General features: G+C 30.3%; 2 protein-coding genes across 3 annotated transcripts in view; both read right to left on the bottom strand.

Moving 5' to 3' along the window:
* Positions 1-8,186, bottom strand: part of LOC129913997 (mitochondrial-processing peptidase subunit beta) — an 8,954-nt gene extending 768 nt beyond the window's left edge. The window contains exons 1-5 of one of the 2 annotated variants that reach the window (XM_055993012.1): positions 8,047-8,186; positions 7,905-7,995; positions 7,406-7,618; positions 7,015-7,343; positions 5-381 (exon numbers count right to left, since the gene is read on the bottom strand). In XM_055993012.1, the coding sequence (XP_055848987.1) occupies positions 5-381; positions 7,015-7,343; positions 7,406-7,618; positions 7,905-7,995; positions 8,047-8,171 (1,135 nt within the window). In that variant the 5' untranslated portion in view covers positions 8,172-8,186. The remainder of the gene's footprint in view (positions 1-4; positions 382-7,014; positions 7,344-7,405; positions 7,619-7,904; positions 7,996-8,046) is intronic. The other variant, XM_055993014.1, reaches the window with a different exon arrangement.
* Positions 8,187-51,668: 43,482 nt separating this feature from the next.
* On the bottom strand, positions 51,669-135,404 carry LOC129915283 (uncharacterized). Its single transcript, XM_055994769.1, has 6 exons — positions 135,174-135,404; positions 75,176-75,329; positions 65,424-65,632; positions 60,938-61,071; positions 52,549-52,807; positions 51,669-52,091 (listed from the first exon to the last, which is right to left on the bottom strand). Exons 1-6 carry the CDS (start codon positions 135,214-135,216, stop codon positions 51,988-51,990), a joined length of 903 nt encoding a protein of 300 aa, XP_055850744.1. The 5' UTR covers positions 135,217-135,404; the 3' UTR covers positions 51,669-51,987.
* Between the last annotated feature and the right edge of the window lie 8,775 nt (positions 135,405-144,179).

Genomic DNA, 144,179 nt, shown 5'->3' with positions numbered 1-144,179 from the left:
TTACTGCTTTCAGCACTAGCACGAGCCAAGTTGGAAGCGTTGTTGACACCACCACCTTGTGAACGATCCCAAGCACCAATCAAAGTACTGGCGACCATTAGAGGGATGTTATCTTGATCGGTCCATCCACAGCTCTCAACAGCAATGGCAACATGAGCCAATGGCAATGAATCGTCACGGACACGCATTTCAGAGCCAGTAAAACGGCATGGAGTAATTGCTGGTGGTTTGCCATCATAGGTGTTTTGCAATTTACCAAGGTTGGCGTTGGCCAATTGGACGAGCTCTTGGTGGTTGACTCCACCAGCTCCGGACAAAACAATACGGGATGCCTTGTAGTGGGTGCTGATGTAGTCTGACAAATCAGACTTGCCAATGGATCTGAAAAGAGTGACAAAATCAAAACGTTAATAATAGATAAAAACATTTTTTTTTCAAATGAAAATTTATTGCACTTCAAGTTTAGTATTAGGTAAAGACTTCGGGTGAACTTATTTAAATTTTATAAGAAAATTTTGCTTGAGAACTCTTACTAACAGGCACTTAGGTGCAGGGCGGCTTGTTACAACACAAATTTTCAAATTCGACTTGCTTCTCAATTTATAGGCAAAAACTGGAAAAGTAACAAAGAGTCAAATTTCTTTATCGTTACAGAAATCGCCATATCTTTTTAAGTTATACATAGGTTTTTAAGAAGACTATTTTGTAATCTTTGCCAGGCTTCAGGCCACTCATAAAAATTTAAAACTACGATTTTGAATTTTTTGAATAAGAATTTTGTTGTCAAAAAATTTCCATTAAAAAATTGATTACAAAATGTTTTGATTCATTGGAAAATTGTTCATCATATTTTGAGTCAAGCAGTGCGGTAATTGGGACAAAGAACTACATTGCTCTTTCTCAAAGAACCAAAAGGGGATCTGTAAATGTAAAACTGTATCAACTAGTTCATTACGCGGACCTTTGTTATTTATCCTGCATAAAAATGACGAATTGTAATAAAAAACGCAGTGCAATGTTTACTTTAGAATATGTAGACAATGAAAAAATAAAACAAGCAGATCAAATAAAGTAGGTTCTTGAGAGTGATAATAGATACGAACCTAAAGTTTGATATACATACATGTACACTATTTAGTTAAAAAAATATGAAATGTCGAATTCCAAATAACCAAAAACTCGATCTGCAGTCGATTTTTTTTTCCTGAGTTGAATTTTAAACAAAGAAACAGGAACAAACTACTAGAAGTAATTTGGCATCGCTGATTGCCATTCGCTGTAACTGTAGTTTGAGTACTAGGGAAATGCGTAAAAAGTTGAAAAGTTGAAAACGCTAGCTGATATAAAAATTCCGATTCAAATTCAACACACCCAAAACCTTTAGAAAAGTACTGTTTTCTTCCTGAAACAAAAACACTGTTAGCTAGGGAAATGCTTAAAAAGTAGCAAAAAATCGATTATTGAAATTTCTTAACGGGAATATCTTGAAAACGCGAGCTGATAGAAAATTTTTGACTTCGGATTCGAGTTCATCAAACTTATTAAAACAAAACCCTTATGCCTAGTGTTATCTATTAAGAAAATAGGATTGTGTTCAAGCAAACAAAAACACGAGTTAAGTGGTTAAGAAAAGAACAAATAAATAAAGCTCAGAAAAAGTTTTAATTCATTTAAATAAATTTTGTATTTAAAAATTATTTTTTTTTTAATTCACTCAGTTTGTTTATTTTTTTTAATTAATTTCAGTAGCCTTTTTTATGAAATAAAACTTATTTTTTTTTATGAAAATAAACTGGGCTTTAATAAAAAGTACAAAAAATTAATACTCATTAACGTGTTTTTTTGACTTAAATGATATGAAAGTGTAAAAAACAACTTAAAAAACGAAGAAAATTGTGTTTGATGCCAAATTGTGGAGAAACGGTTGTCCGCAGAAAAAAAAGTTTTGAGACAAACTAAAACTGTAATAAATTCTTGATTGGTTTTAAAAAAAATTTTTCAAATCAAACGTAGTTTGGCAAAGATAAAGCTAGATAAGGGAAAAGAGAACAAAAATCATAAAAACCGTGGTAACTCGAAAACGGGACGAAAACGAGAAAATTAGCTCTTAAGTTTTTCGACTAAAAATGACCTCAGGAATCCATGGTTTTCGTTTGGGGCGGTGACTGTGGGACACCCTGTATTTTGGGAGTTATGGGTATTTGAAAAAAATTCGAAAAAATGGTAACCCTGTGACGGTTTTTCATGTGCCGTGACTACAAATCTTAATTTTTCTCATTTTTTTCTTTTGTTACGGAACCTTGAATAACCCTGCTATCAAATGCATTCAAAAATTTTAACTCAGCTGCATCAGTTTTAAAGAAAATATTACTTTTTTACCCAAATTAGTACTAAAAAAATTTGCATGACTCTAATTCAATGAGCCGTAGTGTAAAAAAAATGCACTACGATGTTTCGGCAAGTTGCCTTAAAAGTTGGTGTGTTCAATTCTCTTTTCAAAATGGTACAACATTGTTGGGAATATTTCATAAATAACCGAGATAAAATTTTTTTTCTTAAGAAATCCGACTTTTTTTTAGGTAATTTTTCCATATTATTTAAGTTTTTGTATTCTGAAAGGTTCTGAAAGGGTACTACAAAACTTGAATAATATGGAAAAATTACCTCATTAAAAAGTCGGATTTCTTAAGAAAAAAAAATTTATCTCGGTTATTTATGAAATATTCCCAACAATGTTATACCATTTTGAAAAGAGAATTGAACACACCAACTTTTGAGGCAACTTGCCGAAACATCGTAGTGCTTTTTTTTTATACTACGGCTCATTGAATTAGAGTCATGTAAAATTTTTTAGTACTAAGTTGGGTAGGTAGGTAGGTAGAGATGGCGGTCATAAGCATCCTAGCTTGATGACCCAAGTAGCGCAAAATGCGCCGTTTTGATACCAAAACTTGTGAAACCTATGAGTTATAAATGGGTTAATTGGAATAAAGTGATTTCAATACATACGAGTGTTTAGGCTAGCCTAAAACCACTTCGTTGCATTGAGGAATGAGATCAAGTCTTTGATCTTTAATTCTGAGATGTTATTTATATCGTTGAAAAATTCACTGCCCAGAGAGAGCATTCTGCTTCTAGCAAGGGCAGGACATTGGCAAAGGAAGTGGAATACCGTTTCTTTTTCTTGCTGATTCAAACAACTGCGACAAAAGGTGTTGTAAGGAATACCTAGCTTTGCTGCGTGTTCTCCTATCGGCCAATGTCCCGTACATACCGCAACGATCCTGCTAATTTCTTTTCTGGGTCTAGAGATTAGGTCATATGATTTGGATTTATTATAGGTGGGCCAGATTTTTCTGGATATGACGCAGCTAGTCAAGTTGTGCCACCTATTGTTGGCTTTTGTTAGGTATTTTGAGAAGATATCGCCCTTCATGACTCCCATGGGGATGTTAACTATTTCTGCTAGAGACTCATGAAGGGCCGATCCTTGCCTGGCCAGTTCATCCGCCTTTTCATTGCCTTCAAAACCACTGTGACCTGGGATCCAGATGAGAGTGATTGTGAGGCTTCCACTCAGCAATGAGAGTTCCTCTCTGCACTGCTGAACTAATTTGGAGGATGTCGTGACCGAAGCAATTGCTTTTATAGCTGCCTGGCTATCTGTTAATATAGCTATGCTTTGGTTTTGGTTTGGATATAGGCTAAGTAATTTGCAAGCTTCTTTAATTGCCAGCAATTCCGCTTGGAATACACTGGCAAAGTTTGGTAGTCGAAAGGATTTTGAGATATTGAGGGATTCATAATAGACACCCGCACCGACCCCACAATCCATTTTTGAGCCATCAGTGAAAATGCAGGTGTCGAAGTCTCTCGTCACAATGCCATCTTCCCAGTCTGATCTAGACGGGAAGCTGACCTTGCAATTCATTACAGTATTCAAAATAGGAGTGCAGTAGTCCGTGGGTGTCAGAAGCATATCCGATGGTATTAAATTTGCTGTGTCACTGTGACCAAAGGGTTTTGCCTTCCAACAGCCCGTTTCTTTTAGCCTTAAAACGCTACAAGAAACCTGGTATTTTATATGAAGGTCTATGGGTAAAAGGTGCAAGAGAACATTTAGAGCCTCAGTAGGGCACGACCGGAGGGCTCCAGTTGTCCCTACGCTTGCTGTTCTTTGAATTTTCTTAAGTTTGTTGATGTTATATGCTTTATTTAGTGCAGGCCACCAAACAATGGCGCCGTAAGTAAGAATGGGTCGTACCACCGCTGTGTAAGTCCATAGAATCATTTTTGATTTAAGACCCCATTTTTTCCCAAAGGTTTTACTACAGGCATAGAAAGCAATGCTCGCCTTCTTAACCCGCTCTTCTATATTTAGCTTCCAGCTCAGTTTAGTGTCCAAAATTACACCTAAATATTTTGCGCTAGAAGAAAGTGATAAGATTTGGCCGTTGAGCTGAGGTAGAGGGAAGACAGGGATTTTGGTTTTAGTTGTAAAAAGCATCAGTTCCGTTTTACTTTGATTAACTCCTAGGCCACAGCTTGTAGCCCAGTTGCTAACTTTTCTCAAAGCCGTGTCAGTGATCTCGCTGATCACGGGTAAAAATTTTCCTGATACAAGTACAACCAGATCATCCGCATATGCCACTGTCTTCACTCCACTTCTCTCAAGCTTCACGAGGATATTATTCATAACAAGGAGCCATAGAAGGGGGGAGAGAACGCCACCCTGAGGCGTACCCCTGTTGACACATTTAAAACAGTTTGAATTTCCTAAACTTGCTTGAATTCTTCTCTCTTTTAGCATTGAAATAATCCAACTTCTGATGTAGTCTTCTACTTCAAAAGTCACTAGGGCCTCGAGAATAGATTCGGTTAGGACATTGTTAAAAGCTCCCTCTACATCTAAGAAGGTAGCTAGGGTATATTCTTTAAAGTGGATCGAGTTCTCAATTGTTCTAACAACTTCATGGAGGGCTGTTTCCGTAGATTTGCCCCTCATATAAGCGTGCTGCGAACTAGCTAAGGGACATCTTTTGAAAATGTCTCTAATATGAGTTTCCAAGATTCTTTCTAAGGTTTTAAGTAAAAAAGATGTTAAACTTATTGGCCGGAAATCCTTCGCGGATTCATGTCCTCTTTTGCCCACTTTTGGTATGAAAACCACGCTAACTTGTCTCCAAGACTTTGGCACATGATTAAGAAGAAGGCAGCCTTTAAAGATTTTTTCAAGCCATGGAACTGCTATCTCTTGCTGATTTTGCAGCATAATAGGCAGAATACCATCAGGGCCTGGGGATTTATACGGAGAGAAAGTATTAATAGCCCAAGCTATATTTTCTCTTGTTATCAAGGAGTTTACTCGCTGTGTCGTAACTGATAGCAAGGTGGGATTTATGTTCACTTCAGAGGTGTTATCTACACACCCCGGAAAGTGAGTAGTCATTAGTAATTCCAAGGATTCAGCTGGGGATATTGTCCAGGATCCGTCAGGCTTTTTAAGAAACGAGGGGTTAGAATGTTCTTTCGATAAAACCTTGCTTAACCTGGCGGAATCCTTAATATCTTCTATGGAATGACAGTATTCCTCCCAGCTTTCTTTTTTGGCTAAAGCTATAGTGCGCTTATAGACTTTTAAGCAATCTTTATAGGGTTGATAAAATTTGTATTTGTGGCAGATGTTGAAGATTGTTCTAGTCATCTTCCTCAGATAAGACAAGTCTTCATTCCACCAAGGAGGAAATGTTTTGCTGCTATGTCTCACCGGACACGAGACTTTAAAGGCAGTGATCATCGATCTTTCAAAGGTTATAACCTTTGATTCAAGATCTTCAACCGTATCTGTGCTCAGATTGGGTATACTGCGTATTTTTGCACTAAAAACTTGACCGAAATTCTTCCAGTCAATTCTTTTGGGATTTCTGTAAGGGATTTCTGTAAGGGGGTGGGGTTTTAGTTTCAAATTTGAGTTGGAAGAGAATCCAACTATGATCTGAAAAGGATTTTAAAGGGGATACTCTCCAGTTTTCTACCTGCAGATTGGAGTAGTTGTTTATAAAGGTGATGTCTAGTACATCCTCCCTAAGTTGGGTAAAAAAGTAATATTTTCTTTAAAAATGATGCAGCTGAGTTAAAATTTTTGATTGCATTTGATAGCAGGGTTATTCAAGGTTCCGTAACAAAAGAAAAAAATGAGAAAAATTAAGATTTGTTGTCACGGCACATGAAAAACTGTCACAGGGTGACCATATTTTCGAATTTTTTTCAAATGCCCATAACTCCCAAAATATATGGCTGCGATTTTTTTTTATTATTTTTCTGATAACTGTCACCACCTACCCTATCTACCGTTTTCGTTTCGACGTTAACTTTTGGGACACCCTGTATATTGTCTATTCGTCAGGAGACTGCTTGGACCTGCTTTAACCGACTTTGTGTACAAACAATGCCGAGATTTGTTTCAGCTTTTCTCCTAAGAATTACGCAATTATGTGATGATTGATGAATGAAATTAACTTGGATTGGAGGACTTCGAAAAATCTAACAATTTGATAATCTCTGATATGATTTTTTTTTTAATTTGCTACCTATGCAATACAAATAATTGATACAAGGAAACACCATGACGAGTTAGAAAAATTTGAATGTTTGAGTGAGATTGCACAAAATGCTGCATTTTTGGAGCAAAAAAGATTAAATTCCTCAAAAATAAACTCTTCAATATTGTTATCTAAAAGTTAAGTTATGTAAGAATTAGAACTTAAAATATAAAACTTAGATCCGTTTGCTGAATGGAAACTTAAGCATTTAAGTTCTACATAAATCCTTTTGTGACAGTTTACGCAGAGGAAAAAGTAGGGAATAAGAGTTTATGTTCAACATAAATTATTTAAGTTTCGATTCAGCAGATGGCCCTTAATAAATAAAAATAAAAAAAAAAAATTTAAGATTTCTTGAGCCAAAAACTTGAAAAAATCTTCAAAATATAAAATTCACATAAATAATTCTTACTTGATATTCTTTGTGGGTCCCAAAATGGTCTGTCCCAATGGTGTACCTTGATAAGCAGTTGCATGCAAATGATCAAATACAACTTCTTGCAAATTACTTTCGACTTCTTGCATTTCACGCAAAATCACAGATCGTTCGCGTTCGATTTCAGATTCACCCAATTTGGAATTTTGAATAATATCGGCAAGGATTTCCACTGCTTTTGGTACATCTTTAGACAGACATTTGGCATAAAATACAGTCTGTTCGCGAGATGTGTAAGCATTTAAATGGGCACCCATATTTTCGACTTCAAGTTCCAAATCAGTTTGTGAACGTTTGGCAGTTCCCTTGAAAAAACAATCATATTTTCAAATAAAGAAAGAATTTTGAGTGGAATTAAATAATGCACCTTGAATGCCATATGTTCCAAGAAATGAGCAACTCCATTGTTTGACTCATTCTCCGACCGTGAACCTGCATCAATCCAAAGACCAACAGTGGCAGTTTGGGCACCGGAGTCTTCACTGGCAACACGAAGACCATTGTCCAATTGTGTGACCTGGGTGGCTGGGATGTTGACCAAGGTCTTCTTAAGGCCGGCAGCGTGCGAGGCCTTGTAGCGCTGGATAAAACGCAAAATAATAAAGAAGAAGAAACTTTGGTCAATAACATAACCTCAAAATGTTTCACAAAAATATTTCCAGGATTTTTTGGATTTTCATTTCATCTTTCTTTTAATCAATTACACAATATTTTATTTCATTTGTCTTCTAATTGTTATTTAATTTAAATCAATGCAAATTAACATTAAATTTTCTTTGGAAAAATTACGTAATGTCAAATTTTACTTCCCAGCTTTTTTTTGATAGCACGAGATTATGAAATTGAATATCAATTTGTATTCTTACCTGAGCCAAAGTAGTTCCTTTGGTTAGCTGTCGCAAATGCTGGGGCAAATTTAACACACGCAACGCCATGGCTTTGGAATAATAAGAAAATCTATTTGAAGATTAGAAATATTTTTTGGACAAATATCACAGAGTAACTCACTGAAATGTTGGTGGTACAAGGAAAATTTTTTCTTTCGTCGTAAGCGCAAGGGAGTGAAGTTTGATGCGGTTTGGAAGAAAATCGATTTGAGTTGACGTTTTGAAGTGACGTTTTGGCGTTGACATTCGAATGTACAAGAACAATTAAGAAATAGTAGTAGATTTTCTTTTACCGTGATGTATGAAATTGTAGCCGTTATATTTGAAAAAAATAAAAAGTAACAATTTTCTATTCGGGACCACAGGAAATACATGCGGGGCACACAGAAAATATTTAAGGAGAATTTACAACGAATTAAAATATTCTTGAAGTTTTTACAAGTGTAATGCCGTTTTCTATTGATGAGATTAAGAATGAGATTTGTGAATCTGACAGCTGAAAGGGGGGGGGGGGTGAAGAGGGGAAATAGTGGAAAAATCTCAGATTTCATGATCTATTTGCGTCTTGAGATTCAAAAAAATTACAAAAAAATGAATCTGAGAATCAGAAATCTGAATCTGGATTTTTATCAAGATTCACGCATACAAACACACGCACTCCTCTGTTTGACATTTGTCTGAACATTTGTTGTTGTTTTATTTTTTTTTATACGCACAGATTTCGTACACAATTACAAAACTAGATTTCATATTCTATTTGCAGTTGAAAATCTGAGATTTTTACACAAAAATCTCAAAAGTCAATAGAAAAAGACATAATAAGTCAACTAAAGAGCAATTTAGGATTCGTGTTTAAAAATTTATGAAAAATATTTCAATTATTTTTAAATGGCGCCCAGAAAATTTTGTTAAAATGTAAACAAAATAATGAAAACACTTTTGTAAAATGGGTTTACAATTATGTATACGTCGCATAAGAAAGAATTTTTGGAAATAAGTTAAAAATCATCATTTAAACTAAGCGTTGGAATGTGGAGAACAAAACTGCATATTAGCCCCGTTCCATTGGAGGTGGTAGTTTACTCATGAGTAGATCTAGTACTAGAATTAACACATGATCTTCTACTCGAGGAGATAGGAATGTGTAGTTGTTGTACTAGATTTCTACTCACGAGTAAACTACCACCTCCAATGGAACAGGGCTATTATTAAGTTTGAAAAACCTAAAAAGTGATTTTATCCCCTTTTGACCAATCACTCCTCAATTATTGATGAACATAGTCGACCTGTTCGATTGGAGGTGGTAGTTTACTACTAATAGATGTTTTGGTTAATCTAGTACTATCATCTACTCATGCTCCATGGTATAAAAAGACAAGGTATGATCATTAGAGCCGCCATCTTACAAAATGGGGTAGTAAGGTTTTGACGTTTGGCATTTGGCAAAGTCAAAAGCAACAACAATTTCCAAGACAAATTTGTTTACAACAACAATTTCAATGGGCTGGGCTGTCAAAACCTTAAGTAGCCATAAGATTTGACAGTTCTCGATTCTGAGTTTTTTCTAATGATCATACCTTCTCTTTTTATACCATGCTCATGCTCTTCTTCCCGAGTAGATACGATTTGTATTGAATTCGTTGAAAGTGCGTTCCATTGAAAGTCCCTAGTAAACTACTAGTAGTACTTTGCCACCTCCCAAAGGAACAGGGCTAGTATTGTTATGTATGTATTATTAATTTATTTAAAAGGAAACAAAAAATAAAAATATTAAAAAGTTACTTAAACATGGCACGAGCTCATACACGAGTACATGCAACTCGAGTTAGGTGTATTCGCTTTTTTTAATACATCATACCCAAATGTGCAAACGGTATTCAATCTTCATGTTCAGTCGAGTTAGCTTGTATTCGAGTTAGGTGAGAAGAGAACTCGGTTTGTTTTGTTCAACGTTTTACATTTCTAGTTGAATTTTTTAACTCGAGTCAGCTGTAACTCGAGTTGACTAGGTTAGTAACTAGTAACTTACTTGTTGATTTGTGATGATCAAGAAAGTGGAGTCTGGGGGACATAAAACAGAATTTTTTTTAAATAATTGTTCGAACCAGTTTTCCAGTTTTTTTTTTTTTTTAATTTTCAAACAAATTTGGTGTGCTCTTATTATGATTTGCTGAAGAAAGTTTTAACCCCACAACACGACGGCGTCACGGCGACGTGTTGAAAAATTCTTTTTTCAATTTTTTTAAATTCCCAAATTTGTATTTAAAAAAAATTACCCAGTTTTTTAAATTAAGGTCAAGGGTTTAAGATTTTTTTTATTTCAAAAACATAATCCCTTATGTGCGACAGAACACGTTTTTTTTACTTGTGATGTAGGTGCTTAATTAGTGGAAACAAAGCCAAAAACCAAGAATCTGCAAAATTATAATTTTGAGAAGTTTTGGAAAGTCATGCAAACTCATGGAAAACTCCTTCAACGGACATTGATAGTTTATGCTAATAATAATAAGCAACAGATAGAGGATTGGGGTTCAGGCAGTGAATAGACAATAGAGGGACCGAGAACAAGTTAAATGACGCATTAAAGTGAAATTGTCAAAAAATGCAGGGGTGGAATCGGCTATTGTGATTTGTGATCGGTGATAATCACAAAAGTCCAATTTGCTCTGAGAAATATGATTTCCGCAGTACAAATTTGGTTCTTGTGACTATCACCGATCACAAATCACAATAGCCGATTCCACCCCAGATTCTCGATTTTAGCTTTGTGTCGACGAAATGTAGATGCTATAGGGCAAGCTAAGGTTAAAAAAAAAAAAAATTGAACCCGAGAAAACAATCAGTCCGTCTGACTGTGTGTGTGTGTGTCTATCTCGAGCTGCAGCCTTAACCACTGATACGATTAATAACGGTACTTGCCATAGAACCGTTTTTTGACGTGTGGACTTTCGATCGATCGTGTCTGTAAGTATGAGCAAGCTCGGTTAAGACGATTTTCATCGTTAAGCGATATTTTGTGATTTTTCATCCACTCGTTAGGTATAATTAAAATTTTTGACTTTTTCTTTCTTTTTTTTAAATAGAAGGGGATATTCAAAAGTATTTTTTCCGAAAGAAGGAGTCGTAAAGATAGAATTTCAAAAAAGTATTCCAGAAAATCAATTCCGACCAAAAAAAAAGAAAACAAAAAAGAAGATTGTCAAAGTAGGACAAGACACTAAGAGGGCGGTCCTGCCCCCACTTCCCCTACACCCCTGCACTCCACAGAGGGTTTTTCGAATCTCCCATATGCTAATTTTGATGAAATATCAAAAGGTAGTTTTTAAGCATTATATTCGGTTCCTGCCATAGAACCGTTTTTTTAAATTTCTGAATTTCTCCCAAGAGAAAGAGACTAATTCAATTTCAACTTTTGTAATACAAAAACTAAATTCAATTCCATACCTCCAGGAAATCATCCAAAACCCTAAACTACGAAGTTTGAAGCAAATCACTTCAAGGTTTTGGCCTGTAGCTCGAGAGATTTGATTATATTTAGGGAAAAAATGTCTTTTTTAAGGAATGACGAAACAAAGGTCTTAGATTGAAAACACAAAAATATTATCTTAAAAAAATCAATAAACCTCAAATTATTATTTTTCTTAAGTTTACCTTCTCAAATAATATTATAGACAATAATCAACTGATTAGATGGATGTGTATTTTACTTTAAAAAAAAAGTTTAATTAAGTTTAAACAAAGCCATCTTAGAAATCCCCTTAACATGCACCATCGAAAAAAACCCATCAAAATAATTTTAAATTAAGAGTTAATGACTATTTAATCTTCTTTATTGTTGTTGTTGTGAAATTATCCTATTTTAAGCTTTAAACCAAGTCCATTAAAATTAAACCCTTTAGTTGACCAATATATATATAAAGTGAATATTTCATATTTTTATAATGCATACATATTATTAAAAAAAAACTAATTACGAAAAATAATATTGATAATAGCTGCAACATATTGTAGAATATAAAAAAAAAATAACAAGAGTGTGAGAGATGCCATCCGCAGTAAACATTTTTTTTGGTTAGCCATAAAATTAAAAACCAATGATAGTGAGTGATACTGCAACTTCCACTGCCAACAACCCCACAAAAACAACAACAACAACAACAATAAACCAACGTAATTATTTTTAGATTGATTTCATATACAACAGCGCCCTCTGTAAAATGATGAATCAGCTCGTTATGCCGTCAAAATTTATTGTAATTGAAATAAATGCATGTGTACTTTCCATCAAACCTATGAGTGTGTGAACAAAACTTCCAAACACAACAACAAAATTGGATGGACCGGGGTTGATGACATTAAATTGTAAAATCGTCAGAAAATTTTTAACTTGCATTTCAGTGACAAAAAAAAAAAAAACACAGAAAAATAAATAAATTGTGTCCTTCAGCGTCAGATTGGGTTGAGTGAAGTGAAAATAGCAAAAAGCTAGGCTGTAGCATGATGTGACCATTTGAATTTGAAAAATCAGAATGTGATTTTTGCAATTATGTAAATATTATTAAATATTTTTTGGGTTTTGAAAATATTGCTGTTTCCATTCTTTTAAGAACGATATTAAGGAAATTGCATGTCAGTAACGCAGTCTGTTCCTGCATAAAGCACTTCGAGTTATTTTTAACATCAGAACGAATGAGCTAACTTTTAAATTTAAATAAAAAAAAAAAACTGATGGTAACCACAATCAAGCAGTAACGCTATCTTCGTTATCTCTATCACAAAAAATTGTCACATTGTAAAAAAATCGTCCCTAATGGAATTTTTTTCGTTAAGGAATTAACTCTCGTAGAAAGGCCGTTAAGGCTTGCTGATATTTTTATATTTTTCGAATAGGCATTATATCAACATAATTTTATTAAGAAACCAAACAAAATAAAAATAAAATAAAATAAAATAAAATAAAATAAAATAAAATTAAATAAAATAAAATAAAATAAAATAAAATAAAATAAAATAAAATAAAATAAAATAAAATAAAATAAAATAAAATAAAATAAAATAAAATAAAATAAAATAAAATAAAATAAAATAAAATAAAATAAAATATAATAAAATAAATATAAAATAAAATAGAATAAAATAAAATATGATACTCGTATACCATAATTTTTCATTCAATATTCATAGAAATTCATGTTTTTGAGAAGTTTTGTAAAAAAACTACATTATACAACAATCATCACAAACCTTTTATAGCACAAATAAAATAATAGTCAATATTTTGAAAACAAATGGAGAAGTATTTATCATAGTTCTAAATAACCTTGAAGGCATTTTTTTATTTAATGCAAAACAATATGTTATACTAAGACCTAGGACTCTTTATTTTTCTCCCTTTCAATTTATCATCAATCAAATCAGTTCATATCAAAATTTTATTTCTCATAGCTTCAAGGCTAACAGGCGAGGGATCTTCTTTGTTCAATATATATATGACAATGTAACTAGTAAGAAAAGGAAACAAAATTCCAAAGGAAAGAGGAGTTCATGTTTTAACTCATTCTACACAAAATTGATATAAATGCCTTGAAAGCAAATATGGGACAGGAATCTTTAAACAAAGAACAAAACATCATCTAGGTACTGGATATACAATATTACAAATACAGGTATTAGAAGTCTTGGGTCTGGACTAAGAAATTGCTTTTTTTTTTTTGCTTGCAAATTGTGTTGTTTCAAACGGATTTTTTAAAAACTTCCTTAGGTTATTTCCTGTAGCCAACCTACAACAACAGAAGAAAAAAAAAAAAAAGAAAAAGAAAATGGATATCGATAGATTGTATCGTCTTTCATATCTAAGTCCCCTTCTCATCTCCATCCACGCACAAATATATGACGAAACAAAGATTCTTTATTTTTTTTTGTTTTATTTCATATTGCTTCACATGAATTTTGGATTTATTTATTGGGTTCGGAAAATGTATCTTTATCCTTACGGCGACGACGAGGATGTTTTTTTTTTTTTTTTTGTAATATTTTCTTTTTATTTATTTTTATCTATTTTGTCTAGGATTCTCTTTTTGAAAGATTGCCCTAAGGATGCATGATAAGTTCGAACACAGGAAAAATTCTGTATAGGTTCTTATATTCTTTAATAAATATATACATGATATAAGGAAAAATGCTTTTTCTTATAAGAAAGTAAAAATTTGTAAGAATTTTAAGGAAATTTTGTCTGTTCATTTCATTTTGATTTCTTTTAATATTTAATATTATTGTTTACTAGCTGACCCGACGGACTTCGTTACGCCTCTTCTGCTATTTACTTCCAATTTTGGAGTGTGATGTATCAATCTTTAACAAAAAAAAAAAAAATCGGGTCACAACATCATATAAAAGTCTTTATAAACAAAATAATGTGTTTTTGAGTTCTATTGATCGCATTATCAAGTTTGATGTTTGCAGGTTTAAGGTTCCTGTATTTACCATATTCTAAACACAGGAACTTTATTCGTAACTTAAAAATATTACGAATTTAGGCTAATCATATGAGTTGGAAAACTACCTTTTTTGAAAACAATAATAATAATAAATGAAAAAAATAAATCTTGGTAGATTCTCAGACTTAGCCGATATGCACAACAAAATTCATAAGAAATCGTTTCGTTCCTAAAAAATTTTAAAACAAAATATTTAGTGGACCCACCCTAGCCATTTAGTGGTATGAAAATAGATGTTGGCCGATTATAAGACTTACTCGATGTACCCACAAAATTTTATAAAAATCGTTCCAAAAATATACAAAAAAAAATTTGGTTTGACCACCCTAACCATTTAGTGGTATGAAAAAAGATGTCGGCTGATTTTTAGACTTACTCGATATACCTACAAAATTTCATAAAAATTATTCAAAAAATATATAACAAAATTTTTGGTTGGACCACCCTAACCATTTTATGATATGAAAATTTATGTTGGACAAAACCGGTTCTCAGACTTCCCAACATACACAACAAATTTCGTAAAGATCGTTCCAAGAAGATAAAAAACAATTTGGCTGGACCACCCTAAAAATTTAGAGGTATGAAAAATAGATGTTGGCCGATTCTCAGACCTATCCGATAAGCACAAAAAGTTTCATAAAAATCGGTCCAGCCGTTTCGGAGAAGTTTGGTAACAAACACTGCGACAGGAGAATTTTATATATTAGATAGAAATACATATACAAGAAAATATTATTCCATGTCGTTTTGAACAAATTATTTGGTAAACAATACTTTCAAGTGTAAATGAAATAAAATGCACGACTGGGTCGCACGAACTTGCTCTTGGAGTTAAAGTTGCTTAAATTTTTAAGACTTTTTATATAGAAATTTGAAAAAAAAAAAAAAATCGTTTAAAAAAAAATAAAATAAAATCTGAAATCAAATTGCCCTCCAAAACAAGTATGCAGTTTTGATTGATATATTAACGTGTATTTTTAGAAAAAAAATTTTCAAAATCGTTAGAGCCGTTTTTTAAAAAAACAATTTTTTATAAATAATTTTTTGGAAAAAAAGTTTGAAAATAATATTGGTATGCCATTTTGTAGAAATCAGTAATCAACATCTAAAAACAAAATTTCAAAAAAATTCAATGTCCCGTTTTCGAAAATTTGATTTTTCAAAAAAAAATTTTCAAAATTTTTTTAAAAATCCAAAAATTCTTTTTTTTGAAATTTAATTTTTGGTTTATATTTAAATTATATAAATGCTTCTTCACAAAAAGTTTCGTTGAAATCGAATAAGAAGTTTCAGAGATATTCGAATTTGAAAAAAACGGTTCTATGGCAGGTACCGTTAATAATGATTTTCAAAAAAAAAAATTTTTCATTAATATATAGACCTAAGCTTGAAACTAACAATTGAATTTTTTAAACAAAATCGTTGGAGCCGTTTTCGAGATATTTCAATTTTACTAAAATCGGTATATGACAAGTACCGTTATTTTTGGTCCAAAAAAATTAATTCCAAAAACCCCTCTGGAGAGTCGCCAAATAACGCTACATACCAAGTTTGACATTAATCGGTCCATCCGTTTAGGCTGTAGGTCCTTATACAGACAGACAGACAGACAGACGGACTTCCGGGACCCACTTTTTTGGCATTGTCTACCATCGTAATGTCATGGAAAAATGTTATCTCAACTTTTTTTTTGTGTACGAATGCATAACTTGATATATAGTACCTATATCGCAAGTAAAAAATTACAATGAACTTAAAAGAAACAATCAAAATCATGCAAAAGCTGAATATCATCATCTTTGAAAATCCTCACTAAATAATATTCATTTTAAATTCTACTAATTAAGTTAAGGTAAGCTCGTCGATGTGAAGGATTCCTTCTTAAAAAAAAAACTATTCTTGGATTCAAATCACGAACTTTATATTTAAAAAAAAAAAAAACACCTTGAAAACTAGGAAACAACTCTAGAAAATACCATTTGACAATACATATTTATCAAAACCCTGATGAGCCTATTTGACAGAATATGCATTTTCATTGTTTTCAATTCCTCTAACTTTTTTTTCTTCGAAATTATACCTACATGAAGGTATTTATGAGAGGCTGGAGGTGACGTTCAGTGGCGTATTGAGGGGGGGGCTTGAGCCCCCTGACAAGCCTCCAAAATCATGTTACTATTTAGCTGATTTTATCATAATCTACATGATTAACTGAAACTTCTTCGTAAATCGTAGAGATTTAGAGGCAGCTCAAATGATCGAGCCCCCTCCAAATTCTAAAATGGTTGTTTGTGTTTGTTTGAGTAAGTGCCTAGTTGAGGTTTGGGATTTTCAGGATTTTAGTCCAATTCAGAATTCTTCAAATAATTTGTTTGTTGTTTTGACGTCGAATTACATCACCGTTAAATTTTGCAAAGCTTCTTATTTTATTGTCTTGACTCTTGAGTATATTACTTTTTTTTTCAAAAATAATATTTTTCCCATAGATATTGGAAATACAAATTTTTTATATCTCAATATCTTAGTGGTCAAGATAACTAATGGTTTATTTGCAAATTCCAGTTTGTGCTTCTGATTTATATTAAAAAAGGAACATATTATTAAAAAATATATATTTCGGATTAAACATCAAAAAAATTTCATTGAAATTTAGTTTTTGAGACTTACGTTCTGCATTTCACTTTTTGAGCATTCACTTGCGTTGCCGATAGTGAAATAATTAGGTGTTCTACATTTTTTCGCTCATTTCGATTTTCTGATCGAATTCAATTCGCTTTGTTTCTGCTCGTGAACTTGGTATCTTTTTCAATGAATCTCCAATTTTTGGACAAAATATTATCAAAACTTATATTTTTATTGTTTTGTAATGTTTATTTGTTGTTAATTTAATACAAAATTCATAAAACACATGAGAAATGAAATATCATGCCTATGTGTTTGCAACCTCATTCGCTTTACACTTTATCTTATTCATTTTTCTTTGAAAATTTGCAATAATATCGCCCATGTTCTGCATTTCACTAACATATTTCATATGTCTCGCAAAATGTGACTTCTTATTTTTTCTTTTAAATTCTGCTTTTTTCCAATAAAGTTGCCAATAAAATTGCATCCATGTTCAAAGTAGCAGTAATTTAACTTTAGAAACAAAATAAAAATGGATGATCCTTCAGTTTTGACAGTTCGAAGCATTTTCGAAGTTTTCGAAATCGATCGAAGATCAATTTCACTTGAAATTGAAAAGTGATTCCAGTTCACTTTCGGTCGAATTGCGGAAATATGGGCATTTATACCAAAAAAAGTGATGAGTATAGTTCAAAAACTAGACGTGATAGGAATAAATCTGTAAACAGTTTTGAATTCAGCACATGAAAAAGTTCGAACGAAAAAGTGTTTTTTTTTTTAAAGATTACTAAACACCTTGCTGTTTGTGTAAAATGTTTGGGATACAAGAACTTGGAAAAATAGCTACTTTGAATGTGAAAGGAGACAGTAGTACGAAGTTTTCGGGAGCAGTAAAATGCTACTATACGACTTTCAGTACTGCAGCACAGCGCTTTTCTCTCGATCAAAGATGAATAAAAAAAGAGACAAATTTGTAGAACATTTACCTTATCAAAAATTTTTGAAAAATTTTTCAGCCCCCCCCAAATTTTTTTCTGGATACGCCACTGGTGACGTTCCACGAGTTTCGGTATCAGCAATCTTTACATAAATTTTAAAAGAAACTTTCGCCCATTTAAATGCATATTGTAGAACAAATGAATTCCCAAAGTTAAAGCTTAGATGATATCAGATCTTGTAAGTAACTTTATAGCACGCACACTTTGAGAAGGGAGCTTTGAAAACCCTTTTATTTTAAACATTTTTTGTGTTTCGCTTTTGCTACCATAAGCACCTTTTTTTCTGCCGGATATTGCTATAACTATCCAATATTAACACTTTTCTTCAGCTAAAATTTGATTTTTACAGGGTCGTATTGTGCACAATTTTAAGAATCTTCCAAGTGCGTAATTTTTAGAATTCATTTCTAAAAATGCGACGGTCACCTTACAATAAGATGATGACACCACAACAATCCACTTAAAATAAGTGGAATTCGCTTGAATTCTGAACTTCATTTAATTTTAATGTGAATTTTCATCTTAAAAAACCGACAAAAAATACAAATTTAGAAATTAAAATCAGTCTTCAGCTTTAGTTGCAGTTTATTATTCTTACTTCCAATAGTGAGATAGACGAATGGTAAAGCACTCGCCTTGTGACCTAACAGTTTTACACGGAGAAAAAAGACTACCTAAAAATAAGCGAATGCCACCTTAAATTAAGTGTATTTCTGCATGATTTTTTACCAAGATGACTTCCGTCTTAAAATAAGTGGACAAATTATCTTAATATCTTGAATGTGCAAATTTAATTTTTTTTTAGAAACATTTTAATAAAAAAAGAAAAAAACTGGCAACCACTGGGGATCGAACTTACAACTGTTGGATCACAGGATCACTAGGCGAGTGCCTTACCATCGTGATAACTCACTGTTGGAAATAAATATGCAAACTGCAACTAAATCTAAAGTCTGAGTATAAATTTTATTTTTTGTCGGTTCTTTAAGAAATTCACATTAAAATGGAGCTTAAATTAAATTTAACTGATTTTATGTGGAATCCAATTATTTTAAGCCGACATCGTATTGTTTTAAGGTGGGAATTATCTTTTTTTAAGGTGCCCTTTTTTCCTCCGTGTATAAAAAAACTGAATTCAAGATATAGTTTTTATTTTTCGTTTTAATTAAACTAAGAATCATTTTTTAAAATATGTAATAATAAAAAAATAAAAATTTGAACTAAAAATTTGAAAATTTAAGTATTTTAAAGCAGCAACCACTCAAGCTGAAGGCATTTCTGAAATGCCCGATGCCATGCAAAGCCATTGTTAGAAATGTACGAATTTGATGAATACTCGTATAAAAATCTAAAAAAAAATTTTTTGCGCATTCAAGAAATTATATAATAATTTAATTAATTTGTCCGCTTAATTTAAGACGGAAGTCATCTTTGTGTCCATTTTATGTTGTTATTACCAAAGCAGTGATTATAAACAATTTCATATTCCAATCTTCTACATGGAAATCCTTACACAACAAAAACATTAATGTTAATAAAGGAGCCAAGTTCTCCTATGTTGAAGTTATGCTGGCACAAAAAGTACTGAAATGTAAAAGTGTAGGTACCAAGTTCTAAAGCTTGGCTTTAAATTTGTATAAATAAAATGTTGATTGTTCTCTTGAAAATTTTTCTTTAAATTACCGATTTTTAAAGCTATTTGAAAAATTGCCAAGCAAACAATCAACATTTTGTTTATACAAATTTAAAGCCAAGCTTTAGAACTTGGTACACTTTTACATTTCAGTACTTTTTGTGCCAGCATAACTTATTTTACTTATTTCAAACAATTATAATTTACAAGACAAAGCTAAAAAAAATACATTTTTTATTTTTCCATTATATTAATTTTTTTATTTAAAGCTTACAAAAAAATTATGCAATTTAAAAGATAAGTATTTTTTCTTAAGGATAAAACCATTTTTAAATTTTTACAATTCGCAAAAGTATAAAAATAATTTATTGAAAACAATCATATTCATCATGAAAAGCAAAAAAAAAACATGAATTTTTAAGTTTTCACGTCATTAACTCCATTTTTTTCCCTAACAATCTATTATACTTTATGAAAGCCAATTGTCTTAGCTCAAAATATATATATCGATCAGGTTTATGAGACATCTACAAAAAGAGCTAGAATTTTTTGAACTCGATCAAATTTCATTAAAAAAAAGCAAAAAAAAACATTTATTTTTATGTTCTCAGGCTATGGAATAAATTTTTTTGTTTGACAACCTATAAAAAATATATACCATGTGGTAGCTTATTATTTCACCTTTCATATGACGTATCAATCTCATTTCAAAGATTCCTACAAGAGAAGTTAGAATTTTTTAAAGTCAACCATGTCGAATTTCCAGACTGAGATTACGGTACTTCCCACACTAGTTGCTGTTCATGATCAACAGATCTCCACAGGTGTTTTGAGCTTTTTCGCAAGTTTCTTGATTTAACATTGTGTAGCTTGTAGTTAGTCAACCGTTATGTGTTATATACCAAATTAAAGGTAATTGTATTAGGATGCTCATAAAAGTTTAATTAAATTTCTATCTGCTCTTAGTCAAAAGTTATAACCTGTTGAATTCTAAAATTGTTTGTTGTTTGTTGTTTTACCTTTATCTCAAAATTGTATTTACGAAAATGATTGAAACTTCGCACACATATAGTCGTAGTCATGGTCTATCATTACTCCATATACTTTATTCCTGTATCTATTAAAGAAAAAAAGATTAAAAAAAAAAAAAAAAATGAAAATCGCTTAAAAACGGTAAAAAACGTGTTTTTTAAAAACTTGTTTCTTCCGTTATTCAGTCAAAACTCACTTAATGATTCCAAGTTTTTGCACATGTATGCATAAGGCCAAAAGCTACATGTCCTATAAGTTTGAGATTTTTTGAACACTCCAAAAAAAGCTAAAAATCAAAAATTACCCAAAAATACCCCTAAATAACAAGGTGTTTTCAAAAATTCATATTTTGAAACGCAGAGTGTTGGAAAAAAATCCGTGTCAGACCCCTAATTTTTTTCCCTCATCTTTCATCTGGCATGTTTAGAATTGTCAAAAAAAATTTCCTTTACCCAAAATCATCATTTTGTCATAGCCCCAACACGTGTACAACGTTCAAACAAAACGTTATAGCTTAGTTTCTTGAATGTAGTTATTCTTAAATTAATCTCATCTATCTATAGCAAAAAAATCAATTCTTTACGACTTCGCGTTTAGATTTTAGCCCAAATTTCATCTTTCCGTTTTACCCCTGTTTACCCTATTAAATGACGGAATTTTTAAAAATCCTCCATTTGAATTAAGCTTTAGGTTATTATCTTTCAAATAAGCTATAGAAGATTTTTGTATCTCTAATAGTTTATTTTTAATTTTGAATTGAAATTTTTTGCCGCACTGCGAAAGTGCGAGAGTGTAACGTTAGAAAATGGCGTCACTTTTTTGTGGTGGCTGCTATGGTTCATCGATTTATAAGACGTTATCACGTCAAAAATAAAAATTTTGTTAAAAGGTTCTGAAGAAAGACCTTTTCCATGAATTTTTAGAGTCTTTTCTTCATTAGAACTCTGGCGCGACAAGCGAAACTTCGGCTGGAAATCTAAAGTAGTAAAAGCTTTTGTAATGAAATGAAAATAACAAAATAATTGTGTACATACATATATTCTAAATTCATAAAAAAAATTAAATCCCTGCACTCTCCTAAGCTTATCATAAATAGTTTATGGGTAGAGAATTAAATAGTTTTTAGAATTTTTCATAATTTCTCCAATTACCGTCATTCTACCAACTTGTTTGAGTAAGTATAACATAATAAATATTCCTTTTTTTGTTTTTAATTTTTAAAATAAACTTTTTTTTATTTCTCGTGTGATGCTAAACATTAAATTAAGTCACCCAGAAAACACATATCCTCTTAAAAATAATCTTGTCCATATTTCTCCCCCTTTAGTTTTTTTTTTAACTACCTGTTTGTCACTATGATGAAATTATGAGTCCCATTTTCAGGACTGCTTATCTCAATTGTTCAAACATTGTACACTGTAGAGGGGAGCTATAGAGTACTACTACCCTAGCCTGTACTAATACCTTATTCGGTGAATGATGCTTTGGGTGATGGTCTGGCCTGGGTAAAAGTAAAACATGAAAATATGAAACATAGAAAAGTCAACAAATTTATTTACCTTGTACCCTCTAAGCTTGACACAGTGTAGCCTAGTTTGTAGACCGTGTTGTAGTCATGTTGAACTCAACAGTCGACAGGACAAACGACGACGATGAGGATGAGAATGTCGTCGTCGTCGTCGACAAACTACAACTACACGGTCATGAAAATAATTTAAAAGTGCTCCATTCTGGGATGTTGGTTTAACCGTCCAAACACATCATAAAATGGCTTTATTATATGTTGGCAACTATGGCTTCCTGAGTGCCATCATAAAGGTAAATAAAGTGAAAAGTTATCTTTTAGTTAAATGTGTGCGTGTATATGTTTTACTTAACGCTATAGAGCAATGCCTTGGATCCCTTGGTCTATAATACCTACCTATTCTGGCCATTCCAGAAGATGTCTTAAATCATAAACACGCCAACGACAACGTTAACTACAACGAAGAGGACTTAAAACGTTTGGGAGTTTTTACCATAAAGAGAGAAAGATAGCTTTGCACTTGGCCATGAATAGGCTGCTTAAGCAAGTTCGTTTAATTGCTTACTACTTGAGGACATTGGTTTTAAGGACATTTCTACTTGCCAAATATCGTTGTTTGATGTTATTCTAAGTAAAATGGAAAATAACGATATTTTTAAAGCGTTATATGTGTCTTTACGGCCAAAACATTTATAGCAATTAAAGAAGAAGTTTATTATTTTGTTTACAATTTCAATTTTAAGTGTTTATGAGGCTGAAGAGTACCTTACTCAGGAAAAATTGTTTTTATAATGTATTGGAAAATATTCAATTTATTTGAGAAGGACTTAGCTAGATTTGAAATATAATTTATCTCTGTAGATATTTTAGTCCATAGATTTATAACTTAAGAGAAGGATAATTCTGTATGACTATTAAAACGGAAACTTTAAGTACTAAAGTTAAAGTGAGATAGGTGAAGAAATAATAAAAAACGCCGAGAGAGCTGTTACTCTATCTCTGATTTAAGAATTTAACAAAAAGACGTATACATTTTGTTGGTATCAGTCATTTAGTTAAAACAGTTGTTAGTTTTCAAGTTTTATAATTCTTATTTAAAAAACAAAATACAATGCAAGAAACAGCAAAAAAAATTAAGAAAATAGTTGTTTTCTTGTGGAAATGATGTCGGCCTGATATCCATTCAAAATGCCCAATCCATAAGGACAATACTGAAATGAAATTATCAGTTTAATAGCTTTTAATAAAATTGATGTGAGCCATTCTAATACTGTCAAAAGATCAGAATATTATCATTAAAAAAATATTTGAAATAAATGGAAATTTGTTGAAGTTTTCTATAGAAACAAATGTTACGTATACACCATAGTGACTCAACTCAGCTTATGTACATTATGTAAACTTCTTGAAACTTTTATAGTTGTACTAACGAACAGCTCGATTTGCCTAGTGACAATATCATTCTTGCTATAGAGAAAGTAAAAATTATGTAAATTTAAAACTACTACTGTAGATGGGAGAATGTTGAGAAAATGTGCTTTTTCCATATCGTTTTTTCCTTGGACGACTCGAAATAGGTGATAACTGATAAGAATATTTTCTAGAGACTTTTAAGGGTAAGCAATGAGTTGCACTACGAAAATTGAAACAAAAAAAAATAAGTTTATTCAGATTGGTTAAAAAATCACAAATGGCGATTTTCGTAAGTAAAATGGCTTATCGATTTTTATTTTCCCATTGGCGAATAAAACAAATTATCAGAATAAGTTAAAAAAATCATTACGCATAAGCTATAGGAGTAAGTTTGACGCAGTGAACGGTATTGTCTACACCTGATTTTGAGTCAGAACAGCTAAGACCCGGTTTTTTGTTTTTTTCTTATTAAATAAAACTAATCAATCACACTTCATCAAATATTAAAGAATTGTAAATATTTTCGTTCAAACTTAAGGTGTTTACTTATTTACTTTGAATATTTTTCTAATATCAGACATTCATTGTTTTTTGGAGCATTTATGATTTCTGTTGTTAAATGTATTTAGGACACTTGGGAAAGGATCTGGTGAGCCATATCATGAAAAAGGTTGAGAAACAATGTATTGACTGGAGAATCAGATTTTTGGAAAACCAGCAAAAAAAAAAATAAATATTACCTTCCAGAAAGCCTTTTTTGAATTACGTGACGAAATATAAGGATTGGATTTTAGAATGCACAACGGGGTCACATGTACCTACTTGTTCTTTACCTTATATTATCTATAATGTTAAATATTCGTATGAAAAAAAAAACCGGAACCTAATATTAAGCTCGTACTGTGTTTACATACATATTAAGGGTACCCAAAACCAATTTAGTCCGCGCTCATTATAAAAAAAAACAGCAGCAGAATTTCTTATCAAAAAGTAGGTACTAATAAATTATTCAATTATAATGATTTGGAACATATACATTAAGCCGGTCCTTATTTGCTTTTTTTTTTCTAAAATTAATGAAGACATCCACTTAATCGTCTCCAAATAAATAAAAAAATCCTCTATACCCCTTACTCGCCTTGTATCAAAGTGCAATTTTTGAACTTGGACTTTGCGTCTGGTTTTTGTATTATTCTCATATATCTCCTTAACGGCTTGATCGATTTTATTTTAATTTTGCACAATTATACTAAAAATTATCTTTTGTAATATTGCATGCCAAAATATTATTAAAAATATATTCTTGAATCACAGAAAAATTGAAATGAAATGTGCCCATGATTATGAAAGTGGACTAAGTCACTTTTTGCATTGTTTAAAGAAAAACTTACATCATAATTTTCTTATAACGATTTAATTTTATTTCTTTTATGAAATCACTAGAGGAGCAATAAGGAAGTTTATTTACTGCAATTTCGCTTTCAAATAAACTTTACCCCTTAAATAATAAATATATTTAAGCTAGATTTGATGCCATTTTTAGGAGTGACTTAGTCCACTTTCATAATTAAGGGCACAAATCCATTTTTTTGGTAGGTACCTAGATTTTTCAAAAACGGCTCAGCTAATTTTTTTTGCAAATTTCGTCAACACGTTTATACGCAATGTTTAGGTAAATACTGTTGCATACTAAAAATTTTCATACTGTTTTAATTTCCTTGTAAAAAACAGAACTACGACTTTTAATTGGAGTCGACGACTCCTATTGACTCCAATTAATAAGCGTTCAAATCAGAATGTCACTAACTACTAAGTTTGAACTTTGAAGAAAACTACTTCAGTTCAGTAGCTTAACCTGTACATTGTTCAAGATAGATACAGACAGACAGGCACACAGACAGGCAGATAGAATTTTAATTTTCTCTCTTATATTAGGCGTTTTTTTTGCAAAGCTATCCGCAGTAGGATTTCCCAAATACTAACACTTAATAAAAATGTATGTGCAGGCACCAACCGAAAGCTTGGTTTAGCTTCTATTCTTATCGACAGCTGAGTGTTGTTTTTGTAATGCATGTAAACGTCAACTGCGGATACGGATAGGAATACCAACAAAATACAGCTATTGATATTATGTCTGTTTGTTTTGTACGTATCCTAAACTTTCCCTTTAGTTGCTACATACATACGAGTAGGTACATATATCGCAAGTTGAAATACTGTTAAGTTATGAGGCTAAATGAAAAAAGGTCGGTTTCGGTAGTAAGCATTAATTTTGAAGGCCATAGAATAAAACAATCAATATTCAAATATTCTTACATAGTGGCTTGTAACTCTATGACTGTGCTTGCATCATTGTAATGACTGTGCAGACTAGCCAGTCTGTGAGTTATAACCGAGGTACACTATGGCGTATACGTAACATATTTTTCTATTGAAAATATGTAATGCCTATTATAACTATTACTTTCGTCTACCATTGAACTGATCATTTGAACTTATTTTACATACCTACTATTTAAAAAAATATTGAGTTCCGTTATTATTGTAGTAGATCTCCTAGACGACCTCCAAAAAAAAAGGTGTCTGGCGGTGAGAAAGATATCTCTGATCCAAGTGACTCAAAAAAAAACAAAAAATTAATTTTCAGGATAGAAGAATGCAGGTAATGAACGAAGGAATAGTCGAAATTTTGATTTTTGGCAAAATTGCGGCCTTCCAAAGAAAAACTCGTTTTTTTTCACGAAAATTTACACTTTAAAGTGGCTTAAAAAATCGAATTATTGTCAAAAGCCTTTTTCCTTCGTTCATTACCTGACAAAAGTATCTAAGAAAATTGTGTAAAAATTTCAAGCCGATTACTCCAGCCGTTTCGGAGAAATTTTGCTCACTGCCAGACACCTTTTTTTTTTGAGGTCGTCTAGGAGATCTACTACAAAAATAACGGAACCCAATATTTTTTTAAATACCCAGAGCATTCTTTTAATACATTAAATTTGCTATATGGATATGTATTCTTCGTGTTTATATAATTAAATGCCTCTTCACAAAAAAGGTTTATTTTTTGCACTTACAACTAGATATAACCCCTTAAGGTGTTCTTATCATTTTATGTTATTATAAATCTATGGGAGTATCTTATAAGTTAATATTAGTTTATTAATTGATTTAAGTTTATTATGTCTTTTTATATATTTTCGTATATGTTTTATTTGTTAGATATTACAGTAAAATGCATTTAGAAAAATCTCTCATTTTTAATTTGTTTCAATTTTTTTATCATCCCGATTTTACAAACAACACTAGTTGTTTTATTTTAAAAAATAAATATTTAACATTAATGAATAAACTTAAAGTTATATCAATCGAAACCTCTTTCAAAGGTTTCTATATACACTGCGCGTCACTTGAATAGAAACAACAATTTTTCTTTAGAAAATAGCGATTGGCGCTTTGGTGAGGTAACTAAGTAGATTTTTGGTTTTGTAAAAAATGTTGTTTCTATTCAAGTGACGCGCAGTTTAGCTCACAAGAATTTCTAAATTGTGCTGATTCTTGTAAAATTTTCGTCATTTCTCTTTAGAAATTCTTTCTTGTTAAAATAAAACAAAAAAAAAAAAAAAAATAACAAGAACCATCAAAATTCCGTCTATTCAAGTTATAAATTGTGACAAATCGAGCCTTTCCCAGAAAACATATTGTGCAAATAAAATCTGCTTGATCGAATATCAAAGTGCAAACATTCAAATCCTAACCCAGCATTATTTGTTAAAAAAAAAGTATAATTGGCCAAAAACACGACTGTGTTAAAAGGATCAAATGGGTAGTATCTTCGTCCAACTATATAATGTACATAGATACACTTTACACAATCTTTTCGTCCTTGCAATCATTGTAAAACATGAAAAGTAATGAAATTTACAAAAAAAAACAAACCAACCAACAAAAACACCAAGAAGCACACAATCTATAGCATGACATCGTCTAAAGTGGATATATTTTTTTTGTTGTCCATGCAAAAGGATAGTTATTTCATATCGTCCTTTTTTTTATGTTGCCTTCATCGGATATTCACAAAGTGCTTTGATTTCGAGGAATGATTTGGAAGAAAAAAAAAAAAGAGGATGAAGAGAAATTCCTTTTCTGCAACCAATTCTCTCCCACACGAAATCAATGGTGAGAGCTGGAAGGATGCACAAGGATGTTTAAACATAACAGCCAAGACTATATACTTTGAAAGGATATCCTTCCTCGTCTAATGCACACAGCTTCGAGTCTGAATGAATTGGAATCTGTGGAGTTATGTCTTCTTCTTTTTCTTCTTCCTGTTTTGGGTTTTTTTGTTTTTTTTTTTTTATTGTTTTTCCAAATTTTGCACCTTGCAACATAGAAACAGCGACAGAAAAATAAAATAACGCGAAGTAAATATAAAACAACCGACTGCTGCATTTCATGTGTTTTGGAGTTTTTCTTCTCGACTTTCTAATGGTTTGGACATTGGTTTCGAGAACTTTTTTCAAAGAATAATTTTGCAAACGAAAACTGTATAGTTTTATTTAGAATCAGAGCAAACACATGCGACACGTCTATAATGTATTTTTTTTTTTGGTTTTAAGGCTCTCTGAGCATTGCACACTGCAATGTTGGTGTATTTGGGCGAGGTCTTTGTCTATGACAGAAAGTAAGTACATCGGATAAGAGCTGCTACTCAAGGTAGAATTGTGCAATTTTTATTTCTTAAAAATCAAGGGAAAAAAAAAATAAAAAATAAAATCTGAATTGGATGCGGATTTATCGGTAAAAGCTCTTTTCAATATGCTTCGACTTTGTTGGTTCATGCCAATGTAAATTGAAAATTGACTTTACAAAGAGTCCAGGTTTGTCCTTAATCTTTTCTGTATTTATTTTTTTGTGTTGCAGAAAATGAAACTGTGCTTAAGAAGAAGATAAAAAGGGTTAAAATGGTTAATTCACCATAGATGATTTTTGTTTGAATATTTAACTTTTATTTAAAGGAACTTAATAAAGTAAGTAAGTACGTTATGTAGAAATTTGTATTACTCTGAATATTAATATTTTGAAGTTGATGGCTTTAGAATATTATAGTAAGTGGGAACTCTCTTGTTATTCTTATTTTGAGTTCAGATAAAAAAGAAATTTGCTTCATGTTTCTAAAAATAAAAAATCTTATACCTTTCAAAAGCCTTAAGTTTCCATTTTTTCCTCTGCAAAAACTGTTACTATTCTGTAATCAAGTTTGTTGAAGTTAAATACTTAAGCATGTGGCCCTAAGAACAAATCTACCATTATTTTTCAGTTTCAGTTTTTTTGTATTGTCCTTATAAGCACCTGTGTTAACGTTTATCATTGATTTGGTGAGATTCTTTACTGTTTTTTTTAAAGTATTCACTTCCATTTTTCTACTAAATTAACAGCTTTTTAGTAGTAGGAACAATTTTCATTTGACATTGAACATAGGCCCGGTTCCAAATTAATTTGCTTTAGTTAATCCGCTACTTAGCTTAACTCTTTCCACACACATTCGATAAGTTTGGTCATTCAAAGAGCCATCAATAGCGACTTCGCTGAGAAGTTCAACAGTTTTTCAAACCAGGGCAACGCAGCCTGGCTCAAGACAACATGATCTTGTACACCACGATTCAAGATGGCCCGACTTTGTGGAGCCCCACTCATAACAACTCGACTCAGGGATTATGACTGATTTTGTTATTGGTTGGTGGTTGGAATATGTTCATTAGATTCTTGAGGAGAGTAAAGAGCAGGAAAAATTAATGTGAGAGGACTATTTGGTTGGTTTTGTTGATTGGGATTGGAATTCTTTGGTGTCAACTGGGAAAGCAAAAGTGTAAGGGATCTTTGATATTGTTTTTGCGCCAAAGAATTCCAATCAGCAGAACTAAGCAAATTGTCCTCTCACTTTAATTTTCCTACTCTTCACCTCCTCATGAAGTTGAGCTTTCTTTTGAAAAAAAAAACCACCTATGTATCTTCGAAATATAATAGAAAATAGAGAATTTAAAATGAGAGAGAGAAAATTAATTTCAACCACGTGGTGGTCAAGTTATTTTAATTCGTATTGTCAAAAATGAAAAATAACCTGAAAATAATGTTTTTTTGCACTCCTCTTAAAGCCTTAGTCGTTTAGTTTGTTCGTCATAAAAAGCCAAAAGGTTTTTTAGAATATGAAAAGTTTTCTTGCAACTATTTGCTACCCTGTGTGAATTGCTCATCTTTAGCTGGTAACGTCATTTTCTATAAATGCATTCATTTATAAAATGTGTATTTATGTATAAGAAAATATTTGAAAAAAATTAATTAAATTTAATTTAAAAAAAAAATATAAATAATAAAAAAAAACATAAAAAAAAATCAAAAATTGCCAACCCTTATTTTAATTTTTGTTGTTGTTTATAATTGCGATTGTTTCAGTATTTAATAAAAGGCATTTTATTATTTTGGCTATGTACAAACATTTGTATCAGTAGAATTTCTTCCATATTTCAAGTGTCTAGCTCTTTTGGTTGATTTAATGCCAGCTTTTCGTCATTTTGCTATATTGTTAACTATGACACTATATCAACACCACAAGCTCCATCTTCACTATTGTGACCAGTCTCTAAAGGCGGCGAAACAATCCATATTGTGGATTTGGGGCTCAACCAACAAGCTTCTTTAGCCACACAGAGAAAAATAGACCACATAAAATAGAACAAAAACAATAAGATTTCTCTATGGTTTTCATCCAAGAAGGAAACCTTATTAAAACAATCGGGTTTTCCTTATTGTTTTAAAATCTGCAAAAAAATAAAAAAAACGATGACCAGACTGGGAATCGAACTGGAGACTTCAAATCATTAGTCGCTCACCTTACCACCTGAACCAACCTGCCATGAAAATATTGATCGCGATTTTTGTTCTAGTGCTAAGTTGCAAAAAAAAATCAAATTTTCAGTAAAATTTTAATAAGATTTTCTCTATAAAAATAATAAGAAATCTCCTTAAAAAAACCTTATTAATCGTTGATTTTAATAAGATTTCCTTATGAAATGTATGGACGGTAAAACAATATGGCAATCTGTTAGTTTTTAGCGGGTCATATTTTTCTCTGTGCAGTACTATCCTAAGCCATTTGTTTCTAGCCAATATAAAAACAAAAGTCGAAAATACAACAGTCGGAAAAAGTATTTTGACAAAATGAACATCTTTATAACTGATGAGAATAATCTGTAACGGTTAAACATAAAATAAGGAAGTTGACGGTTATTTATTAAGTATATTATGGTAAATCTTATGATGGTCAATGTCAGTCATATAGTTGGTATTATGCTTCTAGGCTGCATTTTTTTTTATAAAACGCCTTCACAATCGCTCTGGCTTTAAAAATTCCCTGTCTCACAAAATGCACTACCTTCAAAAATGTCCTATTTATGAAAATGTTTGATCTTCAAAAATGCCCTTCCTATAAAAAAAGCCCTTTTTTTAAAAATATCCTGCTCATAATAAGGCGTTATATATTTCTCCTTTACGATATTATAATACGCCAAACAACTGAGAGATCTCAGACAATAAAAAAAATATCGGAAAGATTTAAACAGTTTTTGACAGAAGACAAAGTTTTTTTTAAGAAACCAGTACATTAAAGCATAACCTCAAAAACAGTTAAAAACTCTTTTTCCATTTTCAAGTTGCTAAAATTTTCAATAGTATTTATGCATATAAAAACTTAGAAAATGTATTTGAAAAAAAATCTTATAATTCGTTTTTCAAAGAAAAAAAAACAAACATCTTAAATCAAATTGAGCGCCATAAAAAAGTAAATTTATTTCTTTTATTAAGAAGCGTTAAAAAAAAAATTCAAAATGTAGTTAAAGTCGTTTAAAAAAAAAAAACTAATTTTTACAAATCATTTTTGAAAAAAAAAAAATTTAAATAAAATTTAAATGCCATTTTGTAGAAATCACTAATCTACATATTAAACTTAAAATTTAAAAAAAAAATCAAAAAATCACAACAACATGTCCCTTTGAGAATTCAATTTTTTTTCGATTTTTGTTTTATGAGATAAATACTGTGTTATCTTCCCATAAACATGGTAAAATTGTCTTCTTTGAGCTCAATGCAAAGGGTACTTTTGCTAACAAAGTTTTTGATGAAAGAATGGCATTTCCAAATTCAGACGTTTTGGAGTCAATCCGCGATAAAGTGAATTCTTCAAAATGCTTCAATTTTTGTAAGTGCATTTTTTTCATTTTTTGTCCGTTTGTGGTAAATTTTGAATAGTATAATTATATTTTTGTGTTTGTATATTTGGTAATTTTTAGTTTCCCGCGATAAATTCAGTTCACCACAGATTTTTTAACATACACACAGAAATTATGACTTGCAACAGAAGATGCACTAATTTCAATGTTAAGTTTCGCCGTTTTGCCCACTTTTTTACAAATCGGAGCCTTAACAAGTCTGTCAGTTGTATACGTGCTTGAAACACGTAAAATGCATTACCTTACCTTACCAACGTTGAAAAAGAACGTTTGTCAAAATACTTTTTTCCCTCAAATATTAGTACTTTTTATAAAAAAAAAATGCAGCCTAGAAGCATAATACCAACTATATGACTGACATTGACCATCATAAGATTTACCATAATATACTTAATAAATAACCGTCAACTTCCTTATTTTATGTTTAACCGTTACAGATTATTCTCATCAGTTAGAAAAATGTTCATTTTGTCAAAATACTTTTTCCGACCATTGTAGTTTATTTTTATTCGACAAAACACCTTGGTCCTCAAAATGTGATAAAGCGTTACTCATCTTCACGTTCAATCTGAGCCTATTAGCAGTGGGGTATTAATTTTCATCTCAAATGGAAAATCATATGATGCGAAATCCAACTTCAAACAAAATCTACTACAGCTTATTTGAAAGGTTATATCAGGGAAGTAAAATAGGGTAAATAGCGGTAAAATGACTTGGTAAAACAAAAATTATTTTTTAAACAGCAAGTCGAAGAGAGTTTAAATTTTTCGACCTTTGGATAAATTTGATAGAAGGATGACAGATGTGTTTAAAAAATGTTAACACAAAAAAAATTAATACTTTGGTATGAACAGGTTTTGAAAAACTATGCAAGGCGAAGACCTTCGACCAAGTGGTTATTATAGTAAGGGGAATTTTTGTACAGAACTTTGAGTAATATCAATGGAAAGATAATAAAGCAAACATATAAAAATCTGATATATTTTTAGGTCCTGATTTTCAAAACATGAATTTTTGGAAAGCTTTTTTTAGCAGTATTTTCGAATGGTTTTTTATTTGTAGTAATTTTTGAAAACTTGCAAACAAATTCAAACTTACTGGATTTAAAGAAAGGATTGATTTACGTTCACGTGCAAGAAAATTTCAAAAATAACCTGTGTACAGGTCCTGTACAGAAAATTAATACTGTGTATTGCAGTCTTCAAACATACACAACCCTCTTGAAACTAAAAACAAATGTTTGCTTTTAGAATTTAGGTACTTCCCACAAATTTAATAAATTCAATTTGTCACATTTCTATTTGATTTTTAAAAAACGCATTTACAAAATGTCAGTTAAGTTTGACATTTTATTTATTAAAAATAAAAAGTAAACTTAATCTTCGTTTCACTTTTCAATTTTATATCAACCCAATAGAAGAAAAACTTTATAATATAACAAAATATTTGCAACACTCTTCAGAAGTGGATTTGCTCCATAAACAATATGCATTAATAAAGGCCAAAACTTTGAAGCACACTAATCATTTCATAAGTGATAGATCCACAAAAAATATTAATCAAATATTAATTTCGACCTTCACAACACATACAAAACTCATACATACTAAATAGATACTCGTTAGTGATAGATAAATACTCAAAACTAAAAAAAAGTGTAATAAAAAAAAACAAATAAAAATCATAAGATGGGACATTTTCCAAAATTGGACATGAACAGAGGAACACATTGGACACTTTGGACACCCATGATAACTTGACAATGACAGTTGACGAAAACTTCTACAAAGTAGACATTTTCACTATAATTTGAAAGACAACAAATGAAACAAAAATATCTTTTATATATTTTTTGTTTTATTTCGAAAAGCCATTCCCGATTCCAGAAAAAAAAACAAGCAAAAAGAGACCAAATAAAAATAAAAAACAAAAAAAAAAAAATAACAACAATTCTCATAAAAGTAGCATTTAATAAATCAACATTTTCTTCTGATTCATTTCATCCATGACAGCTTAAATAGGCGTTATGTGACATTTTGTTTTGTCAAGTGCTAGAACAAGGACATTTCTGTTTTTTTCTTTTCTTTGTTTTTCCTTTTAAAATAAAATAGGTAATAGGTATGAGAGGCGAGATACCAGATACCTACGATTTTCTGTTGACTGTCTTTTCTGTCCCTTAAGGAAAATATACAATAGCAAAATTTCTGAGAAAAAAAAAAATGGCAAAAAGTAATTTTCAAAGTTTATCTCAAATCTTTCTGTGTGTACGGATGTTTGTTTGGGTGAATTTATATCTGATATAATGTGTGTATGTGTTGTGTTTATATCTATGAAACATCTATCAGGGTATTTTAACTTTATTTTAGAAAAAATAAATAAATAGAAATTAATGAGAAATATAAAACAGGAACTGGGAATGATAAGATGTGGTGTTGTAAATTAATGTAAATTCAAAAAAGGGACAGCTTTTTCAAAGGAACAAGATAAATTTAAATCTTGATCAAGTTTTATTTGGAATTTTTTAAATTTTGTACTGTAAAGCGGAGTAGTTACCTATATGAATTATTAAAGTCTTCATCCAATTTTATATCCATTTTATTAAAGTCTACAAATTGTTTACAGGGTGTCCCGAAAATAATAATCCAAATGAAATATATGTATGTCAAAAGACCAACTTCAGGGCTCTCAGAACTAATCCCCAAGCCTTACGGTTTTCGATTATATGCACTCCTTGTAAAATTTCTTTCACACACACATTGCTTAATAGTTGCTAAAAATTAATATTATCAAATACATATTTTTATACCAAAACCATTTTATTATAGAAACAAATTAACAGTTTAAAGTTTTAATAAAACTAAATTTCTAACTCTAATTTTAGAACAGTTCTTTTAAAAAAATATAAAATAAAAATAAATGTATTAGTTAACACCTATTTATTATTTCAAAAACTAACAAATTGTTATATCAATCTCAGGGCCGTAGCCAGGGGGGGTATTTAAGGTCAATGCCCAGCTTAAATTTAAAATGCCCTACCTTAAAAATGCCATACCTTGAATAATGCCCTGCATTAAAAATGCTCTACCATAAGAAAATGCTCTAGCCTTTAAAAAGCCCTAACTTCAAAAAGACTGAACTTGAAGACATATCTTCATGCCCAACTTATAAGGATGTCTTACCTTCACAATCGCTCTGGCTTTAAAAATTCCCTGTCTCACAAAATGCACTACCTTCAAAAATGTCCTATTTATGAAAATGTTTGATCTTTAAAAATGCCCTTCCTATAAAAAAAGCCCTTCTTTTAAAAATATCCTGCTCATAAAAAGGCGTTATATATTTCTCCTTTTCAATATTATAATACGCCAAATAACTGAGAGATCTCAAACAATTAAAAAAAAAAAAAATATCGGAAAGATTTAAACAGTTTTTGACAGAACACAAAGTTTTTTATGAAACCAGTACTTTAAAGCATAACCTCAAAAACAGTTAAAAACGGTTTTTCCATTTTCAAGCTGCTAAAATTTTCAATGCATATAAAAACTAAATTTATTTGAAAAAAAAACTTATAATTCGTTTTTCAAAGGAAAAAAACAACATCTTAAATAAAATTTAGCACCAAAAAAAAGTATGCAAATTTATTTCGTTTAAAAAAAAATTCAAAATGTAGTTAAAGTCGTTTAAAAAAAAAAAACTAATTTTTACAAATCATTTTTGAAAAAAAAATTTTAAATAAAATTTAAATGCCATTTTGTAGATATCACTAATCTACATCTTAAACTTAAAATTTCAAAAAAATTCAATGTCCGGTTTTCGAAAATTTGATTTAAAAAAAAAAAAAAATCGAAAAATTGAACTACCTAATGATAACATAAATATTAATGATTTTCAAAAAAAAAAATTCTTCATTAGAACATAGACCTTGTCTTAAAACTTACATTTGAATTTTTTAAATAAAATCATTGGAGCCGTTTAGGATTTGGCCTCAAATCGGGATTAAAAGATGCCAAACACGATTTGTTGGTTTTAATTTTAAACAGGAATTCTAAAAGTTTCTGTTCTTAAATTCTCAAGAACTAAATATGTCTAAGATGTCTCCTCTCTCTTGGATGGAATATTCCCTGCATTCAGTTTGTTTTTGAAATGATTTATTGTTACCACTTCTGAAAGCTCGTCTAAGTTAATGAATATAATTTGGGCGACTTTGTTTGGTTACATTTGGCCTTATTTCTCAATTGGGACTTGGCTTTATTTTTCTTTGACAAAGTACAATAAGTCAAAATGTGGAAATTCGCCTCCGGTCGATTCGTTTTCATAAAGTGAAATAAATCCTAATTTTGAAAGTCGCCATTATTCCGTGGCACCTTATAAAAGCTTGGTCAATGTTTTCTTTTAATAATACATATATAAATAAAAAAGCACGCCTGCTCAACGCGATGTGGACATATGGTGCACACTGCACATATTCAACAAACTTTGGCTTTATGCAGTTCTTTTATAATTAGGCCTTCGAATTATCTCACTTTTTGTTGTAAAGAGAGCCTATATAAGTATAGTATTAGAAACTTCTAAATTAGCTTGGCAAGAGGGCGAATAGTAATTTTTTTTCTTTTAATTTTAGTTATGTGCCTGAAAAACCTAAGGCAGAGAAACAGTTGTTTTATTGCCAGGTTTTACTTACTGTATATTGTCAACGTCATTCAGTTGGACTATATCATTAACAAAACGACTGTATTGGATGTTTCCACACCGCTAAGCTATACTCTTCAAAAGACGCCAAAAACACATCCTTAACTTGATCAACACTAAAAGATTTTCGAAACACATTTTGGAGTTTTATTACAAGGCATTGATTTAATTAGAGCTTTAAGTAAATATTAAGAAGTTTAAATAAGCTCCGAACAGAGTGTTTGACGGATTCATTTTTAAAAGTAGACCCCATAGAATTCTGTTAAATTTTCAAAGTTTCATTAATACTTCTATGTAATACTTTTGTGTCCATCTGCATCTTCTTCATTTAAGACTGTCATAACATTTTTCAGAAATTCCTGCCACAGTTTTTCAGCTTTGCATTGTTTTCCTACCATCCAACTTCTCCGCCTTAATTCTGACTTTTTCCAATTGTAGATCTTTGGGGATTAACAATGTAACTATCAATTAAAGCGTTATTTACCTCTTCTTCTGACTGAAATACGTTGAATTTTCATCGCTGGCCCTACGTTTTTAATCCGACGATTCACAAGGAAGGATTTTGGCTCAGTGGCATGAAACTGGACGTTCCTAAAAGCAAATCTGATTATTCGCATCTGTAAATCCGTCAAAAATCTGAGTGATTTGTCTTCGATGCTAAATTGTCTCCACCATTTCGATGCCTCACCCTTGAATAACTCTCCTTATGAAAGCAAATCACAAACTCAAATGCACTTTTATCTTTTCCGGGCGCCATTTCTTTCTATGTAAATCTGTGTAAACCTTACCTCGACCTAAATGTTAATTTCAAACAGCTTGTAAATGTTTTCTAATTGTTATTTATTGTAAAACAACGATATCATTTCATTCACAGTCATTTGTCCAAATCCCATTTAAATGCTTTTCCCCAAAACACAAATTAGTTTAATAAATTGTTATCCAATTTTGCAATCTCTGACACCCACTTTGTATGAGTGTATGTGTGTGTGTTTGTATCTGTACTTAACAATGATTTTACTAATCCTTCTTGCTATGTCACCATTGTGTATACCACCCAGCCTTATCGCACCAAAAATTTCCACCCTCACATCGCTCTAGGTCTTAATTCAATGTCATCTACAATGCTAATTACACAGCCAATACACAATCGTTTCATTTGCAACCTCTATGTGCTGCCGCCCCAAAAAGCCCACCATTCACATATCTTCGCTCTTCACCAGCCTACGCCAAAGGCTACAAAAGATGCCACACTCAATGGCTCTTCAATGTACAAAGGCTACAACAGTGTCCCATTTCCACACCATGACAAAGCAGCAACAGCAGCAGAAGTAGCACCACTATACCTCCCGAGAAAACGCACTTCCGAGGCATTTAACCATGTTCAATTGGAATTAGCATGGTTTCCGATCAATTGGCAGACAAAGGCTTAAGAAACAACTGCTTCCGGCTGAATCTATGCAAATCCGGGCAAACAACATGCATATACAAAGCGGTGTAGTGTAGGCGAATGAGTGGGGGAAATGGAAGGGGTTTTAAGAGTCGGAAACTAGGCGACACGCGATGGGGAGGATGAGGCTTTTAAACCGAGAGTATACCACTCAGCATCACAGCAACACATACCCTTGGTATAGAGAGAGAGAGAGAATTCCCCCCTGGTTGAGTCTCAACTGGCATCACCAGAAATGTGGGTGACACATCGGTGAATTGCATTCAATGCCGCTTTGTCTTCGTTTGCGCTCAGGGCATCAAGTTGTTTTCTGCGATGCATAACAAAAATAGTATGTTCTAAAAGAAATGAAACATTTACTTTTATTTGATAAAATAATTTTGGGATCAATCAGTTTGATGAAACTTAGATCTCAGGTTAATGCATGAAATCTCAAAGAAATAACGAGTGAGGAACTAAAGAGCGCACCGGCTAAACTCTACCCTTAACGGAGAGGAATCCGGAAAATCATCAGGCGCACCGGCAAATCAACGGCAACTCCGCAAAACCTGCTAAATTAACGGAAAGACTCTGCAAATAAGAGAAAGATTTTAATAATTGACGGAAAATTTTGGCGCACCAGCACCACCGACCGCCGCACCACGACTGCACCACGTCGCGACGCGTCGACACCATTTAATTTTGAATGAAAAATTCACTCACCACAGCCGCACAGTGGTGCCATTCTTCGTTTTTGGCGTCAAAATGGAGAATACAAAAAGGCTGCCAACTTTTTTTTATTAAAAATGGCGGCTCCAAAATGGCGGAAAGAATGAGCTTTAAAATAGAATTTTCATTTTCAAAACAGTATAGAAGCTAGGAATTGGGCTAAATTCATGTCAAAAAGGTGTTAGATTTAAGATTTAGGATTCATAGATTCATATTCTTTACAAAAAAATCAAAAAATTTGAAAAAAAGTCCAAAAAATGCCAATTTAGTAAAACACAAATTTTTGATTTTTTTGTAAAGAATATGAATCTATGAATCCTAGATCTTAAATCTAACACCTTTTTGACATGAATTTAGCCCAATTCCTAGCTTATATACTGTTTTGAAAATGAAAATTCTATTTTAAAGCTCATTCTTTCCGTCATTTTGGAGCCGCCATTTTTAATAAAAAAAAGTTGGCAGCCTTTTTGTATTCTCCATACTATTATCATTCAGTGTACCAAATTTCGTCCAGAAATGGCTATGCAAATGAATTTTGACGCCAAAAACGAAGAATGGCACCACTGTGCGCCGCACCATTTCATTTTATATGCAAAATTCAAAACACCATGATACATACTTTTGGATTATTTAAAAAATAAAAAAATAAAAACCACCAACGATAAGGAGATTCGAACCCGAGTATCCAGAGTACTTTCAATTAGAAGTCCAATGCCTCAACCACTCGACCACCAAGTCATGTTTGTACGAACTGGCAATTTGTTACTTAAGTCAAAATAACTTTGAAGACAACTTAAACATTTTGTATAAGTACGAGAGTAGAATTTTTTTCATTCAAAATGATATGGTGCGGTCTTGGTGCGGCGGAGTTCCATTTTTACTCGGGGGACCTGAAAATAAACGGACGAAACCGGTGAGTCAAGAGAATGAATCTGGTAGATAGTAATTTATTTATGTATTAGACGTTTTGGTGGGGGAAATCTTGATATACTTTGACGAATCTTTTCTTAAAAATGGCTCAAGGTACACTTTTTTAACAGGTATCCTCCTTTCCACCGTAGTCCAAAGCTTTAGATTGGGACGAACAGCTGAACAAATTTTACAAATTTTCAAACATTTTTCAAAAAAAAAAGTTGGTATGCCATTTTTAAGAAAATATTGTTCAACACAAAACGAGATTTTGAAAAAATTCATCAACCCATTTTCCAAAAGTTAATTTTTCAAAATAAAAATTTTGAAATATTTTTAAAAAATCCAGAACGTTTCTGTATAAAAAATTTGGTTGAAAGCGGCTACGTTGTTTACGAGATATTCATAAATCAAGTTAGTGTGTCAAATTGTTTCGCGGACGACTGTCATCTATTAGGGGTATTATCAAAACGGAATTTAATGATGAATCTAAGTGCTGTACTAATTTTTAGCTCCACCAAAAATTTTGCCCGGAAGAATGTCTATTTTGGCAGGATTCCCCTAGAACTTTATTTTTTGTCCTAGTTCTTGTCAAAAATACTGTCGAAAATTTCTGTCGTCTATATTTTTCCACCGTTTGCCTCATTTTTGTTCATACACAAGCACAATTCTAAAAAATACAGTAAGAACACAAATAGAAAAAAAAAAAAACAAAAATAAAACAAAACAAATAAAATAAAAAAAAAAAACAGGAAAAAAACAAATCCTTGTCTCTTATTTTGTGTAAAGGATTTTTCCTTATTTGATTTTTTGATTGGAATTCCGTTGTTGGTTGGTGCTGCTGCTTTGTTTGGAGGAACTGATGCTTTTGCTGCTGCGATGTTTTTTTTTTTTCTTGTCTCTCTAATAAAAGCATCAGACATTCAGACACACACACAGTAATACAAGAAACTGTGACAAATTTTCCTTCATCATTTCTGAATTAATTCCGCTTTCTTTGATTTAAAAAAAAGAAACTCAACGGAAAAAAAACAAATTCGTTCCTTTGATTAATCAAAGTATACGTATCGCGACACTCTTTTCTTTCCATTTCCATGTGATTTTTTTTTTGTTGTTGTCTGTATTGTGTCGTTTTGCGCGACTTTTCTTTTCTCATTCCGATTGTCATTGTAAATGTGAAATTTCTTTCTTTCTACTTTTTATCTTTCTTTTGTCCTTATATAAAGGTTTATTTACAGTTTAAATGCTTTGAAAAGAGGATTTCGTTTCTTTTTGTACAGACAATTTTATAAGAGAATTTTTTTGTTCGCTTACTTTCCGGGTTCAAAAGGGAATATCCAATGAGGTAATGTCTTTTGCTTCTTATGATTTATTATTTGCTTCAATTATTCGTAGTGTTTATATTTTTTTGTCTGTGGTGGGTTACGTGAATTTTGAAGGGGACGATACCGCTAACCACTCAAGTTTATACAAACAACCAAAATTAATTTCCATCATATTGAAGCCATCAGAACGACAGGGCCTTATGCTCAGAAGGTGCTTAAGGGGACGCTGAGAATTTGTGTTTTTATTTAACTTACAATTCACAGTGTGTTATTACAAAAACCACATCAAACCTAAGTTGAGCAACATAAACAGAAAATTAATTGACAGGAAAAACATACCTACTTATGCCTATTTACAGTCGGCCATTAGAATTAAGTTTCAATTATTATTTTGAGTGATGGTTAGCGCGATGGACAATGAAATCTGAAATTTGTGTTCAATTCCAAGTCTTTACCACCTAAAATATAAAGATTTTTCTTCAAGGGCAGTACCCTCTTGCAAAAAATTGACAAATCCTCCAAAAGAATCATTGTCGTGGTTCGTGAAAAAGTGCAATCCAGTTTAGCTGTTTATACTAAGAATGGCTGAGAGTTGTTATGTTAGTCACTAGGCCTTGCTCCTTGGAGTGTCGAATGTATGACATTTAGTGTCACAAAATTTTGTATATATGTTTTTTCTTTAGCCTTTATTTATCTCCAAAACTTCACTTCGCAACCAGGGACAGTTTTAATTCTAGGGTTTTGTGTTTATATGCATTTTTCTTAGAAAATTTTCGCTAAAGGATGCAATGGACTATGTAGAGCAGATGATTGATGATGAAGACAACATTTTCAATGAATTGATAGACGGAATTTTCATTGAACCACCTGATGAGGAGCGAAACATTAGTGGTGAAGATGATGCTGCTGAAAATGAATAGAAACCAATTGAAAGCAGGTTGTGAACTTGTTTTGAGAAATGGGCATCATATCGACGCTTTTCCTGTTGAAGGACAGCGTGTTTTGACTCAAGAAGTTGAAGATGTTCTCGCTGATGTTTTGTAAAGTCAGAATTGAACCAACTTTCTGGTCAACCAGCTCAAGTCATGGAGCAACGAGAGGAGGGCGCTTCGAGTTCAATCGAAGCTCAAGTCCTGGAGCTACGAGAGGAGGGCGCGTCCAGTTCAATCGAAACAGAAATTGGACCCGCTGCTGTTGAACTTGAACCAATTGCAAACCGGCTAAGGAAAATTACTCCAGTTCCTTCTGATATAACTTTGCCTGCTTCGAACAAGACAACAAAATTTACGTGGGCCAAAAACAAAACCAGTGCTGGAATCCCACTGTTTCCCGAGTCGAATTTTGATGACTGCCGCGATTTGCAGCCACATGAACTCTTCGAATGTTTTTTTGATGACGAGTTGTTGGAGCATATTAGTGATTGTTCGGCAATATATGCAATAAACAAAGATGGCAAAGCAAGACAGAAATTTTCGATTCGGGAAATGCGGACATTCCTTGGCATACTGATGGTGACTGGGTACAACTCTATCCCAAGCTACAAGGGATACTGGAGTTGTTCAGACGACCTCCGCAATGAGCTGAACGAGCGACTTGCTTGGCGGTGGTTGCTTCGTTGTGGACTAAACGACTTTGCGGGCGGCTGGAGGTCGTAATTTTTGTCAAAAAAAAAAATAAAAAATAAAAATGCGAAATTGTGGGGTCTACAAATTTGATTTTAATATTTATTTGGATATTCATCACCAAAAAAATAGATAATGTCAAAAAACAAATCGCATGTCGTAATTTGTTGACTTTTTTTTATCGATAAAAACGGTTCATGATACGCAAAAAATGTGTATGCATGAATTGTAGAACGTGCTAAAAGCTACAAAAAAGCACCTTGTAAAATTTTTGTATCTCGAAGGATAGTCGAGTTATTGTCAAAAAAGTTATTGCGGACAAAGCTCATAGGAAATCTTGGTCGAAAGCTTCAAGTTAAGCTTTTTTAAGCATCCCCTACAACATATCCAAAATTTAGCTTTCTCGGTCATTTTGCATTTCTAAGCCGTTTTTTCCGACGTAATGACTGGCCTAAGAGAAAAATCGGAAAAATCTGAGCATTATAAAAATCAGTTCTATTTTGTTTATGTATTTAATGATTAAATTTTTAAAAATTAAAAATTTGAAACGGGCCCTAAGCTGATTGACGCATGTGTGGAATCCTGTTAAAATTATGCTCCAAGAACTAGAAAAGTTGCAGTTGAAAAAATTGTGTAAAATTGTGCCGAGTCTGGTGATACTTATTTAGGTACAGCAGTTACAGCAAGTAATGTTTCCTCTTTTTTTTTAAGCAATATTTAAAAAGCTCAAATTATAACCCTAAATTAATTTACCCACTGATATAAAGTTTTTTTCCAACTCCAAAATACATTTTTGTTTGAATACAAAAAATACTATCCGTACGAATAATTGTTTTTTTTAGATGGCCTAATCTGCAAAAAAATAGTTATAACAAGGTGTTTGAGTTTTGAAAATTTCAAGTAAGTAAGTATTTTTTTTTTTAAACCTCCAATTGAAGATTTTTTTTCACAAATAAAAAAAAAAATCTAGACTAATTTTTGCTATAAAAGCGAGTATATTGAGTTTTTTTTTTTTTTATTTCTGAATATGAAAAACATTAAAATTAGAAAACTGTCAAATTAAAACTGTCATACTGATCATCCGACACTAATAATTTTTTTTTGCGCAGTCCCCTGTCCAAGACTTGCTCAACGATCTTCATGGTGTGTAACGTCAACCTAATCGAATTGTAAATATCACAAATTCGCGTATTACCCTTCCCTTTGTAGATTGGAAGATGGTTATAACTAATAACTTTCCCTTAATTGATTAGGCATACTTCTTATAAGCTTGGACACCAAAATCATGAGCCATTTAAAACCGATGTCTCCCATTTTTTAACTGCCCCATTTACTTCTTTATCTGTGATGTCAGATACTTTGCTCATTGAGCGGCTATATTTTGCCGTAGCTCTTGAATAGCACCAGCAACAACTAAGGCATTGGATATTCTTTAAAATGTGTTCATATGCGAAATCTTCAAATTATGTAAAAGGTCATCACATATTCAACAAAGGTCGACTGCGTCATTGATTAAAAAATGTATTTTTTATAATTATACCTACTAAAATGTTGAGTATACGCCGTAGGGACTATTTAAATTTAATCTGTAAAAACTAATCGAAAAAACTTTTATCGATGATTGAACAATAAAACCAATTGACTATTTACTAACATAAACACTGAGCAAATTTGTTTTGTAATTCGTATTTAAACCGGAGTGTTGAAATATCGAGGACCAAAATACTTATTTCTGTTCTCCAGTTTACCATCGCATTTATTTGAATTGAATTTTTTTTCTTAATTTTTGAATTTACCATTGTTTTTTTAATTGCATATTTCCCAGAGATTAATTTTTGTCATAAGAACAATGTATTTTTTTTTGTAAACCTTTCCTTAAGTGTTTCAAAAATTCATTTCAAAATCTCTTTAAAAATCTCAAAACTTTTAACTAACTTTTATTATCACATTAAGGATTTTGGTTTATATTCTGACAAATGTATATTATAAGTACCTACTTACCTTCTTTCAAAAAACATAAAGTAACATAACTTTACAAAGCTAGCAACTGATATCTCAAAGAAAATTTAAAGTACTAAATTATTTCCTACAATCTTTTGTATATATAATTGAACTTTTGAGAAAGTTTTCTTCTGGCAAAATGACATTATTACTCACTTCCATTTAATGTTATCCAAATTTACTGCCTTAATAGACATATTTATTCTCAAATTCTAATTGAATAAATTTATCACCAAACTTTATATCATTTAGTTAATAGAAATTTTACCGTAAATTTATTTCATTTCTCCACACATACATACATAAAAAAACACCACAATAAAACCGCTATCATTTTATAGTATCTAAGTTACAACCACAATGACGGATGTCCTTTTGAATATCCTACTTTCTATACACCAGTAAATCTACACATATAGCCGATTTTAATGTCCTATCTGTCATATTCACCGTCAGTGTTAAAATGAGAGTAAAAGACATGCTGTATGCATGTGAAACAGAATGGCAGATGAAAAAGTCCAGTATAAAGCATCAGAAACAGCAACAACAACAACCAAAAAAAAAAAAATACTTCCCATATGACCATAAATTACCGACCTTATCGAGCATACATCCTGACATCCTGATTCACCCCATAGCAGCTTATAAAACTTTATAAACGTAACATAGACTCCATGTTTTTCCGTTTCCCGGCGGGTGATTTGTCATTGCGCAACGCATAAAGTTAAATTTGATATCACTCGCAGCACACCGTAAGCACAAAATATTGCCCGTCTATTTTACAACGTCACAACGTCGGTCGTTGTCGACGTTGAAATTAACGTTGTCGCACCCTTCAGCTCTTTTTGCGATTTGAAGCCCTCCACCTAACCTGTATTTATCTTTATATTATCCTTTATCAAAAGCGGTCGATGCTATGGCACATGATTTTATTACACGTCCTCTGCCTGATGGCGTAGCGTATAGTCGACGTTCTTGTTGTTGTTGGTCTGAATTCTTTTTTTTTTTTTCCAACTCTGACAGAAAACAACCAAAGATCCTCTTTTGAAATACAACACCCTACACCTCTAGTCTAAAAAGGTGTTTATATAAAAAGTGAGAGGTGCGGTGCGGAGTGCAGTCCGATGAGATATGAGACTACCCTACTACTACCTACTAAGCAATTTTCCATCGCGGCGGAACAACCGATTACATTTCACAGGAAGTGTTTTTGATTTATTGTTCACACGAGACAAGGACTTTTCTACCAAACAACAAAATTTTCCAATTCTATGGTGCACACCACCCCTTCTTCACCTTCACTCGGTGTGTAGGCTTGTTTTGAGTGTTGTATACAGCAAAGGAAAAGACATTAATTTTAAAATTTCGCTTGTACCTTGATTTGTAAATCACGTAAATAGGTAAATTTTCACATCCAATTTCGGAATGTGATCTGATTCTTACATGAGAGTCCTCCCCCCAGTCTAGAGTTTTAAGTTTAATGAAATAACAATGGAAGAATGAAAATTGATACCCAGGCCCGTATCTCGACTGACGACGACGGTTCTTCAAATAAAACGATAACCAGCATTTCAAGTCGAAAATTTGGGGTTTAATTCCTAATGTTTGGTGATTGCAAACGAGGGAGGACAAGAAGAGTGTCCCAATCAACCAGATGGAATTCCATCGTGATGATTAATGAAGGTCTTTTACATAGATATGCTTCTAAAACTTGGAACAAACTCAGAGGTCAGATTTTAAAGGGCAGATTTTATATTTGACGGAGCAGAAACTCTCCGGTTACAAGACTGCACTAGCCATCAGAGAACTAATCTCAAATAATAAAAAATTTAACAAAAAAAATCAATGTACCTAAACGAAAAAAGTACCTAGAGCCTTATATTTGAAAATTGTTGCCGAAATTCAAGCTGAATAGCAGAAATTATAATCTTTTCACTGAAGAAATTTTTCGGACGTCTACGTCGTAGTAAAAGTTCTTCCAATATTTTGCTGAGGCCATAGACAAGAGAAATCGACCTGATGGACAAATTCAGAAACGTTCGGGACAAAATATTTACGGGTCTCTGATTGGTCAAAAAATGTCAAATAAAAGATTTCCAATTAAGGCAATTTTTTTAATGAGCTGACTGAAAAGTTACTCAAGTTTCCTTGCCTCTCTAATTACTTAACTACCTAAACTTCCGTTCAAAAAATAACGTTGACTCAATATCTTGTCCCTAAAGTTTTTTGAACGTGCCCATTTAGTTTCCATTTGATAGTAAAATATCAGTTTCTGAGTTTTTCAAACTGAGTTGAAGACTTTATCTGATCTTACTGATATTCGATGATTCTTTTTCAATGATATCCTGAAGTTTATCACGAGTAGTGAATTCTGTGTTATAAACAGGATCACACTGGAAGGATTGTTGTCGCTGATCCTATAGCATTCTCCTGATATGATTTCAGTCGCTGAATCGATAGGCTAACTTCAACTAGGAAACATGGTTCCGATGGCTGGAAACTATATTCAAAGCAGTCTGCATAAACTTTGGCCTTGTCCTTGCAAAATGTAACATCATTATTGGTGATTGTGGGGGTCCTTATATAAAAGACCTATTAAATTTTAAGGTCTTCCCGTTCTATTTTAATTTCCTGAATGCATCTGTTCCTAGTTTGATGGCTTTGCAGTTCTGTGCTATGTTTCTAAACATGATGTTTGAACATCTTAGCTCACACAGCATCGGCACCGTCTAGTCGATATTTTTGTTGTTAAGCCCACTTTTGCAGTTATATTAAGGGACCTAATATTTCACATACAGATCCGAAAGTCATGGTCCTTATTTCGTATGCAGGGTTCGTCATCAGTGAATCCGTCCTAAAACGAGGTTTTTCGTTGTTCCATAACTTCCTCCTACACCTGTCTGAGCAGTTATCTTGACGAAAGAAACCCCAAATCTGAAGGCCGAGGTCCTTCAAAAACTCCAAGAACGGGAAGGCCTTCCAGCTGCTCCTTGTTGGCCTTCGCTTTGAATATATTGAAGAAACCGATGGCTTGAAAAGGGACGGCTGGAGAAGCTTATTGGGTGAGACCCAAATTCACAATGCGTCACCTTAAGTTAAGGCGTTGGTATGGTTGCCCTAAATAAGTATGTAAATAAGCTTTTTTAGGAGTAAAGATTCTGGGAGTACACGCTGGTTTCTGGTACCTAAGTGCACCGCCGCACAGTGGGGAAAAGGCGGAAAAAACCCAACTTTCGGAAGTACGATTTATTTTGATACTGCACGTGTTTCTAACAGTAAATTAGTTGAAGAATCAGAAAATGAAAACTGTTTTTCAAAAAAAAAAATTGTGGTCCTGGAGATTATCGCTCAAAGTTGAAAAACAGTGAAAACTGATAAAAATACAAGTAGTTTCAAAATGATGTATTTTCCTTAAAATTTAAAGGTTTGAACCAATTTTTTTTGTAAATAGGCTTAAAATAAATTGACAAACAATATGGTACATTAGTTTAGCGAAAAAGAATTGAATACAATTTTTTTGACAAAAAAACATTAAATTTTAGTGACTTTTTAGGTTCAAATTAGGTTTTAACTACTGCCTCCGTCTGCCTCTGTTGGCGGATAGGTTTTCCTAGATAGTATTGAATCTCATCAATAGTTTAAAAAAAAAATCTTACCCGAAGACGTCCGTATTCGGTTTTTATAGCAATTTCAATCTGAAAAAGTCATTCAAAAAACCAAAAAAAAAAAAAAATAAAGCAAAAAAGAAATATGCAGCTATTTTCGCCAGACAAATCTTTCTAAATGTATTTTGGTATGCTGAATCTGAATGTGAAGTCCGTTTTGCTAAACAGCCCAAAATTTTTGATCAGGGATGTTGGAATCAGGAGTTTGTGTTAATGAAACCTGCATTGCACATTTACCTATTAAAACAAATGTTTTTTTCACTAAGCCACTTTTTTTACTTTATTTATAACTATCGGAATCGGAATACAGTAAAACTGGTTATTTGAAGATTCTCTTATCTTTAGTTCCACTTGTTTCCAAAAAAAGGATGGAATGATTTGATGGAATGTTCCACTAATTGAAGGAAAAGTTTAGGCTTGGTAGCCGTTTAAATTTTAGAACTAACCAAGGAAAAAAAAGTTTCCAAGAAAGTTAAATTTTGAAAAAAATGCCATACCTACCGTTTTTGGACATTTATCCTTTTTTGAAAATTTTTGATTTTTTTTTTTGATTTATGTAAAATTTAAACGGTATTTATTAATAAAATGTTCAAATAAACTCAAAAAAAATTTGATTTTTCTAAAAAAGCGATTGGAAGTAAGTCATTTACAGCTGCAAAAACTTGATTTCTGATTTTTTAATATAATTTTTTTCTGAGTGGGCGTGGCAATGGGTGGTCATTGGTGTAGATTTGTCTTGCTATTAGCTACCTTTCCTGCAAATTTCCTGAAAATTGGTTCAGTAGTTTAGTTTTAATTGAGTTTTTTCCGGTCTCCCATACAAGTTGCCCCACAGTGCGCCGCACAGTGGTGCCATTCTTCGTTTTTGGCGTCAAAATTCATTTGCACGGCCGTTTCTGGACGAAAAGTCATGAAATTTGGTACACTGAATGATTATAGTATGGAGAATACGAAGATAAAAATTAATTTTGATCTGCTTATATCTCGAAAACGTGACGTCATAGATTTTTTTTGACTCCGGATTTGAATTTAAAACTCTAAAATCTATTACAAAAGTATATTTTGGTTTACGGAAAAAATAAATTCTCAGTTTTATTGAACATTGAAACTTTTCATTATATCATGTTTTCTTATATTTAATTAAAAACATAGTTGGCAACCATATAACCCCAATATTTTCAATTTTCTTATGAAACATAAATAGAGGAGATCTCAAAATTGTGATAAATTAAAAAAAAATGCATGAAATAGCGTAATTAGGGGTCTTAAAGTGTGTTTTACTAAATTGGCATTTTTTGGACTTTGTTCTCAATTTTTTTTGATTTTTTTGTAAAGAATGTGAATCTATGAGTTCTAAATTTTTAATCTAACACCTTTTTGACATGAATTTAGCCCAATTTCTAGCTTATATATGTACTGTCTTGAAAAAGAAAATTCTATTTTAACGCTCATTCTTTACGCCATTTTGGAGCCGCCATTTTGAATAAAAAAAAGTTGGCAGCCTTTTCGTATTCTCTATACTATAATCATTCAGTGTACCAAATTTCATGACTTTTCGTTCAGAAATGGCCGTGCAAATGAATTTTGTCACCAAAAGTGTCACATGGCACCACTGTGCGCCGCCGACAGCTTTTTTCAAATCGTCAATCGTTCAAAATACAAAAAATTCAAGTCTATTTAGCACAAACTTGCTCTAATGCTCAATGATCTGATCAAAAAAGTAATAACACTACTTTACAAGTGTTTTTTTTGTCGAAAGTTTTTGTTCTGAAGGTTTTCAGTATGTTGAACTCAAATCCGAAATCAGAAATAAATAATCAGCTCCCGTTTCTGAAAAATTACCGTTAGATAATACAAAAAAACGTATTTTTTTACTACTTTGGACCTTATTTTTTTACACAAGGAAAATTGTTTGAACATTATTTAGTAACGTTTTCTGTAAGAACTTTTTTCCCTCTTTCAAGGCATTTTTAAATCTTTCCGATATCTTTTTTACTGCCTGAGATTTCATAACATTTTTTTCTCTTTTAAGTGATTTAGAAAACTGCAACTCCCTCCTAAATGAAAAATACCGCTTCATAGTTGTTTTTACTTGCGATATAGGTACTATTTATATCAAGTTATGTATTCGTACAAAAAAAAAGTTGAGATAACATTTTTCAATGACATTACGATGATAGAGAATGCCAAAAAAGTGGGTCCCGGAAGTCCGTCTGTCTGTCTGTATAAGGAACTAGAGCCTAAACGGATGGACCGATTGACTCCAAACTTGCTATGTTCCTAGCAGTTTTTGGACACTCTCCAGAGGGGTTTTTGTAATTAATTTTTTTGGACCAAAAATAACGGAACCTGTCATACAAAAATTTCGAAAAAAGTTAAATTTCACGAAAACGGCTCCAACGATTTTGTTAAAAATCATTATGTTGTGAAAATCATTATTAACGGTACCTGTCATAGGACCGCTTTTTACAAATCGGATTTTCTGCAAAACTGCTTATTGTATTTTTAACGAAATTTTTTATACAAAAGCATTTATATACTTTAAATATAAGCCAGCAATAAAATTAAAAAAAAAATAATTTTTGGATTTTTAAAAAAATTTTGAACATTTTTTTTTGAAAAATCCAATTTTCGAAAACGGGACATTGAATTTTTTAGAAATTTTGTTTTTAGATGTTGATTAGTGATTTCTACAAAATGGCACACCAATTTTATTTTAAAACTTTTTTTTTCAAAAAATTACATACCTATTTATAAAAAATTAGTTTTTAAAAAAAGGGCTGTAACGATTTTGAAATTTTTTTTTCTAAAAATGTATCTTAATATATCAATCAAAACTGCATACTTGTTTTGGAGGGCAATTTGATTTCAGATTTTATTTTATTTTTTTTAAATACGAATTTTATTTTTTTTTAAATTTTTTTTACCCATATAGTAGGTACCTACATTTTCCAAATTTCTATATAAAAAGTCTTAAAAATTTAAGCAACTTGAACTCTATGCATTTTATTTTTTAGTGTAAACCAAACCTTCTAATCCAAGTTTTATCTGATGCAGACCACCATTTACATTGTATCTACATTCGACGTTTGATCTTGGATTATTATATGTTAGTATATGTTATTGGATTATCTTTATGAATTTTAAGCTCCTTTGGCAACTTTGCTCTATGCTTCTAGGAAGTTTGTTTAAGATTCATGTATTGTCGCAATGAACGAGATAGTAGCATATACTCACCATTTTACAAATCCTTCCCTCGAACTTTTCCAAATAATATTAAAGTTTTAATAGAAAAACAAAAAAATTGAAGCAAACTCTGAAAAAAAAAAAAAAAATGCAAACACATTTTCAACATTTTCTAATCTTTTTCTCCCAGTCACGTCACATTTATTCCTTCGACTTTTGTTCACTTGTAAGTTTAAAATTTTTTTTTAAAACTAAGTAATTTTATAATTAGAAAAATAAATATAGAATCCTTATTCAGTATAGTTTACATATATAATATCTATATATATGTATGCGTGTGTATGTGTTTGTGTGTGTGTGTGTTTATTGCAGTCACCATTTTTAATATGTTCCAACTTTTCTTCTCTTCTTCAATGTTGCATGCATTCCATGCATCTGCTGTAATATTCTCTCTATATTACCACACAACCACACACTACACAGTGATTATGACATTGGCCAAAAGGAGCTATCTGCAGGCTGCATCCAGGAAAGTTCTTTCATTAAATGAGAACATACCGTAGAATATAATTAAGAACGTGACAATGAGACTCAGCATCGGCTGCACATGACCTGGAAATAATCGATTTGAATTTAATTTCCGTCTTTTTACCTGGTGCATCATCTAGCCATCCAGCCAACCCATATCAGCCACATCATCCAGTTCTAGCCAAGCCGGAGACAGACCAAACCAACTCTATGTGTCTCTCCATTATCGTTTCTTATCGTTATGCATTTCATTAGATGATCCAATAAAGGATATATGCCGTCGAAGAAGATACCAGCTGGAGATGAAGACTGGGAGAGATGCAATCGCATATATTCCGTGCTTAACAACAATCGATGTTGCATCTGCAATCATCTTTTTTTTATGAAATTGAACCGAACCAAACCCAGTCATAGTCTCCTGCAAAGCTAGAACTAGTGCCAGAATAAGGATGATAATGATGATGATGATGATGCTGGTTGTATAGCTGGATTCTGGATGCTGCATGGCAAAACCTCTGTTCGTTCATCCATGTGTACTCACCTGAGTGATTTTCCACCAATCTCTGATTGAGGCCGGCGTCCTTAAGCGCTAGGATTGTGGCTCGAATAACAGTTTCACGTGTTAGTGACGGAATGCCCATTATTCCGGCTACACATTTCAACTCCAACGTCTCCGTATTCGAAATGAAACGTGGATCAGCTATATGGATGCGAATCTGTAAATTGCTCGAGTAGAGTATAAATCCTTCGGCATTTCTTGTTATTTCGTGTTGGTGTGGTGCCAATGTGACGGCCGGTGCCTGGTTGAAAGAAAAAAATACAAGAAAAAATGAATACAGGCTTCAGTTTCAGGGTTCATAAAGATGGATACACGTATATGATTTAAAAAAAAACATGGAATTTTGTTTTTATTGTCATTGGAAGTTTGTGTGTATGTGTGTAAGACGGGGAAGATGTAGAGACAGTATGGGATTGAGACTTATTGGAACCTTGTCTCATATAGGCTCTACCATCTGGTCGAACGTTCTTCTTTTTATGACTCAAGGCCGAAAGGTCTCTTTTACCAAAGGTCTTGATATTTTGATGTGAGATCTAGGGTTGTAAAAAATATTTTTTTTAAATGCATTTGTTTTCCATTACAATTGAAAATTGAAAAAAATTTTGCATTTAAAAAAAATTTTATTCCTACTGATAAATATTTGAATTAAAAAAAAAATTTTTTACTGAAAATAAAAAATATTTTGCATTAAAAAAAATGTTTATTTATTGCAAATTAAAAATTTTGCATTCAAAACAAATTAAAGGTTATTGAAAATATTTGCATTGAAAATAAAATTTTTATTGAAAATAAAAAATATTTTGCATTAAAAAAAATGCAACTGAAAAATATTTGCATAACAAAAAAAATATTTATTGCAAATAAAAAAAATTTGCAATTAAAAAAAAACTTTTATTGCAACTGAAAAATATTTGCTTGGAAAAAAATTTATTGCAAATACAAAAAAATATTTATTGCAAGTAAAAATATGAAAAATATTTTCAAGTGAAAAATATTTGCATTAAAAAAATATTTATTTCAAATACAAAAATTTTGCAAGCAAAACAAAATTATTTGCAAAGAAAAAAATTTTGCATTAACAAAAAAAATTTTTATTGTAACTGAAAGTATTTGTATTACAAAAAAAAAAATATTTATTGCAAAGAAAAAAATTTTAGTATTAAAAAATAAAATTTATTGCAACTCAAAAATATTCGCATTAAATTATTTATTGGAGAGAAAAACATTTTGCATTAAAAAAAAAAAAGTGGTGCAACTGAAAAGTATTTGCTTTAAAAAAATTATTTATTGCAAATAACAAAAAATTGCATTACAAAAAAAATTTTACTGCAATGCAGAAAATTTTTTAATTGCAACATTTTTTTTTTAATGTAAAATATGTATTTTTATTTGTAATAACAATTTTATTTTCAATGCAAATATTTTTCAGTTGCAATAGCAATTTTTTTGTTATGCAAAATATTTTTAGTTGTAATAATTTTTTTTTTAATGCAAATTTTGTTCAGTAGCAGTAAATATTTGTTTTTTTTTTTTAATTTTTGCATTTCTTTTTTCAATTGATTTTTTTACAACTCTGGACATAGAAGTATGTATTTCATAAATATTGAATAGTTTCAAATGGGCGCACCATTATTAAAAATAACCTTCCTACTGTATCACAAATCCATCCCTGTCAAAAAAATCTCCTACAATTGAACACCAGGTGATGTATGAAGTTTTAACGATACGAATCTAAAATTGATAAATCCTAAAGCTCAAATGGACATGAATTTATATAGGTATGTAATATCTCCTATCCATGTCCGCCGTTCAATTGAGAACTTCTTTTACCAAAAAAAAAAGATTGAACAAAAAAACATAAATAGGTTCATACAATATATCTAAAAAGTATAGATAGATGTTGAACTTAAATAAAAATAGAATAAAAAAATATATAAATAAGAAAAAGAACTCAGCACGTTTGCTAGACGATAATTTAATTAAACAGTTTTCCCTCGTATGCTGCTTAATACAACTGACGCAACATATACACAATGTGAAAACCGAATGGATAGAAAAGTTTGCTGTCGAGAATAATAGAAAGCCAACCTGAAGGCTCAATAGCATATAATAAGAAGATAGAAGAAGAAAATTGAAAAATACAAAAAAAAAAAAAAATGAAAAAAAAAATTGAATTTACGTGAATTCTGTATAAAAGAAGTTTATTTTATTTTTTTTTTTGTTCGTTGTTGTGTATCGAAACTTGTAACTAAAAAAATGTATTAAAGGCTTTCAATGTGGTCTATGTCTGCAAGATGGAAGAAAAAAAAAAAAATAACAACAACAAAACTTATTTGAAGGGGGCTTATGGTACACTTTAAACTCTGAAAATGTAATGAGAATACTTTCATTTTTCAAGGATTTTATTAAAGTAAGAAATTACACGTATAGTGCATTGAATTGGCTTAAAACGAAAATTGAACTTTAGCTCATTGCAAATGACCTAACGAAGAGAAATACCTACTCGTAATGATAAATCCGTTTTGTTTTTCACGATAAGGTATCACCCTTTATTTTTATTGGATTATGCGTTGCTTTAGAATCCAGCAATAATTGTATGAACATTTTTAAAACTTTTCAATAACTAAAACAAGAAATTCCCAAAATCTTTTTTTAAGTCTTTTATAGTACGAAGACTGTTAAGAGATGACTGTTTCCGACTTTTCCTACCCAAAACTAGAGATAAAGTTGGAATAAATATCAAAGGTCATTTAAAATATCATTATTCCCAATATTTGTCAAGCTTTTGCAGATTTTTTTCAATCGAATTATTCATGTACAAGTCATAATAATACCAATAATTTTTGTAATGTGGTTTCGGAAAATTTTGTTAATATTGGCAGCTTACAGCTTTCTTTACATGAAATTGAAGTAGCTTTATCGGGTCTAAATGAAGATATTTCAGCGGGTCCTGATGGAGTTCCTTCAATTGTTTTAAAGAAATGTGCTCCTTCCTTTTCCAGAATTTTATGTTTTATTTTTAATAATTCGTTGGAAAATGGCGAATTTCTTTCTGAATGGAAAACAACTTTCGTTACTCCAATATTTAAAAGTGGTTCAAAACAAGTCATTTCAAATTATAGACCAATTAGTAAATTATCTGTGATTCCAAAATTGTTTGAAAAAATTTTATGCGATCGGTTTTCATTTCTTTTAAAAGAAATAATATCTCCATACCAACATGGATTTATATCTGGTAGATCCACTTGTACTAATTTAACACTTTTCACTAACTTTCTTTTGAAAAATATGGCAAAGGGTTATTAAGTGGATGTTATCTTTACAGATTTTGCCAAGGCTTTTGACCGATTGGATCATAAAATTCTAATAAATAAACTTAATCAAATAGGTTTTCATTCGAAAATGCTGGATTGGTTAAATTCATATCTAATCGGTCGCACACAATATGTTAAAATTGATTCAACAACCTCTAAATCTATAATAGTAACGTCTGGAGTTCCACAAGGTAGTCATCTTGGTCCACTCCTTTTTCTTATATTTATAAATGACTTACCTAATGTTTTTTCTTCTTCGTCATGTCTATTGTTTGCGGATGATTTGAAGATGTTTTCTTGTATAAAAAATCCTAATGATTGTTATTTGTTACAAGAAGATCTTAATAGGCTTTGGGTATGGTGCAATAAAAACAAATTGTTTCTTAATATTTCTAAATGTAATAGTTTTTCCTTTACTCGTCGCTCATCTCCCTTGTTGTCTAATTATTGTATTGATAACGTTGTTCTCGAAAGAGTTTATGAAAAGAAGGATCTTGGAGTTATCTTTGACTCTAATTTAAAGTTTAATCTGCATGTTGACTTTATAGTCAGTAACGCCAATTCAATGTTAGGTTTCGTTATTCGGAATTCCAAAGGCTTAAAAGATCCATTCGCACTTAAATCTTTTTTTGTAGCATATGTCAGATCAGTTCTTGAATATTGTAGTGTGGTGTGGAATCCGTGTTATAAATCATATTCACTAAGAATTGAGAAGGTCCAAAAAAAATTTACTCGATTTTTAATAAATAAAATGCATTGGAATATAGATAGTATGCCTCATTATAATACTAGATGTCAGCTTATTGGCATACATACTCTTGAGAACCGACGCAAAATATATTGAATAACTTTTATAAGAGATATATTATCTTATCGCATTAATTGTTTTTTTTTTGCTTGAATTAATTAATTTTTATGCTCCAAGTCGCTTTCTTAGAAATCGTAATTTATTCCAGGAAGCAAATTATAGAACGAATTATGCATTAAATGAGCCTATAAATCGCTGTGTGAAAGAAGTAAATGCTATTTTGAATGATTTTGATTTTAATTTTCAATATAGTAGAGAAACTTTTAAAAATTTGTTAAATTTATATTTTTTAAATAGATAATTTTATATTGTATTATTTATTGTATTATTATTGTATTATTTCGTAGTCTGTAGAGTATTGTAACTCGATTGATGTAAATAAATTAAAATTAAAAATTAAAATTTAAATTAAAAATAGCACCGAACTGATTGTTACAGTTTACAAAATCTACTTTCTGGTAACATTAAGACATGAAATTAAGATGATGGAGAATGCCAAAAAAGTGTCAGTCTATCTGTCTGTATATACCTCGAGTTACAGTCTATACTTCTGATGCGATTTACTAAGCAGTTAAAAGTTTTGGGTGATAATTTTTCAAAAACGGTTCAAACGATTTTGATTAAAAATTTTGTATCTAATATTTCAAATGAGACCATATTTTTGTTAAGTATACAAAACATATTTTTTGAACCCCTATGAAAATTTCCTGCCAAAGAAACTTTAAATTTTTTTTGCATGTCTAATTTATTTTGTATTTTGTACAGAATTATTTTAAAACCTTTCGTATAATGATGATTTGAAGTTATGCTTCTAATGGAAAATGCTTTCTTAATATGTATATCTAAACTTCACACGGCTATATCTCTCCATAGTTAAACCTAAAAACATTACACTTGGTATGCACGAGCCTTCAGCTTCGGTGCAATCAAAACAACCATCTCAAAAAATGGTTTTAAAAAAAAAAGTATACTCGGGCGTATGAGTACCTTTATTCGATTTTCAATTTGTAAGTAATTTTAACACAAAATTACCAATATATAATTTTAAGAGAATAAGATTATTTATTAAAGACCTCTGTTAATTGATTTAATTTTGAGTTATGTTTTTTTTTTTTTAAGTTTGCGTTCCTTTGTGAGATTCTTGGCAAACTTTCAAGGAATTGCTTAGAGAGGACTTAAATACATACTCGTACTTATAAACTTTGTACTTGACCGTTATGGTAAACAATAAACTATGTTCTCTACATATGCTACGTCCTTTTATTGATATCCTGACTGAATGGAGAACTACATATTATATTTTAGATTAGTACGCAGATTTTATAGTACAGGTAAAATAGTACCTACATAAAATCAACAAATAACAAAAAAATTGTTACACTCATGAAACTTGGCAAAAAGTTTGCTTTTGGGATAAGAACCAAGAATAAAAAAAGTCTATAAAAAAAAGTTGGGTGGAAGGGTATTTTTTCGCGGACAAGAGGGAGGGGGTGAAGTTCAAAAATATAGTGAAAAAAATTGTTTGTGAAATATCATCATTATGACACATGTTTTTAAGGTATTTTTTGATTCTGAATGTAAAGACATAAAAATAAAGTCAATAAGATTGCTCTAAGAAAAGTTATTGCCGATTAAAATTAAGGGTGCTTGTTTTTTGAAACCCATGTCAAAAACAGGTTACACTGATGAAATTCGGGATGAAGGTTTAAGATAAAGCAGGGACAAAGAATTCAAAAAGTTCTCAAAAATATTTTTGGTGAAAGGGTGTTTTTTTTGATGAGTTGAGTTATGTAACTTGGTGAAAAAGTTTTGGTTGGTATAAGGATTAAGAATCTATAAAGTGTACAAAATTATCTTAAATTATTAGTGAAAGGGTGTTTTTTTTTAAAGAAATTGTGAAATTTGGAATTAGTACAACGAAAACTTGGACAAAATTACTACACCAATGAAAATGGGTAAAAATGTTTCATTTATAACAGAAACCAAGAACCCAAAAAGTCTATACAAATATTTTAGGTTAAAGGGATCTTTTCTTGGAACTTGCATAAATAGATATCGTTTTTAACTAGTCATTGGCTATTAGAAAAATAAAAAAAGCCTGCATAATTTTTTCATGGAATTACTCATGTCAAAAATAAAGCTAGATATAGTAAAATGTTTGCACATTCTTTTCAGTTTGTCGCCAAATCAAAAACACAAACGAAGGATCAATTTCTGTTTAAAAAAAGTACGCATACGCCCTACTTTTTCAAAAACCATATTTTTGGAGATGTTATTTTAATCCTTCTTTATAATTTTTTTTATTATAAAACTATTTTTTCTTTATGTAAATTTTCTATTCTTTCATTTTTTGACGTGATACTTTTGGGTGAGTTTTTATTTTTTTTTAATTTTTTGTAGCATTAAAAAAAAACCTCAAGCTTATAGAACATGTAGTCTATGACTGTGCGCATACATGTGCAAAAAATTGGTATTTCAAAAGGGTTTTTGACCGAATAACGGGAAAAACAAGTTTTTTTGTCCCAAGTTTTTTTACCTTTTTTAACTTTATTTTATTTTTATCTTTTTTTCTTCAACAGATGAAAATGATAAATGAAATTGTAGATATATAATAGACAGGACTATATCTGTGCAAAATTTCAATCAATTTTCTAGTCACAATTTTGAGATAATGGTAAAAAAAAGTTTTATTATTCAACAGGTTCTATCTTTTGATCTACAGCAAATACAAATTTGATTTAACTTTATTGAGCATCCTGATGATATTACCTTTCATTTGATATATCAAACATAACTGTACATTCACTACAAGCTACAAAATGTTAAATTAAAAACCTTCAGAAATACCTCAAAACACCTGTGGAGATCTGTTGCCCATGACCAGCCACCAGTGTGGGAAGTACTGTAATCTCAGTTTGGAATTTCGACATGGTTGGCTTTAAAAAATTCTAACTTTTTTTCTAGGCATCGCAGAAATAAGATTGAAACGTCATATGAAAGGTGAAATTATAAGCTTTTGCATTATATAAAATTTTGTATAGGTTGTCGAAACAAAATTGATTCAATAGCGTGAGAGCATAAAATTATATGTTTTTTTTTTTTGCTTTTTTTGATGAAAATTGATCGAGTTCAAAAAATTCTAGCTCTTTTTGTAGATGCCTAATAGACATGATCGGTATATATATATTTTGAGCTGAAGCAATAAGCTTTCAGGTGGTATAAAATTTATTATAGGTTGTTATATCAAAAAAATGAATTTTTGGGTGATGGAAATGATTTTTTCACTTTTTTCAAAATGATTGTTTTTAATAATTTATTTTAATACTCATTGTAAAAATTTAAAAATTGTTTTATTATTTAGAAGAAATATTTGGCTTTTTAATGATATAATTTTTTTTGTAAGCTTTTACATACATACAACAACTTCTTCTTTTAGATGCTTAGTAAAATATTATATTGAAATATTTCTAAACTAGAAGTGTTTATAAAGATCCCAAATTTAAATTAAATTTGGCGAGTAAAATTAAAAAAAAAACCCTCATACGTAGGTAGTGAGAGTGACGGATTTTGTTTATATTTTTTTTTATTTTTTTTGAAAAATTTTTTAGACTATCTTATTCCCGATTATAATACAAAGAACAAAGTCAGCATACTTATTCTTTACTCTCATTTTTGATAAATGTTTGGTTTGGTGTCATTTTGGTCTCTTAAGTCTAAACACTCAGGAAAAAGTAAGCTTTTTAAAAGTGTCATAAAAATTCATAATTTAGCTTCGTGTAACTTGAAACCTCATATTATTGATAATTTTGTTGTTATTTGAAACATTCGTAGCAAACTTTTTTACCACTGAAAGCGTTTTTTCTTTATAAGTTTTTGTTGATTTCAGTAATATCTTGTATAACAACACTGACCAAATGAAAACTCACAATTTTTTATTCTTCACAACAAAACAAGAAATTTTGACTAAAGTGCTTTTTTTCATACTTTCTGCCATGACAGTAGTGCATCAATATAACACTGGACTTGAGTAACGATTTTTTGTGTGTTTTTTTTTTTTGTTCTTTTTTCAAAGGAATATATCCACTTCTCGTGCAACATCTCCCTTTTGTCGGATTATTTTGAGAGCATTTGGAGGTTAATATCTCTCCCAATAACTTATGTATATGTATCTGTCACTGTTGTTATGTGTATTGTGTGTAATAGTGTCTGTGTATACTCTATAGACTATTTGATAAATTTCAGCACGTACCGTTTTGTTATTGATGTACCACGTTAGTGTCGCCTGGGGACTTGACCATTCCGAACTGCAGTTGGCCACCAAAAAATCACCATACTTGTATGGATGTGTGATTCCACTGATGTACGGGTCAAATTTCGGTAGAACTATAAAAAAAATAAGAGTGAAAGAAAAAAAGGAAATGTTAACAACAATGGTATAAAATGGTAAAAATCGAACAAAAATCAAATACATAAATGACGAAGAAAAAGGGTAAAATGATCAGAATTCACTTCATGTTTCCACATCCTTACAGTACTGTGAAATGTTTTTGGAAATAAATTTCACTCCTATTGAAGGATATTTATATCTTTTCTAAAAAAAAAAATTCCCTGAATTTTCTACACAGCACTGTTCACAGAATATTGATAGTAAATATCCTTGTATACCTTTTTTCCAACCATATCAAAAGGGTACAAGAAAATTTTGGTGGAAAACGAGAAAACACTTAAGAAAATCTTCATTGTATTACACAAGGACGAGGAGAATGCCAACGACAAAGACGACCAACGACGAAGATGACACCCAAAAGGATTCTTTGATTCTTTAACAAGTTTTCTTTTCGTTTTTTTTTTTGTCCTGACTTTTCTTCGTTAAATCAGGCAACAGAACCCCAAACGGTTATTCCGATGGGAATTTTTGTGTGTTATCACAACCAGCAGGACATACAAAATATTTACTCCTTATTTGGTTTGTTGTGTATGACCTGGGTGTTTGTGGGGGGGGTTATTGTCCGGTTGTGTTTTTCTTGGACTTGGACAACGAAAATGAATCGACCAACAAGCAAACTATACGTACAACTACCAAACTGGAACTATTGAAGGGTAGGTATTTGCCAATAAGGCAGTAAATCGAGCAAATAGCGATTTGTTTTGTTTTTTGTCACATAATCGCTGGAAATACTCTCCAGAGGATAACCTTTTGATAAAACACAAAAATATAATAAAGTTCCAAGCAAGGAAAGACACAACACAAAAAAAATGTTCACATCAGAGAATGGCATGTGAAATGGGGTCAATGATGACAGTCAATATAGAAGTCATCACGAAAAAGAGCTTATAATTTATTGAAGTATTTAAAGGGATTTTTTTTGTTTTGTTCCTGAGATTTAGTTATGGACAATGGAAATGGACGTGAGGACTGTAGTAAAGTACGTATACTTGAAGGAACTGGAATTTTTGCCAGAGCAAAAGTAGGGCCAGATTATGTGGGTTCTTTTTGTGGTTGCTCTTTCTGCTGTTTTGTGATATGAATACTAAAGGGCAAGTTTTGAGACTTAAATTAAAACCTGACATTTATGCGTGTGCTAAATCCGTGGGCAGGTGAATCTTTATGTCTGTGTCTTATTTTGGTTGATGTCTATTTTTAGCTTGACCTTTAACCCGAATAAGTAATGCGATACTTCATTTTCCGTGACGTATTGAAGAGGATGAATAGAAAGCTCTTTCTTATTTGAGAGAATAACGAATATTGCTGTTCTCAATCTTGATCTCTTTGCTCAATACTTACGCTTCATAGGTTGCACGCAATCGATATTATTTATACAGTAACATTGGGAATGGAGGATTTTGAAAGTTCATAGTTCACAAAAAGTGAACAAGCTGACATGCAAACTATTACCTAAAAATCTAAGATAACAAAGAAAACCGATTTCTTCCAACTAAATTGAAGTTAGACTTCACTAAAAGTACCAGCTGAAAGAATCATCAAAATCGGTTCACTCAGTCGAAAGTACTGAGTTAACAAACATATTAAAAATACATTCGAATTGAGAACCTTCTCCTTTTTTGAAGTCGGTTAAAAATAAAGAAAATTTTTAAAATATTTTGCAAAACGAATTCCCGATTAATTTGTTGAATATTAGGTACTATTTTCTTCACATATTAATTATTTTTCAAGTCTTATGCAATATTTGACATTTTAAATTTCACAGAAAAACAAACACAAACACACAAAAAATAGAATTGAGTGGAAGCAATTCAAACTGTTTTATTGGATTTCAGAATGAGTGAATCCTTGAGTGATTCCAATCGAAAACGACATTAATAAAATGATTTAAGTTTTTAAATAATTTTATGACTTTATGATCTTGTAAGTTCTTGAGAAATTTGAAACATTCTGATAGATTTGTTCAGGGCTGGATTTCAAAGTCAGAAGCTTTAAATTTATATTGCAATGAGAGAAATCGGTTTAATGGTCGCTTGGGATTTGATCACAGCTACACTCTCGCACTTCCGCAATGCGCCAAAAATTTCAATTAAAAATTAAAAATAAACTATTAAAGATACAAAAATGAATACATTTGAAGGATTTCCATCTCTTAATAGGGTAAATAGGGGTACAACAAAATTGCAAAAAATTGGCTATTTTCTTAACGCGACAATGTAAATGGTTGAACTTTTTTTTAATCGATAGATAAATTTATTACAAGACTGACAATGGTATTGAAAAAAATTCTAAAAAATTTCAAAACCAAGTAATAAATGGTTTTCTAAAACTAAAACATGAAGTAGACCTTTGACGAAGTGGTGATTATAGGCAGGGGAATTTTTTTTTGACAATTTGAAAAACGTCATTCGAAGGATAATAAAAAAAAGTAAGGGGTCTTATACGGATTTTTTTTTTAATCTTTAATCTTCTTGGGTGAGTTTTTATTTTTTTTAAAATTTTTCGAAGCGTTCAAAAAATCTCAAACTTCTATTTGGTAAAATTGGTATTTTAAAATAATTTTTGACCGAATAACGGGAAAGACAGGTTTTTTTGTCCCAAGTTTTTTGACCGTTTTTAACCGTTTTTAACCGTTTTTTATTTTTATATTTTTTTCTTCAATAGATAAATAAATGAAATTTATACTGTAGATAGATAAAATAAAGTTCTATTTTTTAACAGATAATATCTTTTGATCTAGAGCAGATACAAATTTGATTTAACTTTATTGATGATCCTGATGATATTTCCTTTCATTTGATATATCAAACATAACTGTACATTCACTACAAGCTACACAATGTTAAATTAAAAAACTTCAGAAATACCTCAAAACACCTGTGGAGATCTGTTGCTCATGACCAGCCACCAGTGTGGGAAGTACTGTAATCTCAGTTTGGAATTTCGACATGGTTGGCTTTAAAAAATTCTTACTTTTTTTCTAGGCATCGCAGAAATAAGATTGAAAGGTGAAATAATGAGCTTTGACATTGTATAAAATGTTTTAAAGGTTGGCATTGAAAAAATTGATTCAATAGGGTTAGAAGACAAAATTATATATTTTTTATGCTTTTTTTGATGAAAATTGATCGAAATCAAAAAATTCTAACTCTTTTTGTAATCTCTAATAGACATGATCGATATATATATTTTGAGCTGAAGCAATAAGCTTTCAGGTGGTATAAAATTTATTATAGGTTGTTATATCAAAAAAATGAATTTTTGGGTGATGGAAGTGATTTTTTCACTTATTTTATAAGAAATGATTGTTTTTAATAAATTATTTTAATACTTTTCGCGCATTGTAAAAATTTGAAAATTTGTATTATTCTTTAGACGAAATATTTGGCTTTTTAATGGTTTAATTTTTTTTTTGTAAGCTTTTAAAATAAAAAAAATTAATATAAATGAGAAAAGAAAATAGGTAATTTTTTTTAGCTTTTTCTTGTAAATTATGATTGTTTGAAATAAATAAACGGTTCAATTGACTCATTTAAAACAAAAGCACAAAGCCTGTTTTCTTATTTTTATTTTATTATTATTATTTTCTGTTTTCACGTAGCTGGACTTGTCGATAAATTAATTTATGAAACATTAACCATTCGGCAATTATTTTTTAACTATTCAGACTTAAATAAGGATACAATAAAGTGATATACAGTATTGGATTAACCCTACCTTAAACTTTAATAGAATATCAGTAGGCAACCAATTTGAAAATTTTTCGTTCGGATATAACCTATAATTGAAAATATATACCTCTCAATAAGTTTACCAATGAGGGTAGGGTTGAATTGAAAGAAATCTAGTTAAAAATGGTAATTGAAAACAAATGAAACCTTTTTGTTGATACAGACCTATAATAATTACAAAAAGAGAACACTCCAATTCCGAGTTTTGAGATTTGCATATCAATAAAAAGTTAAAATTGCTTTTGAAAGTCACATAATAAATTATTTGTTTCGTTATAACTGCAGCTCAATTGTTATTTTTTTTTCTCCTCTTTCTATTGCAAAAACAAAAAGAGATATAATTTGTATGATTTAATTTTTCTCATCATTGGAAACAATAAATTTCAATAATTTCACTCTGGTGTGTTAACCTATATAAAATAAGTTTTTTTTTTTTTTTTTTTCATTTAATAAATGTGGTTTCAAAACAAAAAACACACAGCAAAAAAAAAAAAGTAATTCTCAAACAAATACAAATTGCAAATATAATGATGTATTATGAAAATAAATTGCTTACATACCTCCAACTGACATGTTTGCGGTTTTATCAATGAGCTTAAATTCAGGTGCATCCCCCGATACCTCACATCGATATGCACCCGATGAAAATAAATTGAGTTTTTCCAGTTCGACGTTGCAGATAAATTGATTGCAAACATAAGATCCATCTGCTATCGTTACACCCTGAACAGGGAATCTATTTGTTGTGGGTGGCGTTAAGGGTGAGTATCTATAAAAAAAAAAAATTAAAAAAAAAATGTAAAAATGCATTGTCATCATAAAAAATGTTTAAGAAAATAAATTCCGGTATTTTGACGAACAAAGAAGGGAAAAACAGATTTTTCTCGTTCAACCATTCTTTTCGATCAAAGAAGAACCTTCACATTTTGTTAAGGAAGTTGGAAAATGTCAAACGACGAACGAAAAGATATTTTTACAAGGAATTTTTTATCTCACTTTTAAATTTAACACAAAAAAATTGGAAGATACGATGCATTTTTGTGATAGTTGGGAAGGTATTCAAAGGAAAAGGGTGTATAAAGAAATGTAAAATTTTATTCAAATATTGTAGTTAAAATTATTGTAAAATTATACCTGTATGCGTTATTTTTCGCTTGGAAACACAAAAGTATACATATATTTTATAGAATATTGCAATTTAAAATGAAAGGAACATGTTTTGATGCTCAAGTATTTAAACATTTCAAATGGATGTGTGGTTAAAATAATGGTTTTTTCTTTGTGGCATATTATAATATTGATTCTACATGACATGTTTTGTGATTAAATTTGAAGCAAGTCTCTATTTTAAGGCCCATTTGCTCATACTAGTCATAAATTCTAAACTTAGATACATATATCGAACATAACTCTTTTTTTTTACTTAGTTTATTCTAAGTTTCTAAAAAATATTTATTTATGTTCAACCTAGCAACGATTTACTTTCATGCGATAAATCGCTGAGAACTTCAAATTAAAATGTTAAACAGCACAAACGTCAGTTAATTTGAACTGTTTTTGAGCAATTTACCGGGAATAATTTAACAAATTCATTATTTTGGCAATTTTAATTGCAGAAAAAAGTGTAAAAGAGTGAAAGTGGCTATAAAAGTGTTTTAAATTTAATAAAAAAATATTCATTTGACAGAATTTGTTTTGTTTATATTTTTGTTTGTCAAAAATTAATATAAACAATATAAAAACAAAAAATGAACAGTGTTCCAAAAATGTGTGTTATTAATTTTACCATCGGTAGATGGTTAATGCTAATGAATGTGAGTAAATTATAAATTAAATTAATCATTTATTTCCTTTTTTACCACATACATCAATTTTTGAAGCCGCGTTCATTCTGTTTTGGTCAGTAAAATACTTTAAGTAAAACATAAAATATTTAGGTTCTACTATTTCTTCCCCCTAAGTTATGTTAAACTTAGAGCAATTTATGACACAATTTTAAGTTCGTGCAAACCACTATGTAGAACTTAAGGGTTTGTGTTTCACATAAATATTTAAGACTCGTTTCAGCAAATGGGCCTAAATTGGGAAAAAAAATTGCATGGTCACTGTGGCGTATGTGTAACTTTATTTTAATATAAAAAATATTATTGTTTTTTTTTTTTTTTTTGAAATTGTAAAAAAATTTAACTGAATAGAATTTGGAAATATATGTACCTAATATAAAAAAAAGTTAAGGATAATATAGACTAAGTAGATGTTAAAAAGAAAGAAACTTGGAAAAAAGAGTATTTTTGGAAGTTCTTGGAAGTATACCTATTATTTTTTATATCGTTGGTAAGGTTTTTGTTAGCTTTTTTCTATTCAAGACTTATAGTGCAAAACACATATCGTTCAACATTTTTGCACCCTGAGCTGCTGACTCTAAATACACTAGACTTGGCGTCATATGACTGGGCCTTTAACATTACATTGCATTCTACCCCAAACTGCCCCTGCTAACAGGGTCAAATGAAACGTTAAAATGAGTGACACTTTTTGTCACGAATGCAGTCGATTTAAAGATTAACTAAATGCACCACTTTTTGAAAAAGTACAAAAGTGAAAATATTTTTTTTCTGGCTAGGGCAATTTTTTTGTGAAAAAGAGTATACAAATTGTTTTTTAAAACCGAAAAATAAGCTTTCTTCATCATTTGTTTTAATTTTCCAGACCGAAAAATTGTACCTACAAAAATGCGTTTGAAAATGTTCACTTTTGTACTCTTTCAGCTAGCTAGAATTTTTTCAATGGGTGAAGGTCCAAAAAACCGTTTTTTGCCCGTAACTCCAGATTTTGGGGGTGTTAGGGGATTTTCAAATACCGTTTCGTATTCAGTGCGACTAGCTCTACAAAACCTGATAGGTCTCCGCCCGCGTATATTTTGAGTGTTACACCGTGTAATTACCACCAAATTATTTGATTAATGAATTGAACGTGCTATTCAAACTCAAAATTATTGCAAGATAGTCTGTAGCACAATCTCGCGTTAAGATGAAGCAATAACACTGGGTCAACAAGGTTTTTGCCGAAAGAACCAAAATATACTTTTCTAGAGAAAATTACTGTGATTGAATTCATTATAAATTGTAAATTGAATTGGTTCCTATAAGTTTTATTCTGGTTTTATTCTTCCAAAAAATGTTTAAATCTTTCCGATATCTCTTTTAATGCCCGAGATATTTTAAATTTAAGTAAGTCTTTGGTTCAAAAACAGCACTGGTCGACCTGCCTAATTAAAGTTATTTTTTCGCCTCAAGAAATTTTAGCTTGTTTTAGGGTGCTGAACTCAAAACTGAAGTCACAATAAATTCCTTAGCCTCCGTTAGTGAAATATTACCGTTATAAAAGGTTTTTGCTCACAACAGATACATATATTTAAAAAACGGAAACTAATAGAATATTTATGACTTCGGATTCGAGTTTACCAACCTTAAAACCTTCAGAAAAGTATATATTTTGGTTCTTGTGGAAAAAATTGTGTGAACCAGTAAATTAAACTTTTGATAAAGTTAAGTTTGTCTTTGGCTTATTAACTGAAACTTAAAATATCTCAGACCTTATTATAAGAAAGATTTTAACTGTTTTTGGAAGAAGAAAATCTGTTTTAATAAGAACCGTTACAAATTTGTTTATAATGAATTACCCCATATAAAAACATAACCTCAAAAACAGTAAAAATGACGTTTTAACAGTAATATTTCCAAATTTAAACCAATCAAATTTTTCTGACTTCGTATTCGATTTCAGGGCCCCGAAAACCTCTAGAAAAGTATATCTTGGTTCTTGTGGCAAAAAAAACAGTTCAATTTTGTTGATCAGTGTAATCATCATATCTCAAAACAATTGACTTTGTTATAATGTCAATTATAACTTGCATTTCTTCGTAAATTTTTCTGTGCAGCGTTTGGTGTAAGATTCATACATTCTCTTTAATTTCAGGTCTTGAATCAAAAGCGGCGGTTCCGGAGTTACAAGTATCTGTTCACTACCTTTTTCATATTTAGTGCTCTTACCTACTTCGCTATCTGACAAATCTAGTGGATCTTGGTAAATAGAAAATTGTATATTTAATTTATTGAGGGATAACCCCCTTTTAGCGGATAGGGTCAGATCAGGATAGGGCATTTTTTTTTTTTTCGAATAACACCATTTAATTTAAGTCAACACAAATAGAAATCGTCATTGAATTTTTGGAGAGAATTGTGTACGAAAACATCGAGTTCGTTCGATTAGAAAAAAAAAATCTTGTAGAAATCGAATATTTGTTTTACTATTATATAATTTTCGACTATTAGGGTTTACTCCATCCAACATTTTGTATCAAAGAAGCGCACAAGTGCACCAAATAAAACAGTACCCAAAGTCGGACTGGCTATTATAGTAAAGGTGGCGATTGCCACTCGGGCCCTCAGCTAAAATGAAAATCGCCAATTTGATTCCGCTTAAACTGTACAAACAGTCTTATAAAAAACATGTTATTTTATACAAATAAGCCATTAAAGTTGCCCATTTTGCCAGTGCGTTTGGGTTTTTATAAATATATTTCAGCACCTTCATATTTTTCAAAACAAAAAAAAGTTAAAAAGCTTAAAGAGCAAAAAGTTACGGTTATCAAAATGTATTTACAAAAGACAGATGTAAAGACGAAGTGTTTCATATTCAACAGATCAGTTCAGCAGCATTGGATCTGAGGACAACGATATATCATTGCCTGCTGTGATTAAGGTGTCTAAGAGTTTTTCATAGCTTTTGAAGAAAACAGACACAAATTACACGGTGCGACACTGAAAATACACCCGACAAATTACGTAGTGTAGGCTGTTCGTATGGTCGAATAATGCATATATTTTTGGAACCCTTCATTTTTTTTTATTTACAAAAAACTATGTTATTTCTCGGGTGTATTTTTTTTTTTTTTTTATTTTGTAGCACGTGTTAAAAGCCATTTTTGAAAAAGTCTGAAAAAAAATGATTTTCTTTACCAAGCTAAATCTCTTAAAATATAACAATTAAAAATCTGAAAAATGTTTACATGATAGCTACACTTATAAGGTTTGAGTCTTCAAAGTTTCAAATTTTTTGAACAAACGGTTTGGCTGGAATATAAAATTGATCGAACTAGGTCCAAGAAACCCCATGTTATTCCCATAAGAAATTTCAACCGCTTGGCGGCACGGGTTAGAATGAAGTTAGAGACTTGAAACTTAGGGAGTATTATTTTTAGTTTATTTCCAACCATATAAGATCCTATGAGCATACAAATTCTAATTATTTTAAAATAACGAGCACCCTATTGTGCACCTTGCAATTCACATCATGATATGCTATATTTTCTAGTTACGGAAACGTAGCATAGATTCCGCAGTTTTGGTCAAATTCAACAAAACAATACACCAATTTGTGCTTAAATAAATATTATTTCAGAATATAACCTATCTTAATTTTTTTGTTTGTTTTATTGTGCAAAAAAAAAATTGGGTAAAGTTGAAAAAATTGAGAAAAAATCATTTTTTCAAGATTTATGTGATAAAAACCCAACGGCGTATACAGGGGGGGGGGTCACGGGGTCATGACCCCCCCCAAGAACTCAAAACTTAAACAAGAAATTGTTGTGTTCTACTAAATTCTTTTGAGTACGATGATTTTCAAAATGTCGAAGTTTTAGAACAAGAACGAAAATGAAAAGTCAAAAAATTTGTTGGTATACAACCGAATATTTTTGCCATATCTGGGGATGTGGTCATATTTTTAGCGAATTAGGATTATTTTGATTCGTTCGATAATATAAGGCATTGATAGGCTACAAGTTAAGCTGTGCTGTAGAGCTTTGTATGGATTTAAAATCCAAATAATTTTTTTAATTTTGACTAAACCGAGAATAGATAAGAATATAGGCAACCTCTTCTAAAGGCAAATTAAATATTTAAGCAAGCTTAGGTCACTTAAAATAATCTCGAAAATCGATTTAAGAAAAACTAATAAATATAACTGAATATGTTTTATATTTTAAACCGCTGATAAACACCTGAAAGCTGATTAAATCAGAGCCGAATATTATGAAATCCTTCGTAAGTGATCTAAAGCATTTCTTTAATTAGTAATGCCGTTTGAAATTTCGAAAAAATATCTAAACTATACTCTGTCCGATAAATATTGGCAGTACAGGCCTTATGGGAGAGCTTTTTCAAAAACAATGGGACCTAACGATTGCTAAAAAGCAATTTACGAAAAATATGCCCCTGAAACACACAAGAACACCACAGACGTGCCATGGCATTGTTGTTGTTATTTCTTTATTAAGCGAAGTACACCCTCCTGTGACCGATCTGCCTCACGATCTGTGGCAGAATGAAACTCAATCATAAAAGCTGTTTATTAAAAGAATTTACAATACATAAGAGTTACCATTGGTAAACTTCCTTCATAAACTACTCCTTTTCAGCGTAACCACTTGCAGAAAAAAAGTCGAAGTAGATTTGAAGAAAAAATGGAAGTAGATTGAGAAGTAGATTTCAAAATATCCTTTTCTTTATAAAAAATCTATATTAAAAGAAAATAATTCTATTAAAGGAGAATGGGCAAATTTGTATGAAACGTGGACGTTACGCGGCCAGGAATGAATTTGTTATTTTTTGATGTAATTAAGGTTTACATATATTGTGCAGAAGTTTTATCCCTATGACGTATTTCAATAACGGATAAAATGCATTCTTGCATTTAACACTTTATATATGTCTCAATGTTATAACTCAATTGTGTATTTTAAGTGCAAAATATTATTTTCTGTCATTTTCCCTGAGTCTGAAGACCTTTATCTTGAATATCCAACCACTAGAACCCAAACTATAAGCATTTTAAAACAACAAATTCAAGCCTATTTTTAGAGTTTTTTTGTTCAATTTTTTGTTACTTTGAATTGTTTGAAAACTTTCGAACCTGAAATGGTTGTCTTAAAAATCTTATATTATGAGTTCTTTTGGTCGGATTTTCAAGATTAATGTCTTCATGCTCAGGGAAAATGACAGAGCATCATATTTTATATTCCATATAAAAATATAAATCAGTTTTTCCTTCATACATTGAACAATGCATTAACAAATACTAATACTGCATTATCTTGCATTCTTAACGCAATACAGCGAAACGTCCATAGTAAAAGTTTTTCCTGGGCTATAATTCTTTCATTTGATACCAATTTTATTGATGGCCGCTCAACGTCCAAAATGCCCATTCTCCTTTACTTAAGTTAAATAATTTATTTAGTAAAAACAACTAAAAACAAAAATTGCATTCTTTCCAACTAAATATTTTCGGTGTAAATGTATTTTTATATATTGTTTAATAACAATTTTTAGTCAAATTTTTGGTTTTCTGAAAAAAAATAAGTAGATTTAGCTTATATTTTGATAACTTGAAGTAGATTGGAAAAGAGATTTTAAAATGAAGTAGATTTTGATATTTTTGTAATGGTGCGAAGTAGGAAGTAGATTTTAATTTTTTTTTAAAAAAAGAAGTAGATCTACTTCAATTGAAGTAAAGTGGTACCACTGCTCCTTTTTCTATTATTTTTCTGAAAGAGCTTTCAGGATTAATGCTTTTTTCAAGATTTTTGAACGAAAAAAAGCATATGTGTTGTCGTGGTGTTGGTGGCTATTTGATTTTTATTTTGTGTATGTAGGAAAACAGTTAATGGCAACATTTTAACATGCATTTTAAGATTTCAACAGGCAAAATTTTGTACCCATGCGTGGGGTCGGCCTGCGTCTTAAATGAGTGAATTTTTTATTTGTTATTTTGGTGTTAAACGAAAAATTTATTTTTTTTTTTCGTTTTTGTGAAATTTTACTGACAAAATGGTAACGCTGGTACCTTTTCGAAACATTTTTTTTTGATAATACGGAACCGCTAAGTGAGCTTTATTATGTGATAGACATATCCAGAAGGCGTGAGATGCAAATGCCCTACCTTCCTGTACTGCCAATTTTTATCGGACAGAGTATAGCATAATTTTGTTTAATATTTTCTGTTACGCCAAAAATATTTTTTGTCCTTACTATTTTGACAGAGGTACTTGAATCCTGTATCGTCTTAAAAGAAAAAAAAAAACAAAATTTAAAAAAAAAAATGTATTTTCAAATGCAATTTTTTTTTTTGCAAAACCTTGCGATTCGTTTGCCTGAGGTTAGGAAGACAATTAATTCGAAAGTTATCAGTGTTATTAAACTAAAAAGATTTTATTTAAACTTGTAAAATAATTCTGGACTATCGGAAAACAATGCAGAGTTGTTTAAAGGCAAATTATTCAATCGAAGTACTTGTACATTACACTGTATTTTAAGGACAGGATGGTCTTAATTGGTGAAGATTTAAGGCTAAACAAATAAAAGCAAACGAATCACACAACGTTTTTGTTTGGTTATTCTTAGAACTCTTCGGAACTGTTCGATTCGAAATGCAAAACAAACAAATTTTAATATTTTTAATTTAAATAGCACATTTTCAAGTTTATGCCTACTACCAAAACTTTTGTAAAAAAAATTTTGGCATTAACCCCCCCAAGAAGAAAACCTGTATACGCCCCTGTAAAAACCTACACTTAATTTGTTTAAACAATAGACTTTTATACATCATTCAAGAGATCTAGAAATCCTCTTTTTAAAACCATATAACATATTGAGAATTGTTAAAAAAAAAATGACTGAGATATTGATAGATTACATCGTAAAGTCTGTAAAAATGGTTTTTTGTAAATAGTTAAAAAAAAGGAGGGTTCCAAAAATATAACAAAAATATTTTTATGCATTATTCGACCATACGAACAGCCAACAACATGTTATTTCTCGGGTGTATTTCTTTTTATTTTGTAGCACAGTGTTATTGGTCTTAAACGTCGTTTTTTCTTCTTATATAAAAAAGCCCAAATTAAATTTTTTCATTCATATAACGAAAAAAAAAATGGTGATGTTTAAATAACAAAACACTCACCACTCAAAATGTTCGGTTAAGATCGCAGTTTTTTTTCGATATTTTATTTTTTACTGTATTAATCGGAAACTAAACGAAAAAGTTTTAAATTTATCACCGATTTCTGTTTATTTTTCCTATTTTTCGTTTAAAAACTTTTTTTTAATTTCATTCAAGCATCAAAACACTTGAGAAACAATATGTCCCAATAAATAGAATTCAAAAATTCTACCATCACACACTATTTTATGCATCCCCAAAACTAAAGGTCCCGTGACAACACTCTGTCAATTACCACCCCTTTAAACAAACGCACTCTCATGCAATTATTTCAGTTCACACATCGGTGTCAAAGTGTCACTGGCCAAACCATAAAACACTTACCCCGGGTCCTGTCAGAACAGAATGGGTCGAAAGGTGGCTTCACCTACATTTCCATCCCCATCCCCATCCTGACACCGCAAAATCATTTACATAGTAATAACAATGTGGCTTAAACGCATTTAACCACTCCACTTATCCCAAGGGACTCAGTATACACATGATGCAATGCTCTGCTCTGAGTATAACAATACAGAACACTCGTCCATTATCCATTTTGGAGTTTCGTATGCGACATACAGCCCCAACCGACCCCCATTCAATAAACTGACTATGAATACACCCTATGTGTTTGATGTCCTCTTTTCTGTATCCTGTCTGATGTCCAATTGAATTTTGATTCAACTTTTTTCTACCCCAACTCTTTTCAGTGTGAGAATGAATATCTACTTTTTTTTTTCGTCCTGATGGTAGTCCTAGAATAACGAACAATTCAAAAATTATTTTACCTGCAGGGTTAACCAATTCGTTGGTAACGCACATCACCGCCAATAAAATCCGCAAATGAGGAAGAAAAATAAAATAACAAAAAAAAAAAAATTAAAATTGAAAAAAAAATATCGAAAATCGAATTTGCGGTATTCATTGAATCCATTTCTCTTTTTAAAACCAAAATACACTACCACCATCATCATCATGACGAATATAGTGAGTATAGCAGTCTTTTACACACACACACACATGTATTTTTAATCAAATATTTAAATGAGCAGTGTAGAGTTGCATCAGCATCAGCAGCAGCAGTAGCAGTTTTTTTTTTTTTAAATACCACAGATCTGCATATTTTAAAGGGATGCAGCTGCAGTTACTAGGTACCAATACCATACCAACCATCTCGAATTTCTGGAGAGTTCAAACATTAAAAATATAGCATAGACAACAACTATACCTATAACATTGGTATATATTTTGGTAAATGTATACAAACCTAAAAAATTCCTGACCATCCTTGTACCATTTGACGGAATTCAACGTCCGATTACCCATTTCATAGCTGCAGAATAATTTGGCTTTTTGTCCAGAGTCTATAATTCGTGGGACGGTTAAATTCGATAGAAATAGCGCCTGATTCAGGTGAACATCTGAAAAATATACAACACAAAAACGAAATATTTTTTGCTGATGAATATAAAATTTTTTACTTGTATATGTATTTATATATTGCTGTGTTATTTATAAAATTTAAAGTACTGTGCTAAAAACCAAATTAAAATAAAAGTCGTCAAGATTATATAAAATGTACTTGATTGCATTCAAGGGGTTAAGACTACCAAATGTCTATTAAAGTGTTTTAAGGCTATAGAAAGAATTTCTGCGGACTCTAATTTATTAAGAATATTAAAATCTATTAGAAAAGTTCATTTTTGTTCAACGAAAAAAATATATATATTCAGTTTGTTGAACACTGTATTTTTGTATTATGTAATGTTTTTAAATCCTTATTTTAAAACATAGTTGTAAAATATAACGCCAAAATAGTATATTTATAAGAAAAATTGTTGCTAATTAAAAAAAAAAATTGCACGACTGGGGTCGCACGTACTTGCTCTTATGCTTAAAGTAACTCTAATGTTAAAGCTTTTTATTCAAGAAATTTAAAATTTGATATTTTGAAGAAATTTCATAAGTAGTACCTATAAAATAAATTGCACGACTGGGGTCGCACTTACTTGCTCTTATGGTAAAAGTTACTCTAATATTAATTATGGAACAAAGTAAGGGAAAATTTAAAATTTGATATTTTCACGGAACTTCATAAGTGGTGCAAAAAAAAAATAAAATCTGTTTTTAGGAATAATTAAATACCACTTTAAATGATCTTTTACAAAAAACTAAGTACGCCATTTTATTTCTTGTATAAATAGAAATTTTTAGAAAAAAAATTTCGAAAATCGTTAGAGCCGTTTTTTAAAAAATAATTTTTTATATATAAAAAATTTTTAATATTTTTCAAAAAAAAAGTTGGTATGCCATTTTAAACAAATAATTAATTTACATATAAAAACGGAATTTCAAAATGTTTCACCAACCCGTTTCCAAAAAATTGATTTTTCAAAAAAAAAAATTTGAAATATTTTTTAAAAATCCAAAAATGTGTTTTCTGAAAAATTTAAAATTTTTTGAATAATGATTGTTTAAACGCTTCTGTATAAAAATTTTGGTCGAAATCTGTTGGGTTGTTTACGCGAAATTCATAAATCAAAAAAACCGTTCTATGGCAGGTACCGTTAATAACGGTACAAAAAATATTTTTTTTTTTTTTCGAAGAAAGCTTTTATAAGCTTCATTACACACAAAAATTTTAATCAAAATCGTTAGAGCCGTTTTTGAAAAAAATTAACTTTTCTATTTCCGTTATATGACAAGTACCGTTAGTTTCGGTCCTAAAAAAAAAATTTCAATTTGTCCTCTAGGGAATCACCAAAAACTGTTAACTACCAAGTTTGAACAAAATCACTCCAGTACTTTAGGCTCTAGCTCGAGGTACATACAGACAGACAGACAGACAGACAGACAGACAGACAGACGGACAGACAGACAGAATTGCCGGACCCACTTTTTTGGCATTCTCCATCATCGTAATGTCATGTAAAATTGTTATCTCGAGTTCGATTTTTTTTACGAATCCTAAACTTGCCCTATAGTACCTATATCGCAAGTAAAAATTTAATCTGTTTTTATAATTACTTAAACACCGTTTTAAATGGTCTTTTACAAAAAAACCAAGTATGCCATTTTATTTCTTGTATAAAAAGGTATTTTTAGAAAAAAAATTTCGAAATTTTCTAACATTTTTCAAAAAAAAAGTTGGTATGCGATTTTGAAGAAATAATTAATTTACACATAAAAATGAAATTTAAAAATTTTTCGTCAACCCGTTTTCAAAAAATTGATTTTTCCAAAAAAAAATTTTGAAATATTTTTTAAAAATCCAAAAGTGGGTTTTTTGAAAATTTTCTTAAATTTTAATATTATCTTTACTTAAACGCTCTTGTATAAACATTTTCGTTGAAAGAGGGGCAGTCTTGTACGAGATATTCATAAATAAAAAAATTTACTTTTCTATTTCCGTTATATGGCAGGTACCGTTAGTTTTGGTCATAAAAATAAAATTTCAATTTTCCCTCTAGGGAATCACCCAAAACTGCTAAATACCAAGTTTGAAGAAAATCACTTCACTCGTTTAGGCTGCAGCTCCAGATAGAGACAGACACACAGACAGACAGACAGAATTGCCGGTCTAAAAGTATGTTTTACTAATATGCCACTTTTTGGATTTTGATTTTGAAGTTTTTGAAATTTTCTTCAATATCGAACACCTTTTTGGTATGAAGTTAGATACATTTCTAAATGAAACCGTTTGACATAATATGAAAAGTGCAGTTATGGATACAAAAATATCAATTTACAGCTTTAGGGAATCACCTTTAGTACATATCTTACTTCCTGTAGTTCCAGATTTCTACATAGAGAGACGAACATACTTTCAGTCAAACGTGCAGAACTATAGGACCAACTTTTTTTGGCATCCTCTTCCATTGTAGGTACAGACAATGAGTTATTCTTTGCTCTTACGGCAAGTATTTGCGTCGTATTGGTTTTTAGGCTTTCATTAAGGTCAACATTACGATGATGGATTAATCCGAAAAATTGGTTTTGGTAATTCCGTCCATGTACACATTTACACAGCATGGTAAATGGGAGTACCCCGTGGCACGATGATTATTGCGATGGACTATGGCAAAAGAGGTATTTCTTCCATTCCCAGCTTCTACCACAAAAAATATAAAAAAGATTTTTTTTCAAGACTACCATTGTGATAAAAAAGTGGATCTCTGCTTAGCCTTTCGACTAAATTGTAGGCCCCTTCAATTTTTGCACAAAAATGCCTTGCTCCTTCATATGGTGTCGCATTTTTGACATGTTTTGTCACAAAATTTATTTAAATGGGTACAGATGATTTATTCGTCCCCCCTCCTCTAAGAAACTGACTTAAATTTTAAAACAAAAAATTAAATTGAAAATCTATTTTCAGAATCAATATTTTTCAAAATTTTATGTTGATTCAATAATTTTCCCACTTCCATTTATTTAAACTAAGGATGAATTTCTTAAAGTAAGTATATGACACCTTTTTAGATGTTTTCTCAAAAACTAACTTAATGTACCTACCTACAGAAAATATTCCGTTTGAAAAATGTCATCAAAATATTATTTCTGCAGAAAAAAAAACTGTTTTCATTGCAAAAGTCAGACCTAAAAATTACCCAAAAAATTGTCCACAGTACTGTATTGCCCATAAAGACATTCAATGACTACACAAAACTAAAAGATATAATTGCGGATTAAAAGCCTACAAATTAGAGAGAGAGAGAGAGTGCTCTTACTCGTATATACCATATACCTACGGTCAAATGCTGGTATTTTCATCCAATCGAATATTCAAATTGTTCGACAATTATATTGGCGTAGTGAAAATTTACTCGATGATTTCGGATCACAGATATCGTGCGTTCTCTCTAAATATTACCTATTATTATGTTTTTAGAATTCAAATGTTAAATTTTAATTGTAAAATCAATTCTCGTCTGTTTTTGGTGGCCGAGTACAGATAAAAGCTTAGGAAACTACGCTTTTCGATGTTTTTCTGTTTTAATAATGACGCTGATGATGATGATGATAAATATTTGTAGAGGAAATACGTTTTAATAGATTGCAATAGGCAGATTTGAATGTTTGGCCATTTAGTGTATAGTAAAGAGATTTATTATAAGGTTATAAATACAGCCAATGTAAATTGTAAATTAACATTTTGACTGAGATAAAAATAATAACGGTAAATATGGTAACATTTAAATGACTCATGAAATAAAATAGGATTCGAGAATATATTACAAAAAGGCTACAGTTCTTGGCTTTGTAACGAATTGATCAATATATTGCCCATCAAATATGTTCGTTCACATTTAATTAAATACAAATGTTTTGTGAAAGAAATTTTAAATGTAAATATTAAGTGCAATCAGTTGGATAGAAAAAGGCTGATTGTTTAGGCATTTAGGATGTTTGGGAAAATTATTGACACGAAATTAAGACTCACGCAGGCCGAAAATGACCAACTGAGTTTATATAAAAACCAGAAAAGTGTCGTAGACCATTGTAACAACTTTGGACATATTATTATTTTATTCAACAAAAACATCGTTTTTACAGCATTCAAATTCCAATAAATAAGTCGAATCAAACTTAATATTTAACGTTATTAATAATGAAACAGGAGAGTTTTGGGAAAATCAAATTGGGGATATTAAAAAATTCTTGTAAAAAGTTCAAATTTGAATGTTTGCGGTTTTATTACAATTACTTTGAAAATTACGTAGGCAAAGTTTAATCAAAATTGTTAAAGCCGTTTTTAAGAAAATTGCAATAACTCGAAAATTTTGTGTGGGAAGAGGCGACATCATTTAAAAGAATGTAAATACTATATTTCTACTATCCGTATTTTTTGAGAAAAACTAAAAAGGCAGTTTTGTTGGAACTATTTCCAACATTACGTATGTTAAATGTAATCAAAATCGTTAGAGCCGTTTTTGAGAAAATCGCAATATCTCAAAAGTTTTGTATGGAAACGTTCTAAACGAGATATTAAAACACAAAAAAAAACCAAACTTGGAAATTAAGAAAAAAACATCTATACCAAATTTCAGTCTACGCCTTTAGGCTGTAGCTACTTGTATAGATGGACGCACGGATGCACAGACCGACGGACGTCATGACGAAATCGCACTTTTTTGGACTTCTCCATTATCGTAATGTTAGTTTTGATTAAAACCTCGAAATTTTTTTTTGACACGAAAAAATGATCATTTTCAAAATAAGGAAGGGTATCCCAATATGGCATGATTTTTTTTTCAAAATTTAAAATAAAAATTCTAAAAAATTTGATTTTGCTTATAAAAAAGTGATTAGAATTAAAGTCATTTATTACTGCAAAAATGTGGTGCTTTATTTTATCTCAAAAGTTCAATTCCTCAGCACACACTTTGCAGATTAATTTTCTAAGAAAAACGTAAAAAGCCCTATTTTGATAGCTTTTCTAAATTGATTAAAAATGTAAGAAAACATTTTTTGACGTGATAACGTCTTATAAATCGATGAACCATGGCAGCCACCACAAAAAAGTGACACCATTTTCTCCCGTTCCACTCTCGCACTTTCGCAGTGCGGCAAAAATTTCAATTCAAAATCAAAAATAAACTATTAGAGATACAAAAATCTTCTATAGCTTATTTGAAAGATAATAACCTAAAATTAAATATATTTGAAGTATTTAAAAAAAAAATCCATCTTTAAATAGGGTAAATAGGGGTAACACAAAATTTCAAAAAATTGGCTATTTTCTAAACGCGACAATGTAAAGAGTTGAATTTTTTTTAGGTAATTGAAAAAATTCTAAAAAATTTCAAAACCAAGCTATTAATGGATTTCTAAAACTAAAACATGAGGTAGACCTTTGACAAAGTAGTGATTTAAGGTAAGAGAATTTTTATTGACAATTTGAAAAACGTCATTCGAAAGATAATGAAAAAAAAAGTTAGGGGTCTGATACAGATTTTTTTTTAAATCTCTGCGTTTCGAAATATGAATTTTTGAAAAACACCTACTTATTTTGGGGTATTTTTGGGAAAGTTTTTATTTTTTTGTAGCATTCAAAAAATCTCAAGCTTATATAGTCTATGACTGTGCGCATACATGCGTTAAAAATTGGTATTTCAAAAGGGTTTTTGACCGAATAACGGAAAAACAAGTTTTTTTTGTCCCAAGTTTTTTGACCTTTTTTTATTTTTATTTTTTTTTTTTTTTCTTCAACAAATAAATGAAATTTATATTGTAGATAGATAATAGACAGGACTATATCTGTGCAAAATTTCAATCAATTTTGTAGTCACAATTTTGAGATAACGGTAAAATAAAGTTTTATTATTCAACAGGTTCTATCTTTTGATCTAAAGCAAATACAAATTTGATTTAACTTTATTGAGCATCCTGATGATGTTACCTTTCATTTGGTATATCACGCATTACTGTACATTCACTACAAGCTACACAATGTTAAATTAAAAAACTTGCGAAATACCTCAAAACACCTGTGGAGATCTGTTGATCATGAACTGAACAGCCACCAGTGTGGGGCCGTAATCTCAGTTTGGAATTTCGACATGGTTGGCTTTAAAAAATTCTAACTTTTTTTCTAGGCATCACAGAAATAAGATTGAAACGTAATTTGAAAGGTAAAATAATGAGCTTTGACATGATTTAAAATGTTTTAAAGGTTGTCATTGAAAAAAATGATTCAATAGGGTGAGAAGATAAAATTATATGTTTTTTATGCTTTTTTTTAATGAAAATTGATCGAATTCAAAAAATTCTAGCTCTTTTTGTAGATGTCTAATAGACATGATCGATATATGTATATATTTTGAGCTGAAGCAATAAGCTTTTAGGTGGTATAAAATTTATTATAGGTTGTTATATTAAAAAAAAAAGGGATTTTTGGGTGATGGAAGTGATTTTTTCACTTTTTTCATAAAAAATGATTGTTTTTAATAAATTATTTTAATACTTTTTGCGCATTGTAACAATTTTAAAATGGTTTTATTATTTAGAAGAAATATTTGGCTTTTTAATGGTATAATTTTTTTTGTAAGCTTTTAAAATAAAAAAATTAATATAATGAGAAAAAAAAAGGTAATTTTTTTTAGCTTTTTCTTATAAATTATGATTGTTTGAAATAAGAAAAACGCTGCAATTGACTCATTTTAAAAGCACACAACCTATTTTCTTACGACGTTATCACGTAAAATCATCGTCCGTAAACCGGCTTTACAGACAACCTCTTTTTTTTTTGTAGAAATCCAAATGAAATTTTTAACCCTTTCGAACCCAAACTATGAATAGAAATAATTAATCTGAAGACCACTGAGCCGAATCCATTTTCACGGTTTAAAGTATGAGGAAATCTAAAAGTGAAAATCGCAATGCAACGCATGAATTTTACTGTATCTTATTTTGAATTTCAGATTATCATGCTACATTAAATTTTTTTTTGCAAGTTTATAATTTATCAGTTGAAACAGGTACTTACTACTATGATACAAAATTCATCTTTGTCGTAGAAAACTGAGACAAATTAGTCTTAGCTTGACTACTATTTTTTCCATTTGTTCCCCGCCTTCATTTTTCTCAAAATCTTCAACGCTTCCAAAGAGTAGTGACCTTTAAATTGTACCAATCCGCACAATTTTTCCGTGAAATAGTGATTTTTATTTTTATATCCCTCCATTTCTTTATACCCATTAATCCTTTTTCCCTACTCATTTTACTTCTCCACAGAGGTTCGAAAATGACTTCAATTAATCAACGCCCCAGATCAGTTTATACGCAAAAACAGTTTCAAACTCATACAAAAGAAAATTTTTATTAGCATTAAGAATTATTGCGATTGGACCTCTCCTACCTAACCTCCTGTCGTGAATGTTAGTCGATTCGTGGGAACGAAAAAGAAAATCACTCAACACACTAATGATTATCACCCAACATCAACCGCATTATCCTTGTTCCCAAAGTGTCTTCGTGTCATCAGGAGAAGCGTTTTATAGTACCCACGAAATGCTTCCTTCGCTTCCTTCCTTGGTGCTCAGTCGGTTCTATCCGGTGACAAGAAAAAGCGACCAAGAACGCGTCACTTAATTGTGCTTACATAAACTTAATCGAGCATCCTCTCATCTCACTGTCTCTAACTATTTGATGACATTCCTTGTGTCCATCCGCTCTCTTTCATTCGTTCCGTTCCATCCTTGTCCGTTCGAAAATTACCAAAACTGCAGTGCAAAATAGTTTTGCCATAATGTTTGCTTCTACAAATTAGGGTGAATGCTCTTTAAGCGTCTGTGAGCCGAGCCCGAATCGGACAGGAGCCCTCCCGAAAGCACCCACCATTTTCTCTCCACGTGGTGGCCATTAAGTCTCAAGTCTAAATTGGCTCCAACTAAATGACTGGAACAGTAAATTGCTTTTGTCCACACAAGTAATTTTGGTTTTGCCGTTTTGTTTGTTGTTGTTGTTTTGGGGGGTGTTATTGTTCCATCCAGGACCTGACCATACTCATACATATAAAACACACATACACACACTTATCGCTTAAGTCAACCTCCTGCAGGGGATTTCTGGTAGTTTTTTTTTTTTTGGTCATTACGGTGATACCAAAGGTTTTACGACAATTTCCTTTATTAGCCTTGAATCCGAGTGCGAATTGTCTTATCTTGGATTTATTGAAGAAGAAAAACGTTGACGGAATTTTTTTTTGTCCTTTTTGTTGGCTTTTGTCTCTATGACTATGACGTAGAATGAAGGACAGGACTATTTAAGGACCCATATACATATACTCTCTCTGTTAAAGCACTCTGGATGGCTGGATGGAGATGGACAATATGATCTTTGCTGTATGTGTATATGGTTTGTGTTGTTTTTTTTTGTTTCGTCCTTTTTTTTGGTTTTTGTGTTATCTTTGTTTTACTTAAAAAAAAAACTTGAATTCCTGTTTTTGTAATAAAAATGCTTTATGGATTCGGTGGGACAGAGGGAGTTTTTCTGCAGATAGAGAATGACCACCAAGAGTGTCCCTGTCCCATATAAAGGACTTGGTGGAAATGAGCGGGCGGTGAGGGGGAGGACGATAAATAACATTTTAGTAGGAAGGTCATTTGTCCCTGTGAGTGCGATCTTTTTGATTAAGAAAATAATAATAAATTATATGCAATATGTTTAATGGTGCTGATGATATTGTTCCCTCTTTTTTGGTTCCTTAATGTTGATGTCCTTGTCGTCATTGTCGTTGGTAGAGGTACCTTTATTTTTTTTTGGGTGGTCTTACTTTTTATTGAGGTTCTGTTTTTTTTTCTGCAATTTTATTGAATTTTTTTTTTTTTTTGTTGAGGAATAAATTTATAGCTGAAGGTCATTAAACGTGTACCTACATTAAGAGAAAGAGAGAGAGTATAATATAACAATCGAGACAAAAGGACAAAGGACTTTATAGAGGTTAATTGTAAGGGACGGCTTCATAAAGAGCATTCCAGCATCAGCAGTATACTGACTAATATAGAAGTGGGTTGTTATTTATTTGATTAAATGATACTTTGGTGGTACGGTGGGGTTTGAACTTTTTACGACACTTAGTTAAAGATTAGAAGAAATTTTTTTTTTTTTTTTTGCTGTGGTGATAAGTTATATTGGATTTTTTAAATCAACTTGGAAGTAAATTATATTTTGAGTAATTAATTAGTAGGAGGACTACCACAAGTATATAGTCGTATTTTTTGAGCATATAAATTAGCTAAGAGTTAATTTTTATGTTGTAGTTAATTTTTATAGGAAATTACTTTTTTTTGGTTTGAGTTAATTTTTTTCTGTTTTTTTCCATGAATGGGATTTGAATGGTTGACGGAAATGGGTCAGTCTATTAAGATAGTTAGGCTTTAAATGGAATTCGCGCAAATTCTTTATCTATCTTCTTCAAGGTAGAATAAAGAGTCCAAAAGTAGACCAAATACTCTTTCTACATTAGAAACAAAGATTTGAATTTTATCTTCAAAATACTTTGAGTTTTTTTTTTTTTTAAGAAAATTAAACTTTTCCAAAATTGTATTATTTTTGCAGGTTTTTTTGTTCCTTAAAAAAATATTCGGAACTTTTGTGCTTATTCCTACAAAACTGGATTTTTAAAAATTAAATTTTTTTTTTAAACGGGTCGACGAATTTTATTGAACTTTGGGTGCTGCTTTTCTGTAAATTATTTTTAATATAACTGTAAGACTTAAAATCTTTTAAATGTAAATTGCTCAGCACTAAGTAGTGTAGGTAATGGTAATTTGAAAAAAAATTTTTTTGGGTAGTCGTATTTTTTTTTTTTTTTTTGTAAAAGGCTGCACAATTTTTTTCAAAAATCTTCTTTTTAGGGACAAAAAATTCAAATTTGCTTATATTTTTAAGACTTTTTGTATAGAAATTTGGAAAATGTAGGTACCTACTAAAGTGCATTTTTAGAAAAAAAATTTCAAAATCGTTAGAGCCGTTTTTTAAAACAAACTAATTTTTTAAAAAATAATTTTTTGTAAAAAAAGTTTTTAAATAAAATTGGTATGCCATTTTGTAGAAATCACTAATCAACATCTAAAAACAAAATTTCAAAAAAATTCAATGTTCCGTTTTCGAAAATTTGATTTTTCAAAAAAAAGTTTTCAAAATTTTTTTAAAAATCAAAAATTATTTTTTTTTAAATTTTGTTTTTGGCTTTTATTAAAATCATATAATGGCTTCTTCACAAAAAGTTTAGTTAAAATCAAACAAGCACTTTCGGAGATAATCGGATTTGAAAAAACGGTTCTATGGCAAGTACCGTTAATAATGATTTTCAAAAAAAAAAAATTTTATTAGAAGATAGACCTTGTCTTAAAACTTAGGTACATTTAAATTTTTGGAACAAAATCGTTGGATCCGTTTTTGAGCAATTTCAACTTTACTAAAATCGGTATATGACAAGTACCGTTATTTTTGGTCTAAAAAAATTAATTCCAAAAACCCCTCTGGAGAGTCTCCAAACAATGCTACATACCAAGTTTGAAGTCAATCGGTCCATCCATTTAGGCTGTAGCTCCTTATACAGACAGACAGACTGACATACAGACAGACGGACTTCCGGGACCCACTTTTTTAGCATTCTCTACCATCTTAATGTCATGGAAAAATGTTATCTCAACTTTTTTTTTTTGTACGAATGCATAACTTGATAAATAGTTATAGTACCTACATATATCGCAAGTAAAAATACATGGACAGAGATTAATCACGTTTTGTCAAATTTGTTGCATACGAAATGATTTGGACAAATTTTAACAGTTGAGACCAGTTAAAAGCAGAGATCAGAAATAAATCTCAACCTTTTGAAAGGTTCCTTAATAACTCTTATTTGTCGCCATTTTAAATAAAGGTCATAAAATAACCTTTATTTAAAAAAAAGAAAAATTTCGGTCAAGGCCTGAGAGAAACCTTTATTTTGTATTTTTTTATGTTTCGGTCAACCAGTGAGATTTATCGCTGAGAAAAAAAAATAAATCTTGATCTGCAATGTATCAATTCCTAGAGACATAAGGGGTGCCATATGGAAGCTTATATTCTCAGCTACCCGATAGTGGTATAATCCGGTTTTTCGATTTTTTTCAAAATTCCGAGAAAATCGCGTTTGAAAGTTGGGGTACATTTTTTTTTCGAAAAATCCCCGAATCTTTGAAAGCTTCTGGAAGCTAAACCGCTTGAGAGCAATTTTTGGCAGTGAAAGTTGAACGCTTTGACCTAGATATTAGAAAATCGGTCTCCTGAAATATTCGAAATTGCATTGGTTGTGCTTGTCGTCCCAGCGACTCAAATCACAGTGGAAAACACATTTTCGTCTTTAGATTTTACTTTAAACGAAAAGTGATATAATCATGGGCCTAAAGAACTTTGAGAGTCTATTTAGTTCATACATTATTTAATACATAAACTTAGAAAAAACATCCTTTTCATATTTATTTTTGCAAAATAAAGACATTCTTGACATATTCGACATTTTCCTAATTGACCATTTTTGATTTATTTTCGCCAAAAACGGTTAAAGGTTAACCTTTTCCATTTATTTTATTGTAAAAATCTCAACCATTGAGAGATATTTAAAAAAATAAAAAATAAATCTCAACCGATAACCTTTATTTTTGATTTTTTAAAATAAATCTCAAACCTTAACCGAAACTATTTAAAGTAATGTGGTAACTCTCACAGAGAAACCGATTGAAAATAAAGGTTGACTGTTATTTCTGGTCTCTGGTTAAAAGAGATTATTTCGAGATTAATAAACTTACTATTTTTTTAAAATCATTTCTTCAAACATTTTGAACAATCATTTATAACTGTTAAAAAGAGTGAGTGTTGCATGTTGCTATTCAATGCTGTTTAAAAGGACATAAAAACCCACATACTTTTTCATATTTTTACTGTCGCATCCAAATAGAAGACGGTATGTGTGTATAAATGCATTTTTTTATAGAACAAGTAAAATTAAACATTAAACGAATAACAATTTAAAAATTATACGTTTACAAATGGTCACTGTGGTGTATACGTACTTTTTTTAAATAGATTTTAAACAAGAAATTTAAGTTGGAAACAACTTTCTTGTACAAAAGTATTCAAACCTTTCTACAAAAATCATTTATTCTTTTATTCACCTCTTATATTAATAAAAATTCTTTTTTTTTGGCCATTCAACCATGGCCATAAAATGAAAGATTAATTATTCCTACATTAAAAGAAGTATCGCTGGGTTAAAAAAAAAAATGTTTCTTTACAACGAAAATTGTATTATCTTTGCAACTGGACTTTATGTCCAATCATAATCCATATTATATCGTCGTTTCGTCGTTCTTTATCCAATTTCATATTGTTATTGTATACTTAAATGTGCAAAGATTAAAATAACAGACCCCAACTAAAGGGTTACATTTACAATGTACACATAACTTTGCCTCGCATAATGCCACTGCCAAACTAAAATTAACAATGGCAGCAAGCTAAAAGTTTATCCTTGGACGACGACGACAATGACAACAACACGGTGCGCGAGGAAGAAATAACGACGACGACGACCAAACCAAACCAAGACAACGACAATGGCGATGCTATAAGTTTAAAGATATCACCCTTCTTGTTACCTTACTCCGTTTGTCGTTATAAAGCAGAGAAAAAACTCAAATATTAGCTGAAAAGTTGGAAGAAAAAAAAAATTAAAGAAAAAGAAAACCAAACTTTTCACCAGCAATTTTCTTTTTCTTCAATAGAAGGAAAGAATACCTCTAGATACTTCTCAAGCTCTTTTGCTGTAAGACAACAATCATTGTCGACATGCCACAGAGTAAGTAAAATGTAATATCTTATATCCATACCTTGGCATTGCATCGTCCATCAACTTCTGTGGGAGGATCTCTATCCCCATCCTGAAATAACCAAGGGTGTATTTGGTCAAAACTAGATTAGGGCCCATTTTTGAAGAGCTATTTGAAGGACGATTTTCTTTCAATGAGAATGAAAAAGTGAAGATAATTTATCTTCACTTCAAGAACTGGAAAAGTGTATTTAATTAATTAATTAACATAGTCCGACGATGTGCAGACTTTTAATCATTATGCTCGTTGAGTTGGGAAGTACCAATGACACACGTCCTTCAAAGAAGTATCCATTGTTCAATAATTTGCTTCATTGGTTATACTGAATTCAAAGGAAATAAATTCGCAACAGATAATTAAATTAATTAAACTAAAGGTGAACGATGATGTCGACTTGCCATTTCAGATTCTTCTTCTTAATTTCACTGATAGTATCTATTTAAAAGCATTTTTATTTTAAATGTCGTTATCAGGAAATCATTTATGTATTCAGCTTCAGAAATTTCCTTTTTTTGTTGCAGGATAATACCTACAATCGAAGATTTTAAACCTTTTCATAGCATTTCCCTTTTTTCGGCAGTATACTACAGAAATGTGTTTATGCAAGACAATGAAAAAAGGTTTATTTCCACGTTCTTTTTTGGAACTAAAACAGTCTTTGTTTTTTCAGTTTCAGTTTCCCCTCTACGGAAAATTAAGCTACCTAGTTTAAAGCAAATCACCTGATTGTCTTGAGCTGATGTAGCTTGTAATAGAGTTGGTTGACCAATCCTCCCTCTATGTTCAAGGATTTTCAATTTTGAAAGGCACTGACTGGCCTAGTTTTGATAAAAAGAGTATTTTGAAAAAAAAAAAAAAAAAAAAAAAATACTCAATTAAGGCAAAATTGGGGTAATTTGAAGGTCAATATTTTGGAAACCATAATGCTTAGAGATACGGGTTTAGAATGAAATGAAATTTTGCATCAACAAAAAACACGATTTTATTCACTCAAAGTTGAAGACAACTTGAGGATTTTTATTCTCAACTTGAGAAATAATTTTTATTCACTGAAATTTTGACGTTTTAAACTTTCAATTTTAAAATCGAGAGTTGTTCAACTTTAGATTTTCTCAACTCCTGAAAATATCAAAAGTTTTTGAGCAAACTTCAGATTTGACTTAAAATGTCATTTGAAAATTTTTAATTTTGTCAAAAGTTTATTTTGTTCAGATTAAAAAACGAAAAGAAAACGAATTTTTACTAAATTATTACTATCTTTTGGAAAACAATCCTAGTTCTTTGGATAGAGAAGATAATGAAATTGAGGAAATTAAAGCAAGTAAAAATTTAATTTGTGTGACAATTGATGTTTTTACTGGTTAATTGAGAAATGAATTAGTATAAAAAAAAATAAGAAACTTCAAATGACGCAACTTCAATTTAACATTTTAAATTGACAGTATTTTTAATAATTTTCACAAATATCCCAGGGATATTTTTAAAACTGAAAGTTGGTGAACTTTTGATTTTAAGCTAAGAAGTTAAGAAAGAAATTAGTGAATAAAACAAATTTTTAACTTGTGATTCAACTCTTTATTTGAAATAAACTCTAAAGTTTGCCAAATTAAGAGTTTGTCCAAAATTGAACAGTAGTGAATAAAATGGCCCTTAAGTTCTTTTTGCTTTGTTTATAGCAGATTTTCTTTTCCGAAGTTTCATAACAGAATTTTATAAAATTTCGAACACCTAAACACTAGTGGAGTAACTAAAGCTCAAAAATTGGCAATATTAGGGAACCCGGACGAACAGCTTAGATTTTGATGATCTTTTTTTCAAACGTCGGTAATTAAAAATACTTTAAAGTCTATAGATTAAAAATTGCCGGTGTTGCCATTTTGATTTTTTAAATTTAATTGAAGATTTTTGTGAACAAAAACAAATTTTTTTCAAAAATTTTTCTTAAATTTCATAAATAAATTGATGCCAAAAGATTGTCTAGGAAATTCAAGGAAAAAAAAATATATAGGAGTGAGGGACAATCTTCGATAGTTCAAGCGATAGATGCAAATTTCTTATTAATTGACTTCAAACACAAAAAAAAATATTTGAACACAAGGGCAACACCTACAATATTCAAATATACATTTTTTAAAAGCTAGAAGCTTAGTCATATATGTAAAATTAAAATTAAGTTAATTGAATGAACGGCTTTTGAAAGAATGGTAATTGAACTCAGATTTTTGAAAAAAAAAATTTTAACATGTCGTTTTTTAAACTTGATCGTAATATAAAATGCATTTATTTTCAAATTTTTTTTGGCCGCATTTATTATGATTTCAAATTACACTGGTCGGCAACGGATAAAGAGCAAGAACCCAACCCTACTTTTCGAGAGGAATTTTGTGTGCTGAGTCCGAATCTGAAGTCAAAATTTCACTGGCACGTCACGTTTTTGAAATAATTGAATATTAATAGGTCAAAAACGCGTTTTTTTGGGTACATTTGACATCGAATTACATCACCGTTAATTTTTTTTTTGTAAAACTACTTATGCAATCTCAAAACGCCATATTAACACGTCCTAAAGGTATTTATATTTTTTCAAAATTATTTTTTTTCTCAAAGATATTGAAAAAAGAAATTTATGATAGATATCTCAAAATCTTGATTATTTTTTTCAAAGTAATGAAGGGTTTTTTGAATCAAATTCCATCTTGCGTCTTCTGATTTGGACTTATAAAGAGCAACATATTACGGAAAATATATATTTTTGACTAAACATAAAAAAAAACTCAATTAAAAATTAGTTTTTAAAGCTTTATAGCGAAAATAGTGATGAGTATAGCTCAAAAACTAGACGTGATAGAAAAAATCTGTAAACAGTTTTGAATTCAGCACACTAAAGTCATTCAAAATCACCTTATAAAGTTCTTGCTCCCGACTTTTTTTAGTTTTTTGCCGACCAGTGTTATAAAAAGAAATGTCAATATGTATTACGGTTTAATAAAAAAATGTAAAAGTATTTCATTTTCGAAGAACTTTTTTTAATAAAAGTTTTGAAAAAAAATTTAACTTATTTATTTTTTAAAGTTCAACATCTAAACATAAAATTATTTTTTATTCATTTGATAACCCTTACTGTTGAAAGTTAAATAGCAAAAATTTAAAGTTCCTATTTACCACAGTCTTTGAGAAAATTAATTATTTCAATGCAAAAATTCAGTTTTAATAAAAAAAAACCATTGAAATTGAAGTAATTTTTCATTTTTTTTTTCAAAAGTGTGATATATTTTACCTTTTTTGCTTCGAAATTCAACTGATAATATTTATGGCCAAAAATTTTTTTTAAATAAATTCATATTTTATTAGAAAAAGTTTGGAAAAAAGTCATTTTAAAGTTTTCTAATAAAATTTTTTTTTTAAATTCTGAGTTTGAGGACCATTTTTTCAAAAAGCCTTGATTAAATTTAGTGGATTTAAATTTAAGAGATAAGAATAAGCTTCTGGCTTTTTAAAAATCTATTTTAAAATATTGTAGGTGTTACCGTTGTTTTCAAAATATTTTTTTTTGTGTTTGAGGTCAGAATGTTAGAAAATTGCATTTATCGCTTAAACGATGGAAGATTGTCCCTTACTGCCTTTTATGTATATATTTTCCTTAAATTACCTAGAGAATCTTTTGCTATCATTTGTTTTATGAAATTTAAGCAAAAAAAAATGGTTTTGTTAAAAAAAAAATTAATTTTAATTTTTAAAAACAATACGGCAACACCGGCAATTTTTAATCTATAGACTTTAAAGTATTTTTAATTACCGACGTTTGAACAAAAAAATAGTCAAAATCAGAGCTGTTCGGCCGGGTTCCCTAATAATTTGCTTTAGTTACTCTACTATACAAATTATAAAAGATCTGTTATGGTTGAGATCTTTTATCAGTCATAACAGAAAATTCATAGCAGAATAAAAGATTTGGCAGAATAGGCCCAATTGCCCACTTTTTGCAAAAGTACAAAAGTGAAAATATTTTTGTTTGTTTGCTTGTAAAGAGACCAATATACAAATATTTTTTTACGAGTATAAACCTAATTCTCAACTTCGGTAAAAAATAATTAAGTCAAGTAAATAATAATTTCTATCTTCGTTCGAAACGTCGACGAAGATTAAAGATTTAATAAAGACCTTAAGCTCACTTACGATTTAATATATTATTTAAATACTTGAACCTCTAGAGGTTAAAAATTTCCGATTTTGCCGTATTGTTTTTTTTTTTTTTTTAATTTTAATTAGGATTTTTATGAAAAAATTGTTTAGGTTTTATGACTTTAAAGATAAAAAAAATTGAACACAAAGGCAAAACCTACATACAATATAAATAAAAATTTTGATCCTAAGTGGGCTGTAGGTCTGTCTTGGTAATTTAATATTTCGTCGACGTTTCGGGCGTGATTCTTCAGGACTCTAAAGTAAAAATTTTATTCCAAAAATACTAAAAAATGTTTTTCTGTCTGTGTCCTTCATCTATACAATGGTTTATTCCGTCACCTATGCATTTTATCTTATAGACAATATTTGATCTTTCACTTTTATAAAATTCACCTTTTTAATTTGAAAACAATGAACTTCTTAAGATATTTGACGATTTAAAAGCTTAACGAACATTGTCTTTATTTCGTATGGGGACATTTAAAACTTTTATTTGAAAGACCAGGAATGTATAGAATACTTTTGTATGAAAACTGTGTGACATTTGTTACTAAATTTGTTTAAATCAAGGGATTGAAATATTGATTCAATATTGTTCTTATTATTTTTAATGGAAAGGATCATAATTTTGATTGATAAAAAGTCACGAAAATAGGATAAATTACAATATAAATATATAGGTACCTTTATTTTTAAAAGCCAGAAGTTAATTTCTATCTCTTAAATTTAAATTGAGTTGGTACATACATTGAATGTTTTTTTTTTCATGGTCTTCAAACTCAGAATTTTGAAAAAAAAAACGTTTTTTAAAATTTTTTTTTCAAACTTTTTCTTATTAAATATGAATTTACATATCGCCTGCAGAAGGCATGGCCATAAATATTATAAGTTGAATTCAAAAGAGGAAAGGTTATACGTTTTTGTTATTTGTATATTTAGATGTTGAAAATGTATATATTAAATGTATTTAAAAAAGTTTTATGAAAATGAAATAATTTTTCAATTGCTATTGCTTTTCTAAATTCAACTTACAATAAATATAGTCACAAAATTTTTAAAAAATTATTTTTTTTTTATCTACGAACAAATTTGAAAAAAATAAATATTAAATTTTTTTTCAATTAATTTTTAATTTTACAAAGCTTTTAATTTTTTAAAAATTTATATTATAATATTGTAGGTATTTTTAAATACCGACGCTTCTCTTAAAAAAAAGACCAAAATCAAAATTTCAGCTGTTCGGCCGAGTTCACTTATTTTAGCTTTAGTTACTCCACTATAATTCGAGTTCGTGAAAACTTAATACAATATACTGTAGTAGTACTTTTTTCAGATTTAAGAGCCATCTTCTGCTACATTGCAGACAATATGCCTAACCCGTTAGTGGATAAGTATGGGTGCTGAACATTATTGTCATAGGCGCCGCCCGTCATAAAATATAAATCCAACCCCGTCATCTAATTTCTTCATCATCGTTGTCGCGTGTAATACTCCCCGTTATAAAAAAAAAGTTGCATGAAACTCTTTATTTTAGTTCAACGTTGTCGTCGTTTGCAGTTTAACTCAAATAGAATCCAAAGAAAAAAAAAAACTTCGACTATTACCACACTACATCCACCACCATTTTCGCACTCACTTCGTCAACCTTTACCACCCTCAATAATACAATCGAACTAACAAAACCTTTTTTTTTGTCAGAAGAACTTTCAAAAAAAAAAGAAGAAACCAAAAACCTCCTCCAAAATAAAAAAAAAACTCTCAAAACACGCTCCTTATTGCTATAGAAAACGGTTCAGGTTATCTTTTTGAAAAATGTTTGCCAAGAGTAAAGTATAAAATTGCATAAACAATGGAAAATTGCTCGTTGATTTGAAGTTGAACTCGGCACCTGGTTTTCTCTGCAAGAGGCTGCAGAGTTGCAGCCAAACTTAAAGATGTGACTGTTCTCTCGTTCATTGGGTTTTGTTTTTCCAACTTTTCCAACGTTTGAAGTGGGGCGGCAGTGTACTACTGCTGTTTTTGGTCCTTTGTCACCATTATCAAGACTGACTCTCTACCTTTCCTGGAATTGGAATGGAATGTAAAGTGGTGGTAGGAAGAAGTTTTTTTTCTCTCTCAGGATACTTTATCCCTCTTTAAGCTAAAAATGGTGATGCTGTATGTTGAATGTCCCGTGTCCTGTTTTGTTTTCTTTCATTTTTTTTTTCTGTCGGTTGTTCGTCCTTGGAAAAAAGAACCCGAAATGTGCGGTTGAACTTTTGTGCGTGTTGTGGGTTTATTTTTTTTTTTTTGTTGGTCTATCTTTTTTTTTGTAGAAGCATTTAGATAATAAGTTTGAAGAATTTGTGAAACAAATTAAATTGTATTTATGTAAGTACTAGATTTTTTGTATGTTCGGCTGTCTACTGTCTGTGTGGCCGATTCGTTTGGCAGCTAGATGGTTGAAGCTTTTGTGCTTTTGTGCATTTAAACGAAGACAGGGTGTTCCTTTTTTTTAAAACTGATTATATATGAAATGTCAGCCATTTTAAATTGAAAAGAAAGGTTCAAAATGTCCTCCAAGTGTCTGAAGGTGATATTTTACGAATTTCAAAAATTCTCAAAAAATAGTTTAAAAGAAATTGAAAAAAAGTTTATTTCCGAACCACCCTGTATTAGTTTCAAGGATTTTTATATCAATTCAACTTACATAAGAGAGTTCGGCAGATTGCCGACATTATTTTGTCGAAAATTGTTTGTGAAATGGACGAAAAATATAACTGAAAACTCAACTAAAACTTATCTGGCAATTGTTTTCGTAACTTTTTCGAGATAAATTCCAACATCAGCTTTTTGTGTTTGTTATTTTTATTTTTGTTCTAATTTTAAGGAAGAACCAGAAGACCGAAGAGCTAAAAAGCAAGGTCGAGTGATTAAAAATGTTATTTCATTTCTTGAGAGGGCCACATCACAGACAGAGTTATAGTAAAGAATGTATATCTATCCACCTATCTACAACTTGAAGTGTTGAAAAGTTTTTAAACCAGCTCTAAAATTGTGTGAAATTGGAAAATTTGTTAGGATAAAATTGAGATATAGAAGTTGGTTGCTGCTATGAGAGGAGAGAGAGAGAATTAAGTAGATTTAATTGGGAAAAGTATTGAGATTATATTTGACTACTATACAAATGAAATCAAATTTAATTCATATAGATCAAAATCTCTCTCTCTCTCTCTCTTGTTGTTGGTCTTTGTTTAAAAATAAGTTTGATGATGGATGTTATATAACCTAGAAAATCAAACAAATCCTTGAATTTAAATTTTTGGGAAATTTTTAGCAGAAAAGAAAATTGTATTTATTTTAATGTAAGTGGCTTTTTATACTTGATTGGTTTTTGATTAGATTTTTTTTTTTTAATTTTGTTTTATTTTTAGATTAAGGAATAAGTACATTTGAGTGTGTTAAGTAGGAATTAAATTGACTCATGTGTAGGTACAGAAACTGTTCTATTTGCGTTATTAGAGTAACAAGGAGAACAGTTTGAATTTGGTACTTTAAATAATATACATATTAGAATTCAAATGGCATTAGAATAAATAAATTTTATTTAATTATTTAAATGAAAGTTAACCATTTTATTTTTGAGACAAAGAAACCATTTCCCGAACAGAGCTCATAATAAAATAATTTAAGATAATTTTTCAAATTTCGTATATTTCCAAACTTACATAATATGTCACTTACAAATTGTGATTTTTGAACAACAAAAACACTGAATCTTTTTGTTTTTGATTTTAATATAACTACATAAAAATCTAATGATATCAGCTCAAAATTATGTTAATATGCTGAGAAAAAGCTAAAAAATCTTTAAACTTCATTACAAATCTCAATACCGCATTAAATTTGAATTTGAAATTAACTTTGACTAATTCATCATTATGTAGATTTAGACATCCTGAAGGAACTTTGAAAATCATGTTAAAGAAAAACACTTTAATGTTGGCGATTGTAAATAAAATGCACGACTGGATCGCACGTACTTGCTCTTGTAGTTCAAAGTATCGATATTTTAAATATCTATTGGAAATTCTAATTTGTTAAGTTTCGAGAAAAAAATTAAAAAAATATAAAATTAAAAAAATTAATTTTTTTTGAAGTGAAAACCTCTTTAGTATCGTAGTGATTTGAAGCAAGATGAAACGAAAAAGCGACATGAAAAATCAATTGATCATAACTTTTTGGTTTTAATAGATAGATGAATGAAATTTATACAGTAGACAGGTAATTAAATAAATTATGATTGTGCAAAATTTCTATTAATTTCATATTCAAAATTCTGAGATAACATGTGAAAAGATGTTCTTTTTCTAAACACGTTATATCTTTTGATCTAGAGAACATAACAAATTTATTTAACTTTAATACGCATGCTGATAATGTTACCTTTCATTTGATGTATCACACATAACGGTACGTGCTCTACAAGTTATATAATCTTTATTTGAAAAACTTGGAAAATACCTCAAAACAACTGTGAAGATTTGGTGCCGATGACCAGCCAGCAGTAGAGGAAGTACCGTAATCTCAGTTTAAAATTTCGACATGGTTGGCATTAAAAAATTCTTACTTTTTTTGTAGGCATGGTAGAAATATGATTGAAGCGTCATATAAAAGGTGAAATAATAATGATATAAAATTTATCATAGGCTATCTTTTAAAAAATGGATTTAATCTCGTTAGAAGAGAAAAGAGATTGATTGTTTTGCTTTTTTTACGAAAACTAATTGGGTTAAAAAAATTCTAGTTCTTTTTGTAGATGTTGTATTAGGGTGGTCGTTATTTTCCAAAAATTGGAATTTCTATGCTCCCAAGGGCTTATATGGTTGGAAATAAATAAAAAAAAATATTCCCCAAGTTTCAAGTCTCTAAATTAATTTTAACCCGTGCCGAAAAGCGGTTGAAGTTTCTTATGAGAATAACATGGGGTTTTTGACCTTGTCCCATCAAATTTAAATTCCAGCCAAACTATTCGTTCTAAAAATCTGAAACTTGGCAGACTTATACCTTATAGTTGTAGCAATCATGTGGATTTTTTTCAGATTTGTAACTATTATAGTTTCGGATATTGAGCTCGGTAAAGAAAACTATTTTTTTCAGACTTTTTTCATAAAAAAAAAAAAAAAAAATATATAAATTCCTTATTCGTTTATGAGTAATTCCATGTGAAAAGAATATAGGAAAAATACCTATGTCATAAAATCTTGTTGTGTCATTTTTAACGGTTTCTTAGCTCAAAATATGAACTTCTGTATATAAATAATCCCCCAAAAAAATTAGCAAGTGAGTAGAATGAATTAATTCCCTAAGTCACTCAATTTTTGAGAGTAAAAAAAAACATGATCTTTAATTACTTTTTTGCATATTTCTTGCGACTTTATACATAATTGAATTAATGTTTTTTTTTGCATTTGTAGGGTGATATTTAGACCTTTCCAAAACCGTTATTAAAAATGAAATTAGTTCATTTTAAGCTGATCTATTACAAAAAAGGTGAAAAACACATTTTATTTTTTTTTTCTAAAAAACCCATTTTTTTATTTTTTTTTCAAAACTATTTTTGAAGTAAAAAATTATGATCTTTTCAATAAAAATAGTTTCGTAATGATTTTTTCACTTTTAAGCTGTTATTTTGCAATTTTTTATTTTGATGATTCAAATTTTTACATAAAACGGCACGAGTAGGTACGATAACTTAGGCGACAAGAATTGATAACGGTATTTTTTAGAGGAGTTCAATACAATAATTTTTTACAATGGGAGAGGGGGTCTATCTCAATTCGTTTAGGCGGGAGGGGCATTTTTCTAAAATATGACGTACTAGGTTGTTGTTACATCTAATGCAAATTACCCTGTACTAGAACATTTTTCCTATATTAAAAAATTGCAACCTTTTTGAAGTTTTTTTTCCTTCATATCGAAAACGGTATGTCAAATAGAAAAACCGTTAATGTAATAAATGAAGGTAATAAAAAGATCTACAACTTTTACTCTGGCTAATACGATTTTGATAACGATTTGTAAATAGTCTCATCTACAACTTTTACTTCAAAATAATTTTCGAAAAAGCTCAAATGAAAGAGATATGACGAAAATAAGAAAATCACCCTTTGACTTGTTTCAAGAAAACCACCCTAACTCTTAAACCGAAGGTTTAATCGAAAAAGCTTATTTAGCATATTCTGTAGGAAATTAAATTATCTTCAAGATTGCTATACATTTTTTTCTGCTAATTCCAATAATACGCGAGTTATGTGAAAAAGTAAAATAAGTAAATTTTAAGAAAAACTGCTTTTTCGGGAGCGTCTGCCGGGGGTTTGGCCGCACTTAAAATGTCTGCCATTGGTATATTTATTATCAGTGAGTATGTGGCGTTGGTTATCTATAAATTTTAAGAGGTTACCCTCACTAAATCGATTTTCAGAAAAATGGTAGGTACTTTTGATGCGCTTTTTCTCTACAACAACGCCCCAAATAAATGCAGGCAGACTAAGGTATTCGTCATCACCATGACCCACGCTACCTCTGACATTCATATGAATCGGTTACCTCTCACGCAAGAAATCTGCTCCTGGGTCTTAGACTATTATTTGGGGATTTATAAATCCAATATCATTTATGTATATTTTGGAAAGGAAAAAACTTACATTCCGCATGTATATCATTTTTGAAAATTATTTCTTTTTTTTCTTAACTTTTCTTCATTCTTAAATTTAAACAATATTGATTAAATTTTCATGGATAAGATTGTTTTTCTTTTTTAAAATGGCTCCTGTCATTTAGGTTCTTAATACAATTTGAAATTTAATATTTTTGTATTAAAAGAAAAGATGAGTGTTTAATTTTAATTTTAACCAAGATAAAATTATAATAGGTGGCAGTGGCGTACGTTGAGTCGTCGGGGCCCCGGGGCAAGACAAAATTTTGGGGCCCCTTTCATATTTGGGGGCCCGTTTGATACAAAAAAAGTACGTATACGCCATACATTTTTTTTTGTATGGCTTATACATTTTTAGGTTTATTTTAATATGTTCGTAATGCACTTTGCCTAAAATGATATACATATTTAGAGACCCCTATAATAATTTTGTTTTTAGCTTAGAATTGATAGTTCTTGGGGCCTCTGTTCTGAAGTAATATGTACATTAGACTGATTCAAAAAAAAATTTTTTTTTTTTTTGTTCAAAGCATTGTTGAAAATATTGTTATAAATGACGAAAAAAAAATACTGTAAAAGTTTCAGCCCTTAATGTTAACATTTAGTACCGCCGCATCGCAATTTTCTATTTCCCATACGATTTGTATGGGAAAGATTGTGTATTTGTATTTAGAATTTTGTATCTTTTTAATGGTTCATCCAAAAGGCTTGACAAAATCATTTTCTTTTATAAAATTGTCCGCTCAACAAAAAAGCTCCTCTTAATTTTTTTGATTTACCCCCGCGTTTCGAAGTTATTTAACTTTAAAATATAAAAAGTACTTTTTTCTCATTTTTTTCCGATTTTTTGACGAAATTATTATGTTTTTCAAAAAATTTGGCAAAATTTTCGAATATTTGTATTCTATGTTGTGTTTTGGTTTCACAGATCCTTTTATATAACTCACAAACCCCTAAAACTATCATATTAGATTTCTTCAATAAATTCGAATTATTCATTTTTTCAACTAAAAATTATTTTAATTAAATTTTCGCGTCCGTTTTTTTTTAATTTCATAAATGCAATCTTGTAGAGCGTTCAATTTTATACAAGAAAATGATTAAATCTAGCCTTTTTGATGAACCATTAAAAAGATACAAAATTCTAAACACAAATACACAATCTTTCCCATACAAATCGTATGGGAAATAGAAAATTGCGATGCGGCGGTACTAAATGTTAACATTAAGGGCTGAAACTTTTACAGTATTTTTTTGTCGTCATTTCCAACAATATTTTCAACAATGCTTTGAACAAAAGAAAAAAAAATTTTTTTTGAATCAGTCTAATGTACATGTACATGTACATATTTGATTTTCCATCATCAAACATAATTTTTTTTTATTGTTGGGCCCCTGAAAAATTCATTTTGGGGCCCTCAAAATTAAATATTTAGCGGCCCCTAAAATAAAAATTTTTGAAGCTTAGAATTGATATTTCTTGAGGCCTCTGTTCTGAAGTAATAAAAACATATTTGAGTTTCCATCATTAGATATATTTTTTTTTTATTTTGGGGCCCCTGAAAAACTAAAATTAAATATTAAGAGACCCCTAAAATAAAATTTTTTTAGCTTAGAATTGATAGTTCTTGGGGTCTCTGTTCTAAAGTAATGTGTACACATTTGATTTTCCATCATCAAACATAGTTTATTTCTTTTGGGGCCACTGAAAAATAATTTTTGGGGCCTCAAAATTATCAAAATTAAGTGCTTAGAGGCCCCTAAAATATAATATAATTTTTTTGGAGCCAAGAATTAATAGGTATTGAAGCCTCTAATCTGATGTAATATTCGGTGGCATTCCGTTTGTGCATTTAGTTTTGTGCCCTGATGTATTTATGTTGGGGCAAAAAAAAACATTTTTTTTTAACTTAATTTTTTTTTAAGTACTGAAGTAAAGGCATTTAGGGTCTCTGCAGGGCCCTGGCTTGAAGTTGTTTTTTGCTTTTTTGGGGCCCCTAATGTATTATTTGTGGTTGCAAAGATTTTTCAAGTAATATTTTTTGGGGCCCTAAGATAAAATTATAATTTTTCTTTTAAAAAAGCAGTTTATTTCCTTTTGGAGCCCCTGGGGTAACCTTTTTATCAAATCAATATATATTATGTGGCTACATTATACATTACACTGAATGACATAATTTGTCTCCCTTGTATCCGAAGTGATTCAAACTCATTTTAATTTACTTCGTAACTCAATTTATGCTAACAGTTTCCTTCTCTGCATTGTCTTCAGTGGGGGCCCTGAGGTCGGTCGGGGGCCCCGGGGCGTCGCCCCGCTTGCCCCAAGGGAGTGTACGCCCCTGATAGGTGGCTAGGAATATAGTTTCTAATTAAAATTTGTTATATTTTAATACTATGATTTCATTTTATTGTTTTTTTTTTTTTTGCAGAAAGCTTAGTTTTATTTATTTATTTACTGATCAATCTCCATGATGATCTACTGATAGTCAATGATCAAGATCGCACTGATGACTGATCGCACTTTTTCATTGGACTTTTTCATTTGTTGGATTACATATTATAGAATTTAAACTTCTTCTGATATAAAGCTCTTTAGCTTCTCTTTATCATAAAGTTTCCCCAAAGAAAACACTATTTCTGTTCTTCAAAGCAGTTTTTAAGGGAACGGGTCGTTATTCTGTATTCCAAAATTCTGTATGATCAAAATTCTGTATCTGAAGAAAAAATTCTGTATGAACATAATTCTGTATTCCATTATTCTGCTTTTCTATTATTCTGTATTTCAAAATTCTGTTTTTCAAAATTCTGCAAATCCATTATTCTGCTTTTAAAAATTATGTAATTCTAAATCTCTACATTAAAACATGTCCCTCAAGTAAGCAGAGCAAGTACCCCAAAATTATATCAAGTGCTCCCCTACTTTTGGAAAAACCTAATTTTCTGCTAACTCGATTTAAAGTTAGCAGAGCAATTACCAGAAAATGCCTTAAACTGTTAGTACAAAATTCGGGTTTGGTTTAATATTTAGGTGCCAAACAAAAATTCCAAGAATAATTTTTTTTCTGTGATCTTCGAATTTTTTTTTTTTTTGAAATTATCTTGAATAATTAAGTGCTTTGAGAAAGTGCCCAATTTTCGAAAAAAATTTCCGAGATTTTCCATTAGAAAAAAATATTTTCATTTTCCATACAAATTCATGTTCTACTAACTTGAATTTGTTTTTTTTTTTTGGACATAAATAATTGAATGTTCGACTAATTTGAATTAAGCGCTCCATTTTCCGAGATTTTCATGTTCTGCTGGCTTGAATTTCATTTTTCTCAAAAAATTCAATTTTTTTCGACAAAATTCGAATGGAATTATTAAGTGCATGACTAATTTGAGTTAAGTACCCTATTTTCCGAAAAATTTTCCGAGATTTTTTATTAAAAAAATATTTCATTTTCCATGTTTTTTGTTTGTAAGTTGTTCTTTCTTCGTTATTAAACATAAAACCACCGACACACAATTTATCCTTTCCTTTATTAGGTTTTAATAATTTAATATTTTCCATTTTTCTGAATTCATTTTATATCACGATTAACTCATAACACTTAACTTAAGCTGTCGAACGCAAACTGCTTCAAGGTGCGCACTTTTTTCATTATCAAAACAATTTTTCTTTTATCATTTACAGCATTTTGGAGTACAGAATTTTGGAATACAGAATTTTGAAATCCAGAATTTTGTGTTTACAGAATTTTAGAATACAGTATTTTGAATTTACAGAATTTTAAAATACAGAATTTTGAATTTACAGAATTTTAAAATACAGAATTTTGGAATACAGAATTTTGGAATCCGAATTTTGGCCCATACAGAATTTCGACCTAAACCCAGTTTTTAAATCAAATATTAGATTTTCCACCAAAAAGCTGTTTAGAAACTAACATATTTTATCATATTTTTTCTATTTATATGAGAAACTGAATGGTCAACTAAAAAAAGTCTAACAGGGACATAATAAGTTTCGGATAAAGAACACCTTCAAGAACACAATTTAATTCATTGTGATCTCCAGAACCAAAATTTAATTTCCCTTGAAAATTAGATTCCACATGTAAAAAATAAAATTCCAGAAAATATCCTTTTTAGGATTTTCGTGGAAATGTCTGTCAATATGGATCTTTTCAGAGGGTACCGGATAATTTACTACCTTCGGAGAAAAAACGACATCTCTTATCCGCTGATTTATCAAACAACGAAAAAAAAAAGAACCAAGACTGAAAGTGAATTTTACGGTGCGTAGAAACAGTGTTCTGGGTGTTAAATCTTTCCGGACTTCCGGTCTTCATCTTTTGTTGTGTATATGCATGAAATCCTGATATTATAATGAGAGTTAAAGGAGATGCCATAAAAGATTATACCTACAATCCCTCCCCCCCCCCGACCACATTTTTATATAACAAAAAAAAAATTAATCCTACTTCCGCTGCCTTTGGTGTTGCTCCTGAATCATCCTGCGACTGAGTTCGGAGGGATTAAACGAAAGGAAGGGCCTTTATTTGTTACATAATTTTTTTCCGCCAAAGTATGGTTTTTCTTATATAGCTGATGCTCACTCTCCGGCCCCTTATCTCTCTCTCGAGCTTCCATTATGTTTTTAGAAGTTTTATTGTTATTGTTGTTGATGTTCCCTTTATGATTATGATTCATCCGGTTTTTTTTTTTGTTTTTGTTTATTTATATTTTTTTTTTTGTTTTAATTTTTTTTTGCTGAAGGAACATGAGGTCTTTCTCTATCCGGATTGGCGGCTTAAGCTGCATAGCCATCCGTCGTTTTGCATATTACTATACCAGCCAGCTCAGCCATCCATCCTTCCATCCGTTGGGGAAGCTTTCTGGGTAGTCAACTTGGCTTTCTTGAAACAAAAAGGTATTCCTTTTTTATCCTTTTTTTTTTCATTTTTGCTGTCAGGCAGGGCGGGAGGAGTAAATTAATGATAATGGGATGCGAAAATTAAGTGGCAGTTGAGCTTCTCGTTTTATCTACTTTCTGTCCACTTGGACATTTTTTTCGGTGGAACATTTTTCCACTGTCCATATAATAAAAATGAGTTCCCAGCACTTTTTAATGGTCCTGCGATGATGTTTGGCTGTTGTATAGACTTTTTGGCCGCCTTTAAGAATATAATAGAACTTATGTTGATAATGTTGATGGTGCTGATGATAATGATGATAATGGTGATGAGTGTGCCATGGCACTGGAGAGGGCATATCAATATTAGACGCAGACAAATGGAAGGAAAATGTTGAAGTTTTAAAAGCCCTCATGATAATATGATGATGGATGGACATGATTAGTATGATTTTTGTTTTTTGTTTAAGAAGGTATAAAATTAATCTACCGAGGCTACCAAATGATGCATTACAAAGTTTTTGTTTAAACAAATTTAACACATGGCTTCAACAAAAAAAAAGCCATCGTATAATGGCCTAGATCAGCAATATCATGGAAGATTAAGTCCAATATTTTTCGGGATATTTTGAAATTTGGACTTAACACTTTAATCAAAAGTAAGCTTTTATAATAAAATTCTTTTTTTTTAAGGCGTTAGTGCGCCCATCTATTCATCATGTTGATGTACATTCAAACAGACAAGAGCCACCTTCTTTCAGGGGAAGAAAAAATTTGTATCAATATCCATAATTTTTGTCCTTTAAGTGGTCGGTCTCGAAATCTTAAGGTATTACTAAAGGAGAGTTTTTTTTTGCTAAAAGTAGGAACAGTACAAAAATAAAAACAAATTTTACCTAGCTTCAAAAAAACTATAAAATTGGTTTCAAACAGTAAATAAATATATAAAAACCACATTTGTCTTATAGATCATTAGTACAACTCACAAAATAATTTTTCTCCCTAAAAAGCACCTTTAAAATTAAAATGTATTTAAGCAAATGGATTGATTTTGTAAAATATATAAAATGTACTTCCATCGGCACAAAAATTATATTACTGACAAAAATTATAAATTTTCTGCTCAAGTTTTAGTATAGAAAAAAATGTTACGTATACGCAATAGTGACTTACGCTTACATACTTAGTTGTAGCTAATGATTCTCCTTTGATCTTAAAAACTAAGACATCAAATAAAAACAGACAACAACAATCATTAAAAAGCCTATAGGATTCCTTCGACTAAGAACTCTTGATACCAAAAAATATGTCATAAAAATAAGTTTTATTAAAATAATTTTAATAAATAAAATATTATTTAAAAGGTAGAATAAAATATTTCTGTTGAAAGTGTTCAGATTTTTACTTGAGGGCTTTTTTTAGGATTCGTTTAAAAGCTTGAGATAATAATAAAGGTTGACCATGCGAAAACAGAGAATGCCCAAAAAATGGGTCCAGCGATTCTCTCTGACTGGAACATTTTTCTTCAATCTTAGTAATTAACAATTTTGAAAAGTTCTTTATGACCAAAACTAACGATGCCAATCATATTACGAACATAGAAAACTTTTTCTTTTCAAAAATGGGTTTTAAGATTTTAATTAAAAATTTTGTATGTGATGTTTAAAATGAAGTGGTACTTTTGTGATATAAAAAAATTTTTTTTTAACCGTTATTAACCGTACCGTAACTGTTTAGGAAAATTTTTATATAGAAGCTTATTAGTAACCTGAACGAATTTTTCAAAAAACACACTTTTGGATTTTTTAGAAAATCATTTTTTGTATTTGAAAACAGGTTGATGATTTATTTTTTAAATTTCATTTTTTGGTGTTGATTGATATTTTCAATCAAACAACAGTGGCATCAACTTTTTTTCAAAAACTAGATATCAGAAAATTTGTAAATTTTTTTCTTGTGAAACAGGTAGAATCTGTAAATAAGTTTCAAAAAAAAAAAATAAATGATGTAAATATAAAAATTATGCAAGATATTCATACTTTTTTAATTTAATTTAATTTTTTATGAAAAGTGTCTTTGAAACGTTTTCAAGGTAGACTTTGTTTTCAAATTAAATCAAAAACTGAAAACCAACCAGTGTTGCTGTTTTCCCAGAAAAGCACCAATGGATTAACTAGCTTAAGCATATTTTCATGGCAGGGAATCATATTCAGCAATAAAAACTCTTGAATTCATTTTTTCCGTTCAAAAAGGGTCTATTGAATACTTAATTACATATTTAAAACAACTGTTTCTGTTTTCTTTTTTCTTAAATTATACAATTTCGTACGCAAATAATGTAATTCTATGAAATTCTATTGATTTTTTCTATTTTAACTACAAGCTTAAAAGGCAACTTTGTTCTTTCATATTGCATTTTGCATAAATGAACTGCAATCAACCACCTGAAGACCTTAACTCATTAAAACAAGTTCTGATACCATGACACATCGCTATATATTTTACCATACACAAGGGAAAGGACATTATGAAAAATGACACATTGCAACAAATTGTCTAGACTGATTTATTTGCTCAAATTAATTTAAACGTAAGAAAATTGCTGTTTTCCTATTTTCTTTTGAATGTTCTCATTGGTCTTTTAGTTGCAACAAAATGCGACTTAAAGTTAGAAATCACAAATATTTCTCCAGTGTTTTCTTTAAATTCTTTTACAACTACGCTAAATTTCTTGGATGTACGTTTTTTTCCATAACAAATACGGGTCGTGTCAAATTGGCTTCCAAACTCTTTACTTGTTCAACTGCCTTCCGGTTTGCTACATGGATTATTTATCTTTACAATTTACCATTGATTTATTATGACCTTCTTGAAATTGAAAGTCTTTATGTTCGTTTATTAATTTATCTTCAGTATGCAATGATTCCATTTTATTCAGGTGCTACTATCTACTATCAAATTTATCATCATGATCAGTTTATTCGTTTGGTTAATAGAACAAGACAAGTTTTCAATCGTTTAACTGCTATTTCGAAGGATCATTCCGTGTTTAATTTCGAATTTTATTTTATAGTCTCAGTACGAATTTTGATTCATTTATTTGAATTATTTATACTCGTAAGCATATCTTTGGACGAAATCGAAGACGAAGATTATTTTGCTATGGTGTTGGTTATTATTGGTCATTATGTTTGGTTCGGTTGTATATTGGCGCAGAAGTTGGTTTTTCTGGCCCATCTTATAGTGTCAGGAATCTATTTGAATATCGGAAATTACATGATCAAATTAGCTAATCGGATAGAAAATCTAGAACACCTATCAATGTACCATCAAATGAAAATACTGAGAGAACTTTCTAAGGACCTCAACTTGTGCTCAAGAATATACTCGGAAATCTTTAAAATTATCACCGAATTTCACAGTTTTTGTCAAATTCCAATATTTTACACATTTTTTATTGAATTTGTTGGAGCGGTTGCCAATATTTATAACATTTTTCTAACATATTTGTCTTCTGGAGAAATCTTGTGGCCTTCAGCTGTATTTTGTTGCATTAATATTTCGGATATTATTTTACTTATATTACTGATTGATTTAACAGTTAGTCGATCGAAAATTCCACAATATCTTAATTGGAATTGTATAAATTCGAATATCGACCATCAGCAATGGGATAGAAATGTGAGTGTTTTTTTTTTTTTTTACCGTTATGTGTCATTAAATATCGTTTTATTTTGACTATAGGTTGATCGATTTTTAATACAATTACAACTTCAACAACTCCAATTTGATGTTTTTGGATTTCTTGAGCTTAAAAATGGAGTTATTTTGGATTATTTTGAAATTCTTGTAACTTCTTTAACAATTTTAATTGAATTTAAAATGCAAGGAGGTTTTCAGGAGTCAAATACTGAAATATATAAATATTAAATCTTAATTACATAAATTTATGTATCTACACTATACGTATAAGCTAAAATTTTTTCAAATTTATTGATGTTTTTGTACCAAATGTTTTAAATATTTTCATTGAACGTGTTTATGTTTTCTTTTTAAAAAAAGTAGTTTTAAAAGGCTTCAAGTGGAAAGTTTGAAACTAATCGCTTTTAGTGACTAATTTTTTTGTTGGTTGCTGAAAACGAATCTCAAATTATCCATCAAATAACATATCAAAAATTGTTAAAATCTAAAGTTGTAAGAACACATGACTTTAATGTAAACTCGAAAAGCGAACCGATCCACAGAAAGTTACTCCAACAAATAAACATCTCTAATCCATGGTGGGTTGTTCCTTTATCCAAGAGAAATTACACAACAAAAACATTACTGTTAAAAAAAGAGCCAAGTTCTCTTATATTGAAATTATGCTGGCACAAAAAGTACTGAGATGTAAAAGTGTACCAAGTTCTAAAGTTTGGGTTCAAATTCGTATCAATAAAATTTTGATTGTTCTCTTGACAATTTTTCTTAATTATCGATTTTTAAAGTTATTTCAAAAATTGCCAAGTAAACAATCAAAATTTTATTGATACGAATTTGAACCCAAACTTTAGAACTTGGTGCACTTTTACATCTCAGTACTTTTTGTGCCAGCATAATTTCAATATAAGAGAACTTGGCTCTTTTTTTAACAGTAATGTTTTTGTTGTGATTTCACTACTTTTTGCAAGGTATGGCTGTAGAATATAAAATCTCTATATTTGATGAAAATTCAGTGAAAATGGGTGGTTGCCACGCCCCCTGCCTGAAATTCTCAAACTTTAAATTTTTTCCTTTGTGTAAACTACCAGCTCCACCATTCTACCAAATTTCAAGATTCTACGACAATCAGAAGTGCTCTATAATATTTGATGAAAATTCAGCGGGAATGCCGGTTGCCACGCCCCCTGGCTGAAATTCTCAAATTTAAAATTTTTTCCTTTGTATAAACTACCAGCTCTACCATTCTACCAAATTTCAAGATTCTACGACAATCAGAAGTGCTCTATAATAATTTATGAAAACTCAGCGGAAATGGGCGGTTGCCACGCCCCCTGGCTGAAATTCTCAAGTTTTAAATTTTTTCCTTTGTATGAACTACCAGCTCTACTATTCTACCAAATTTCAAGATTCTACGACAATCAGAAGTGCTCTATAATAATTTATGAAAATTCAGCGGAAATGGGCGGTTGCCACGCCCCCTGGCTGAAATTCTCAAATTTTAAATTTATTCCTTTGTATAAACTACCAGCTCTACTATTCTACCAAATTTCAAGATTCTACGACAATCAGAAGTGCTCTATAATAATTTATGAAAATTCAGCGGAAATGGGCGGTTGCCACGCCCCCTGGCTGAAATTCTCAAATTTTAAATTTATTCCTTTGTATAAACTACCAGCTCTACTATTCTACCAAATATCAAGATTCTACGACATTCAGAAGTGCTCTATAATAATTTATGAAAATTCAGCGGAAATGGGCGGTTGCCCCGCCCCCTGGCTGAAATTCTCAAGTTTTAAATTTTTTCCTTTGTATTAACTACCAGCTCTACTATTCTACCAAATTTCAAGATTCTACGATAATCAGAAGTGCTCTATAATATATGATGAAAATGCAGCGGAAATGGGCGGATGCCACGCCCCCTGAATTGAAAATCTCAAATTTTCGATTTTTTCCTTTGTATACACCACAAGTCCTATCACCGTGTAAAATTTCAAGTTTCTACGATATCGGGAAGTTCTCCATAATTTTGATGATCTGTCAGTGAGTCAGTGAGTCAGTTACGGTTTTTGCGATTTTTGAAGCCCTATATCTCAGAAACTACTCATCGTAGGAGGCTGAAATTTTGTGAGGAGTTTGGTTTTTACGAGCTCAACAAATGTAGTGAGTTTGAAATTTCTAGCATCTTTGGTGTGGAAGTTAGAGGGGGGTCGAAAATGGCCTGAGTTGTTTCCTGTAAATAAGGGTGTAGTGCCAAAGTTGCTAGAGAACTTGGCTGGGCACTACCGTGCCCCTTGATTTCTAAAGCAAAATCATAAGGTAAGGCCCAATCAAAAAGAGCTAAAGAACTGATTGATTCCATAAAATATTTATTTTAAGAAAACATAAAATGCACGACTGTTGCGTAGAATTCTTAATTTTCTTATGTCAAAATTCATTACCTATAGAATTTTTTTTTTGGTTTAATTTGATGAGAAATTTAAGAACTTAAAATTCTTCTTTTAATTACAGAAACATCTTTTCAAATACTTTGATCTCCAAACCAAGTATGTAATTTAATTTCTTGTAAAAAAAAATAGACAGAAAAAATATTGTTTTTTTTATTCGTAGTTTTCTATAAAAATGTTGGAACATTTTTCAAAAAAAAATTAATTATGCAATTAAAAAGGAAATATTAATCGACAAAATGAAACAAAGTTTCAAAAATATTCGAAATATTTTTTAATATAGGTAATACAAAAATATTTTTTGAAAATGTTTCTTTATTTTATTCTTTGGGCTATCACAAGGTTTTTATTAACATATTTTTTTAATCGGATAAATGGTTTAAGAGAATGTCAGAAATCAACAAACATTTCAATTACAGTTACCGATAATAATGGTTCAAAAAATGCATTTTTATTTAAAAAGTAGGACCTAATGTGCCACTATGCTCATGTTTCTTACTTGCTCTATAGGCAAAAGTCCGGTTTATCGTTATTTCAAAAAAACCAAAAAAGTGTCAGAATTTTTTTTTTTTGTATTATTCATAAACCGTCAATGTTTCCAAAAAATACTTTCTTGTAAAGTTTGCACATCATTTAACAATACATTTTATGCTCACTTGGATTCTAACATTATTTTCAAAAAAAAAATATCTTGACACTTTTTTCCTTAAGAGCGATCAGTTACATGATATCAATACTTTAAAAATCGTTTAAAATGTAGGTTTAAAAAAACCCTCTGTCGGCACACGGGTGCAAATTTGGCAGGACAAAAATAAAAAAATTACGATTTTTCAAAAAAGTGGTCACAAAAAAGTCTCTTTATAAAGGTGAAAATATTTTTTTTTCGGAATTGTGAATACAATATTCGAATTCCTCGGAATATTCTACATCAATTTCATACTTGATTCTCTATAAAATATTGTGACCGAAAAAAGTTCTAGCGACATGAAAAAGTATAAACCAAATTCACACCCGTGTGCCTATCAAGTCACAAAAAAGAGGTGTGCCTACAGAGGGTTAAAAGTACCTTTTCATTAAAAAATTTGTCAACCAAATCAATTTGAAATTGATCCACTTTTATTTTGTCTGAAATTGATCCATTTTTTATGTATTTAAGATCAAAGACAACCATTTTCTGGTTTTAAATATTTTTCTATGAAGTTGGCTACTGAATTCTTCTCATTTATTTTGGATTTCTTTTGTTTTATTGTTTCTCAGGAAAAATGCCATTGTATCAAGCACCAACACCACCAGAAATCATAAATGTTCAAAAAATTTAAAGTCTCATATTAGACATATGTAGGAAAAAAATCAAAGATTGTGTTCAGTTTTAGAAAAGTTAGGGTCTAAATATTTACTCAAGTTTCGGGTTTTTGATTTTAGCTGTAAAAAAAAAATTCTTCCAATTTAGACATCATTGGAAAGTAAGGCGAAGAAAATCTCCCTAACTTGTTTAACTTGTATACCTAAATTTCCACTCAGAAAATGACGTTGACTTAATGTAGTCCGGCCATTCCAAATTAACGGAGAAGACATATTGACCTTGTTTCCAGTTTATCTCAATCTTTTTTCTTGAAAATTGGTAGGTCTCAAGGGCTCATGATAAAGTTGATGTTCTAGAAGTTTCACGAAAAATGCAAATGGAATCTCCGAGTCCTTGATATTTCCTGAACGTGTAGACACCGTTTGTCAGAAAATAAAAATAATTGATTAATATTCTTGACGACAGATCAAAAAATTTTCATGGTTAATGTGAGGACAGAAAAAATGACCAACAAACACATTTGACAGTTTTAACAAATCTGTTCTAATTTGACTCAAAAGCAATGGTTGAAACTCTTATTCTGACATGTTCCAAATATGGTTATTAAACACAAATAAATGGTGTTCGGAACAAGAATTTTTTTTATTAAAGTCTAGTACGCAGATCGAGCTGTGACATTTTTTTTTTCTCTGTTTGTCTTCACTGACAGATATAAAATGTACAGTCGGACAAAAAAATGAGTGCGATGCTGAACACAGCTCGGCTGAAATTCTTGAAATAGATTTATACTCATCGGGGCGTGGGTCCTACGTTAGGAAAAACTGATCTCGGCTTTAGCTACTTATACAGACAGAAAGACAGACAAATATCCTTACGTACTGACATACAGACGGACAGAGGGACTTGCGGGACCCACTTTTATCGCATTATTTATATCATCGTTACTTCTTGTTTGATTGCTATCTCAACTTCGATAATTTTTAGGAATCCTAAACACTAAACATGCCCTGCCAGTAAAAATAAATAAAAAAATCGGTTGGCAACTCTAAAACAAAACTAACTCTTCTCAATGCAATTTAGACAACGTTCACACAACCCGGCTTTATTTAGTGCGGCATATACATATATCGTGATTTGTTTACACAACTCTGGTACACTTGGGCGTATGAGCAACATTTTTTTTTTCTGTGTTTATTTTCTGTTGTGCCGATTCCATTTGAATTCTTTGTTTCGCTTTCTTTTCAAAAATTTTCTTCTTCGTTCATTGTTTTTCAGTGTTTGCTCTTTCATTTTATTTATTGTTTTCTGTTGTCTGTATTAATGAAGTTGTGCTAGCAGCATAGAAAGAGAGTGGTGATATAACGTGGTTGGGGGGTAGAAAGAAAGCACCAGTCGTTGACGATGACGGTGACATCGACATCTTTGATCAAATTGTGACCCATTTTCTCGGTACAACTTGGTCGTTTGCGTTTTTATTGTGGTACCATATCTAAGGATTCATGGCTGTTGTGGGAGTAAGGAAAGGAGGACGGGGCATAAATGTACACTTTTTATTTTAGGTCATGAATAGGCATATAGTCGGGATATATTGTGCAATTATTGCAGCTGTTGATCTTGTGGTCGACTGCTGGTGGTGGTGACACCATTTAAAACGAAATGAGTGAATATTCAAAGCGTGACGCAGACAATATAATAATTTTCTTCTTGGGGTCTCTATCTGTTTTCATTTTTTTTTTTTTTTTATATTATTTTACCCAGAAGTCCTTCTTTTATTGTGTGTCCTCGTCTATTTTCCATATAAATCAGGTATATTTTTTTTTGTATTTTGTGTTTTGCTTTGTTGCTTTCATAGAGACATGCAAACAAAGAACTGTTAATTGTTTACGTTTTCATCCCAGAAATGTAGGACAAGGTGAGGCACAAGGAGCAGTCACAATGGGGATCTTTGGATGAATGCACATAGAAGTAGTAGAAGAAGAAGAGAAGAATAACCTAGCTAGGAGCTAGAGGGTTTTGTGGCTTATGCTTGGGCCATTTGATATTGTATAGTGAATGTTGGTTTTATTGCTTAATTTTTTCTCCTTTTTCCTGCCCAATTTTTGCTACTCTATTCTTTTCTCTTTCTCTGACACACTATTGAAACAGGTGTGCAAAGTCTAGAGAAAATTCATTCCTGGGATATTGTGTGGTATTCTGTGATACTTTCGGTTGGTTGAGGAAGTTGGGGAGGGGTTTGCTCTTATTCGTTATTATAATAGCTGATAGGGATTTTCGTTTTTGTTTGTTTAATTGTGAGGTGAATTGTGTTGTGCCAGTGATATAAACATAAACGTATAATTTAATTGAAAATAAATAAAGTAGGGCGATGATGATGGTTTGAAACGTGTGCCGGCATGATATTCATTTTGATGGTTTGTTTTGGTTATCTTGTCCTGGACTCTCTGGACTGGACACAACTTATATATATATATCTCAATTGGAGCATGAAAATGGATGTGAGTAAAAGTGTGTTGTTTTAATTAAATGTTTCAACATTTGAAAATAGAATTTAAATTTTAAATTAAAAACAAAATTATTATTATTATATGGCTGGAAGGTGTAAAAGTGGGTTTTGGTTCTTTTTTTTTTTTATGTTGGCTAAAATTAGAAACGTAAATATCCAAGAGTTGTTTTCTTTTGATTGTATGATAATGATTGGGGGGCTAGTTTAAAATGCAACTATGCTTAAGGGTTTTTTGAGATGTTTTTGGCTAAACATAGAAATTTGGTTAAGTTTAATTACTATAAACATAAATATTTAGAGAATTTCGGATGGTTGAAATACCTGGAATTAAATTCTGATAAATATGTTCAAATTTATTCCTGTGATATCTTCTATCTAATATTATTAAACAGTTCTAGGAAATTATTTACTATCGGATTATTGTTAATTAATTAAAGCAAGAAAATGAAATCATGACATTGATTTTTCTAGCTAAAACCAAGAGGTTTATAAGTCAATTACTAGGCTCGAAGGCACCAGCTGTCTAAGGAAATTATAAGAAATTAAGGGGGCGAGGGGGGCGGACTGTAACGGGTGTCACCCATTTTGAGGTGACACCCGAAAGCTACCAAGGAAAAAATGGGCCTTATAGATCTTAGAGAAGGTATTTAAAGAAAAGTGATATCAGTGGTAGATAGAGCGTTACTAAAGCCGGCTGTGCGCAGCTCTTGCTAAAAAATCACATTTTCGTTTCGAACCTCATCTCTTACATCTACATCTTATATAATTTAGAGTTAGGAAAAAAAGTTAAGAAATGGGGAGATAAAATGTCAGCTAAAATTTAGGTCGATTTGCGCACTAAGCCTTATGTTATATATTTAATTTAAGTTTCATTAAAGGTACCTACGCCCGACAAAAACGTGTTCAAAAATTGTTGGTGCGATTTTTTTAAGATTTGTAGGTAATACAGAGGTATACAAATTTCCACAAAAAAATTGGAATGGTATTTTAAAGGAAATATTAATCGACTTATAAAAGTAAAATTTTAAGAAAATTCAGTGGTTCTTTGTATGAAAATTGAATTTTGCAAACAAAAAAAAAGTATATATGTAATATGTATGTATTTTTTAAATCCAAAAATAATTTTTTTGGAAAATTTTCCTTAATTACAAAAATAAAAAGCGTTTGTATTGCAGTTCGTTTTTTCTTTGCCATTCCAAATTTGCCTAGGGTAATGAGGAAGTAAAAAATATAATAGTGGAATTTAATTTATTTTACTGAGTTTTTTATTCTGGGGGTGACACCATAGTTGCCGCCCCATGCTATCTACACTACTACTTTCAACCACACTGTATTGGCTTTTTTCAATGGAGACAATTTCAACAATTAGTTTTTTAATATCTCAATTAAAACTACCGTACAAATTTTTCGAGTTATTTCATTTACCTCGAAAACGGCTCTAACGATTTCGACTTAACATAACTTCAGTTTTATTTTATTTTATTTTATTTATTTTTTTTTTTTTCAAAAAATTCGGAGAGTGGAAATATGGCCTTGCCGCTTTTTACGAAAACTAACATTTCGATACGAATATTTTCTAAAGCAATCAATGTGATCAATGTGAACATTTTTGTAGAAGGTTTAAGCCCCTAAAAGAAAACATCTTGTTAATTTGATAATAAAGACTTTTCAGTGAATGAGAATATCTTTTGAATATCTTTCAAATTGTTACCTTTTTTGTGGAGCAATCTGTTTCCTACAAGAATATTTCTTGCCCATTTGATTTTATTATAATAAATAATAAAACGAATTTTTAAAGATTTTCTGGATTTTTGGACCTCAAATATCTTTTAAACGGTTAGATAAATGAAAAAAGTGTACAAGGCCTTTTTTGTAGAGCTTTCAATTTGCTACAAGAAAATTAGACCAGGGTCGATAATTTTTGAAACCAAAAAAAATCATAGTAGAATGAAACCCATTGGAAAAGGAGGTGAATATGATGAAAATTAAAGGAAAAATAAATTACGGGCGAGCCGAGTTCGGGAAGTGGGTGGGTTGAGTTTTTAATGGTAAAAAATGGTATATCTCGATTTCCGGCAAAACTACAAATCCTATAGAAAAAAGTTGTATGGCAAAGTTGTAGGTAATAAAAAGATCTACAACTTTTGTATAAACAATTTTTTCACATAACCTCAAAATTTATGTGAAAAATTCAAAAAACCGAGTTTTTGGTTTTTTATTTTTATCTTTTTCAAAAACAATAATTTTTCTACGAAATTTGGTGAAAACTTACCTTATTATATCCCAAATACACTGTAATTTATTTGATTTAAAATATTAATTTGTTCACATTATTTTGACTTAATACCAAAAAAACACCCTCATTTTCAATCGAAAATTCACGTGTCAAAATATCAGCTTTTTTCAAAAAGTCGATGGGCATTTCGTTCGTTAAAATGCCTTTTTTCTGATGGTGTAAAAAAAAATTTACATTAGTATACTATAGAACATGTTCTAGTAAAATTCAAAAAATGAAAAAAGCTTGAATTCGAAAAGAAATTTTATCTTTTATTTTATATGAACAGATGTGGTAGATAAATTATATGAACAGATGTGGTAGAATTATTTCCCATGTATCAAACTGAATCATGTTAAAAAAATTTCGAATTAATTTTTTTGACTTTGCTTCCTTCCTTATTGTTTCCAATCGGTAAATGTTATTCGGTCACAATTTACGACAGCAGCGATAAGCTTTGAAAACCGACCTTACCAAGTTTCACTGGTCGGCAACGAAAATGGAACTTGAACCAAACCATACTTTTCTAAAGGACTTTTGTGTGCTGAATCTGAAGTCAAAATTTCACTGGCACGTCAAGTTTACGAAATATTTAAATATTAACAGGTCAAAAACGCGTTTTTGTGGTACTTTTGGCGTTGAATGTCATCACCGTTAAATTTTTTTTCGCAAACTACATATGCAATATTCAAAAGCCATATTTTATAGTCTTAAACTCAAGTAGCACACTTGTGTATAAATTGGTGTAAATTCATTAATTTTGGTGTAAAATTGAGAAAATTGAAAAAATATGGTGTATTTCTCAAAATTATTGGTATAAAAATTATACCACTGTCTTTTCTGTACAAAATTTCAACATTTTTTTGAGATTCCGTGCAAAAAATACACCGATATTCAGTTGTTTTTATAATATACCATTAATGGTGCATAAAATTATTTGATTCTGAAATCAACCAAAACGGTTTATTTTGTACACTCTGTTTGGTGTAGGAAGCACACCCTGTGGACATAAAATTCACCAAAATGCATATGTGGGAGACGCCATATTTTTCAATGGACGCCATTTAAAAATAGAAGACAGCGATTAATTATTTTATTAAAATAGTATATTTATCGACCTAATAGTCCCGCATTCTTAGTTTTTTCGATTCATTATAAAATAACTTTTCTTAAAAAAATGTAAAACAACACAAAAAATTTTAATTTTTGAAAAATGGATTCTTAAAATCGAAAAAAAAATCATTAATTCACTGACATTTTTGAGGCGCTCGATTTTTAGAGGGGGTAGCATCTAAAATTAGTAGATAGAATGTGTTACGTTTTAAAATTTGGCAAACAAAATCATATTTAACCATTGGTTTCTTATGGCAATATTATGAAAGTGAATAAAAATTCATTTTCATTTATTTCATAAGAAATGGTGTGAATTAGAATTCATCAAAGTGTTTGAGATAAAAAATAAACTTTGGTTCAAATTTTAAATCAGAATAATTTAAATGGTGTATTTTATCCATAGATTTATTGTGTATTTTTCAATTTCAAAGGGATAATTTTCACCAAAAACAGATCATTTAATATACCACTAGTGCCATTTATACACCAAAATCGGTATATTTTTTTAACCACCGGAGTTTATTTTATACGAGAAAATGGTGTTTTTTTTATATTCAAAATGCATATCACGAAAGTGCAAAAAATACACCAAATATTTTGGTGTATCTTAGACTTTTGTGCTACTTGAGAATATGTTTATTTTTATTTTCAAAATTATTTTTTTCTAAAAGATATTTAGTATAGAAAGGTATGATATCTCAAAATCTTGGTGGTTAAGGTAACTTATGGTTTTTGAAGCAGATTTGAAGTAAATTTCAGTTTTCGACTCCTGATTCGGTTGAAAAAATAGCAAAATATTACGGAAAAATAATATTTTTAGATCAAATGTCAAAAAACATTTCATTTAAAATTAGTTTTTGGGACTTTAGAGCTCAAAAACTAGACGTGATGGAAAAAATCTGTAAACTGTTTTGAATTCATCACACTCAAGTTTATTAAAATCACCTTACAAAGTTATTGCTCCCTACTTTTTTTTGTTTTTTTTTTGCAGACCAGTGTTTCAATTTTTACATTAATCCTTTTAGCTTGAGGAGGACGATTATTTTTTGTTTCTTTTTGAGAAATCAGCTTAAATGGAAGTTACCAAATATTTTTCACAATAAAAAAAATGTTTACCATAAAAGCAATTAAGTGCGATTTTACTTCATTATTATTTGATGATGCTAGTAGCATTTCCATGAAAATTTGAGCTCATAAAAAAAATGAATCATATGAATCTAGAACTTCAATTAACTTAAATGTCAGATATTAGATTTCAACATAATTGAAAAACAGTTTTACAGAGAACATATAATTCCTTGTCAAAGGATATCAAAACTTTTTTTTTCACATTTTTTTACGAAAAACATTCTTTCTAATTAAAAATAAAAAAAATCTGTGAAACACAAGGCTACCGAGATTAAAAATTGAAAATTTATTTTAGAAAAAAAGTTAATTCAACACTTTTGTTTTATTTTTTGTTTAACACGAACTTCAAACAATTTCCGGATAAAGTCAAGCTCGTTGCAAGAAATAAAATTAATTTCAAATTTAGTATCATTTTCACTAAAAAATAATAAAAAAAAAACTCAGCTTATATTGCTTTTTTTGATATCTATCTCTCTCACTTTGTTGTGCGAAGTGGAGGTATGTGATGTGTGAAGAGAAACTCTAACTTACCCTCTCGGGGGCAAAATTGTTTTTTGTGACATTTTTTTGTGTGTTGCAAAAGCCTCTGATGCTCGATACAACAGCAGAGCATTTGTTATTATACATACACTTCACATAATATAGTGTTTGTTGAAGTAGTTCTCGTATTCAGCCCAAAGGAATTGATACGAAAGTTCAAGTGGCACAAAGTTTCTCGTTGACATCGTCGAGGCAAAGCAAAAGCATGGCATCCTTTCAATTTATGGCTATAACTTTTATTTTGTTGTACTGTACTTTCTCTCTCAGATGGGACTTATCATGGCTTGCTGCACGTAAACGTTAACATTAACGTTATACACACACCAAATATTTGGCATCATGTAGATATGAATGTTTATAAACGTAAAATAGGTGTCAAATTGTAGGAAACTTTTATCAGATATCAATTAACTTTTGAGAAAAAGTTTTCTATTCCTGTTTTTGTATTTTATTTATTTTTTTTTTTTTTAGAAAAGTAAAAGTATAGGAAAATTCAACAATTTTCATCCTTGACTTTGCTTATATTCAAAAGGTTTTTCTCGTTTGGAACCCTGAAGCTCTTTTGATATATTTCAAAAGCTTTCTTGGAATATAAATAACTGGGAAATGAATAAATAATTGTGAGAGTTTTTTGTTTTTGTTTTTTTTTTTTTTATGAACAAAATGAGGAAGAACAAACTTATTTGCAATGTTTATTGCATGTGAGGAAAGTAAAACTTTTACTTGTTTCTTGTTATCTAAAAGTAAAGAAGTGAAGTCATAGCAGGGAGTCACCTAATAAATGTTTATAATTTCTGAGGCCGATATTGAGAGTTTTGTTCTATGGCCTAATGTCAATTTTTTCTTTGTGTTTTGGAGATTCTGAATATTACAACCTTTACCCCAGGAAAGACTTTCTGTATACGAACTGAAACCCTCCGTGCGATAAGTTTCATTGTGATAGAGAAACTAATTGCGATTGCAATACCTAAAGCTTTTTTTCCAGAAAAATTGGAATTGTAGTGTCTTATGGACCTGTTAAATGAACCTCTTCAATAGCAGTGATGATACTTCTTACAAAATCACCTGAAGAATACCATCAACAAGAAATAATTTCCCAAGCTGTCAAAACTGTAAAAATTTTAGAATATCCGAATGTGGCCCCAACAACTTGATATCCAACAAGAGACAAATATCAACATGCATTAGCAAAGTTCCTGAAAAAAACATTTTCGGGAAGCCTTAAGAATTGGTTTAGTAAAAAATCATCCTGGATATAATCTCCCAACTAACATTTTCGCTTCAATATTTTTTACAGAAACTAGTGCTTTTGTCAAGATTTGTTGAAGTGTAGCTGGCTTTCAATATAAACATTTGTTTTTTAGGCACCTTTGTACACTGTTAAATGGCTTCTGAACTTTGAGACTAAGAGCTCAAACTTCGAATTGGAAAATATCATAATGTTCTTTTCTTTCCCCCGGATAATTCTTCGTTGGGGTTGGACTCGAAATTTTTTGCAAGCTTACAGTTCAATCCATCACAGAAGGACTCGCTCAAAATTTGATTCTTGCTGCCCAAAACAAGTAGTTCAAGTTCAAGAATAGTATTAAAAATCGTAACTTTCACCTACGATTCTAGCCTTTACTTAAAAAAAAAAAACCAGAGGAATGTGACTGCTTGTACAGTGTACAGCACAGTTTTACTGCATAGTATGAAACCTCGAAGATGCCGAAGCTCCAATTTTTCTGCAAGGAAATTTTCAGGACTTGCACTGATTGTTAACTGCATTGAATAGAATTTAATCCCAGAGAGAAATGGAAAAGTATCACGCTGTGGACAATTGAACTTAACATAAAACTTTTTTTGTCAGGTTGACAACCGAACGAAAAAATTCAGAGGTTCATTTTGTATCGAAAACAATAACAAAAATAATTTCCGCTTAAAATAAGTGGAATCCGCTTTAATTATGTTCATTTTAAGGTGAAATTCATTTCATTTTAATGTGAATTTCCATCTTAAAAAAAAAAAACGACTAAAAATAAAAATGTAAAAATTGTAGTCAGACTTAGGTTAAAGTTGCAATATACTTATTTCCAACGATGAGATAATAGATTCTCAGTTTCAGTTTTTATTAAGTAAAATGTTTCCACATAAAAATAAGATGATTTTCCGCTTGAATTAAATCGATTTCTTTTAAAATTGCACATTCAGCAAATTATGAAGATTTATCCGCTTAATTTGAGACGGAAGTTATCTCTGCAAAAATAAAAAAAAACGATGCCAAAATCCGCCTAATTTAATACGGAATCCGCTTGTTTTTATGTAATCAATTGCAAATAAAATTTAAGTTGACTCTAATAATTAAAAAAAAAAAACGTTAAAATATTATGTTCCGCGTGGCTACTACGCTATGAAATGTTTAAGAAACTTTGATTCCCCTCAAATAAAAAAAAATTATAATATGGTTTCCAAAAGATTAAAACTTTAAAAATAATTTAACCAAAATTTTTCCATGTATAATTTTTTTTCTAATCTCAAAATCTACTATTTACAGCCATATGCCAATGAAAAAACTAAATCACAACATTTCTAAAAATCCGTTTTAATACCAAAATCATTTTCCGTTTTCGACACAAGATAGATTCACCAACATCCGCCGTTTCATCTAGATATAAATTCATTTTAATTTTTTGTTTTTTGTTCAACTACAAAGATTGACAAAAAAATAAAAAAAAAAGAATTCGCATTCAATCCAAACTTTATCCTCGAACAACTGTTTTTTTATATAGAATTTAAACAAATCGGTTTGAAAAGAGAAATGAAACTTTTTATTCTTTAAGAATATAAAAACTGATGATAGCGATGGCGACCTTATACAATATCTGGGGGTAGATAGTGTTACAATTTGATTAATTGCCGGAACCGGAAACGGAAGCAATGGCAGAATCTCTGAGAGCCAGCATGAGCAACACCACAAACTTCGTCTCGGAATTTATAGAAAAACTAAAAGAACAAAAAAACATAAAATAAAATACAAATTCTAAATCGGTGGCGGGCGTAGTGGTAGTAGTAGGTAGTGATTGGCAAAATTGTAGGAGTATTTATATAAACACAGACATTATTATCAAAAGGAATATCGGAACAGCTTTAAAAAATGTTGATTAAATTTAAGTACATAGATAGTTTTTCATTAATTAAATGCTTCTGGAATAATTACTTTTTGATAAACAACTTGGTATAATTTTGATAACAGTTTATGTTGACGTTAAAATACAAATTATAATGTTTACTGTTGCACAATCGATTTGACTTTAATTCTTGCAAATTTATTTTATTTTCAAGTTGAATCAATGTGCAATAGCAATCAACATAACAAAGGCAAATAAAGTTTATCGGATACCTGAGGTACCTACCTATACCAAAAATTCTCTGAGACCCTCAGATTTTTTTTGACATTTTTTTAACGATATAAGGATTAGGGATTGAAAAAAAAACCGAACTCAAGATAACAATCAGACATAAGGATGATGGAGAATGCCAAAAAAATGGGTCCCGCAATTCTGTCCGTTTGCCTGGTTGTAACTCCAGCTACAGCCTTAACTACTAAAGTGATTTTATTGCTAATTCCCGAGAGGATATATTGATTTTTTTTAGGACCAAAACTAACGTCACAGAACAGAAAGAAAAAAGTTACTTTTTTTCCGAAAACGACTATAACGATTTTGATTTTAAAAAAAGCCAACTTTTGCAATAAAAAAGAATATTTTTTGTACCGTTATGAACGGTACCTGCCATAGAAACGTTTTTCTGGTTTCTGAATATCTCGTATACCCGATTTCAACGAAATTTTTCATTCAAAAACATTTAAGTAAAATTTTCAAAAAAAAAAAAAAAAAAATTTGGATTTTTTTAAAAATATATACATAGGTAGGTATTTTAAATCTGTTTTCGAAAAACAATTTGAAAACGGGCTGGTGAAAAAAGCTTTAATATAAGAGCTACTTTTATCATAAGAGTAAGTAAGTGCGACCCAGCCGTGAATTTTATTTTTGAGATAATCGATCTAGTTTTTAAATCCTTATAAAAAGAGACCACAACCTAACAAACAGACCGACTTGTGAGACCCACACAAAATCGGTCCCTACTCCCTCAACTGCTCTTTTGGTATCGATATGCCTTTTCCATTGAAAGACAAAATTTTGGGGCTCCTTTGAAGTTTGGGGATATAGAAAAGAAGAACAAATAAAAAAGTAAGTATGCACTCTATTTTTTTTTAGGGCCCCGATGTATCGTTTGTTGGTCGCTAAGATTATTCAAGTAACATTTTTTGGACACCTAAGATAATATATAATTTTTTTATTTTCAAAAACCAATTTATTTTTTAGGAGCCCCTGAGGTAATATATATTTTTTTAAATAAAATATAATGTGGCCGGGGCCATGGCGTGTCGGGGGCCCCAGGGCATCGATCGCCCCGCTTTCCTCAATGGTATGTACGCCCCTGGCTGGTATGCCTCAGGGTTCCGTTCTGTCTCCGTTCCTATTTCTTATATTCATACATAAATGGCCTCTTATTTTAAACTGCACCATCTCTTAAAATTTAAGGAAAGTCATAGTTTTTGTGAATTTTTGTCTAATTTACTGTACATTGTACAAGATTTATTATTGAGATACAAATAGAAATAATGCACCTTAAAAACCATTTAAATAGTTTATTATTTTAACTTGGGGTACCTACAAACAAATTTGAAATAAAACTTTTTTTCCACTCTTAAATTCCTAATAAGCAAATCCTTGCAAAAACATCTAATTAGATAAGAAGTGTTCATTCGTGAATAATTTCCTTTTGCTATAATATAGGTAATTTGTTTATCTACTTAAAAATGCCCCTCGTGGCATTACAAAAAAAAAAGATAAATTCCGTATCGCGGTAATTTGTTCATTTGTGTGGAAAAGCCAAAAGTTTAGAGGGGTAGAGGCAATCTACCCTGCTACACCCTAAAAACGTCAGGCTTTAGGATATTTAAACTGACTGCAAGCCAAACAAAAAAAAAAAAAAAACAAGCACTAACAAGCAGTGGCGTATCCAGAAAAAAATTTGGAGGGGGCTGGAAAATTTTTCAAAATTTTTTTAGAGGGGTACGAAAAATTTGTCTCTCTAATTTATTCATCTTTGATCGAGAGTGAAGCGCAGTGCTGCGGTACTGAAAGTAGTATAGTAGCAGTTAACTGCTCTTGACGTAGACAGCTTCGTACTACTGTCTCCTATTTTCAAAGTTCTTGTGTCTCAAACATTTTACACAAACAGCAAGAAGTTGAGTCAAATTTAAAAAAAAACACTTTATTTTGTTTGAACTTTGTCATGTGCTGTGTTTACAGATTTATTCCTTTCACGGTGTAGTTTTTGAGCTATACTCATCACCATTTTCGATATGTTCCGCAATTCGACCGCAAGTTATTTGAAATCACTTTTCAATTTCACGTGAAATAAAATATCATATTCTTCATTTCGATCGATTTCGAAAACTTCGAAATTGCTTCGAACTGTCAAAACTGAAGGATCATCCATTTTTATTTTGTTTCTGAAGTTAAATTATTACTACTGGATGCAATTTTATCGGCAATTTTAATGGAAAAAAAGAAGAATTCAAAAGAAAAAAAATAAGAAGACACACATAAGTTTTGATAATATTTTGTCCAAAAATTACAGTACGTATTATACTAAAGAAGAGATCTGATGTATTCCGAATTGGACTTAAATTCGAAAAAAAACTACCCCAACCCCCAACTTCAGCTAAGGCTCTTACTCAAACAAACACAAATAGCAGTTTCAGAGTTTGGAGGGGGCTCGAGCATCTAAGCTGCCTCTAAATCTATAAGATTTACGAACAAGTTTCAGTCAAGCATATTCATTACTATGAAATTAGGTAAAAAATAACATGATCTTGGACGCTTGGGGGGGGGCTTGAGCCCCCTGAGCCCCCCCTTCAATACGCCACTGCTAACAAGCTCTCCTCTGGTCGAAAAATAATTCCGAAAAATATCACTTTTGATTTTCAGGACGCGAAAAGTTTTTCTATTTATTTGTTTGAAGTTTTTTTTTTTGTTGCAAATGGTTCGTTCTTTTTGTTTTATATTTCTGCTCATGTTGATAGAACGAGTAGCATTTTCGTATACATGTATATTTTTTTTTGTTTTTTTTTGGACTAGGATAAAGTTTTCTAATTCCATTTGAGTTAAAGCGTAAATATCTCTAACCAGGCGAAACAATAAATTATATTTGGATTTTGAATACAACAACAAAAAAATAATAAAATAAAAAAAAAAAAAACAAAATATGGAAAATAGCACCGACACAACGAACTTGTCAGCGTTGTGACAATTGTCGAAAAGTTTGTGTGATGTTGTTGACACTTCCCGTCAAAGTTTTTTTGTTCCCTAGCGTGCTCTGGCTTTGGGTGGTGTATTAGGAGAATGCATCTGTGCTCAACTCGTCCTAGTCCTTCGGGACATCATGGGGAGCATTATACAAAAAAAAAACAAAAGAAATGAAAAATAATAACATATTTTATGTTCTATTTTATTATGGTGCGAACAACGACTCCCCAGGGATAACACGTTGGTTGGAAAGGATGCTTTGGAAATTGTGTGTATTATCGCCAAACCTATAGTCATTATTTTCATCATCTCGTTTATCTTGTGCAGGGATAGGATAGGAGACAGAGAACATCATATTCATAGAATAAATATACATATACCAGGCAAATTTGCTGTTGGATCATAAATTTTGTTTCGTTTTAAATTTTTTTTTTGCTTTACAGGCGTTTTTGTTTATTTATTTTTCACGAGTTTTTTTTTTTTTTTTTATTAAGTAAGGCCGTATATTTTATGACATCGATCAGGTTTTTTGGTGCAGTGTGTACTTATGTAAACAATTTTAACTAATTTACCCAGGAATTTATTGTTTTATGGGCTTTTTACAACTGATGAAAACTTCCGGGAATAAAAATAGCACTTTATTTTTTTTTACTGCAGTCAACTTTGTTGTGGTTGAATTTTATTATGTTTTTGTGATTAAACGATTGGGTAGTGAAAAATATGTTGGTGCAAAAGAAAATTAGTTTTAAAAATTACGTCGGTTATGGTTTAGCCAACCATAATTTTATTTGAGGTTATATGACATTAAATCAAGTGTTTGATGTTTTGGTTTTATGTAATTGTCATGAGGGCAAATTTTAACAGCTGACTTTATGTGGTTTTTGAAAGAGTCAAAAGGTTACATTTGTTTGCAAATTTGGTGAAGATTTCAGCAAACTGTAGAGGACCAATAATTTCGTCCTCTTGACTAAGACAACGATATTCCGAATATAAAAAAAGTTACAAGAAAAATAAGTAAAAAAAAAATGAAAAAAAGGACATTTTGTGATATTTATGTTGTGTGTTAATATGTAAAAAAAATTGTATTGTTAAATTGTGATGTTTTTAATTTTTGAAGTAAAAACTTCTTTAGTATCGTAATGATTTGAAACAAGATGAAACGAAAAAGCGACACGAAAAATCAATAGATCATAACTTTTTTTAATAAATAGATCAATGAAATTTATACAGTAGATAGGTAATTAAATAAATTATGATTGTGCAAAATTTCAATTAATTTCATATTCAAAATTCTGAGATAACGGTGAAAAGATGTTCTTTTTCTAAACACGTTATACATATCTTTTGATCTAGAGCACATAACATATTTATCTAATTTTAATACGCATCCTGATAATATTACCTTTAATTTAATATATCAAACATAACGGTACGTAATCTACAAGTTATATAATCTTTAATTAAAAAACTTGAAAAATACCTCAAAACACCTGTGAAGATTTGTTGCCGATGACCAGCCAGCAGTAGAGGAAGTACCGTAATCTCAGTTTGAAATTTCGACATGGTTGGCTTTAAAAAATTCTTATTTTTTTTTTTGTAGGCATGGTAGAAATATGATTGAAGCGTCATATAAAAGGTGAAATAATAATGATATAAAATTTATTATAGGTTGTCTTTTAAAAAATGGATTTAATGGCTTTAGAAGAGAAAAGAGATTGATAGTTTTGCTTTTTTTATGAAAACTAAACAAAAATTCTAGCTCTTTTTGTAGATGTTGTATAGACATGGTCGATATAAATATTTTGAGCTGAAACAATAAGCTTTCAGATGGTATACAATTTATTGTAGGTTGTCATATAAAAAAAGTGATGGAATAAAAAAAAGGTTATATTTTTTCGATTTTTTTTAAATGATTTTTAAGGTTTTACTTCAGCCACGTGTGAGTTGCACACATGATTTTTTTTTTAAATTTTATGTCAATTTATTTAAAAATATATATTTAAATTATGATTAAAAAATAAAAAAATATAAAAATGCAATAAAAATAAAAAAAATAATATATAATAATAAGGCGCCCCTGAAGATGCTGAGAAACTCCAGCGAAACGTGCGTCGTAACAAAAATTTATGTTTTAATTTTGTAATTACATAAACAAACCAAAGCCCAGTTAAACTACTAGAATTAAAAAAAATGACAATTTTAAAGTTTTGAGCACTTTTTATCAAAATTACGAAAAAAACGAAAATTACGAAAAGATTGTTCAACTTAAAATTCTCTACAACTCAGCTATACAACTTATTTTTGTATCGCTTAAATTAAAAAAAAATTATTAGCCGTGTTTTATTGGTACTTAGTATTTTGCTGAGTAAACATTTTATGCTGTAAACAACAACAATTGATTACTTTTATTCATTTATTAATGATCTTTGTTGTTGAAGGATCAAAAATGTATAAGTTTAGAAAAAAAAATTCTCTATAAACCAACAAATACAAAACTTTTGTTTTTCCTTAGCAATCTTTTGTTGTTGTTTCCCCTGTAAAATTTTACTGTTAAAAGAATTTTTTGTTAAAAGAATACCCCTTTTTACGAAATGAAGAGAGTTAAAAATAAAAAAATTGCAGGTCATGATTTTTCTCGAGTTACACAAAGCTATGTATTAAATACCCACTAATTATTTTAAATTCAAGATTTTGTAAAAAAATTTAAGAAAAAAGTAAATATTAAAAACACAAACAAAAAAGAGAATTTTTTAACAACAAAAAAAGTATTAATAACTTTTGTCTTTATAGCGATACAAAAAAAAGTTGTATAGCAGAGTTGTAGAGAATTTAAAGGTGAACAATCTTTTCTCGGAAGGTTTTTCATAATTTTGATAAAAAGGGCTAAAAACCTAACAATTATCTTTTTTTGTCTTTTTACTTGCGATATAGGTACTATAGTCTATAGGGCAAGTTTAGGATTCGTAAAAAAAAATCGAACTCGAGATAACAATTTGACATGACATTACGATGATAGAGAATGCCAAAAAAGTGGGTCCGGCAATTCTGTCTGTCTGTCTGTCTGTCTGTCTGTCTGTCTGTCTGTCTGTCTGTCTGTAAGAACCTCGAGCTACAGCCTAAACTACAGAAGCGATTTTCTTCAAACTTGGTAGTTAACAGTTTTGGGTGATTCCCTAGAGGATAAATTGAAGCTTTTTTTTTAGGACCAAAACTAACGGTACCTGTCATATAACGGAAACAGAAAAGTTGATTTATTTCAAAAACGGCTTTAACGATTTTGATTAAAATTTTTCTGCTTACTGTTACAGATAAGAGCCTCCTTTGATAATAAAAAAATATTTTTTGTACCGTTATTAACGGTACCTGCCATAGAACGGTTTTTTGGATTTATGAATTTCTCAAAAACGACAAAACAGATTTCCACCAAATTTTTAATACAGAAACGTTTAAACAATCATTAAAAAACACATTTTTGGATTCTTAAAAAATATTTCAAAATTTTTCTTTGAAAAATCAATTTTTTGGAAACGAGTTATTGAAAAATTTTGAAATTTTGTTTTTATGTGTAAATTAATTATTTATTCAAAATTGCATATCAACTTTGTTTTTGACAAATGTTAGAAAATTTTGATATACAGGGTGTCCCAAAAGTAATGGATCAAAGGAAATATGCTGATAGGCCAACTTTAGGGCTCTAAGAATTTGGTAACTTGTTCATCTCAAATCCTTACGGTTTTCGATTTAATGCAGTTTTTGTGAAATTTCGAAAAATCCCGACTTTGCAACAGTATTTTGCTTCCTCCGCTCATAATTGATTTTTGTTTTTTATAATTCTTTCACTAAGACATTGCCTAATAACAAGAAATAATTAGTTAATCAAAATATTTTTTATTTCAATCGCCGTTTTGCTGCAAATTAATTAAGAGTTCCATGTTTTATAAAAACTCAATTTCTTTCTTTTATTTCAGAGCAACACCCTGAAAAAAATGTGTATGGTGTGGCACTGGTTTATTATTTTGTCCTGTTATTGCAGTTTTCAAAAATGTATAAAAATTTCCAAAGTTGAAATTAGAACGAAAGATATTACAATTTTAATGCAAAAAAACAGACGTTTTCAGACCAAATAACAAACAAAAAATCGAGGCTTTTGTTCAAAAAGAAATAAACAAACAACAGTCGAGAAAATGTGTTTATTTTTCTTTGTTATTTTTCTCTGAAAAGCCCTGCTGTTTTGCTTTTAAATTGTAATATCTTCAGTTCTAACTTCAACTTTGGAAACTTTTATACATTTTTGAAAACTGCAATAACACGACAAGTTTTCAAAATAATAAACCATTGCCACACCATACAAATTTTTTTCAGGGTGTTGCTCTGAAATAAAAGAAAGAAATTGAGTTTTAACGAAGAAAAAAATAACAAAAATAATAAAAAATTATTAAAATTATATTGAAATTGAGTTTTTTTAAAACTTGAAACTGTTAAATAATTTGCAGCAAAATGGCGTATGAAATAAAAAATATTTTGATTAATTAATTATTTCTTATTATTAGGCAATGTTTTAGTGAAAGAATGGTGAAAAACAAAAATCAATCAATTAATAATAATAATAATAATAATAATAATAATAATAATAATAATAATAATAATAATAATAATAATAATAATAATAATAATAATAATAATAATAATAATAATAATAATAATAATAATAATAATAATAATAATAATAATAATAATAATAATAATAATAATATATTTTATTTTTCAAAAATTTGATACAAAAACAATATAATAATCTTAAAGATATAATAAATCTTAAAAAATTCAAAATTTTAAATCTTTATATTGATTTTATATAATAAAAAAGAGGTAATATATAATTAACAAAATAATATGACATTAACAATATTGTTGTCTGTCAGATTGGCAAATGCTATAAAAATATTTTTTTTTTTTTATATTACAATGTTTATTTCATTTTGTTTTTATTTATGTTTATATTTAATATGAAATTTTATTTACATACATAGGTAGGTACATACTATATATATATATTTCAATATTTATTGTTTATTAGAAGTACTCATAAATAATTAAGTTTCTATATTTCAAAACCTCTAAGAGATACAAATAAAAGGTTGTGTAGTTTTGGCCATTCATTTTAATGTAAAACTCTTCTTTCGTTAAACTTTCTTTCCAAAAATCAATTATGAGCGGAAGAAGCAAAATACTGTTGCAAAGTCGGGATTTATCGAAATTTCACAAAAACTGTATTAAATCGAAAATCGTAAGGATTTGGGATGAACAAGTTACCAAATTCTGAGAGCAATAAGGTTGGCTTATCAGCATATTTCGTTTGATCCATTACTTTTGGGACACCCTGTATAAACAATTATTTTTAAAAAAAACGGCTCTAAAGATTATCGAAATTTTTTTCTAAAAATTCCTTTTTATACTAGACATAAAATGGCATATTTTGTTTTTTTTTTTTTTAAAGATCATTTAAAACGGCATTTAATTATTTATAAAAACAGATTTTATTTTTTTTGCACCACTAACGAAATTCCGTGAAAATATCAAATTTTAAATTTTCCCTTATTTTGTTCAATGAAAAACTTTAACATTAGAGTAACTTTTACCATAAGAGCAAGTACGTGCGACCCCAGTCGTGCAATTTAGTTTTACTTGTTTTGAACTTGTAACTTCTTTAATTTTCAGAATATCGACAAAAGAAGTGTTCTTAACATTAAAGACGCGAAATTTAATTGTCTACGTTTTTTTGTATACACAACTTTTATGTAGTATGAATTGAAATCGAGATATTTAAAAAAAGCTGAATTTCACGAATGCGAAAAAAAAATCAGGGTAATGATATTCATCCAATGGTCTATCGAATGATCAAACAAATTTGGGACTGGTACAAACTGCTGGGTCAAATTATAAATGCACTGGACTAGTTTGAGTCATAATTATGAAGACATATTCTGTGTCAATAAATTTGAGGCAGTTATAAATCTTATTTGGTCTGAAGATATATGTATAGCCAGTATATTTTTTTTTACAATTTCGACGCAAACTAAAAGTTTCTTGCTTTTCTTATTTCAATGACAACTGGACCTGAACAACTTGATTTGAGAAGCTGCCAACAGATTTAATATTTTAAACAAATACAGAAGTAGGATGTTCAGTAAAAAAATTGTTAAATCGTCGACTTGCAGAGTTGTCGAAAAATGTTTCTTGTAGAGTGAAAAAAAAATTGTTGTCGAATGTCAAATAATATACCTACAAGTAGTGTAAAAATCTTCTCCTTAAAATTTGTACATTAAAAGTTTCATGCGAAAAGTCAATAGTTTCAACGTTCCATATTTTTGATATTATGTTAGTTGCAATACTGATAGCATGTATCGGAAAATGTGTTTACAACGCAAAAATCTATATTTTCGATATTTGAACATAAATACATTTTTGCGCGGTCTCGATTTGCTTATTATATGAAATTTAAAGGAAAGGTATTTACAATTTTCACTTGCAGTTGGGCGTTTTTATGTATATTGTATACATATTACTTGGGCTAATACACAAAATTTGTTATAAAGATAACAGTTTTTAGTTTTTAATCGAAAAAACGACCCTTCAAATAATATCGTGTAGCATTAGCACAGCAGAGAGATTTTCCCGGACAACCTCAAGAAGTAAGAAGATGAGCAGTCTCGTAGCATTTGTGTATTTGAAAACTGATTGGTTTTGAAACAAAAGTTCTTTATACTTTAAGGGATTTGTTTGCTCTTGGTTAAATATGTATCTGTTTACGTGTTTTTCAATTTTCTTAGTTAAATGCGAGCCGAAAGTTTTGTTCAAGCTGTAATATTTTTCCTGATTGACGACCAAGTTCGAACATTCTTTCGGGAAGGTATCGAAATCATCATCAAAGTTTGAATTTGAGATTTTAATGCAAAATGATTTTTTAATGCAAAATGATTTCTTTATTTGATAAGAATCATTTCAAGCTTTTTCAAGGTGAAGGAACCAAAAAAATTTAATAATTGGCACCAAAGGGCGTACGCATAATTTTGATCAGGGGCAAACTCATTCGAAAAGGAATTTACATGAATTTTTATATATATATTTTTTTTTTGTTAACCAGATTAACAATTTTGATCATGAGTATTAATATCACATCTTCCTAATCTCTCTCCGAAACCATTTTTCGATATACACTCAGCATAAATCATTCAAATAGATATGTATCTAGGAATGATTTTGAGATTATTCAATTATACCGTTCAAACGATCTTCGATCATTGCTGATCTTAGCCATGTTTTGACTCTGCTCAACTCTCCTGTCAGCCGAGCTGGTAGCGCATGGCAAAGAAAGGGCAAGTTTAAATCGAATTACTCGAATTTTTGGAAATCTTCGGAAGATAATTTTATTGATATTAGGTATTTACAGCAGTAATAATCTTTTTCAAAATATTGATAACTCTTTGAGTAAGTATTTATTTCTCTGCCTGTTTTTAGTTCGAATCTTGCTATTGGTTGTAACAGCATTTACACTTCACTTTAGTTGTGTCGTTTGGAAATATCAAAGAAATATGAAACGATAAGTGAATTGTGTAGTTTTTAAATCTTAAAAGCTGATGGTTAAAGTTCAAACTACAATACCTAGTTGTATCATACAACTTACAAAACTCAACCCACCCTAATCAAATATTTTTCTACGTTTTTCAATCATTCATACCTCCATTGCTATATCATTTAATCGAATATCAAATATACAGGGTGTCCCAAAAGTAATGGATCAAACGAAATATGCTGATAGGCTAACTTAAGGGCTCTCAGAATTTGGTAACTTGTTCATCCCAAATCTTTACGGTTTTCGATTTAATGCAGTTTTTGTGAAATTTCGAAAAATCCCGACTTTGCATCAGTATTTTGCTTCCTCCGCTCATAATTGATTTTTGTTTTTTACAATTCTTCCACTAAAACATTGCCTAATAATAGGAAATAATTAATTAATCAAAATATTTTTTATTTCATACGCCATTTTGCTGCAAATTAATTAACAGTGTCATGTTTTATAAAAACTCAATTTCTTACTTTTATTTCAGAGCAGCATCCCGAAAAAAATTTGTATGGTGTGATACTGGTTTATTATGTTAAAAACTTGCCGTGTTATTGCAGTTTTCAAAAATGTATAAAAATTTCCAAAGTTGAAATTAGAACGAAAGATATTACAATTTAAATGCAACAAAACAGGGCTTTTCAGAGAAAAATAACAAACAAAAATCGAGACTTTTATTCAAAAAGAAATAAACAAACAACAGTCGAGAAAATGTGTTTATTTTTGTTTGTTATTTTTCTCTGAAAAGCCCTGTTTTGTTGCATTTAAATTGTAATATCTTTCGTTCTAATTTCAACTTTGGAAATTTTTATACATTTTTGAAAACTGCAATAACACGGCAAGTTTCTAACATAATAAACCAGTATCACACTACACAAATTTTTTTCGGGATGCTGCTCTGAAATAAAAGTAAGAAATTGAGTTTTTATAAAACATGAAACTGTTAATTAATTTGCAGCAAAATGGCGTATGAAATAAAAAATATTTTGATTAATTAATTATTTCCTATTATTAGGCAATGTTTTAGTGGAAGAATTGTAAAACACAAAAATCAATTATGAGCGGAGAAAGCAAAATACTGATGCAAAGTCGGGATTTTTCGAAATTTCACAAAAACTGCATTAAATCGAAAACCGTAAAGATTTGGGATGAACAAGTTACCAAATTCTGAGAGCCCTTAAGTTGGCCTATCAGCATATTTCGTTTGATCCATTACTTTTGGGACACCCTGTATATACAAATTTTATTTCCTATACCTAAAATCGATTTGAATGCAACACAATCTCATGTTATTGACCCACCTACATTTTTCCAAAAAAAAAAAAAAAAACAAAAACTCTACCACACAACTATACACAATTGGCCTAAATATTTTAACATACAATTCTTTTCTGTGTTACATTTGAAAAAATGCCAAAAAATCAATGCTTTTTATTTTGACATTTATGCGTGTTACCGAAAAAATAACACTGCTATCCTATAAACCACCTAAAAAAAAAAGCAAACATCCTCTCCACTGAGGTCGTAGTCCTGCATCCATATCTACCATATACCTACCCACATAATAGAAAACCAACAAAATAAAAAAAAATTCTAAACATATATAGAAAGAAAGAAAAAAAAACCTTTATAATCCGTTATGACCATGAATTTAAAATGAACGACAAATCCGATTTGATTCTTTGCCAAAAGGGAAGAAAATCCAACAAAAAAAAAAAAACCTTGCTTTACTCTCATATACATATAAACTAAACATACATATATTTATTATGCATACAAATATTTTGTATATATTTGTATACTTTGATGAAGAAAATCCCATTTGCTCAGAGACCTGAAAAAAAAAAATATCTTGATGCAAAAATAAAACCCCCAAACCCGAAGAAAGTAAGGCGAAACCCCAAAAACCCATCATCGTTTTTGACTTTCTTCTTCGTCGTCGTTCCCGGTCGCATGCAATATAAAAATGCTAATTCTTTAAATGTGAATATAAAATATAAAAACAAAGTAACAATATTGCGACCATGAAGGACGAACCAGATCCTTAAACAAAAAAAAAAAATGAAAAGGATAAAAGACAAAAAATAAAAAGGACTAAAAATTAAAATCAATAAATTACAACTTACCCATCGCTATCAGGATAGCAATAAAAAACTGGATAAAATTCATGGTAAATCCTTTCAATTTCACTCTCGGGGTAATCCTAAGGCAATCCAGGACGACGATGACTATGATTTTTACACACTCACAGATTTTCCACCAAAAATAATATTCTTCTCCCTTGAAACTTCATTGAATGCGTTGTGTTCCGAACTCGAAGGACCAAAAACTGTCACATGAGACCATACAAATGTGATGGCAAACAAAACGGTACGGGACTCTTTAACTTAACTCGACTATGGCACAATCACAAGTCCCTTTTCTCGCGTTACACACACAGTACACGCAATGTGTAATAAAGTGAAATCCCTCGGAAGGCTTAAAGGCTTATTTTAATTTTGCATTTCACTCAAGACGGTGGCGCGTAGGGAACAATTTTTTTTTTTTGGCATGCGACACAGCAGTCACTTAGGAGGCTTTTCCGGTTCCGGTTGTTATTTTTTCTGATTTTTGTTCTCTTTTCGGTTTCTATTTTTTTTTTTTTTTTCACTTAACTTAGTTTGTGCGCTTCAGCTCCCTTTAATACGGTATCATTTCTTCCTTCTGCAAGGATCAAAAATTTCTTCCAATTGAATTAATCTAAACCACGAGTTAATTTAACGAGAAATTGCATCTTAAGCTTGTCAATCTCTATTACATTCTCCCCCCCCTCACAAAAAAAGCTAACTTACATATTCTAATAGCCTACGGCTGGACAAACAAGGATATCTCAGAGACACCAATTTAATGATAAGTTATTCACATTTCACACCCAGGATACACCACCACCGCAAGGATCCACATTATAACACGGCAAAACCGTTTGACAAATCATTGTCATCATAATCGCTTCGCACTCATTCACCAAGGAAAGAGAGAGAGATCATCATCATTAATTTATCCTGAAGCAGAACAATTATTTTAAGGATGGATACACCTGCTTATCTTTCACTTTTTTTTTTCCTCTCCCCCACTTACACACAAAAAATTCTTAAAATCATAAAAGAATATCACAAAATCACAGCAAAATTCACCTCACCATCATCACCATTATAATGCTTCTATAGAAGCTTACGTCAAAAAATTTGAGAAGAATTCGAGAATCAACCCGAAAAAAAAGGACGAAAAGGGCGAAACCGATATCAGCCGGTTTTGATTTCCAAAACCATCTGTCTAGAGATGATAAAACTGACTGAAATCACGACAGTACCATTTTGATTTCCAAAGCACTCCCTTCATAAATATAAGGATGCAGAACATCACTTAAAGCAAAGGCAGCAGCAGTATAGAAAGTAGCGGCGGCAGGAAGAAAAAAAAAAAAGTTGAAAAAAAAAAAATATATCAGAAAATATATATGATAGAAGGACGAAAAAGGATTTGAACGTTTTTTCGGGAAAGAAATGCGGCTCGGATAGAGGTGGTAGTTGTGCTTTTTCCTTTTGACCAAAAAAATACTGTCTAAGAGTCCTTGAAGCTGCTGATTAGGATACCATAACGTTTTTAGTCTGATATTGGAGAATCTTCATTTATTCTCTCTCGCTCTTTCAGACTCTCTCAATAATTTACTTTGAGAGAGAGTGACAAGTTCCTTCAGCATCAAAGCTATTTTGGATGATATTTGATATTTGAATGCGCAGCGCAGGTTTTCCGAAGATTCAGCTGATGGATTGAAATAGTGTCCTTACACAAAACGGATGAATTTTGTGTGTAAACAGAGAGAATCAGTTCTTTTTCTTTTTTTTTGCAACATTTTTATACATTTTCGATGAGTTCAAGTCTTAGAGAATCTCAATTCTCACATGAAAAAAAAAAAAAAAAAAAAAAAAACGAAGGAGAATGTAATGTGACTTGGGTAAGGACGACAACGACGACGATGTAGATGATGATGATGATGAAAATTGAGTGTACAACAACTGCATAGAGAATGTCAAATGTCAGCGGACAACACCCAAATGTATTATCGATAGTGAATTAAATTTTCATTAATAGAATCTAATTTTGATATACGGAACGTGTCTGGATATTCATGATGTGTGTTTTGTATACTTCCTTTTATATGATAGAACATTTTGAGTTTTACTTACTTAACAATGTTTACTTCAAGAGAAATACATATAAGATAGAAGTATGTAACTACTACAAAATTTGATTAGCTTCAAGAGGAAGACATTTTTCGTATTAATAGCAAATTAAATTTATTTACACACTAATTTTCGGGTAGAATTTTCTGAGGAATTTTTTGACAGTTTGATGAATTGAACGTGCTGTAGAAGTTACAAGAATTATTTTTGTTAAATTTTTAGAAATTTAGAGTCAGGAAGACAAAATCTTATAGTATTTTCCAGATAGCAGTTAATACTATTAAATAAGGTGTCGAAACAAATTAAGAAGTTAAATTCGAGGTAGTTATCGCTTATTGGACAGATGGCAGCAAGTTGCGATTTTTTCAAAAAAATATATGATGATTTTTGATGACCCAAAATTTTGGAAACAAATCACGACACGCAATTTTTACTTGCGATATAGGTACTATATATATCAAGTTATGCATTCGTACAAAAAAAAAAAGTTGAGATAACATTTTTCCATGACATTACGATGATAGAGAATGCCAAAAAAGTGGGTCCCGGAAGTCCGTCTGTCCGTCTGTCTGTCTGTCTGTATAAGGAACAAGAGCCTAAACGGATGGACCGATTGACTCCAAACTTGCTATGTAGTAGTTTTTGGAGACTCTCCAGAGGGGTTTTTGGAATTAATTTTTTCGGACCAAAAATAACGGTACCTGTCATACAAAAATTTCGGAAAAGTTTAATTTCACGAAAACGGCTCCAACGATTTTGTTAAAAAAATTCAAATGTTAGTTTTTAAACAATGTCTATCTTTTGAAGAAAAAATTTTTTTTTGAAAATCGTTATTAACGGTACCTGCCATAGGACCGCTTTTTTCAAAACGGATTTTCTACAAAACTACTTATTGTATTTCAACGAAATTTTTTATACAAAAGCATTTATATAATTTAAATATAAGCCAAAAATAAATTTTTGGATTTTTAAAAAAATTTTGAAAATTTTTTTTTGAAAAATCAAATTTTCGAAAACGGAACATTAAATTTTTTTGAAATTTTGTTTTTAGATGTTGATTAGTTATTTCTACAAAATGGCATACCAGTTTTATTTTTAAACTTTTTTTTCAAAAAATTATTTATAAAAAATTAGTTTTTTAAAAAACGGCTCTAACGATTTTGAAATTTTTTTTTCTAAAAATGCACCTTAATATATCAAATAAAACTGCATACTTGTTTTGTGGGGCGATTTAATTTCAGATATTGTTTTATTTTTTTGAAAAATGAATTTTATTTTATTTTTTTTTTTTTTTTGTTTTTATGTACCTACATTTCCCAAGTTTCTATATAAAAAGTCTTAAAAATTTAAGCAACTTCAACTCTAAGAGCAAGTTCGTGCGACCCAGTCGTGCATTTTATTTAAAATATTTTAATGAACCGATAAATAAAAACGTTTAGTAAAATAAAAAAAAAGTCATTTCAAGATCTTGTCGAGATCGCTGTATTGAAATTTGATTCATCGCAATTGTAGGAACGTAAATTTACTAGCTTGATCAAACGTCTTCTTCTCCCCTAACTCTTGCATAGATGCAGTTAAAAATAAAATGCACGACTGGGGTCGCACGAACTTGCTCTTAGAGTTAAAGTTGCTTAAATTTTTAAGACTTTTTATAAAAAAATAAAATAAAAAAAAATAAAATTCGTTTTTTAAAAAAAATAAAATAAAATCTGAAATTAAATTGCCCTCCAAAACAAGTATGCAGTTTTGATTGATATATTAACATGCATTTTTAGAAAAAAAATTTTCAAAATCGTTAGAGCCGTTTTTTAAAAAACAAATTTTTTATAAATCATTTTTTGGAAAAAAAGTTTAAAAATAAAATTGGTATGCCATTTTGTAGAAATCACTAATCAACATCTAAAAACAAAATTTCAAAAAAATTAAGTGTCCCGTTTTCGAAAATTTGATTTTTCAAAAAAAAATTTTCAAAATTTTTTTAAAAATCCAAAAATTATTTTTTTTCAAAATTTTATTTTTGGCTTACATTTAAATTATATAAATGCTTCTTCACAAAAAGTTTCGTTGAAATCGAATAATTAGTTTTGGAGATAATCGGATTTGAAAAAAACGGTTCTATGGCAGGTACCGTTAATAATGATTTTCAAAAAAAATTTTTTTCATTAGAAGATAGACCTTAACTTTAAACTAACACTTGAATTTTTTAAACAAAATCGTTAGAGCCGTTTTCGAGATATTTCAATTTTACTAAAATCGGTATATGACAAGTACCGTTATTTTTGGTCCAAAAAAATTAATTCCAAAAACCCCTCTGGAGAGTCGCCAAATAACGCTGCATACCAGGTTTGACATCAATCGGTCCATCCGTTTAGGCTGTAGCTCCTTATACAGACAGACAGACAGACAGACAGACAGACAGACAGACTGACAGACTGACAGACTGACAGACTGACAGACTGACAGACTGACAGACTGACAGACTGACAGACTGACAGACTGACAGACTGACAGACTGACAGACTGACAGACTGACAGACTGACAGACAGACAGACAGACGGACTTCCGGGACCCACTTTTTTGGCATTGTCTACCATCGTAATGTCATGGAAAAATGTTATCTCAACTTTTTTTTTTGTACGAATGCATAACTTGATATATAGTACCTATATCGCAAGTAAAAAATCATGTGTGCAATTCACACGTGGTAGTAGTGAAACCTTAAAAAATCATTTTTCTTGAAAAAAATAGAAAAAATCTACCTATTTTTATTCTATCACCTTCAATTCCATGTTTTTTCATATGACAACCTATATAAATTTTATATCATCTGAAAGCTTATTGTCTTAGCTCAAAATATGTATATCGATCAGACCTATGAAACATCTACAAAAAGAGCTAGAATTTTTTAAACTCGATGAAATTTCATCAAAAAAAGCAAAAAAAAAAGTTTATTTTTATGTTCTCATGCTATTAAATCAATTTTTTTGTTTGACAACCTATAAAAATTTTTATACCATGTGAAAGCTTATTGTATAATGATGTATAAATCTTATTTCAAAGATGTCTACAAGAGAAGTTAGAATTTTTTAAAGTTAACCATGTCGAATTTCCAGACTGAGATAACAGTACTTCCTACACTGGTAGCTGGTCATCGCCAACAGATCTCCACAGGTGTTTTGAGGTATTTTTAAATTTTTTTTCAATTTAAGATTGTGTAACTTGTACGTAACGTTATGTGTTATATATCAAATAAAAGGTTATGTTATCAGCATGCGTATCAAAAGTTAAATCAAATTTGTATGTGCACTAAATCAAAAGATATAACGTGTGTTGGAAAAGAACATCTTTTTCTCGTTATCTCCGAATTTTGAACATGAAATTAATTGAAATTTTGTACAATTATAATTTATTTAACTAACTATCTACAGTACAAATTTCATTCATCTATCTATTAAAACAAAAAAGTTATAACAAGTTGAAGTCGTGTCGCGTTTTCGTTTCATCTTGTTTCAAATCACTACGATACTAAAGAAGTTTTCACTTAAAAAAAAACCAATAATAAAAAACGATCACGTATACGCCACAGTGCATGTTTGCAACGTGTAAATTAAAAATTAAAAAAAAAAAAACAGTTGAAAAAACTTTCAAAACTCCTGAGTTTTTGATCGGGAAAAGATGACTTCAAGTAAAATCTTTTTGAAAAAATTCAATCAACGTCAAAATAAGTTTTGTTTTTAAAAATGTTGGTGTTAGATTCTCAAAAATTTGGGTTACAAGTGAGGCAACGCCAAAATTTTATTTAAATTTAAATACTTTAATTAAAATTTGATTAAAAATTTGGTGAAATTAAATTATTTTTAAAAAATCAAGGACGTATTCCAAAATTTAAAATTTCAGTTTATTATAATGATATTTCTTTCTTTTTTTATTATTTTTTATTAATATTTTAAGTATTTTCTTTCTCACTTCTTTAAAATGAAACAAAACATTTCTGAAAGTGATTACTCATACTCATCATAAATACAATAATGGAGATATATTTCTTTTATTTATTTTTTTTTTTTTTTTACAAACTATGTGAAGTGAAATCTTATTGCTTAAGTTTGAAATCTTATTCAAAATAGTGCGAATTCATGTTTTTTTTTAAATATTTTATCAGAAAAACGTTACCAAATGCATTTTTCTAAACCAAAATAGTTTTATATAGGTACTATTTCAGTTAGCGTTAACCCTAAATCCAGGCACAAACAAACTTTTTTCTTTTTTAAAATGGCTTCCATTTTCGTTTGTGTTTTTAATACAGTTTGACTAAAATTTGACTTTCTTGTACTAAAAAAACTAAAGGCGAGTATGTAATTTTAATTCTTAACCAGATAAAGTTATAATTTTAAATTTTCTAATATTTTAATACTTTTGATAACATTTTAAAGTTTTGTATTTGAAGCTAATACATTCAATTTTTTTTTATTTGAAAAATTATTAAAAAACTGTGTAATAAAATCGCAATATTAAAAACTTATAAAACTTTGAAAAAGGTCTAATTCCAAAGATTATATTTAAAACTACGACAGAATTTTTAACCATTTATGAAGTGTCAAATCCCATGGTAGAAAAAAATGGAAAATTTTGACTTCTTAAAATAATGTTATAAAACTTTAACGTTTTAATATTTTAACCCAAGAAAATAGCCGTCAGAATCAAGAATTGTTCTTATAGTTGCTTTAGTTAGTTAGGCTGACTAAAACTGTGACTGTCTGGAAGAAAAAAAAGTACAGCTTTTTGGTGCTGAGTGACATAATTTCTATTCAGAAAAGCATACGTTTGTACTCGTTGGAGTTGAGATTATCTGATAATTTTTGAAAATTAGAACAACAAAATTTTACATATTAAATGTATTCAACACGTACTGAAAGTTTTTTTATTTTTCGCTGAGATGTCGAAAATTTCATTTTTTTTACACTTAGGCCTGGTACGCAGCTTGCAGCTTTTGCATCAGGAAAACAAATACAATAAAAACATACTTCCATTGAAAGTTTTCCTAAAAATAAAAATGCTTTGAGTCAATCGTAATCATTTGCTAAGTCATTTGTGTTTCAAATCGTATGAAAACATAAAAAAATATATATTTTAATTTTTTTTCTGATTCATTTTCCAGATCGCTATTATCGGCCCTTAAATACATTTTATTATAAATTTGATGAAACATTAACTCTTCGATCTCCGTAATAGTCTTAGAGCAGACAGAAAATTTTGGGAGTGGAGTTATAACCAAAATGTGAGTATGCAGTTTTATAGCCTTATGCGTTCTTATAACGAATTCAAAAGTCTGGCAGCTTTAAATAGCGGCTTTGTGTTTTTTTTTCAGGGGGTTGAAAAATGTGAGCTTTCCAATTCATTTAAGTAGGCTAAATTCACACTATTTCATATTCTTTAATAGAGCAACTGATGCTCTGTCATTTTTCCTAAGTCTGAAGACATCAATCTTGACGATGCGATTAAAAGAACTCAAGATATAAGTTTTTGAAGCGGCATTGTTTAGGAGACTTTTCTGTTTAATTTTTTGTTTGTTATTTTGGACTCAAAACTCTCCAAGAAGAGAGTTGATATGGTTAGTAGTTAAAAAAGCTTATTTCTTGATTTCTATTTGTCGTATCACCGAGATTGAGGGAAATGACAGAGCATCATTCCTTATATATTCAGAATGTCAATTTTTGCTTCCTTAGCCTTCTCACATTAATTGATTAATTTGCTGTGGGCTCTCGGTCTATAAAAATTGTACGTGACGTTTCTTTTGGTTTTGTATTAATCTCTTAATTAAGTAAATAATTAGTTCAATTTTGTTTCCTTTCTTCAAAAATGAATGATGTCTACGAATTCAATTCAATCCGCTATATTACAGGCAGCATGAAAACAAAAAGACTAATGCCGATTTTAAGGCTTAAGGCAAGACTTAAGTCGACTAGGATTTTTCTACTGGTTTCAATATTTGGTCAGAGATTGACTGTTAAACTATTTGTTTTTCAATTTAACTAATAGGGTCACTGTGGCGTATGTGTAACATTTTTTTTTTTTATAAAAGTGTTTTCTCTTAGTAAAAATATGACGTGTGATGTATTATTGCTGACTTATTTTTTTAATAATAAAAATGGTTTTGTTTTGAAATTGTGAAGAACAATAGTTGCTTTTATTCAATTTTTTTATTGTAAACTAGCATTTCCCTAAATTTTTAAGGCACCTGCAACAATTTCAAGTTTTTGACTTTCTCGCACTGAATTTCTTTTTTTATTACCTAAAGTTCTTTAGTAACATTATAGTGTTTTAAGCTTGCAACTCTTTTGATTTGAGTAAGGATACAACAAAAGATTAATTACAAAAAATAATTGAAAAATTATAGTATATATAAAATTGTAAAAAATCCGTTGTTTATATTTATTGATTCCAAAGTGCTCTCAAAAATATTTCCCATCTAATATTTTCATTTACGAAACAGTGCGATATATTTCAGATTAAACTGTGTCCAGTATGCACCGAATTTGTCTTAAAACCCAGATTTCTTTCAGAAAGGTCATCCCATTTTAGATTCTCCTAATATTCCTTCCAAGCAAAAATTTGCTCTTCAGTCAGTTCTTTCTTCCCTTGACGCCTCTGAAAGAATATTTTTCGCACTCACTTGGCTACTTGAATAGTGTTTCAGTGAACACCATCCTCCCCCTTGGCCATGTACAGAAATGTTTGATTAGATGAATGATTAATGCTCCCCAATCCCAATCCCAAAGTTTCACCTTTTGGATAATTGACCCTGGTTAAAATAAACAAGATTCTCACAAAAGAAAATCAAATAATAAGCATTTTTATTCATATCACATTCACAATACCAAAATAATAATAAAAAAAAATAGAATATTTACACT

Source organism: Episyrphus balteatus, chromosome 3, assembly GCF_945859705.1.
Source record: "Episyrphus balteatus chromosome 3, idEpiBalt1.1, whole genome shotgun sequence".
Classification (NCBI taxonomy): domain Eukaryota; kingdom Metazoa; phylum Arthropoda; class Insecta; order Diptera; family Syrphidae; genus Episyrphus; species Episyrphus balteatus.
This window is presented reverse-complemented; position numbering and strand designations above follow the sequence as displayed.

What these genes read in the sequence shown, in the direction of transcription:
- LOC129915283 (XM_055994769.1), bottom strand. Translation starts at nt 135,216, where the DNA reads ATGAATTTTATCCAGTTTTTTATTGCTATCCTGATAGCGATGG. An exon ending in GATGGTCAGGAATTTTTTAG is followed by an intron (nt 65,633 to 75,175) that starts GTTTGTATACAT and finishes TTTTTTTTATAG; the next exon opens with ATACTCACCCTTAACGCCAC. An exon ending in ATTGGTGGAAAATCACTCAG is followed by an intron (nt 52,092 to 52,548) that starts GTGAGTACACAT and finishes GATTATTTCCAG; the next exon opens with GTCATGTGCAGCCGATGCTG.